Genomic DNA, 144,179 nt, shown 5'->3' with positions numbered 1-144,179 from the left:
CTGCCAAAAGGCCCTCCGGAGAACCCCCAACCCTAGGGAGTGTCCATTGTCCCAAATATTTCAATTGTCCGGCCAAATAGTACATGTACAGATCAGGAAGGGCCATACCCCCCATGTCCTTGGGTCTCTGTAATTTGGCCAGCTGGACCCTTGATCTGGATGAACCCCAAACAAAGGTGATCATCAAGGATTCCAGGGACCGAAAGAAAGAGCGGGGAATCTGTACGAATACATGTTGGGTTATGTAAAGACACTTTGTTTGTACTATCATTTTAAGGAGATTAATCCTTCCCGCCACTGAGAGCGGGAGTTGGCTCCATCTATTAAATTTCTCCCCAAGGTGTGACAGTAGGGGGGCAATATTTCTTGCTATCATCTCCGAAGGGCATCTCGTCAGTGTAATCCCCAGGTACTTAATATGATCCACCACTGGAACTCTACATATGTGGGTGTTCATCATTTCCTCCCTGTCCCGAGATAGGAAGAGGAGGTACGATTTTGACCAATTTATTGACAGGCCCGAGAACTCCCCGAATCGGTCAATTAACTCCACGGCTCTAGGAATGGAGGAATCCGGATCAGACACAAATAATAGTAGGTCATCTGCGTACAGAGACAAACGTTCCTCCCCCTTACGGTGTCTCACTCCCCGGTAGATTAGGTCCGCCCGAATGCGCTCTGCCAATGGTTCCATGGCAAGGGCGAACAAGAGAGGGGATAGAGGACATCCCTGTCTGGTTCCCCTCCCCAAGGTGAAAGTTTCCGAGACTCCGCCTCCCACCTGAATATTAGCAGTCGGAGCTTTATATATGATCTCGATCCATCTAATAAAATCGTTGCCGAAACCAAACGCCCGCAGTACCTCCAGCAGGTATGGCCATTCTATAGAGTCAAAGGCTTTGGCCGCATCCAAGGAGACCAGAGCCCAATCCTCCTCTAACTTGGTGCCCATCTGTAGAATCACCTGCGCCCTCCTCAAATTATCCGAGGTACTTCTACCTGGGATGAATCCAGACTGATCTTCATGTACTATGGAGGAGATCACTTTATTAAGTCTAGTTGCTAGAATTTTGGTAAGAATTTTGTAATCAGAGTTCAACAGAGAGATCGGTCTGTACGAGCCACAATCCAATGGGTCTTTATCTGGTTTCAATAGTAGCACGATGGTCGCCTCATAGAAGGAATCAGGCAACCGTCCCTTGCGGAACGAAGCCTCAACCGTCTCCAGAAGAGCTGGAGCCAGCTCCTCCCTATACTTATCAAATATTTCTATCGGGAGTCCGTCTGGACCAGACGCCTTACCCCTATTGAGGGCTCCCATCGCCTCCACCATCTCTTCCATACTAATGGGCTCATCTAAGGCCAACCTCTGGGCCAAAGTCAATCTGGAAAACTCCAGATCCCGCAAATATTCAGTGATCTCCTCCCTTGACACAGTCACCCTGGACTCATACAGGTTCCTATAGAAGTCCAGAAACACCTTCTGAATACCAGTGACGGAAGTGAATGATTCGCCACCGGGGTCTCTGATCTTAAGGACCGCAGGTGAGCTAGTGGATTGGCGCACCAGGAACGCTAGTAAACTACTAGATTGGTTCCCTTGCTCAAAGTATCTCTGGTTCATGAAGAAGACATGTCTCTTAGCCTTATCTTGCAGGAACAAAAGATATTTCCTCCCAGCCTGTAGCCATTGAGATTTGTTTTCCTCAGAAGGGTCCGTGGTGAATCTATGTTCGAGCACTCTATTTTGGTTGGCCAATTCCTCCTCCTCTCTGGCCGCCTGTTTCTTGACATAAGAGATGGAGGAGTGACAGCATCCCCTCAAATACGCCTTAAGCGCGTCCCAATATGCCGAGTGATTCTCCTCCACGGAGTTCGCCACGGTGTATGCCCTGAGCTGATCAGGGATCCTATCATTAGTACCAAAGAGTGACAGCCACCAAGGGTTAATCTTCCGTGACACTTTACGAGATTTACATCCTTCCCATTTAATACTGACAAATACTGGAGAATGGTCTGATACTGATCTGGGTAGATGACATACTGAATGTATGTGGGCGCAAACTCTTTCATTTCCACAAATGTAATCAATTCTAGACAATGAGTTTTTCCCTGGTGTATAACATGTATATTCTCTCAGTACTGGGTTGAAAAACCTCCACATGTCGCACCATCCCACCTCCTGGAGGAATGCACTCAGTCTAGTTTGTATCGTAGGGGAGATCGGGACCTGTCGGGCATTGAATCTATCCAGTCCCGCATTACTAATCAAATTGAAGTCCCCCATGCAAAGCACCAAAGCTTGTGGGAATTGTGAGGCAAATTTAGCCGCTTCATACAGAATTGAGATTCCCATCGCCGGGGGGATGTATATGGCTAAGATCACTATCATGATCCCATCTATGTGGGCCTGGACAAACACATACCTCCCATCATTATCCTTTATAATCTTGCCCGGGTCCCACCGCAATGCTTTATGGACTAGTACCGATACTCCCCTAGAATATGAGGAATGAACAGAGTGGGCTGACCATTGAACCCAAGGCTTCTGAAGCACTCTCGTGGTCTCCAACAATAAATGGGTCTCTTGTAAACATACAATCTGTGCTTTGGATTTTTTGATATGTGCGAGTACTGCCGCCCGTTTCCTGGATGTGCCCAGTCCCCTAACATTCCATGTCATCAAGCTTAAAGCCATTGAAATGTATCTCTTACTGAATTAATAGGGAGATGTCAAAAACTTAACCCACAGTAGAACTTGGGTAAACGTACCCTTAAATACAAACTATCGGTTGCACTCACACAGCCGAAAGAACTGGTCCAGTAGTGCGACCAGGAGAGGGTGTCCCTAGTAACGACCAGGGTAAACCAACGTGGCTAGATGGTGTACTTGGTACGGGGGTGTCCTCGAAACAAGGACTTAAGCTTCTCCTGTAGTCCAACGTATTGAATTACCCTGCGACATAACATAGTAATCGTACATGAGTAAAATAACCCAGAGTAAATGGACATAGAAATAGGAAAAAGAAAGAGAAAAGAGAAGTAAAGAGACGAGAAGAGAGGAGAAGAGAAAAAAAAAAAAAAAAAAAAAGGGGGGGGGTGAGGTGAGATGGAGGGGGAGGAGACGGATGGTGGATGAGTAAAAGAAAGAGGCAAGAGAAGAGGGGAGAAAGAAGAGAGATTGAGATGAGCGGAAGAGACGAGAGGGTAAGGAGGGGAAATATAGAAATATAAGAAGGAGGGAGGTATCAGAGGGCATACTGGGTGGAGACTGGAGGAAAAAGAGGAAGGTTGAAGAGGGAAGCGGAGAGAAGAGCAAGAGCAGACTTAAAGATAAATAGTAGCGAAAAAAAGGAGTAGGAGGATGGAATAAAAGGGTCTGAGGGGTTAAACAGGTAAGGGAGACTGGGAGGGGGGGAAGAGGAGATAGAAATGTGAAGGAGCTGAGAGGAGAATTTGCAGGTAATCCCAAACTATAAATTATTATCATGTATGGTGACCTTAAAAGGAAGAACAGAAACCATAATATAGCACTAAAACAAAATTCAACATCCTGAACTTAAGTGCGATGCCAAATACTGCGAACCCGGAGTGAGGTCCCCTTTTGGATCGCAAGACACAGGATAATACAAGATCTTATGAAGGAGATCATGGTACCGCAACAGCGGTCTGGCACATGTCCCGCCTGAAGTCAGCTTCATCCGATCCCACCAGCGATGAGTATTCCATAGCTCAAACTGGACCTAGTAATGATCGCAGTGAAGTCAACCTCTCAACAAACTGGAACCAAAAGAGCAGGACGCGGGCGCAATTGCGATCCCGAGCACCGCTCTACTCGTATGTCAGGAGAGATGAAGGAAACAAAAATATTTTGCGTCTTCAATAACAAGGGACGGCGAATCTGCATAGGGTGTTCCCAAAACGATCGCAACAGCGATTTCGGATGTCCCAGAAAAAGGAATCGTATTACCGACCTCACTCCAAAGGAAATGAAATAAGCGAATCAGAACCGCGACGCCATCACAACAGCGATCCTCCCGGCATCACCCACGACTGTAACGCATCAGCGCTTCCTCTTCAGCGTGTTGATCCAGTCGTCCGCCTCCGCAGGAGAAGTAAAAAACAAGGATCGCTCTTGGTGGATCACTCTGAGACGGGCTGGGAAGATCATGGAGTAAGCAATTTGGTGATCTCTAAGGCGTTTTTTCACCTGGATGAAGGATGCCCTCGTTTTCTGAAGGGACGCAGAGAAGTCAGGGAAGATCAGTATAGGAGCATTATTGTGTAGGATCGGGCCTTTGCGTCGCGCCGCACCAAGGATCGCATCTCTATCCCTGCTGCTCAACAGTCGGGCCAGGAGGGGTCTGGGCTGCGCTCCCGGGGGAGGAGGTCTGGCCGGTACCCGGTGGGCTCTTTCTATAGCAAATGCCGCTGACAGCGTCGCATCAGGGAAAGTTTCAGAAAGCCATGTTTCCATGAACTTACATGGGTCGCTCCCTTCTGCCCTCTCCGGCATCCCCAGTATTCTCAAATTATTACGACGCAGGCGGTTTTCCAGATCGTCAGCCCTTTGCGCCCAGTTGTTTGCCGCGCTTTCCAAAGAGGACAATCTGCCCGGCGTCGCTCTTGCATCATCCTCCAGCGTGGAAATCCGCTGTTCCGTCTCCTTTACCCGCTCTCTCAGATTTTGCAGATCCAGCCGGAGGAGACCCACATCAATCTTAACCTCCTCGATTTTGCCCGTCAGCGACACTTTTGAATCCTGGATCGCCGCAAGTAATTGCGATGTAACTTGCTGTAAGGTTAGCTCCTGCGGTTCCTTGGATCCGGCCTCCATGCTCTCCTCCTCCTCCGTCTCACTGGATTCCCGCTCTGCCTGCTTGCCGGCGCCATCTTGCTGGGAGTCCCGGGCAAACTTCTTCAGCTTTTCAGCCGCCGCTGCGCTGCGACCTCTGCTCATGGTACCGATCAGAATGCTCACCGCACCACAGGTAATCCGGAGGTATATTTAGGCACCAATTTCGACAGGATTAATAGTATTTATCAGCGTTGGACTGCGGAGCTGCTCTCAGATGCGACCGCTCATGCTGCCTGCTGGCCACGCCCCCCCCCCTACAATTTTTTAATTCACTTTTTTTTCCTCTATCTCGTTCCATTTTCAAGATTAAAATCCTAACTCTGTTGTTTTCCACCAGGTGGCGCTATAGGTGGTTTCATTGCATAGTGCATGGCTACTTTACTATACCTAGACACCTCTTCTATGCCTATAGCTGCCGCCGTTCTCAAGTTAAAGGCAGTGGACACACGGTATAAGGTAAATTGTGTTACAATTAATGAAATGCTTAGCAGCAAAGGGAGAAGTGCTATCAAAATTAATGAAAGAGTTAACAAATACCAAGTACCGACACAAATTACACATATTCTGGCCACACTTAAAGTTACCAATATGGTTAGAGCCTGGGGGTTAGGCAGTTCCCAATAGACATAGCCCGTCGGGCAGAATGTCTAACACCTGTCCCAAGATTCTTTGTAGTTTGTCATCTTGAAATAATCTAGGCATATTTTTTTTGTTGAAAATAGAAATGATGGCAGAGTAATCAATGCTGTATGATGTAACAAAAGTGATTTTGTTCGTTCTGATCCATTGCGGCTTGAAACAATATTTTTACTATTCAAAAGAAAAGACCTTTGCTTGGCACCTACAATTTCCTGTGCTCTATTTAATCAGCAGTAGAATAACCCCTCGATGACAGTCTGGATGTCAATTTGTAATATTCTTTAAAGAAGGAATAGTCATCGGAACAAGCACGACGAGCTCTGATAAACTCACCAACAGGTAAATACCTGATGGTATGCGATGGATGACAGCTCGACGCGTGCAAGACCGAGTTCCCACTAACAGATTTGCGATATATTAATGTAGAAATGTTATTCTTGGCAGAATTACCAACTAAAAAAAAATCTAGAAAATATATAAATTCAGTTAGAAAACACAAGGTACATTTCAGATTTAACCTATTAGAGTTCAAAAATGTTTTTTTAAAAAAGGTCATAATGAACCCCACAATTAAAATCCTTCCAGACAAAGATCAGGTCGTCTATGTACCTGCCGTACCATACAATGTTGGACAAGAATTGATTGGTCGGCAGATACAAGACGACCCGCTCCCATAACATTATATAACGGTTAGCAAGTGACTGTGAGAACTTGGCCCCCATCGGGCAGAAGAAAAAAACTGCCATCAAAGGAAAAGAATTTTTTTTGTCAATAAAAATTCAGTGACCTGCAACACATATTCAGTGAAAGGTGAAAGTTTATCCTGACCATACAAATGAAGTGCAATTGCTTCTATAGCCATGGAATGTGGTATACTAGAATAAAGCGACATAACATCAGCTGCTACCCAGTTGTAATTAGAAGCCCATCCCATGTGATCCATAGTGGCAAAGAAATATTTCGTATCTTGTATGTGGCTGGGAGTCAATTTGACATAAGGTTGAAGAATATTATCCAGCCACAAAGAAAGATTTTCCGTTAGAGAATTAATACCCGCCACTATAGGTCGCAGGGGAGGGAGAAACCCACTCTTATTAGTCTTGGGCAATGCATGAAAAATGGGACAAACAGGATTAGACACCATCAAAAAATCCTCTTTATCTGACTGGAAACCTAAATTAACACCCTCAGAAATTAAATCAAACCTAACTGTGGATACTGCATCCGTAGGATCATATGAAACATGTCTATATGTTGTATTATCTGACAACATTTCCATCACTGATTTGAGATACCAACTGCTATCCAAAACAACCACTGATCCGCCCTTATCCGATGGTCGGATTACAATATTATGATTACCTTGAAGTTGGATTAAAGCACGTCTACGTTTACACATCAGTTTTTTTCCATCAGGCACAATCCGGAAAAAAAACGGATAAAACGGATTTGGCACCAGATCCGTTTTATTCTCATTGATTTGTATTAGCGCCGGATTGTGCCTGATGGCCTTATGTTGCATCCTGCTTTTGCCGGATCCGTCATAATTGGCTAATGGAACGTCTCTTGTAATGTTTTTTGCCTCTGATTAAAAAACGCATCGCGCCAGATCCGGCGCGATACGGTGTGATTTACTATGGAAGCCTATGGACGCCGGATCCAGCGTAATGCGGCAAAAAACGGATGCGGCGGCCGCCGGATCCGTTTTTGTAAACTGAGCATGCTCCAATTTATTGAAAAAAAAAAGGGTCCAGCAAAAAAAAAAACGAAAGAAATGGATGCAAAAAACGGATGCGCCGGATCCGTTTTTTGATGGATCAGATATACCGGATCCGTAAGAAAAAAAGGATCCGGCACATACAATTTTGCATATTTTGCGCCGGATCCGTTGCATCAGGCACATGCCGGATTGTGCCTGATGCCAAAAAAACTGATGTGTGAAAGTAGCCTAAGGTTGAAAGAAATGTTGTGATTTCAGCCTGTCTGACAAAAGAAGTTGGGTTAAATCCCTTTCCATAACCTGTTGGAAAGAATTAATCGCTGGAACCCGGGCTTGTTAGGATAAAACATGGGATTAGATGTACTAAATTCAGGAATATCATGTGATGGCGGAGAATCAGAAAGAGTACACGAATCCGTAAGCACAGCAATGGTAACCAGTTCTTGGAAGGAAAAAATAGAAATACAGTCATATGAAAAAGTTTGGGCACCCCTGTTAATGTTAACCTTTTTTCTTTATAACAATTTGGGTTTTTGCAACAGCTATTTCAGTTTCATATATCTAATAACTGATGGACTGAGTAATATTTCTGGGTTGAAATGAGGTTTATTGTAGTAACAGAAAATGTGCAATCCGCATTTAAACAAAATTTGACCGGTGCAAAAGTATGGGCACCCTTATCAATTTCTTGATTTGAACATGCCTAACTACTTTTTACTGACTTACTAAAGCACTAAATTGGTTTTGTAACCTGATTGAGCTTTGAACTTCATAGGCAGGTGTATCCAATCATGAGAAAAGGTATTTAAGGTGGCCTCTTGCAAGTTGTTCTCCTATTTGAATCTCCTATGAAGAGTGGCATCATGGGCTCCTCAAAACAACTCTCAAATGATCTGAAAACAAAGATTATTCAACATAGTTGTTCAGGGGAAGGATACAAATAGTTGTCTCAGAGATTTAAACTGTCAGTTTCCACTGTGAGGAACATAGTAAGGAAATGGAAGAACACAGGTACAGTTCTTGTTAAGCCCAGAGCGGCAGGCCAAGAAAAATATCAGAAAGGCAGATAAGAAGAATGGTGAGAACAGTCAAGGACAATCCACAGACCACCTCCAAAGACCTGCAGCATCATCTTACTGCAGATGGTGTCAATGTGCATCGGTCAACAATACAGCGCACGTTGCACAAGGAGAAGCTGTATGGGAGAGTGATGCGAAAGAAGCCGTTTCTGCAAGCACGCCACAAACAGAGTCACCTGAGGTATGCAAAAGCACATTTGGACAAGCCAGTTACATTTTTGACGAAGGTCCTGTGGACTGATGAAACAAAGATTGAGTTGTTTGGTCATACAAAAAGGCGTTATGCATGGAGGCAAAAAACACGGCATTCCAAGAAAAGCACTTGCTACCCACAGTAAAATTTGGTGGAGGTTCCATCATGCTTTGGGCTGTGTGGCCAATGCCGGCACCAGGAATCTTGTTAAAGTTGAGGGTTGCATGGATTCAACTCAGTATCAGCAGATTCTTGACAATAATGTGCAAGAATCAGTGACGAAGTTGAAGTTACGCAGGGGATGGATATTTCAGCAAGACAATGATCCAAAACACCGCTCCAAATCTACTCAGGCATTCATGCAGAGGAACAATTACAATATTCTGGAATGGCCATCCCAGTCCCCAGACCTGAATATCATTGAACATCTGTGGGATGATTTGAAGCGTGCTGTCCATGCTCGGCGACCATCAAACTTAACTGAACTGGAATTGTTTTGTAAACAGGAATGGTCAAATATACCTTCATCCAGGATCCAGGAACTCATTTAAAACTACAGGAAGCGACTAGAGGCTGTTATATTTGCAAAAGGAGAATCTGCAAAATATTAATGTCACTTTTATGTTGAGGTGCTGTCACGCTCCCCGGGTCCTCACCCCCGCTCCCCGGCTCACCTGCCACGCTGCCCGCTCCTCAGCCCCCGGATTCCGTCCGTCCCAGGCCCCCTGGTCCCCGATCCCGGCGCCCGACGGCTTCCCAGGACCTGGCCGGCTCTCCTGCGTCCTCCTCTCAGCCTCCTTCCCTGGCTTCTGGCACCCGGGCGGCGCGCATGCGCGTTAGGGCGCGCGCGCGGTCACTGACCCTTTCTTAAAGGGCCAGCGTCCATTAACAGGAAATGAGGTTGAACAGGTACTGGGTATAAAGGGGGTTATTGTCCAAGGGGGCGGGGCCTGATCTTCGTGTTCCCTGAGCTAGGAGTCAGGTCTCCTGGTGTTTATGTGCCTGTACTCACCTATCTCTCTTTGTAGAGCCGTACCTGCCTCGCCATCCAGTCAGCCGTATCCTGAACCCCGCACACTGTCCGTCTGCCATCTGACAGTCCGTACCATCTCGGATCCCTGCGGTGACCCGTCATCTCGCTCCTGAGGTTCCGGACCCCGCCTGATATCATCTCGGCTTCCGAACCTGAGCTACGTCACCAGGACTACCATCTGTGACTCCGTGGTCCCAGGGACTCCTCCGCTGCCTTCACTTGCACGGACTGTTCTGCTGCCCATCAGTGCTTCAGCTGCCGGACTCCCTACCACCATCTTCGAGTTCGGTCCAGTGGATCCACCTCCTGGGTCTGCCCGACCGCCCGGCCGTGACAGTAAGATCAGGCCATGGATCCCGCTGCAGCACTAGCGGCCTTGCAAGAGGAACTCCAACGTCAGCATGAAGTCCAGACCCGCATGTTGCAATTTATGACCTCCGTGGACACCCGCCTGTACACGTTACAAGCATCAATGACGCCTGCGGCACCCAGGTCCCCAGCTAGGCAAGCCATGGCTCCCGCACCAGTGGCAGCCTCTTCAGATGCTTCCCGTCTCCGTTTGGCGTCACCACCTCGTTATGCTGGAGATCCCAAGACCTGCAGGGGCTTCATAAACCAGTGTTCCCTTCATTTCACGCAGCTGCCACATCTGTTCGCCTCTGACCAAGCCAAGGTCGCCTTTATAATGTCTCATCTGGAGGGCGAGGCGCTGGCGTGGATGAACCCCTTGTGGGAGAAGGAGGACCCCATGACCAAGAACCTTCAAGACTTCCTGCAGGCCTTTCGCAGCACCTTCGACGAGCCGGGACGCGCCTCTGCGTCTGCTTCATCCCTCCTCCGCCTACGTCAAGGAACACTGACGGTGGGCCAATATGCCATCCGTTTCCGTACTTTGGCTTCTGAACTCGGGTGGAATAATGAGGCCCTGACAGCCGCCTTCTGGGAAGGACTCTCGAGTCGCATCAAGGATGAGTTGGCGGGGTCGTGACGTGCCCTCCACCCTAGATGCCCTGATTGCCCTAGCCACTCGAGTGGACATTCGTTTCCAGGAACGCTCCAAAGAGCTGTATCGTGAGAGACGTGCAGTACGGCACTCCCCTCCTCCACAGAAGTCCTCTGTGCCTCACTCATCAACAGCTGGGATTCCTGTCCACGAGCCCATGCAGGTTGACCGAGTACGACAGTCTGACCAACGTAGAGCAGAGCGGCTCGCCAAAGGCCTCTGCTTTTACTGCGGAGAGGGCACTCATCTCTTACGCTCCTGTCCGGAAAGGCCGGGAAACTCCAAAGCCTAGGGTTGGTAGGAGAGGCCACCCTAGGTGCTGGGACTCTCTCAGACCCAGTTATGTGGACGGTACAAGTGTCAACAGGAGAGACGCGCTTCACGGCTGAGGCATACCTCGACTCCGGAGCAGCAGGCAATTTTATCCAGCAGGCCACGGTGGACAAGTACCAGCTGCCTGTTACTCCACTCGATAAGCCCCTAGTGATTGCCTCGGTGGATGGGAGACCCCTCTCTGATACCATCTCCTGGATCACCAAGCCGGTGGAATTGCGTATAGGTGCTCTGCACACCGAGAACATCGCTCTCTACGTCCTTCCACACATGTCCCATCAAATCCTGCTGGGACTTCCTTGGTTGCGGACACACGAACCATCAGTCAGCTGGGGTACTGGCGAGATCACTCGTTGGGGCTCTGCTTGTCATGAGAGATGTCTAAAGTCCCTACAACCAATCCGACGTCCCCCGGCTCCAGAGAACCTACCGGAACTGCCCTCGGCCTATTGGTCCTTCGCGGACGTTTTTGACAAGAAGGAGTCTGAGGTACTTCCGCCACACCGTCCCTACGATTGCGCCATCGACCTGCTCCCAGGAACAACACCACCTCGAGGACGGATATATCCGTTGTCTCCAGCTGAAACCAGGGCCATGTCCACATACATCACGGAAAGCCTGGCAAAGGGATTCATCCGGAGATCCTCCTCTCCTGCGGGAGCAGGCTTCTTCTTCGTTAAGAAGAAAGAGGGTGACCTTCGCCCATGCATTGACTACCGGGGCTTGAATCAGATCACCATAAAAAACAAGTACCCCCTACCGCTCATCCCCGAATTGTTCGACCGGCTCAGAGGAGCCCGTGTGTTCACCAAACTGGATCTTCGGGGTGCCTACAACCTAGTTCGTATCCACTCTGGGGACGAATGGAAGACCGCATTTAATACTCGCGACGGGCACTACGAGTACTGCGTGATGCCCTTCGGTCTGTGTAACGCTCCTGCCGTATTCCAAGAACTGGTGAACGACATTTTCCGGGACCTCCTCTACCTCTGTGTAGTAGTTTATCTGGATGACATCCTTGTCTTCTCTCCGGACCTCCAGACCCACAGAGAGAACGTAAAGCTGGTTCTACAAAGACTGAGAGAGAATCGTCTCTACGCCAAATATGAGAAGTGCGTCTTTGAGCAGTCTTCTCTTCCTTTCCTGGGATACATCATCTCGGGTACTGGGTTGCAGATGGATCCAAAGAAGGTCTCCTCCATACTCAACTGGCCTCCTCCTTCTGGACTGAAGGCAATCCAACGGTTCCTGGGATTCGCCAACTACTACCGCCAGTTTATCCCGCACTTCTCCGCCCTGACTGCTCCTCTCTCCGCTTTGACCAAAAAGGAGGCTAAACCAAAGGACTGGTCACCTGCGGCCGACGCCGCGTTTTGCTCTTTGAAGCGAGCTTTCGCCTCCTCTCCTGTACTCCACCGACCGGAGTTAAACCGCCAGTTCACCTTGGAGGTGGATGCCTCCTCCTCAGGAGCCGGAGCAGTGCTCATGCAAAAATCCTCCTCCGGGAAGATGGTGACTTGCGGTTTCTTTTCTAAGAGCTTCTCAGCACCTGAACGGAATTACACCATCGGTGACCGAGAATTATTGGCGGTCAAACTAGCTCTGGAGGAGTGGCGTTACCTCCTGGAAGGAGCAGTGTACCCCGTGACCATCTACACGGACCACAAGAACCTGGAATACCTGCGGTCCGCTCAGCGACTGAACCCACGGCAAGCCAGGTGGTCCTTATTCTTTGCCAGGTTTGACTTCCAGCTCCACTTCCGACCCGCGGACAAGAATGTACGCGCCGATGCCTTGTCTAGGTCCCTCATGCCCATGGAGCAGGAGGAAGAGACTACCCAACCTATCATCCCTCCTAGCAAGATTGTTCCGGTGGCTCCCGTCACTCTGGCCCAAATACCACCCGGGAAGACCTATGTCTCGGAGACCGACAGGCTAAAAGTGTTACACTGGGGTCATGCCTCAAAAACAGCCGGCCATGCAGGCCAGAAGAGAACATGGGGTGCGATTGTACGCCATTACTGGTGGCCATCCCTTCGCACTGACGTCGCCGCCTTTGTCTCTGCCTGCTCCTCTTGTGCCAGGAACAAGACGCCCAAACACCTGCCCTATGGCCGTCTTCTGCCTCTACCGATACCCTCAGTTCCGTGGCAACACATAGCTATGGACTTTATTACGGACTTGCCATTGTCATCCGGACACACAGTCATATGGGTCGTGGTGGATCGGTTCTCTAAAATGGCCCATTTCGTCCCTATGGCTGGACTGCCCTCTGCTCAGGAACTCGCGGACGCCTATATACAACACATCTTCCGCTTGCATGGCTTTCCATTGCACATCGTATCAGACAGAGGAACTCAGTTCACTTCCCGCTTCTGGAGGGCTCTCTGTAACCATCTGGGAGTGACTCTGGACTTTTCATCTGCATACCATCCTCAGTCTAATGGCCAGGTAGAGAGGGTCAATCAAATCTTGACCTCTTTCTTACGTCACTACGTCAATGCCCATCATGACGACTGGTCCGCCCTTCTACCTTGGGCTGAATTCTCCCACAACCACCACTTCAGTGAGTCGTCCTCCAGCTCTCCCTTCCATGTTGTTTACGGGCTTCAGCCTTCCATCCCATTGCCTGTATCCCCCTCTTCGGATGTCCCTGCTGCAGATACAGTAGCCCGTGACTTTGCAAACATTTGGGACTCTGTCAAATCGTCCCTTGGGCGTGCTTCCCTGCGGATGAAAAGACACGCCGACAAGAGACGTCTGGACCCTCCGTGTTTCTCTCCTGGAGACCTCGTCTGGCTTGCTTCCCAGTACGTCCGCCTGAAGATACCATCATACAAGCTGGGTCCTCGCTACATTGGGCCGTTTAAAGTCCTCAGCAAGATCAATGAGGTTTCCTACAAGCTACAGCTCCCGGCCACGATGAGGATACCCAACTCATTCCACGTCTCCCTGCTCAAGCCGGTTATCCTTGGTCCCTTCTCCGATGCTGCCAGTCCGGCCCCTCCACCTATTGCCGATGACGACATCTATGCGGTAAGGGATATCGTGGCCATGAAGACCGTACGAGGTCGGCAGTTCTTCCTGGTGGACTGGGAAGGGTATGGTCCTGAGGATAGGTCTTGGGAGCCCAGGGAGAACGTGGGCACTCCTCTTATCCGTGCCTTCATGTCCCGGTTGCGGGGTGGGGGGCGTGGGGGGGGGGGGTACTGTCACGCTCCCCGGGTCCTCACCCCCGCTCCCCGGCTCACCTGCCACGCTGCCCGCTCCTCAGCCCCCGGATTCCGTCCGTCCCAGGCCCCCTGGTCCCCGATCCCGGCGCCCGACGGCTTCCCAGGACCTGGCCGGCTCTCCTGCGTCCTCCTCTCAGCCTCCTTCCCTGGCTTCTGGCACCCGGGCGGCGCGCAAGCGCGTTAGGGCGCGCGCGCGGTCACTGACCCTTTCTTAAAGGGCCAGCGTCCATTAACAGGAAATGAGGTTGAACAGGTACTGGGTATAAAGGGGGTTATTGTCCAAGGGGGCGGGGCCTGATCTTCGTGTTCCCTGAGCTAGGAGTCAGGTCTCCTGGTGTTTATGTGCCTGTACTCACCTATCTCTCTTTGTAGAGCCGTACCTGCCTCGCCATCCAGTCAGCCGTATCCTGAACCCCGCACACTGTCCGTCTGCCATCTGACAGTCCGTACCATCTCGGATCCCTGCGGTGACCCGTCATCTCGCTCCTGAGGTTCCGGACCCCGCCTGATATCATCTCGGCTTCCGAACCTGAGCTACGTCACCAGGACTACCATCTGTGACTCCGTGGTCCCAGGGACTCCTCCGCTGCCTTCACTTGCACGGACTGTTCTGCTGCCCATCAGTGCTTCAGCTGCCGGACTCCCTACCACCATCTTCGAGTTCGGTCCAGTGGATCCACCTCCTGGGTCTGCCCGACCGCCCGGCCGTGACAGGTGCCCATACTTTTGCACCGGTTAAATTTTGTGTAAATGCGGATTGCACATTTTCTGTTAGTACAATAAACCTCATTTCAATCCAGAAATATTACTCAGTCCATCAGTTATTAGATATATGAAACTGAAATAGCTGTTGCAAAAACCCAAATTGTTATAAAGAAAAAAGGTTAACATTAATAGGGGTGCCCAAACTTTTTCATATGACTGTATATACATTCATAGACAAATTAGGTTCAACTGATGAAGTAGTTTAATCACACGGTTCACAAGATACAGTAACCGGCAATTGGGATTCAGAGGAAAAGTCATCTTCACTGAAAAAATGTCTCTTTACCGTCACGGTCCTGATAAATTTATTGATATCCAGCAGAGTGTCCAATAAATTAGCCTGTTGACACGGCACAACATTTAAACCTCTGGACAGGATGGTACATTGGTCACCTGAAATTATGGTAGCAGACAAGTTCAGAACATCAAAATTATTAGTTTCTGAATCGGATTCTATTATTTCTTCTTCTGTCGGGGGTAAAACACCAAATTTCTTTTTGTGTTTACGTCCTGCCCGATGGCCTGGTCGTTTTTGACCTACCCATCTGAGTCATGTTGACCTTCTATAACACTTGACCCCGTCAGAGCTACCATTGTCCTCATTACCGGAGGCCACATTGGAAAACTCTGAATCGGAGGAACTGAAACTGTCTGAAACTCTTTTTCCACTATAATTTGTTTTTCATGGATTTTAACCGTCTTTATTAAAGTTTTTTTTTTTTTCTTTTAATTAAGCGGTTGCTGGATTCACTCATTTTTTCATGTTTCAAGCCTCTACCTGGAAGCCGGTCCAGGCATCCGAGCACCACATCCACATCCAGTTGTCCGGTGAGCTGTATGAACTCTTTTTTCACCTTAAGCTTAAAGGAAAGGTGTCGTCAGAATTTTTTTTCAATAACTGTAAAAATCTAAAGTATTAATGTTTTAATGTTATGTGTACATATTATTATTTGTTTTTAATTGAGAAAAATATAATTTTTTTTTTTTTAAAAGTATGATATTTTTCACTCTTAAACACTAGGGGGAGCAGCTGCTGAAATCCTACAGAAATCCTACTGTAGAAATAGCTCACATTACAGCTGCAGTAAAGTGGGCGGAGTCTGCTCTCTTGTGTGTGATGTCAACCCCCCCTCCCAATCTGGGTGTTTCCAAAAGAATAAGTGGAAACATTCCTCATGATCTGTGCTTGCTGTCAGTGAGTGGAAACCACACATACATAGGGATATATAGCTTGCAGAGTGTTGCTCCTCCTTTATCATGTGTCAGGAGCGACGCTCTGCAGGCTATTCCTGTGTATGTGTCAAGAGGAGCAACGCTCTGCAGACTGACACAAGCAGGGAGATATACAGTATACTACGCTGCCCCACTGAGCTGCTAGGAGAGACCAGGGGTGAGCACACACAAGTGGGGGAGCGACGGCAGCGCCAGCGGTGGGGGGGACGAAGCGGTGGGGGCTGGGGAGCAGCGTATCGGTAGCTTCGGACTGGCTATGGAGCCCTCATCTGCAGCCTGGACTGATCTCAGAGGTTGCAGGATTGTACTGCGAGCGCCGAGTGATTGATTCCCCGGTGATTGCGGTGCAGTTCATAACAGCTGCAGACAGGCCGGGCTGATCTCCGGAGTTCAGGTGAGAGCACCGGAGATCACCCCGGCCTGTCTGCAGCTGTCATGAACTGCACCGCAATCGCCGGGGAATCAATCACTCGGCGCTCGTGGTACAGTTCAGGCTGCACGCCGGAGCTCAGGTGAGAGCTCCGGAGTGCACTTCAGGTAACCGCAGCCAGGAATGGCATTACTGGAGATTGCTCCGGTAGTCAGTCCGACGCTGCGTACCAGTACTCACCCATCCCGGCGGGTGACAGGGGGAAGCTCCAGACGACGCTGATCTCCTCCCTCTGCTGTGATCTGAACAGCCCAGGGGGCACGTCCAGGTCACAGCAGACGCCTACTCTATGTTAGTCTATGGGGTCGGATCCCGACCACTGTTCTCTATGCACAGGGGTTGCCATAAAGGAGGTGACTAGCTGTCGTTACACACAGCGAATCCAACATGGCAGCCCCCAGTGCCTTCAGTAAAACTAGAATTAAATAAAAACTAAATAAGCAGTGATTTTATTTTTGTATTAAAAATACTTGATTTCATAATCACTATTATTAATACAAAAATAAAAAAACGCGAGACCTTCCCTTTAATGTTTCTAACAAGACAAAACAATCACTGATCTCGGGGAAACCAGCCAGAGAAAACACTGCCAGCAGCCAGCGAGGGCGCTCAAGACAGTGAAATCCTAGGTACATTGCCCCCTGGGAAATATGCAAATCAAAAAAAGTCCGTGGAGCCTCTGTTAGGAGTCGCAACACAGACTCCTAACAGAGGCTCCACGGACTTGTTTGATTTGCATATTTCCCAGGGGACAATGTACCTAGGATTTCACTGTCTTGAGCGCCCTCGCTGGCTGCTGGCAGTGTTTTCTCTGGCTGGTCTCCCCGAGATCAGTGATTGTTTTGTCTTGTTGGTCTACTAGGCATTGCTCCCACCCGGCCAGAATCCTATTCCACACTGATGAGGGGCAATACCCCGAAACAGCTGTCTGTGGATGGATACCTGGTCTTGGTATGCCCCTTGTCATATCTTTAAACTTGTCAAAAAGTTGGATAATGATTAAAAGGGCCACTTAATATGGTGGTTATGGTGGCCTCTAAAAAGAGCCACCCCTTGGCCTCGCCCTTCCCAGAAGGATATCTGGCTGGTTTCTGTGTTGAGACTCCTAAGGCTCCTTTCACATTGCGTTTTTCTCTACGTCCACAGGTCCTGTCGGGGCATCCGTCCGGACCGCCCCTCCCCCACTCTGCAAAGCGTGCTCCGGACGCATGCGCCCGACAGGGCTATTCACTGTTATGGAGCGCACTGAGTTAGCATGTGCTCTGTTTTGTGCCATTTTGTGCATATATACGTTTCTGCAGATGGACACCCGAATGTAGGTGGTCTACGTTCGGGTGTCCGTCTGCAGAAACGTCTGGACCAGACACACGTCTACAGTCAGCTGCACACTTAAGGCCCCTTTACACACTGAGACTTTCTAGCGATCCCACCAGCGATCCCAACCTGGCTGGGATCGCTACAAAGTCTCTGGTGAGCTGTCAAACAGGCAAACCTGGCCAACGACGCAACAGCGATCCGGACCTGCAGAACGACCTAGCTAGTCTTTGGGGACGTTGTAAAGCAGCTTTTTGAAAGGGAAGTCGCTAACAAAGTCGCTGTAAAGTCCTTTTACACACTGAGACTTTGCTGCACAGCAGGAAACAAAGGACCAAAGAATGGTCCTGAACGATTTGTAGCGATCAGCAACTTCACAGCAGGGGCCAGGTCGCTGATGTGTTTCACGCACTGCAATGTCGCTGGGGAGGTCGCTATTACGTCACAAAACCGGTGATTTTATAGCGATGTCGTTTGCGATGTTGCAGTGTGTAAAGCCACCTTTATACTTGAACCTATGTCACGCAAATGCTGCTGAACCTTCTCCCATGTAGATGACAATTCTCAGACTAAAGGTCCAGTCACACTAAACAACTTACCAGCGATCCCAACAATGATAGGGATCGCTGGTAAGTTGCTACGAGGTCGCTGGTGAGATGTCACACTGCGACGCTCCAGCGATCCCACCAGCAACCTGACCTGGCAGGGATCGCTGGAGCGTCGCTACACGAGTTGCTGGTGAGCTCACCAGTAACCAGTGACCAGCCCCCAGCCAGCAGCGCCGCGTGGAAGATGCTGCGCTTGGTAACTAAGGTAGATATCGGGTAACCAACCCGATATTTACCTTGGTTACCAGCGCACGCAGCTACACGTGCAGAGAGCAGGGAGCAGCGCACACTGAGCGCTGTCTCCCTGCTCTCCTAGTTACAGCACACATCGGGTTAATTACCCGATGTGTACTGCAGCTAAATGTGCACAGAGCAGGGAGCAGCGCACACTGCTTAGCGCTGGCTCCCTGCTCTCCTAGCTACAGCACACATCGGGTTAATTAACCTGATGTGTCCTGCAGCTACATGTGCACAGAGCAGGAGCCGGCACTGACAGTGAGAGCGGCGGAGGTTGGTAACAAAGGTAAATATCGGGTAACCAAGGACAGGGCTTCTTGGTTACCCGATGTTTACTGTGGTTACCAGTGTCCGCAGAAGCCGGCTCCTGCTGCCTGCACATTCAGTTGTTGCTGTCTCGCTGTCACACACAGCGATGTGCGCTTCACAGCGGGGGAGCAACAACTAAAAAATGGCCCAGGACATTCAGCAACAACCAACGACCTCACAGCAGGGGCCAGGTTGTTGCTGGATGTCACACACAGCGACATCGCTAGCAACATCGCTGCTACGTCACAAAAGTTGTTCGTTAGCAGCGATGTTGCTAGCGATGTTGCTTAGTGTGACGGGGCCTTTAGTGTGACGGGGCCTTAATTGGTCCTCCCAGGTACCCCTGATGAGTGCCCATCCTGAAATGTACAGAACTGGAGATAACGACCATAAACACACAAAAAAGGAGATACCAAAGAGGGTTCATGGTGGCTATTATTGATAGCAAATTTGGTGGGAGGAAGGTGTGAGATCCACTCCTCCTGCTTATTAGAAACAAAACAATGCAAATACTGTTGCAAATTTTGATCCATGTGTTCTGTTTGTCTATTAGACTGAGGATGAAATGCCAACAAATGAGAAAGTTTAATCCCTAACCGAGAGCAGAAAGCCCTCCAAACGTAGGCAGTAAAGTGAATTACTCTATGAGAATCAATATTAGAAGGGACTCCATTGAGTCTGATAATCTCACATAATCTCACCTGGTTTTAGCATTGGGTAATGACGGTAAGTCGATAAAATGTGTCATTTTAGAAAACCTATCCACCACTACAAAAATGACTGTATTACCCGCAGAGTAAGGTAAATCCGTAATAAATTCCATGGAAATGTCTGTCCAAGGTTGGCTAGGGACACTCTAAGGCTGCAGACATCCTGAGAGACGAGAGTGAGCTACCTTAGAGCGTGCACTGGTGGCACACGCAGACACATAGGATACCCCATCCCTCTGAATTATGGGCCACCAAAAGCGACGTAATACGAGATCCAGAGTACCTTTCACCTCAGGGTGACCAGCCAGGACAGAATCATGATGCTCTCCCAGAATCCTAAGGCGAAGATTCAGGGGAACAAATAACTTGTTAACTGGAACCCCAGATGTCACCTCATGTATGGAATGAAGGACTCATCAAGAGGGAAAGCTCAAGCATGGGACGCCTACTCAATACAAAGAGAAAGATAGGGTGGCACGGTGGCTCAGTGGTTAGCACTGCAGTCTTGCAGCGCTGGGGTCCTGGGTTCAAATCCCACCAAGAACAACATCTGCAAGGAGTTTCTATGTTCTCCCCGTGTTTGCGTGGATTTTGTCCTGTTTCCTCCCACACTCCAAAGACATACAGATATACTGATAGGGAATTTAGATTGTGAATCCCAATGGAGAAAGTGTTGCTGATGTATGTAAAGCGCAGAAGAATTTATTGATTATAATATTGACTACTGCCAGATACAACTGTTACAAATTTGAGATGGACGGCGACATACTGGAAGTTGTTAAGGACTTCAACCTACTCGGATCAATGATCACTCAAGATGTAGAGACGACACTGGAAGTCAATATTAGAATAGCTATGGGCAAAGCAACAATGAAGTCACTGGGCAAGGTCTACAAATGAAGGAACATTTCACTGATGATGAAGACACGACTCGTACATAGTTAGGTCTTTTCTGTGGTAACATATGGATGCGAAACCTGGACAATAAAGAGAAAAGACAGAAGAAGGATGTTATCAACACCATGGATGGCAGTAGAACGAACAAATCAGGTCACACATGTCACTCAAGGCAAGGATCAAGCTATGACTTGCTAACTTTGGACACATCATACGAAAAGAGCAATCACTGGAGAAGGACATCATGGTCGGAAGAATAGCAGGAACAAGGCGAAGAGGAAGACCAGAAACCCAATGGCTTGATATGATGAAGATAATGGTGGAGAAGACCCTGGTGGACCTATCTAGGTTGCACAAGATTGATCTTCCTACAGAGCAGTTATCCACCAAGTAACCATGGCTAGAGATCAAGCTGAAGGCCATTAGATGGAATTAAATGGTAATGTTTGGTATTGTCGTAATCGTACAGATGAAGAGAATCTTATTGCAAGGTCATTTTTAGCATGAAATGTACACTGTAGAAAAAATACCCCCCAAAACTCAGAATTCTGCTTTTTTTTTTTTTTTTTTACACAATTTCTTTACATTTGGCTTTTTCCCCCCGTTTTACAGAACAATATGGGGCAGAATGAATGATATTCAAAAGTGCAACTCGTCCCGCAGAGAACAAGCCTTCATATGTCTTTAAGGACAGAAAAATAGGGCGTGGCCTGCACGCTGATGGCGACGGCTGCTTGAAGGAGAGCTCTGTGCTGAAGCAGGATAAACCGGCTCTGATCAGCTCACAGATAACAGGATTACCAGCTACAGGAGGTGTGAGTAACCCCAGCCCCCAGCTATGCCTAAGGGGAGACCTAAAAAGACTGGCACTCCAGCCAAACTGACAGACTTCTACCCCCTGGATAGGGATCTCTGCTCACCAAGCAAGATGGCTTCACACTCAGCTTCTTCCCACTCCTCACAGGGAGGAACAGGCTGTTTAAGAGGCTGCACAGGCATTCCTTTGACAGAGGAAACAATGCAAGCTCTGCTGAAAACGCTGAGGGCTTCCTTGCAGGCTGATCTCAGAGAAATAGTAAGAGAGCTGAAGGAAGAGATCAGGTCTCTAGGGGTTCGCACAGAGCATGTAGAAACTAAGATGGCTGAATTTGCAACATCACATAACAATCTGATAGATGCTAACACAGCTTTGGAAAAGGAGGTGGAGGCACTAAAACTTAAAATCAGTGATATAGAGGACAGATCCCGAAGAAATAACCTAAAAATCAGAGGGATTCCCTCATCAGTAGCAGATAAAGACCTCCAGGAATACTTCCACAAGTTTCTGCAGCTTATACTCCCTGGATGGGACACCAGAGACCTGATAGTGGACAGGATTCATAGAGTCCCTAAAGCCAAAGGCATAGATCCAGCTCTGCCTAAAGATGTCCTGGCTAGACTTCATTTCTATAAAACAAAAGAAGCTGTGCTGCACACACTGAGGGGAAGTCCAGCCCTGCCAGACACTTTCATGGGACTAAAAATCTTCCCAGATCTTTCTGCTGCAACTCGTAATAAAAGAAGAGAATTTGCCCACCTTTCTAAACTCCTTAGAGATCAAGACATCAAGTACAAATGGGGGTTTCCGGTGAAGATGATAATTTTCAAAGATGGAGGCACTCACATATGTCATACTCCTTCTCAGCTGGGCAAATTGCTGGATGACTGGGGAATAGCCCACCCACCAAACCCTGGTGGGCATGAGAATCATAGAGGCCCTCCAGACAGGATTAACCCTGAATGGTCAGTAGCTTAGCTGGGACTCCTTCCTGCTTATGGCACCTGCTGTCCCTGCTCCTGTGACACGGGATGTCACGTAGCCCCCCTGATGTTCTCGCCTATGGCGAGCGGTTATACACCGGGCACCCTACTCGGGGCAAACCGGTGTTGTTGGAATTTTTTTGTTTTTGTTCCTCTTCTCACAAATGTTCCTTAATTTTTTCTGGAAATTTCTCTCAATTCCTTGCTGGTCTAGCCCCTCTCATCCCTGATGGCGTTCCTGGGAATTCAACCCCCCCTGCGGCTCCAATATGAGAATTAAGATATTGTCTATTAATGTGAACGGACTCAACTCCCCAGCAAAAAGGTCAATGATGTGGAGAGAGGTCAAGGCATCTAACTGTGATATAGCGTGCATTCAGGAGACCCACCTTCTTTCCACAGATAATAAACGGCTACTTCATCCAAGCTTCCAACACACCTTTTTTGCTAATGACTCAAAAAAAAGAGGAGGAGTGGCCATTTTAATAAAGAACTCAGTGGCCTTTAAATTGATAAATGTCAGTTATGGAGCGGATGGAAGATATATTATTTTGTCTTGTTATATCAACAGCGTCCCTTATACCTTGGCAACGGTCTACTCCCCAAATTCATCACAATTGAACTTTGCTAGGAAATTTTTCCAAGCATTCAAAGATACTGCCACAGGGGCGGAAATCATCTGTGGAGACTTTAATATACCTGTAATACGCTCCATGGATTGCTCCAACACCAGCATCCCACATGCTAAGGAACTTAAGCATCTCATCAATGAATTCCATTTTCATGACATCTGGAGATATTTGCACGCATCAGAAAGAGACTATACGTTCTTCTCTTCCAGGCACCGCTCATACAGTAGAATTGATTTTTTTTTTGGTCGACAGCAAATCTATAAGTAATTGTGTGGCAGCTGATATTGGTTTAATTACTTGGACAGATCATGCGCCGATCTCTTTGTCTGTTCAGGGTAGCTTTAATGTTCAAAATTCCCCTAGGTGGAGACTGAATACCAGCTTGCTTGGTAGGCAGAAGGTACATGATGAAGTAGAGTCAGTGTTAACAGAATATTTTAAACTTAATAATAATGGGGAAATTTCTGACGAGACCCTGTGGGCTGCTCATAAAGCCGTAGTCAGAGGGCAGCTCATAAAAATAGCCTCCATCCAAAAACGGAAAAAAGACGCAGATATTAAATATATATTAACCCGTATTCATCACCTTGAATCCCTGAATAAAGCCAAAGCATCCCCTAACTTGACTAAAGAAATTGTAACCCATAGATTCCAACTAAGATCCCTACTCCTGCAAAAATACGAACATAATCTTAAAAAAAATAGATCGACATTTTATGCTATGGGGGATAGAGCGGGGTCCTTATTGGCAAGAAGGACGAAAAAACGTGAGATCCAATCTAAAATAGAATTCCTGAGGGACCCGAACGGAACAATCACTAGACATCCCATTGAAATAGCAGAAGCATTTGCGAAATACTATGAGGCCCTGTATAATTTAAAATATGATTCCAATACGTCACAGCCGACTCAAGTGGATATACAGGGTTTCCTAGACACCCTGGATCTTCCCCGGGTCTCAGATGAGCAATTAGAGGAACTTAATCTTCCCTTTACTACACATGAAATCCTAGGTGCCATCAAAATGACTAAGTCTAACTCTGCCCCGGGCCCCGATGGGCTGCCATACGAATATTACAAACAATTTACATCCACTCTGTCCCCCTTTATGTCAAAAACCTTCAATTTTTGGCAAAATAAAGGGTCAATTTCTCCAGACAACTTAGAAGCGATAATTATCACGCTACCCAAGCCAGGGAAACCTGCAGACACCCCGGGTAATTTTAGGCCCATTTCACTCCTAAATTGTGATGTTAAAATTTATGCCAAACTAGTGGCAGATAGACTTCACAAAGTGATCCCGACCTTAGTGGCTCCAGATCAAGTTGGGTTTGTGACAGGGAGGCAATCTAAGGATGGCACCAGACGGATGCTTGACTTGATTGGACTGGTGGAGATATCGGGTGAACCCAGTGCATTCCTGTCTCTTGATGCTGAAAAAGCCTTTGACAGGGTGCACTGGGGATACCTGGAGAGAGTTCTAACAAAATTCGGGTTCTTGGGGAACATCAAGTCATCCATTCTAGCCCTCTACTCTTACCCAAATGCGTCAGTGTTGGCATCGGGGTTTCTGTCATCTAAATTTCAAATAAGTAATGGCACCCGCCAGGGGTGTCCATTGTCTCCCGCTATTTTTGCTTTAGTGGTAGAACCTCTGGCGGAAGCTATACGAAAAAACATAGCCATTTCTGGTATAAGAGTTGGGGAATTTGAACATAAACTTGGTTTATACGCAGACGATGTGATAATTTCCTGTTCTAACCTTGCAGTGTCGATTCCAGCAGTGGTGAACACATTATCAAACTTTTCTAAAGTGTCGTATTATAAGCTTAATGCGGCAAAGTCTTTGATACTGCCGTTTAATGTACCGGCGGAGGCCAGGAGTGCGCTGGAGGGGGCCTTTCAATTCAAATGGTGCGACAGGGGGATACCTTATTTGGGTATTAAGCTGACACCATCGCAGATGTTAATTAAAGAAAATTTGGAACCTCTGATCCAAAATTTAGAAAAGGAATTGGGAAGATATGAAAAAATATCATTGTCCTGGATGGCCAGGATACAGTCCTTTAAAATGGTTTTCTTACCCAAAATATTGTATGTGCTCAGATGCCTTCCCATCAAAATTTCTCACAAAACCCTGATGAAACTTCAATCGTTGACTAACAAATTTGTCTGGGGTAATAAAAGGGCTAGGGTCGCAGGTAAAGTGTTATACCCCCCATATGACTTAGGGGGATTGGGCACCCCAAACATAACGGCATATTATAAAGCCTTACTAATTGAATCACTAAAGGAATGGTGGCGTCCAGGTAATTCACATAGATGGGCTCAGATTGAAAATTTCCTGTCCCGCCAGGGCTCGGTCAGAAGAATGATGGAAGCAGAATATTTGAGCCATTCACGGTTCTCCCCGTGTGTTCCCACCATGTCAGCCTCCCTGGAGGTCTGGCGAAATGACTTGATTCATAAGATTCAGATTCCTCTTTCAGAGATTTCCCTCAAGTCGTTGGAATCTCAAATCCCCTTTTTGAATCTGGCCAGGTGGGAGGGATCGGGCATTACAGTGCTGGCGGATCTATACTCTGATTTGGGTGTTAACCCCTTTAATGAAATAGTACGGGAACACCCCTCTTTAAAGGGCTGTTTCTATCAACACATCCAAATTAGTCATTTTCTGGCCTCTAAATTTCCTCCAAAGTCAAAGCCTCTGTTACCTACAACAAAAGCTTTGGTATTTAAAAAGATAATTAAATCCAAAGGTATCTCCTCGACATACAAATGGCTCAATAACCCCCCCGAAGAGCAAAAATCTCCTTATATGAATAAATGGGACGTGGAGTTGAGTGTCTCTACCTCACCTTCAAACTGGCACTCGGCATCAGCAAATATCCAAAAATATTCCAAGTGTATAAATCATCTGGAGCAACTGAAAAAAGTACACCTGCGATGGTATCGGTCCCCAGCCAACCTAGCACAGTTCCTCCCAAATTATTCGCCACACTGTTGGAAGGGCTGCCTCCAAAGGGGTACTCTTGGTCACTGCTGGTGGGCTTGTCCCAAGGTTTTCTCATTCTGGTTGGAGGTGTTTGGCCTGATGGGTGAGCTGACAGGCAATCGTATTAATCCGAATCCGGCTCTGGCAGTGCTAAACGTGGGTATAGAGGAGTTCTCTTGGGAATCCAGGGGTTTATTAGTTCACATTCTAGTAGCTGCCAGATATTGCATAAGTTTGCACTGGAAATCCCCAAAGACGCCTACATTAGTTGAACTATATAACCGAATTAATCTCCAATGCCAATACGAGTTCTGTCTGGCTCACTCCATCCGCGCCAAAAACAAAATACTTCAGATTTGGGACACGTGGTTAAACTCTGTATATGCATCCCCTGTCAGGCATCTGTTTCCAGGGCAAACTGTTGATAATTAAAAACGGGTCAAATAGGCTCAAAGTGTGTGTTACGCAGGGAGTTCACCCATACCACATGTCAATAGTCAAGGTGTTTAAATCTCTGTTGTTGTTACTGCTCGGGCTACCCCGAAACGCCATCCAATTCCCTCCCTCCCCCCTCCCCCTCCCTGGTTGCCTCCTTGCAACCATCCATGGTTCTCCCCCTTTCCCCCACCTCTCTCTCCCCTCCCTTTTCTTATCTTCCTTTCTTACTCTCTGGTTCTGGTTGTTTGGATCCCTCATTTTGAGGATTAAAGAGTAAATTGGTAGGTTGATTCTATACGTATTGGGTATTGATTAACCTAAAAAAGTTGCAACTTGCATCAGACATGATTGGTGGTGGTGTGACAGGAAATGTGAATCATAATCAAAGGTGACACTACCACATGTTACAGCGTTGTTTTCTTTGTGTATTATTGCCAATGATACCTGAATCTCTCCTTTTTTTATTGTAATGTAACTTCCTACAATAAAAATTGATTGGATTAAAAAAAAAAAAAGGACAGAAAAATAAAAAGTTATGGCTCTGGGAAGAAGAGGAGGAAAAATGAATGTGCAAAAATGGAAATTGGCCGCGTCGTGAAGGGGTTAAAGGAAAAAAAATTGCATATTCTGTATCGCCACATATGTAACAGTCAGATCTAGGATAATTACCATAGAATTAATGTCATAGATGGGGAAAACATTAGAAATACCAGAAAAAAAGAGCAAAGAATGAAATAAAGTGATGAAAAATAAAAAAGCAGATGACACAAATTCAGTTCATTTTTATTTTTTTTTTACAAAGTTCATAATTTTTTTTAAGCCACTAAAATAATGAGAATAAAAAACCCCAAACACGTTCACTCTGCAACAGACGAGGCCTCAGACGGCTGAGAGCATGGCCCGACACTGCAGAGGCTGACCGCCGGGCTCGCTGGGAGTTGTAGTCGCACACTGTCTCCTCCCCAGCAGCCGCCGCACAGCGGAGAGCAAGAGAACTGAACTACATTTCCCATCGTCCCTCAGTGACGTCACTGAGCACGTGACCAGCGCCGTGCAATCATTTCCTCTGTTACAGAGCTCGCGGCGTTACGTTTGTAAGGAGCTCCGGCGCAGGGTCCGAGGGAAGACAAGGCCCTGCAGATTACACAGGGGCCCCTGCTATAGGTAAGGGGCTGCGGAGGGACTGTGGGCGTCTGGTGGGACAGAGGCGGCAATAGCGGGTAAAATATAACGGGCCTCTGCGGGTCCAGCGGCGGGCTCAATTGCCGGAAGTGACGTCAGCAGGCGGCTGTGCTGCTATCCTGGGGTTGATAGATGGAGGAGGGGGCTGGGCTCTATACTGGGGGTCTGATATATGGAGAAGGGGGTTGGTCGCTACTGGAGGTCTGATATATGGAGGTGGGGGGCTGATCTCTGTACTGGGGGTCTGATATATGGAGAAGGGGGCTGGGATCTCTACTGGGGGTCTGATACTGATATATGGAGATGGGGGCTGGGATCTCTACTGGGGGTCTGATATATGTAGAAGGGGGCTGGGATCTCTACTGGGGGTCTGATATATGGAGAAGTGGGGCTGGGATCTCTACTGGGGGTCTGATATATGGAGAAGGGGGCTGGGATCTCTACTGGGGGTCTGATATATGGAGAAGGGGGCTGGGATCTCTACTGGGGGTCTGATATATGGAGAAGGGGGCTGGGATCTCTACTGGGGGTCTGATATATGGAGTAGGGGGCTGAGCTCTACTGGGGGTCTGATATATGGAGTAGGGGGCTGAGCTCTACTGGGGGTCTGCTATATGGAGAAGGGGGCTGGGCTCTGTACTGGGGGTCTGCTATATGAAGGAGGGGGCTGGGTTCTGTACTGGGGGTCTGCTATATGAAGGAGGGGGCTGGGCTCTGTACTGGGGGTCTGCTATATGAAGGAGGGGGCTGGGCTCTGTACTGGGGGTCTGCTATATGAAGGAGGGGGCTGGGCTCTGTACTGGGGGTCTGCTATATGAAGGAGGGGGCTGAGCTCTACTGGGGGTCTGATATATGGAGAAGGGGGCTGGGCTCTCTACTGGGGGTCTGCTATATGGAGAAGGGGGCTGGGCTCTCTACTGGGGGTCTGCTATATGGAGAAGGGGGCTGGGCTCTCTACTGGGGGTCTGCTATATGGAGAATGGGGCTGGGCTCTCTACTGGGGGGTCTGATATATGGAGAAGGGGGCTGGGCTCTCTACTGGGGGGTCTGATATATGGAGAAGGGGGCTGGGCTCTCTACTGGGGGGTCTGATATATGGAGGAGGGGGCTGGGTTCTGTACTGGGGGTCTGATATATGGAGAAGGAGGCTGGGCTCTGTACTGGGGGGTCTGATATATGGAAAAGGGGGCTGGGCTCTCTACTGGGGGTCTGATATATGGAGAAGGGGGCTGGGCTCTCTACTGGGGGTCTGATATATGGAGAAGGGGGCTGGGCTCTGTACTGGGTGTCTGATATATGGAGAAGGGGGCTGGGCTCTCTACTGGGGGTCTGATATATGGAGAAGGGGCTGGGCTCTGTACTGGGGGTCTGCTATATGAAGGAGGGGGCTGAGCTCTACTGGGGGTCTGATATATGGAGAAGGGGGCTGGGCTCTGTACTGGTGGTCTGCTATATGGAGAAGGGGGCTGGGCTCTGTACTGGGGGTCTGCTATATGAAGGAGGGGGCTGGGCTCTGTACTGGGGGTCTGATATATGGAGAAGGGGGCTGGGCTCTCTACTGGGGGTCTGATATATGGAGAAGGGGGCTGGGCTCTCTACTGGGGGGTCTGATATATGGAGAAGGGGGCTGGGCTCTCTACTGGGGGGTCTGATATATGGAGAAGGGGGCTGGGCTCTCTACTGGGGGTCTGATATATGGAGGAGGCAGCTGGTCTCTGTACTGGGGGGCTAGTTTCTGTACTGGGGGGCTGGTCTGGGCTCTTGCACTGGGGGCTGGTCTCTGTACTATGAGGAGGGGGGTGTGGCGCTGTACCGAGTAGTGCAAATTGGAGGAGCCGGATACACATGTCCAACATTCATGGTCTGAGATTTGGACCAGGCGCCCAAACCAGGACCCCCACTATCCTGTGAATGAAGGGGCTTCAGGTCTGGGCCAGTCAATGACATTCAGTCTATAGGACCCAGCAGGAAAAAGTGTGAATGGTACACGGTATTAACAGCGATAAAGCCCCTTCATTTTTTAGGATTGCAGGGGTCCCAGCGAGAAGATGCCCACACGGATCACATACTGATAGATCAGTCGGATATGCTATCTTATCACTATGGACCTGTTTGATTTTCCCGGCTTCCAATAAATACATATTCTTCTCTATATATTTAAATATTTAAAAACCAAAGGGGTTTTCCAGAATTGTGACCGGGGGGGGGTGGGGGTAGTGGTGGTCATCCTTAGAATAAACTGCATGATTAATGGGGGTTTGACCACTAGACCACAAGCAGCACACTAGAAGTTTACTGTTTTCTTCATGTTTAAGTGCAATGTATATGAATGAGGGGACCCGAACTGCGCAGGAAAGGTCGTGTTATTTTGGGTTGTCACCAAATCCTCAATTGGGATAAATTGCTGATCACTGAGGTTACTGAGATATCAGAGTACAGTGCCTGGCTTCTTCCAAAGAGATTGAATAGAGCAGAAGTGCGCATGTCAGCACGCCGATAATCTCAGGCATAGTTCTGCAGAACCCTATTTTCGGGATCAGTGTGGGTCCGAAAGGTTACACACACACACACACACACACACACACACACACACACACACACACACACACACACACACACACACACACACACACACACACACACTTCAGCAAATAACTATCTTATGGAAAGTTGATAATCTTTATGGTTCAATAAGTTTTTATTTAGTTATTCAATAATTAACAAATACGGTACTTATTACAATCATAGACTTGAATAGAAAACCAGAAACAGAACCACGTCATAGAGAAGGGATTAGGGGATAGGGAAAAAGAAAACATACAATAAAATATGTAAACACATTAGGGAACACAATAGGAGAAGAAAAGTACCAGTCCAAGTATGAAAAGGCTTTTATCATTACTAGATTTAGCATGGGTTAACCAAGTCCTAAAGTCAGGAGGTTCCTAAAGGAAGACCAGGGTAACCAAGCCCTCATATAAGCCTGGGATCACATTAGCATATGGCATGCAATGCAAGAGCATCGGATGCGGTAGATATGCTAATGTCCCTCAGCTCAGGCTCTGCTGCGCGTGGTCTGTGTCATGTGACTGTGATCCGACCCTGCAATCGGATCACAGCTGCGAAGGAGAGGGAGAGATTAATCTCCCCATCTCCTCCATTGTCAGCCTGTGCATATATCGCACTGCACTGAAGACATCCGAGTGCAGTCTGATGTTTCTATCACACCCATAGACTTGTATGGGTGCGAGTGATACGGCTCTCGCAGACAATCGCAGCATGCTAAGATTTTTTTCTAAGTCCAACTGGGGCTGAGGGAAAAACTCGCAGATCTGAGTTGCAGCATTGTCTTACATGGGGCCGAGTGCAATGGGAGATTTTCTTGCATTGCACTCATGCGAGTCATACACCAGTGTGACTCTACCCTAATCAGAAGACTCAGAGCGGAGCCAATCATCTGAAATGATTAGGTCCTCCATCCTTGTTAAAAAGTCGAGACAAAGGTATCCTCAGCTCACCTGCTCCCCGGGCTGCCAGTCCTTGCGGGTGCCAGGGATCCACCGGTAGGTCCCAACCGGTTAGGAATAAATGCAAAGGAGGAAAGGATCCGGCACAATCACCTCTGAGTAAAATGTCAAAGCTTTATTAGCAAATATTAAAAAGGTTCCATCCGTGGAAACAAAAGGAGGGTATTAACCCATGGAAACTTTACGCGTTTCGGACTTCCATATTAAAAGCAAAAGAGTCCTTAATCATAAGTGATCCATGTATGCCGCACAGCTACTAAAATAGACTATCTCACTAGGTGGACACAGAAGAAAAGCTGGTTATCACTAATTGCAAACAACTGGTGGTGGGTGTAGACCATCATACATAATTGCACAGGGTGTACTTGCTAGACAACCAACAGTTAAAAGTCAAATCAGATATACACATATCAAATTTACACAAACCGATACATCTATAATGATGGAAAAATACATTATTCCAACTGCCCAGGTTAACACAATCACATATATGTACCGGTGAATAAACAGATACACGCATGAGTGAACAATCAGGTACAAAGACAGCTTATATATGATCTCATCATCAGGTGGGCAAGAAGCCTAGTGGGAATGCATGTTTATGTCAAAGGAAAAAATCCCGATTGTAAAAACATGACCTCCAAAATATTTATGAACCATATAAAAACTGCATATAAAAAAAAAATATATATATATATATATATATATATATATATATATAAATATATATATATATATATATATATATATATATTATATATATATGTGTACGAATATATAATTGTTCCCAAATAAGAGGAATATCCGTCCCTGGGGACATTTTAATCCTGGATTACATGCATTCCCATTTATGTGACATGTTCCCTCAAATAAGATCATTCCACTGTCATTAAATACAAACAAGGTAAATACCAACCTTAAATCTATATCATGGCAAACCCAAGTTCATGCGCTCACAAATAGAAGGGAAAATTCCCCAAATAGATATAAAGTAGCTGACAAAACACCGAATGTCATCTGCAGGTGGGAAACATGTAAGCAATCAGAATCAGAAAATGTACCGCAGATCCGAGCGGTAATTAAAACCGCCTGGGTATCTTGAATCCAGCCGCAGGATCCATTTGGCTTCTGCCAGTAAAAGAGCCTGAAACCAGTCACCCCCACGGGGGGGTCTAGGCACAGACTCCACACCCGTGATCTTTAGAGATGAAAAATCTGCTGAATGACATTCGATGTAATGTCTGGTAAGACCAGACAATGAACGCTTCTTAACCAACGCTACATAATTTAAGGAGGTACTATCTAGAGCTGCTGACGGGATTCGGACATGTTCAGAGATCCTAGCCCTCAAAGCTCTTGAAGTGCAACCTACATACTTTTTAACGCGTTTGGCAGAAGCCAAATGGATCCTGTGCTGGATTCAAGATACCCAGGCGGTTTTAATTACCGCTCGGATCTGCGGTACATTTTCTGATTCTGATTGCTTACATGTTTCCCACCTGCAGATGACATTCGGTGTTTTGTCAGCTACTTTATATCTATTTGGGGAATTTTCCCTTCTATTTGTGAGCGCATGAACTTGGGTTTGCCATGATATATATTTAAGGTTGGTATTTACCTTGTTTGTATTTAACCCCTTCAGCCCCCAGCCTGTTTTCACCTTAAAGACCCGGCCATTTTTTGCAATTTTGACCAGTGTCACTTTGACAGGTTATAACTCTGGAACACTTCAACGGATCCTGGCGATTCTGACATTGTTTTTTCGTGACATATTATACTTTATGTCAGTGGTAAATTTAGGCCGATATGTTTTGCGTTTATTTGTGAAAATTTCGAAAATTTGGCGAAAATTTTGAAAATTTTGCAATTTTCAAAATTTGAAATTTTATGCCCATAAATGTGAGAGATATGTCACACAAAATAGTTACTAAATAACATTTCCAACATGTCTGCTTTACATCAGCGCAATTTTCGGAAAAAAAAAAAATTTCGTTAGGAAGTTAGAAGGGTTCAAAGTTCATCAGCAATTTTTCATTTTTCCAACAAAATTTACAAAAAAAATTTTTATAGGTACCACATCACATTTGGAGTGACTTTGAGAGGCCTAGGTGACAGAAAATACCCAAAAGTGACCCCATTCTAAAATCTGCACCCCTCACTCTGCTCAAAACCACATCCAAGAAGTTTATTAACCCTTTAGGAGCTTCACAGCAACCAAATCAATGTAGAAAGAAAAAATGAAAATTTAACTTTTTTACACAAAAATGTTACTTTAGCCATAAAATTTAGCATTTTCACAAGGGTATCAGGAAAAAATGCTTCATAAAATTAATTGTGCGTGTTCTCCTGAGTACACCGATATCTTTTATGTGGTGGAAATCAATTGTTTGGGCGCACGGCAGGGCTCAGAAGGCAAGAAGCGTCATTTGACTTTTCAAACGCAAAATTGTCTGGAATAGTTAGTGGATGCCATGTTGTGTTTGGAGACCCCCTGAGGTGCCTAAACAATGGAGCTCCCCCACAAGGGACCCCATTTTGGAAACTAGACCCCTCAGGGAATTTATCTAGATGTTTAGTGAGCACTTTGAACCTCTGGGAGCTTCACAAAAGTTAATAACGTTGAGCCGTGAAAATAAAAAAAAAAAAATTACCACAAAATTGTTACTTCTACCAGATAGCTTTTTTTTTTACAAGGCTATCAGGAAAAATTGCACCATAAAATGTATGGTGCAATTTCTCCTGAGTACACAGATATCTCATATGTGGTGGTAATCAATTGTTTGGGCGCACAGCGGGGCTCAGAAGGCAAGGAGCGTCATTTGACTTTTCAAACGCAAAATTGTCTGGAATAGTTAGTGGATGCCATGTTGTGTTTGGAGACCCCCTGAGGTGCCTAAACAATGGAGCTCCCCCACAAGTGACCCCATTTTGGAAACTAGACCCCTCAGGGAATTTATCTAGATGTTTAGTGAGCACTTTGAACCTCTGGGGGCTTCACAAAAGTTAATAACGTTGAGCCGTGAAAATAAAAAAAAAAAAAATTAACACAAAATTGTTACTTCTACCAGATAGCTTTTTTTTTTACAAGGCTATCAGGAAAAATTGCACCATAAAATGTATGGTGCAATTTCTCCTGAGTACACAGATATCTCATATGTGGTGGTAATCAATTGTTTGGGCGCACAGCGGGGCTCAGAAGGCAAGGAGCGTCATTTGACTTTTCAAACGCAAAATTGTCTGGAATAGTTAGTGGATGCCATGTTGTGTTTGGAGACCCCCTGAGGTGCCTAAACAATGGAGCTCCCCCACAAGTGGCCTCATTTTGGAAACTATACCCCCATGGCATAAATCTAGATGGGTAATGAGCACTTTGAACCCTCACGTGCTTCATACATTGAGCCGTAAAAACAAAAAAATACTGTTTTTCCACAAAAAATGTTATTTTTGGCTCAATTTTTTAAATTTTACAGGGGTAACAGGATAAAATAGACTGCAAAATTTGTTGGGCAATTTGTCCTGAGTATGCTGATACCTCATATGTGGCAGCAGACCACTGTTTGGGCGCACGGCAGGGCTCCTAAGGGAAGGAGTGCTGTACATTAGCAGGGACCTGGTATGTCAATTTCATAGTGTGGTATATTTGTGTACGGTACATCAGGCCGTCATGTGTGTGCTGAGTAGTGTACGTCAGGTCCTCCCCCCGTCTGTGTTGTGTGGTGTATACATCAGGTCCCCCCCCCCCCCCCCGTCTATGTGGCTTATGGAAGATCCCCCCTCCCCCCTCTATGTGGCTTATGGAAGATCCCCCCCCCCGTTATGTGGCGTATATCAGGTTCCCCCCCGTTTATGTGGCTTATGGAAGATCCCCCTCCCCCCGTCTATGTGGCGTTCATTGGGTCCTCCCCCCCCCCCCCCCCCCCCCCGTCTATGCGGCTTATGGAAGATCCCCCCTCCCCCCTCTATGTGGCTTATGGAAGATCCCCCCTCCCCCCTCTATGTGGCTTATGGAAGACCCCCCCCCCGTTATGTGGCGTACATCATGTTCCCCCCCCGTCTATGTGACGTACGGAATGTCCCCCCCGATTATGTGGCTTATGGAAGATCCCCCCCCCCCCCCCGTCCCCCCCCCCCCCGTTATGTAGCGTACAGAAGGTCCCCCCGTCTATGTGTTGTACGTCGTTTTGTGTGTTATGGAGGAATGTTGGGATGGCACATGTTAATTTAGTACCCGGATGAGTGATAAACTTTGAAGCAGTTTATCACACAAAGTCCAGGTTTATCGGGACAAGTGTCGCATTGAAACACTGTGTCCTTCCTCACCCCCCTGCTATAGCACACCCGGCACCTTTTCTGAGATCTTCCTCTTCCGGTGGTTTGCGGTACCTCACCAGGAAAATGTTGCCCTGGTACCATGCGGGCACTTGCAGTTCCAGAGTTGCTAGGGACAGCTGCTTCTTCTCTTCCAAACATCAAGGTCTTGATGACGGCTTCCTGGAACTGAAGGAAGGTGTTGGTCTGGCCTGCACCTCGTGAGAGCACGAAAGCATTGTACAGTGCCATCTGCACGATGTGCACAGCCAGCTTCTTATACCACACCTTCACCTTCCGCATGGCATTATAGGGCTGGAGGACTTGATCGGAAAGATCAACTCCTCCCATATGTTTGTTGTACCCCAAGGCACAGTCCGGTTTGCGAACCTGTGCCGAGGTACCTCGAACACTGATGGCTGTGGTGCCGGGACCATGAATTGTGGTCAAGAAAAGGACATCCCTTCTGTCCTTGAACTTGACAACAACCATGTTGTCACTACATTGGGCTCTACTCTCACCTCTTGGGAGCAGCTGCCCAATTAGCGTCACAGGGAGGCCCCTCTGATTTTTCCGGACAGTACCGCAAGCTGCGGTACCTCTGGAAGAGAGGGATTGGAAGAGTGGGACGCTTGTATAAAAATTATCAACATACAGGTGATAACCTTTATCAAGCAGTGGGTGGATCAAATCCCACACAATTTTCCCACTCACCCCCAGAGTAGGTGGGCATTCTGGGGGTTGGATCCGCATGTCCTTCCCTTCGTAAACTCTAAAGTTGTGAGTGTACCCTGAGGTACTCTCGCACAACTTATAGAGTTTAATGCCGTATCTTGCCCTTTTACTGGGCAGATACTGGCGAAACATCAGTCTCCCCTTGAAGTGGATGAGGGATTCATCCACACAAATTTCCCTCTGGGGAACATACACTTCAGCAAACTTACTTTTGAAGTGTTCGATGACCGGACGAATTTTGAACAGTCTGTCAAAATTCGGGTCATCGCGGGGAAGACTGTCCGCATTGTCCCTAAAATGTAAAAATTTGTGCATGGCCTCAAAACGCTTACGGGTCATAACCATGCCAAATACTGGAGTGTTGTATAAAATATTAACACTCCAATATTGGCGAAGTTGTGGCTTCTTCACCAGCCCCATGTGAAGAGTGAGACCCCAATACTTCAACATTTCTACTGAATCCGTCGGGGTCCAGCTAGAAAATGCTGAGTTAGCATTTTGGGCCAAAAATCGTTGGGCGTTGAGATTCGTTTGCACCACCATGAGACTGACAAACTCTTCAGAGAAATAGACTTTGAAAAAGTCTATTGCTCCAAGGTTTGTAGCATCAAACTGGATTCCTGGTTGGGGAAGAAACTCAGGAATCTGTGGTGCAAAGTTTTCAGGGACTGGGGTCCATACCCGGTCACTAGCGCTAGGTTGGGGGTCCCTAGCACTAGTGCTGGGCTGGGGTTCACTCACGCTCTGCTCCGAGTCTTCTCCCCTGGGCTCCGGCTCTTCTCCCCTGGGCTCCGGCTCTTCTCCCCTGGGCTCCGGCTCTTCTCCCCTGGGCTCCGGCTCTTCTCCCCTGGGCCCCGGCTGATACCTCGTCCTACGACGTCTTCGCGGTGGTCCTTCGTCACTGGTGGAGGAATCGGCTTGGGAGGAACAGAGGAATGTGGGGTCATCTCCCTCGCTATCAGGCTCGGAGGCAACAAAGGCATATGCCTCCTCATCTGAATAACGTCTCTGGGATCGGGACATTGTATGTGTGGTGTGTGTACAAAAACTTTATTTAGTGTTTGTGTGTGTGAGAAAAAAAATACTTTATTTAGTGTATGTGTGTGTTTGTGTCTCTGATGAACAAGGAAAATCTAGAAAGAAAGAGAAAATACAAAAAAATATTAGTTTGGCGAAATAAAGACGGCCGTCAGAAAAAAAAAAAATGAGTGCCTGCCATTATGCACGAGTCTTGCATCGCATCATCCGCTCCTGTCTGGAAGCGAGCAACTGCGCTGGATAATGCGATGCAAGAGGGGCGCGGCAGCGGATGGAGGGGCGGCAGATGAGAAAGGGCGCAGCGGATGGAGGAGCGGCAGATGAGAAAGGGCGCAGCGGATGGAGGAGCGGCAGATGAGAAAGGGCGCAGCGGATGGAGGGGCGGCAGATGAGAAAGGGCGCAGCGGATGGAGGCGCGGCAGATGAGAAAAGGCGCAGCGGATGGAGGATGGGAAAGGGCGCAGCGAATGGAGGAGCGGCGGAGGATGGGGGGGTGGGAGGTGAGATTTGGGATAGCTACCTTACAGGATGGATCTAGGCAGCAGGATCACAGCAGACAAAAGAGGCAGCAGATGAAGGAGGGTGAAAAGGATGGGAGAGAGCAGGCAGCAGATCAGGGAGGGGGGCAGAGTCTGATGGGAGAGAGCGATGGCACATGGAGGGAGGGGGGAGGCAGCACATGGGGGGAGACAGCACATGGGGGGAGGCAGCACATGGGGGGAGGCAGCACATGGGGGGAGGCAGCACATGGAGGGAGGAGGGAGGCAGCACATGGAGGGGGGAGGCAGCACACGGAGGGGGGAGGCAGCACATGGAGGGGGGAGGCAGCACATGGAGGGAGGCAGCACATGGAGGGAGGCAGCACATGAGGGGAGGCAGCACATGAGGGGAGGCAGCACATGAGGGGAGGCAGCACATGGAGGGGGGAGGCAGCACATGGAGGGGGGAGGCAGCACATGGAGGGAGGGGGGAGGCAGCACATGGAGGGAGGCAGCACATGGAGGGAGGCAGCACATGGAGGGAGGCAGCACATGGAGGGAGGCAGCACATGGAGGGAGGCAGCACATGAGGGGAGGCAGCACATGGGGGGAGGCAGCACATGGGGGGAGGCAGCACGTGGGGGGAGGCAGCACGTGGAGGGGGGAGGCAGCACGTGGAGGGGGGAGGCAGCACGTGGAGGGGGGAGGCAGCACGTGGAGGGGGGAGGCAGCACGTGGAGGGGGGAGGCAGCACGTGGAGGGGGGGAGGGGAGGGGAGGCAGCACGTGGAGGGGGGAGGGGAGGCAGCACGTGGAGGGGGGGAGGCAGCACGTGGAGGGGGGGAGGCAGCACGTGGAGGGGGGGAGGCAGCACGTGGAAGGCGGCAGCCGATTAGGTGCAGTGGCAGCCGATGGAAGCGGCGGCCGATCGGGTGCAGCGGCGGCTGAAAAAGGTGGGTGCGACAAAGGGGACGGTGGCGGCAGGGACAGCGGCGTGGCGGGCAGGGACACGGCGGGAACAGCGGCGTGGCGGGCAGCAGCGGTGGATCGGCGGGCAGCAGCGGTGGATCGGCGGGAGCGGCGGTGGATCTCGGCGGGGATCGGCGGTGGATCTCGGCGGGGAGCGGCGGTGGATCTCGGGCGGGGAGCGGCGGTGGATCTCGGCGGGGAGCGGCGGTGGATCTCGGCGGGGAGCGGCGGTGGGATCTCGGCGGGGGAGCGGCGGTGGATCTCGGCGGGGAGCGGCGGTGGATCTCGGCGGGGAGCGGCGGTGGATCTCGCGGGGAGCGGCGGTGGATCTCGGCGGGGAGCGGCGGTGGATCTCGGCGGGGAATCTCGGCGGGGAGCGGCGGTGGATCTCGGCGGGGATCGGCGGGGGAGCAGCGGTGGATCGGGGGGGGGGGGGGGCTATAACTTACCGATGGGCACCTGCAGCGACCGCTCCTCATCAGCTTTCACGGACGGAGTGAAGCTGAGCTGGGTAGCGGTCACATACAGGTCACCGGCACAAGATCCACAGTGATTGGGAGAGATCGGTCACAAGGCCGGTCTCTCCAATCAGAGCTGGGGGCGGGTGAAACAAAGTTCACCCAGCTCCAGCCAGTCATCAGTGCTACAGCAGCACTGATTATGGCTGGATTGCAATGTGTCAGCCATTTTCAATGGCTGACACATTACAGTGACTGTAATTGGCTGAGCGGCGTTCGTCAGCCAATCACAGCCTCTGTAGGTTCGGGGAGGAGGCACCACCCCTCCTGAGGTCAGGCAGAGGTCCCCTCCTTCCCGAATCCACCATTTAAGTAAACAAATTTCACTCCCCGGGGCTCCGGGACCGCGATTTCGCCAGGACGTACTGAGTACGTCATGGGTCGTTTAGCACCATGTGACCATGACGTACTCAGTACGTCCAAGGTCGTTAAGGGGTTAATGACAGTGGAATGATCTTATTTGAGGGAACATGTCACATAAATGGGAATGCATGTAATCCAGGATTAAAATGTCCCCAGGGACGGATATTCCTCTTATTGGGAAACAATTATATATTCGTACATATATATATATATATATATATATATATATATATATATATATATATATATATATATATATATATATATATATATATATATATATATATATTTTTTTTTATATGCAGTTTTTATATGGTTCATAAATATTTTGGAGGTCATGTTTTTACAATTGGGATTTTTTCCTTTGACATAACCATGCATTCCCACTAGGCTTCTTGCCCACCTGATGATGAGATCATATATAAGCTGTCTTTGTACCTGATTGTTCACTCATGCGTGTATCTGTTTATTCACCGGTACATATATGTGATTGTGTTAACCTGGGCAGTTGGAATAATGTCTTTTTCCATCATTATAGATGTATCGGTTTGTGTAAATTTGATATGTGTATATCTGATTTGACTTTTAACTGTTGGTTGTCTAGCAAGTACACCCTGTGCAATTATGTATGATGGTCTACACCCACCACCAGTTGTTTGCAATTAGTGATAACCAGCTTTTCTTCTGTGTCCACCTAGTGAGATAGTCTATTTTAGTAGCTGTGCGGCATACATGGATCACTTATGATTAAGGACTCTTTTGCTTTTAATATGGAAGTCCGAAACGCGTAAAGCTTCCATGGGTTAATACCCTCCTTTTGTTTCCACGGATGGAACCTTTTTAACATTTGCTAATAAAGCTTTGACATTTTACTCAGAGGTGATTGTGCCGGATCCTTTCCTCCTTTGCACTTGTTAAAAAGTCCACAGCTTCAACCCACTCCAGCTTAGAGGGGGGAGAAGATAAGATGATCTCCAGTGTCTAAGGATAACTTGTCTCATTCTCAAAAATATTCAGAAGAGACCTTTCTTGACGGACAATATTGACAGTGGAAGTACCGAAAGTAAACGCTGGTTCTCAAGAGTTTCATAGTGTTGTTCCAAAGAGTTTATTAAAGAGGTCAATTATTTGAGTCCCAAATTTGGTTAATACCTGGACAGGCCCACCAAATATAAGTCATATTACCTACACCTGAATCACATCTCCAACACTAATCAGGTGTACCAGGGAACATGTGATGAATATGCTCGGGGGTCCTATACCACCTGGACAAGATCTTATGGTTCATCTCTTGGATGTGACAAGATATGGAGATCTTATGAGTAAGGGGAAATATCTTCTACTCTGCAGAGGAAAATGATCTATTGAGCTCTCCTTCCCATGCCAGCTGGAATGGAGCCAGGGTATTTGAGCTTTCTGCCTCTCTCAACAACCCACACAGCAGAGAAACAAATTGAGCAGAGACTTCCTCTGATACAAAGTTTTTCAAACGCCGTTAAGGGTCTCAGCCAAACATCTTGACGTGGGATTGAATGGAAGAGACTAGATATTCAACCCTGCTCCATCCAGGACGATCTGTAGCAACCAGGCGATATTAGGTTCTCAATAAGCTGAGGTAGCATCTCATCTGGGAGATTGGATTTTCAACAGATGCCAGGAATCTAAAAGTATTCTCGTCCTGCGAATCCCGTATGAGAGGAGACATAGGGCCAAGTATAAACATACATATGAAGGTGTGATATAAGGTTGACAAGAATGACACTTCGGAACGCAGAACCCGCCCCCCCCCACCCCCCCAGAGACGTTTATCTAACAGGATAGGATTCATAGTTTGCTTTAACTCAGTCCGTATTTTGTTGTAGGGATTTATGATTATATTAAAAATACAATTAACCATGGAATCTTTATGATATTCCAAGAAATCTGGGACGCCCGCCCCTCCTTGTGCCTTAGAGTATGCCAATAGAGAGTATAAAAACCTGGGCTTTAAAATGCCCCAAATAAACCTAGAAGATAAAATTTAAGTCTTAAGGCCCAGTCACACACAACGACTTACCAGCGATCCTGAAAACGATGCGACCTGATAGGGATCGCTGGTAAGTCGCTGGTGAGATGTCACACAGTCAGACCTTACCAACGATGCAGGAACGATACAGGTCGCAGTAGTGACCTGTATAACGATCTCAGCAGTCACTGTGACCCTGTCACACAGTGTCAAACACAGCGATGTGTATTGCCCAGCAGGACATCGCCTTTGAAAAAAATAATTCTGCAACGACCGGTGACCTCACAGCAGGGGCCTGATCGCTGGTAGGTGTCACACATAACGAGATCGCTAACGGGATCGCTACTGCGTCACAGAAACAGTGACTCAGCAGCGATCTCGCTAGCGATCTCGTTATGTGTGACGGTACCTTTTACAAAAAAAAGTCTGGGAAGTTTGAAAGGGATAGTGTAGAAGAGGTAAAGGAGCCTTGGTAAAATTTCCATTTTCCAAACTTTAACCCTACCATCCGAATCATGAAACCGAGAGCTGGGACTAGTTCAATAAATCCTCCTCAATGTTATTGTAATGCCTGATTGCAGCCACAGACTCAGACTGGCTGTAAGGGGAGTCTAGAGAAAAGCCGCTCACAAAGCAGGACCCCAAGAACTCTGCAACCCTTTAACACCTCTACAGGGATTTGGAATTACACAGAGCCCCAGAGATCACTACCTGTGGCAGGCTGTAGTCCGTGGTCGTCAGGCAGGGTCAAAAACCAGGAGATGCAAAACAGGAACCGAATCGGCAGGCAAGGGCGTAGTGAGGAGACAAAGCAGAGGTCAAATCCGGAACTGGCAGCAAGGTACAAAAACGACAGGCAGGAGGGTAGTCAAAAAACAAGCAAAGGTCAGCGCACAGGAATCAACATACAAGCAGCACATGAGCCAGGAGTACAGAACTATCTCTGGCAATGGTCATGTGACAGGAGGGGGAATAAGAAGGGTGTGGCGTCTTCCCATTGGCTGCAGGTGAATGTTGGCAACTTCAGCTGGAAGACACAAACACCACCTACAGTCAGCCAGTGGTACTGCAGGTTCCAGGGAAACCCAGCCTAGTGGAAGAGCGGAGCCTGTGCTCTGCAGAGCCACGACGGGCACCGACTCCTCTCCCATCACCAGCACTATCCATGGTGGGAACATGGCGTCATCTGGCGATCGGAGCAGAAGTCGCAGGAGCGTGCTCCAGTGGGGACGTGACAGTTATGGAGAAAAGGTAAGAAATTAAGAGCTTATAACTGAGTGGAATCACTCGGGATAGTGATCCCTAAATATTTAATGTGATAATTCAACCATGTAAACTGAAATGTTGAACTAAGGTGCGAAGCCTCGGCCCCCGGTATAGTCATACTAAGATCTCCGATTTAGAAATATTTAATCACATAGGCCAGGGCCTCCATAACCAAAATGTAAAGAAGAGGGAACAAAGGACAACTCTGACCTGTATATTGAAAGGTATAGAAAGACAACCATTAACCTTGACCTGGGCCATAGGAGAAATATAAAGGGCCAAAATGTGTCTGTGAGGTAAATCCGGAGAGATGACGATAAATCATGATATTCAAGTATGTCAGGAAGCCCTCTCCTGGTGTCAACCCCCCTTTCCTCCACACAACTGGTTTAGCAACAAACTCCATGGCCATGTCCTGTGATATGGAAATTAGGTGGCTTTGGGACAATGGACACAGGATGACTCCCTGCCGTCACCCTGTAGTAGGAGCTGCTATCTAATTAGCAAGGCTCTGGAAATAGCCAGACAGAACGACTCCAGTAAAAAATGGTTCATATCTCGCAAGCCATATTTCCGATAAATATGGCAACCATAAAAATGGTGTCTCCGCATGTGGACGATGCCGGCACCCCCTTTTTATGGGAACAGGACATTGGGAAATGCCCCAGGCGTGATATCAGCCAATGGGGAACTGGCAGACAGGTCATGAGTCCCCTCGTTCTGTAGCTAAATTCATAACTGTCACAATGAGAGCATTGGCGTCTGCCTACGACGCTCCCAGGCAAAGTTATAGCCAAAATCCCCTTTGCTGGATAATTCTGATCCATGCAGGGGGAGTGGCAGTGCTTCCCTGTGAGGTCACTAAGGTAGGAGGGGACCTGGATCTGCCCAGGTTGATAACCCTACTTCGGCCATTTTCCAGCGTTCTTCTGCTCGGGGGCCTGGTTGGGACAGACCTGTGAGAGAGTTCCTGGAAACCTGGTCTACAGCGCCCCCCTGTGGCCAGACGCACAAGGTAACTGATTGAATTGCATACCTGTTGTAAACCATGCTTTATCTGTAACTGTACTCTGACAACTGTATATTCTGTAGATTCCCTATTGTATATATTGTAGTTTCTAGTGTGCTTTAGGCGATTAAATTATATAATTAATCTTGGGCTGTTCTGTTATCTCGATCTTGAATCCCACGTCTGTGTGTTCGGCTAATAGTTACCGTGAAGCGGTTGGTGGCAGCGAGTTGTGCCAAGGATTATTGTGGGGAGGCCAGTGAGATTCGGGAAGATGTTATATATTCCGCCCGCGGAGGTCGGGGGAATATATACCTTACTCTCACCGGGGACCCTGCAATAATCGGCATAAGTAGTATAGCGGCCTCCTTGCTTATTGTCGGGCAATTCCATAATTGGCCTGACTATAAGAGGGGCGCTAGAGAGCGCGTCACGTGCTCTGTCTGTCGGTCGGGAGGTATAAAGTAGGGGTGACCCCCACTTGTTACCCCCCGATTGTGACGTACTGGTAGCCAGCGCGGGGGATTTCTGAGTGACCCCCCGGTGGTTTGTGACATATTGGTGGCAAGCGGTGGGATCGAGATAATAGTGTGTGTGAGTGTGAGACCCATACTCCCAGACACTAAAGACTGCCTGCAGCAGCTGTGGCTGCTGGGGTCTTCAGACTAGCTCAACACTAGAGTGTCAGAGTGCAGATACTGTAAGGTGTGTGGAGGCATCAGGTGTCAGTTCTGTGTCAGTGACCAAAAGTCTGCAAGAATGGCTGAGAGCACCAGGAGCAAAGCCAAAGGAATGGCCGATGCTAAGGCCAGAGACGATGAGGAGGTTGTCCACGAGTCCTCCAGGAGCTCGACGCCAGAAAACAGCTCTGCAGAGGACATTGCACAACCGGGCACTGCTGGACAAGATGAGGAGCAGCTCGCCCAAGGGTCCTCAACGAGCCAGATGCCAGCCCTCCGCTCTGCAATGGACAGTGAATCACCAGGCTCCGCAGCGGGCCGCAGATCACCACGTGCCATTCCACCGAGCCTGGGAGGCTCGGATAGCCTTCTTCAAATGGCTATGGCCCTACGCCAGGCTGGAGACCGGGAGGGCTACAAGGAACTCATGGCCGAGCGTGAGCGGCAAGCAGCGCGTGAAGAGCGCCAGGCAGAGCGTAACTACCAGCTGCAGCTAGCTCAGCTCCGGCCCTCATCAGCCACCCGTGACCTTCCAGACACCAAACTTCCAAAGGTCCGTGCTGAGGACTTCCCAGTGCTGGAGAAGGATGGAGACTTGGACTCTTTCTTGACTGCTTTTGAACGGACTTGCTTGCAGCATCATCTGAACAAGGACCAGTGGGCCAAATACCTGACCCCCCGTTTAAGGGGTAAGGCCCTAGATGTCCTTGGGGACTTGCCTGCTGAGGCAGATCAGGGCTACGACACCATCAAGCGGGCCCTGATCCAACAGTACAACCTCACTCCAGAGTCCTACCGCAAGAAGTTCCGGAGCCTACAGAAGGGACCAAAGGACTCCTGGGCTGACCACCGGCGGGCACTTGCCCGAGCTGCCGACCACTGGACCCAAGGCCTGCAGCTTTCCACCGGACCGGAGATCCTGGACTTGTTCATCACGGAGCAACTCTTGTGGAACTGCCCTGAGGATCTCCGCCAGTTCATCCGAGACCAGAAGCCAAAGGGGTCCACGGCTACAGCTGCCCTGGCCGATGACTACACCAACAATCGGGCTCCGGAAGCCAGGAGAGCAGCCACCAGCAGCACCTGGAGAGGGGGTAAGATGAATTCTGCGACTGCCCCACCTGCCCCTAGACTGCAGGGGGTGTCCCCCTCAACTCCCCTCTCCAGGCCCGTGGCGGAACCAAGACGGTGCCACCAGTGCAACCTACCTGGACACTTCAAGGCCATGTGCCCTCAGCGTCCCAAGGCCCCGGCTCCGTCCCCGTCCCAAGGGCCGCCCAAGGTGTATTGTGTGGGTGGGGGTGGTGGTAGGTCCCTGGACAGCTTCCAACCTGTCACCGTCGGCCAGTCTGTGACCATAGGACTGCGAGACAGCGCCTCGGAGGTGACTCTGGTGCGGCCTGAGATGGTGTCCCCCCAAGACTTGATCCCTGGAAAAACCCTCGCTGTCTCCGGGATTGGAGGCACTGACCCGGCGCTGCCTGTTGCTAACATTTATGTGGACTGGGGCGCAGGGCGAGGGGTGAGGGAGGTGGGGGTAACTGATCGGATCCCTGCAAACGTGCTACTTGGGACAGATTTGGGGCAAATAACCTCCCAGTTTGGCCCCGCCCCAAAGGCTGAACCTTCAGCCAGTGCTGACGTGCCTCCGGACAATGTTAATGTGTTATCTATGAATGATGTAAGGGAGGAGGGAGTGAACTCTGATATTTCTGCTTGCACAGACACCATAGACACACACACAGCTGCAGCTGTGACAGGGGAGGGGGTCAGAGAAAGGTGTGACAATGCCTCTACAAGTAATCAGCCTGTGAGCTGGGATCTGTTGCCCTCTGCAGGGATAAGCAGAGAGCAGGGTGCTGCAGGGGGAGGACCAGTGTGTGGGGTGGGGGCTACCACAGCAAATGTGGGGTCCCCAGAGATTTCACAGCGGGGTTCTGTTGCTGCAGGGGGGGAACAGGCAGGTGAGATTGGGGCCGGTCCAGGAGCGGAAGTGCTCCCAGGTAAGATCTCGGTGCATGGTTCCCCCACAACCGGGGTGTCAGGAAGCCAGGTAGGTCTGCCTGAACCGGCGACTTGGTCAGGAACGGAGGAGGAGCAGGCACGACCCACGGTCGCAGCGGCTGTGGCCGCTGTCACCCGCAGTGGGAGTGCTGGAAGCCAAGGGGCCTCCCGGAGGTCCGATAGCTCTTCCCCTTCTGACCAAGTGGCAGCCGAGTCAGGTGGAGGCCAGGACACAGGTCCCGGGGTACTGACCGAAGATGTGACAGTCTCGTCGATTCTGGCCACATCTGGTCAGGGGTTTCAGGCAGCGTTAGAAGCTGACGACAGCCTGAAAGCTCTAAAGGAGCAGGCGGCACAGCCTCCCTCGGACTCGGACCCGGAGCGAGTGGTCTGGGACCAAGGACGGCTGTACCGGGCCACGGTCCAGCAGGGTTCACCGGAGGCGTGGCCCAGGGACCGACAGTTGGTGGTACCCTATCCGTTCCGGACGGAGTTGTTGCGGATCGCACATGAGATTCCGATGGCCGGACACCTAGGGATCGCTAAGACCAAGGCCAGGTTAAACCAGCATTTCTACTGGCCAAAAATGGGGGCCGATGTGGCTGCCTACTGCCGTTCGTGTGAAACCTGTCAGAGAGTGGGGAAGGCGGGGCCACGCCCCAAAGCCCCACTGGTATCTCTGCCCATCATCGATGAGCCTTTCAGGAGGGTGGCTGTGGATCTGGTCGGCCCGCTGGCCATCCCCAGCAGCTCCGGGAAACGCTTCATACTGACGGTAGTGGACTATGCCACCCGGTACCCAGAAGCAGTGGCCTTGTCGTCCATTCGGGCTGACAAGGTGGCCACCGCATTGCTGGAGATTTTCTCCCGAGTGGGTTTTCCCCAGGAAATGCTCACCGACCGGGGGACCCAATTCATGTCCCAGCTGATGGAGACCCTCTGTAGGCAAGTCCAGGTGCGACATCTGGTGGCCAGCCCGTACCATCCACAGACTAATGGCCTGTGCGAGCGGTTCAATGGCACCTTAAAGCAGATGCTTAAGATGTTGGTCGACTCCCATGGGCGTGACTGGGAGCGGTATCTCCCACACCTGTTATTTGCTTACCGGGAGGTTCCACAGGCCTCAACAGGATTCTCACCGTTTGAGCTCCTGTACGGGCGACGTGTGCGGGGCCCCCTGGCTCTGGTGAAAGAGGCTTGGGAAGGGGATTTGGCCACCCCTGGAGTGTCGGTTATCGAGTATGTCATGCGCTTCCGGGACAAAATGCAGGCCTTGACGCAACTGGTACACGACAATATGGCTCAAGCCCAGGCCGATCAGAAGCGTTGGTACGACCAGAACGCTTGTGAGAGGACCTACCAAGTGGGTCAAGAGGTGTGGGTACTGGTCCCCGTACCACAGGACAAGCTTCAGGCAGCCTGGGAAGGCCCATACCTCGTGTACCAGCAGCTCAACCCTGTAACGTACCTGGTCACCCTGGACCCTGCCCGTGGAAGGCGGAAGCCCTTCCATGTGAACATGATGAAGGCACATCATGAGCGGGAGGCATGTGCGCTCCCCGTGTGCAACCTGCCCGAGGAGGGAGAAGCGGAAACCCTCTTGGATATGCTAGCCCAGGTTAGGGCAGGCGGATCCATTGAGGATGTGGAGGTTGGCCACCAGCTCTTGGAGGACCAACGGTCCCAGCTGTGGGCCACCCTCCTCCCCTTCCGGGGGTTGTTTACCAACCAGCCCGGAAGGACTGACTTGGCTGTCCATCACGTGGACACTGGGGATCATCCCCCGATCCGGCGTTCAGCATATCGGGTCTCCCTGGAGGTGCAGCAACACATGCGCCAGGAGATTGACGAGATGCTGAAGCTGGGGGTGATCCAGGCATCCAACAGCGCTTGGGCCTCGCCTGTAGTCCTCGTCCCTAAGAAGGACCGAACCACTCGGTTCTGCGTGGACTACAGGGGGCTCAATGCGGTCACGGTCGCCGATGCGTACCCAATGCCACGCATCGATGACCTGCTCGATCAGTTGGCCGGGGCTCAGTACCTGACCATCATGGACCTGAGCCGGGGATATTGGCAGATCCCCCTGACTCGCAAGGCCAGGGAACGCTCTGCCTTTATTACCCCATTTGGACTGTACGAGTCCACGGTGATGCCATTCGGGATGAGGAATGCCCCTGCCACTTTCCAGCGGATGGTCAACCCCCTGCTCAAGGGACTTGAAGGGTACGCGGCCGCGTACCTGGATGACATTGCCGTCTTCAGTCCCACCTGGGAGGACCACCTAGAGCATCTAGCACAGGTGCTCAGGCGGATCCACCGGGCAGGTTTGACCATCAAGCCGGGAAAGTGTCAGCTGGCCATGAGCGAGGTCCAGTACCTCGGTCACCGGGTAGGTGGGGGAACGCTGAAGCCCGAGCCTGAGAAAGTGGAGGCCATCGCATCCTGGCCCACCCCCAGGACCAAGAAGCAGGTGATGTCCTTCTTGGGGACCGCTGGGTACTATAGGAGGTTTGTTCCATGCTATAGTAGCCTGGCAAAGCCCTTGACGGACCTCACCAAGAAGAAGCTGCCCTCTGCAGTCGATTGGACAATGGACTGCGAGACAGCCTTCCGGGCCCTAAAGGACGCCCTGTCCAGCCCGCCCGTGCTACAGGCAGCCGACTTCACGCGGCCGTTTGTAGTACAGACCGACGCCAGTGACTTCGGCCTCGGTGCGGTGCTCAGCCAGGTGGACTCTGCGAGCCAAGAGCACCCAGTCTTGTACCTGAGCAGGAAGCTGTTACCAAGGGAAGTTGCCTATTCCACGATGGAAAAGGAGTGCCTGGCCATAGTGTGGGCCCTGCAGCGTCTGCAACCCTATCTATACGGGCGCCACTTCATCGTGGAGACGGACCACAATCCCCTCAGCTGGTTGCACACCGTCTCTGGGACGAATGGGCGATTGTTGCGATGGAGCCTTGCGCTCCAGCAATACGACTTCACCATTCGCCACAAAAGGGGCCGTGACCACGGTAACGCAGACGGGCTGTCCCGACAAGGAGAGGTCGCGGACGGGCGCACGGGGGAACACCGGAGTGTGCTGCCCCCTAGCGCCCTCAAAAGGGGGGAGGTGTGAGGTAAATCCGGAGAGATGACGATAAATCATGATATTCAAGTATGTCAGGAAGCCCTCTCCTGGTGTCAACCCCCCTTTCCTCCACACAACTGGTTTAGCAACAAACTCCATGGCCATGTCCTGTGATATGGAAATTAGGTGGCTTTGGGACAATGGACACAGGATGACTCCCTGCCGTCACCCTGTAGTAGGAGCTGCTATCTAATTAGCAAGGCTCTGGAAATAGCCAGACAGAACGACTCCAGTAAAAAATGGTTCATATCTCGCAAGCCATATTTCCGATAAATATGGCAACCATAAAAATGGTGTCTCCGCATGTGGACGATGCCGGCACCCCCTTTTTATGGGAACAGGACATTGGGAAATGCCCCAGGCGTGATATCAGCCAATGGGGAACTGGCAGACAGGTCATGAGTCCCCTCGTTCTGTAGCTAAATTCATAACTGTCACAATGAGAGCATTGGCGTCTGCCTACGACGCTCCCAGGCAAAGTTATAGCCAAAATCCCCTTTGCTGGATAATTCTGATCCATGCAGGGGGAGTGGCAGTGCTTCCCTGTGAGGTCACTAAGGTAGGAGGGGACCTGGATCTGCCCAGGTTGATAACCCTACTTCGGCCATTTTCCAGCGTTCTTCTGCTCGGGGGCCTGGTTGGGACAGACCTGTGAGAGAGTTCCTGGAAACCTGGTCTACAGCGCCCCCCTGTGGCCAGACGCACAAGGTAACTGATTGAATTGCATACCTGTTGTAAACCATGCTTTATCTGTAACTGTACTCTGACAACTGTATATTCTGTAGATTCCCTATTGTATATATTGTAGTTTCTAGTGTGCTTTAGGCGATTAAATTATATAATTAATCTTGGGCTGTTCTGTTATCTCGATCTTGAATCCCACGTCTGTGTGTTCGGCTAATAGTTACCGTGAAGCGGTTGGTGGCAGCGAGTTGTGCCAAGGATTATTGTGGGGAGGCCAGTGAGATTCGGGAAGATGTTATATATTCCGCCCGCGGAGGTCGGGGGAATATATACCTTACTCTCACCGGGGACCCTGCAATAATCGGCATAAGTAGTATAGCGGCCTCCTTGCTTATTGTCGGGCAATTCCATAATTGGCCTGACTATAAGAGGGGCGCTAGAGAGCGCGTCACGTGCTCTGTCTGTCGGTCGGGAGGTATAAAGTAGGGGTGACCCCCACTTGTTACCCCCCGATTGTGACGTACTGGTAGCCAGCGCGGGGGATTTCTGAGTGACCCCCCGGTGGTTTGTGACAGTGTCATATATTGCTTTCCAGACCAATCTTTAGCAGTGTCGCCCCTAGGAAATCCAAACCCTATCAAAAGCTTTCTCAGCATCTATAGACATTAGACAGGGCAGGATTCCCCGAGAGAGCACCCTCCCAATAATGGACACAATCTTAATTATGTTGTCCCTACAAAGAACAATACCAATCTGTTCTTTATGTATAATAGCTGGGAATAAAAGTTGCAACCTGGGAGCTAGCATTTTGGAATATATGTTTAGTTCTATGCTAATGAATGAAATTGTAACAACTTCCGGTCAATGTGTGTGTTCTTTCCCAGTCTTAGGGATAACCATAATATGAGATAACAATTATAAATTTCCCACCTAGGGCAATAGAATTAAAAGACTACAATAAGACTAGGGCCAAATGTTTCTTAAATAGCTTAAAAATGCATAGTGAAAAGTGATCAGGACCTGGACCCTTCCCTACTTTCAAATCCTTAATCACCACCAAATGCTCCGTTCAACTCAAAGTCTCTTTCCAGTTTCTGTGACTGACGTGTTCAGAGAGGGAGGGGCAAAGATGTCCAATTATGCCGTAATATCTTTGCTTTTATCTATCTCCCCGAAGCGGATCTGATCCTCCAAAGTTATTTAAGGCAGAATAATATGATCTAAAGTCCTCCAAAATGTCAGAGGCCGAGTAAATCTGACTCTTTGAATGAGAGTTACAAGGGGCTGCTGATGAGTCTTTGGCTGTAGCCAGAAATAAACGAGATAGGATGATGAAACTTTACATTTCTTTATCGTTCCTTATGGGAGACCCAAACCATGGGTGTATAGCTTCTGCCTCCGGAGGACACACAAAGTACTACACTCAAACGTGTAGCTCCTCCCTCCGGGCTATATACACCCCCTGGATGACAATCTAACCAGTTCAATGCTTTGTGTTTCAGGAGGTACACACACTTGCATTCTCTGATATTTTTTTTTTTCATTTTTATTTTAATTTTAAAGATTTGGAAGAAAAGCGGGTCCAGTCTGGACTCCCGGCATGTCCCTTCACACCCCACTCTGTCGGCGGTGCTGTTAAGGTTGACTTATAAGGCTGGAGCCTTCACATGCCGCGCTCCTTCACATCCTCTGAGAGGCTCTGGGTTGAAGTGGGAGCTTCCACGGTCCTCTCTGCTCGCAGAAGACCGGTCTCCATCCGCAGCCCTGTCTGGTTCCTGCTGGAAGGAGCATTTACCCCCCTCTCCAGGGACATGGCCCTGCGTCTCAAAGCTAAGTATTGAGACGTTTTTCAGGGGTCCCGGGTATTTTTACTAGGGGGACAGTATGTGTTGTATCGTTACTGTAAATTCCGGCCGGTTCTGGGGGTTTCCCCTGAGAACCGCGCCGAAGGTGCCTGCTCGTCGGCCGCACTTTAAAATCTAGGCCCCGGCTTCAGTTTGGGCCTAGTTTCGGTTTCGGCTCCTCTGCATGTCATGCATACAGTATGCATAGCGTGGCGCCGCCCACCGCTCGGCCAGCAGGGGAGGACACTCCTCTCTGGGGAGATGTTTCCTCCCCTGTATCTCTCCCTGGCCCTCCGTTTTCCCGCTCTTGGGCTAATACACGCCCCCCCTCCTCCTCCCAGCGCCATTTTCTCAGCGTTCTACACTGACGGCGCTGGATGCTGCAGCTGCTGCTGTTTGGGAAGGCTGACGCTTCACTGGGGCTTGGAGCTGTGGAATCCGGAGGGCACACAGAGAGCGGGCTGGTAAGCCACAACCTCTGGTTGTGGGCTTTTTATTATACACTCTCAGGGCATTCTACAGGAGTGTATTCTTGCTGCAGAGCTGCCACCTCAGCAGCATGTCTGTCACCCGAAGCAAGGCTGCAAACATGTACGCTATATGCACTGCTTGTAAGCTCATTCTGCCAGAGCCAAGCACATACCCACATTGTGATGCCTGTGCTAATATGGTTGTGTCTCAGCCTGGAGCCTCCTCAGGGGTCCCTCTGGCTGCTCCGGCCCCGGTGGCTGAACCCCCGGCTTGGGTAGCTTCCTTCTCACAAGCTATTTCCCAGTCTTTTGCCGACTCCATGGGGCAGTTGTCCCGGACACTGCTGTCCATGCATCAGCCCCCTTCTCAGGGTGCCTCTGCTGCTCCGAGCTCTGCAGAGCTCTCAGAGCATGTCCTAGGACCCCGTCCCCCTAAACGGAGACGCAGGGACCCTTCTCCTTCCTCGTCCCACGGCTCTGATTCACGTGCCGAGGTGCAGGGCGAGGAGGACTCGTTTACTGTGGGCTCAGACGCTACCTCTATGTACCCCATTGACTTGTCTGAGGGTGATGCGGATGTCAGTGACTTGATTGCGTCCATTAACTCCGTACTGAACCTCAACCCACAAGAGTCAGAGGAACAACCCTCTCTGGTAGAGGTACACCAGTTTACCTCTCCTAAGAAACCTAGGAGTATGTTTTTTAACCACTCCAGCTTTCACACCACTGTTAACAAGCCCAGGGCCTGTCCTGACAAACGTTTTCCGAAGCGTAGTTCAGATGACCGTTTTCCTTTTCCACCAGAGGTGGTTAAGGAATGGGCACAGTCCCCAAAGGTAGACCCTCCGGTGTCCAGAATCTCAGCCCGCACAGTCGTAGCTGTGGCTGATGGCACTTCTCTTAAGGATCCCACTGACCGCCAGGTTGACCTTCTGGCCAAGTCTGTATATGAGGCGGCAGGAGCCTCGTTCTCCCCGTCTTTTGCGGCAGTGTGGGCTCTTAAGGCAGTCTCTGCCTCTCTGGCGGAGATACATTCCCTCACCAGGGACTCTATTCCTGAGACGGATACCTTAACTTCTCAAGCTTCGGCTTTTGCAGCCTACGCCATGTCTGCCATCCTGGAGGCTTCTCACCGCACGGCGGTGGCCTCCGCTAACTCCCTCGCGATCCGCAGGATCTTGTGGCTTCGAGAGTGGAAAGCAGACGCTTCCTCTAAGAAGTTCCTTGCGAGTCTCCCTTTTGCTGGGTCCCGGCTGTTTGGGGAACAGCTGGATGACATAATTAAGGAAGCTACTGGCGGGAAGAGTACTTCCTTGCCACAAACTAAAGCCAAGAAACCTGTCCAGGGCAGGAACCAATCGAGGTTTCGTTCCTTTCGTTCCTCTAACTGGTCATCCTCTAAGCCCTCGACCTCGTCCACTACCGCAGCCAAGGATCGTAAACCCAACTGGCGCGCAAAGCCGCGTCCTCAAAAGACCGGAGGAGCCGCTGCCACTAAGGCAGCCTCCTCTTGACTATCTGGCTGCGCCAGCAACGTCCTTGGTCGGTGGCAGGCTCTCCCACTTTGGCGACGTGTGGTTTCAACACGTCTCCGATCAGTGGGGGCGGGATATCATCTCCCACGGCTACAGGATAGAATTTTCTTCCAGCCCGCCAAACAGATTTTTTCTGTCCACCCCCCCCTGCTCCAAAGCCGCCGCCTTCTCTCAGGCCGTGGCATCCCTGCAGGCCAACGGTGTAATTGTTCCGGTTCCCGCCCGGGAACGGTTCAGCGGTTTCTACTCAAACCTCTTTCTAGTCCCCAAAAAGGACGGTTCCTTCCGGCCCATCCTGGATCTCAAGCTTCTCAACAAGCATGTTCAGGTGCGGCACTTTCGCATGGAATCTCTGAGATCGGTCATTGCCTCAATGACCCAAGGAGATTTTCTGGCATCCATCGACATCAGAGATGCCTATCTGCATGTGCCTATTGCGGTTTCACACCAGCGTTGGCTACGCTTTGCAATCGGAAAGGAACATTTCCAATTCGTGGCGCTCCCCTTCGGTTTAGCCACGGCTCCTCGAGTATTCACCAAGGTCATGGCAGCAGTGGTTGCGGTCCTGCACCTCCAGGGGTTGGCAGTGATTCCTTACCTGGACGACCTTCTAGTCAAGGCCTCATCCAGTGCAGACTGCCAGCGGAGTGTCTCTCACTCTCGCCACGCTAGTTCAGTTCGGGTGGCTTGTCAACCTGCCCAAGTCCACTCTGACCCCGACCCAGGTGCTTTTGTACCTAGGGATGCAATTCGAGACTCTGCCGGCACTTGTCAAGTTGCCCTTAGTCAAACAGCAGTCCCTTCGGCTGGCGGTGCGCTCTCTGCTGAGGCACCGCCGTCATTCCATCAGACACCTCATGCAGGTGCTGGGTCAGATGGTGGCGTCAATGGAAGCGGTTCCCTTTGCCCAGTTCCATCTGCGTCCCTTGCAGCTGGACATTCTCCGCTGTTGGGACAAGCGGATCTCTTCCTTGCACAGGCTGGTGGCTCTGTCGTCACAGACCAGGAGCTGCCTTCAGTGGTGGCTTCGGCCCCTCTCTCTGTCACAGGGACGCTCCTTCCTAACTCCGTCCTGGGTGATCCTCACCACGGATGCCAGCCTCTCCGGTTGGGGAGCAGTATTTCTCCATCACCGAGCACAGGGCACTTGGACTCCGTCCGAATCAGCCCTCTCGATCAATGTGCTGGAGATCAGAGCTGTGTTTCTAGCTCTCCTAGCCTTTCACCACCTGTTGGCGGGCAGGCACATTCGAGTTCAGTCGGACAACGCGACAGCGGTTGCCTACATCAATCACCAGGGCGGGACTCACAGCCGTCTGGCGATGTTGGAGGTTCAACGAATCCTCCAGTGGACGGAGGACTCCAAGTCCACCATATCTGCAGTCCACATCCCAGGCGTGGAAAACTGGGAGGCCGATTACTTCAGCCGTCAAACCGTGGACAGCGGCGAGTGGGCCCTGCATCCGTCAGTGTTCAGATCAATCTGCCGCAAGTGGGGCACTCCGGAAGTGGATCTAATGGCATCCCGGCACAACAACAAGGTTCCGGTTTACATGGCTCGCTCCCACGATCCTCAAGCCGTCGCAGCAGACGCACTGGTTCAAGATTGGTCTCAGTTCCGTCTGGCCTATGTGTTTCCCCCTCTGGCGCTCTTGCCCAGGGTTCTGCGCAAGATCAGAATGGAGGGCCGTCGAGTCATACTCATTGCTCCGGACTGGCCCAGGCGAGCTTGGTACCCAGACCTGCTCCGTCTGTCCGTAGAGGTGCCGTGGTATCTCCCGGACCGCCCAGACCTTCTCTCTCAAGGTCCGTTCTTCCGCCAGAATTCTGCGGCTCTCAGATTGACGGCGTGGCTCTTGAGTCCTGGATCCTGACGGCTTCAGGCATTCCCTCTGAGGTCATCTCCACCATGACTCAGGCTCGGAAGTCTTCTTCGGCCAAGATTTACCACAGGACTTGGAGGATTTTCCTGTCCTGGTGTCGCTCTTCCGACCATGCCCCTTGGCCGTTCTCCTTGCCGACCATCCTGTCTTTTCTACAGTCTGGTCTCCAGCTAGGACTGTCCCTCAATTCCCTCAAGGGACAGGTGTCGGCTCTGTCGGTATTGTTCCAGCGGCGTATCGCCCGACTGGCCCAGGTGCGCACCTTCATGCAGGGCGCATCTCACATCATTCCTCCTTACCGGCGGCCCTTGGATCCCTGGGACCTTAATCTGGTCCTCACGGCCTTACAGAAACCCCCCTTTGAGCCTCTCAGGGAGGTTCCCTTGTTTAGACTTTCACAGAAAGTTGTTTTTCTAGTAGCCATAACTTCTCTCAGGAGAGTTTCTGATTTGGCTGCGCTCTCTTCGGAATCCCCCTTTTTGGTGTTTCACCAAGACAAGGTGGTTCTTCGTCCGACTCCGGACTTTCTCCCTAAGGTGGTGTCTCCTTTCCACCTTAACCAGGACATTTCATTGCCTTCTCTTTGTCCGGCCCCTGTGCATCGCTTTGAGAAGGCGTTGCATACTTTGGATTTGGTGCGAGCGCTCCGAATCTATGTGTCACGCACCGCCGTTTTTAGGCGGTGCACCTCACTTTTTGTGCTAACCACTGGTCAGCGCAAGGGTCTCGCTGCTTCTAAACCGACCCTAGCTCGTTGGATCAGGTCGGCTATCACCGATGCCTACCAGTGTTCTCAGGTGCCTCCCCCGCCAGGGATTAAGGCGCACTCGACCAGAGCTGTCAGTGCCTCCTGGGCTTTCAGGCACCAGGCTACGGCTCAGCAGGTTTGTCAGGCTGCCACGTGGTCCAGTCTGCACACTTTTTCGAAGCACTACCAAGTGCATGCTCATGCTTCGGCAGATGCGAGCTTGGGCAGACGCATTCTTCAGGCGGCTGTCGCCCATTTGTGAAGTTAGGTTTTGCCAACTTCTCAGTTGGTTTATTTCCCACCCATGGACTGCTTTGGAACGTCCCATGGTTTGGGTCTCCCATAAGGAACGATGAAGAAAAAGAGAATTTTGTTTACTTACCGTAAATTCTTTTTCTTATAGTTCCGACATGGGAGACCCAGCACCCTCCCTGTTGCCTGTTGGCAGTTTTTTGTTCCGTGTGTTTCACCGGCTGTTGTTAGTAGACAGAGTTCCGGCTATTCTGAGTTTTACTCTATCTCTACTTATGGGTGGATGTCCTCCTTCAGCTTTTGCACTGAACTGGTTAGATTGTCATCCAGGGGGTGTATATAGCCCGGAGGGAGGAGCTACACGTTTGAGTGTAGTACTTTGTGTGTCCTCCGGAGGCAGAAGCTATACACCCATGGTTTGGGTCTCCCATGTCGGAACTATAAGAAAAAGAATTTACGGTAAGTAAACAAAATTCTCTTTTTATTCCACATACTCTCCACTGAGGTCAACACACTTATTACATCAGTATTCCAAGTTCTGTAAACCTAGCAAAAAGAAGGATTTCGTTCTGCCTCAAACCAGGCATCCGTAGTAGCCATGACATCATAAATGGTGTGAAATTTGGTACCCTTGAGGTGTTTCTTCAGGTTTGGAAACAGATCATAGTCGGAGGGAGTTAGATCTGGCGAAAAAGGTGGGTGGTCAACCAGCTGGAAGCCCAGCTCTGCCAGTTTTGCCGTGGAGTTCGGTGCGAGCGGAGGCGTTGTCTTGCATCTACAAGATTCCTTTGGACAGCTTGCCGCGCCTTTTGGCCTTCAGAGCTGCCTTTAATTGGTCCAAAAGTTCAATGTAATACCTTGCATTGATGGTGGAACCCTTATGAAGGTAGTCCACTAGCAGCACACCCTCCTTATCCCAGAACACAGACGCCATCACCTTAGTGGCTGAGTTTTGCACCCTGAACTTCTTTGGACGAGGAGAACCACTGTGCCTCCACTCTTTTGACTGCTCCTTGTTTTCAGGGTCATACAAATAAATCCAGATCTGATCCATAGTGACCAGTCGGTCCAGGAAGTTATCATCAATCCGGAAACTCTCACAAATGGGGAAAAACTCGCAAAGTAATGAGGAATCCGAATGCTGAACTATTTGTGCGAGAAGCAAATAGTGCGGCATTTGGGTTAATCATTACTTTGCGAGTTTTTCCCCATTTACTTGCATTGCACACGCTATTTGGAATGAATCCGCGAGTATTAGACAGTACTCGTTATGAGTATAGCAAGTACGAATAGTTAGGTACTCGCTCAACTCTAATCATGATATGTGGCGTAAATAAGAATGGAGAGCTTGAGAAAGCCACATCTGTTGCCATAATCAAAATAACCCTTACAAATTTTGTCACATGCAAAGGGGTTTACTATCTAATATTTGGGGGAGTTCTCTCGGTACATCAGAAATCTCTGCCTTAAAAGTATCAACCGATCTATTAGTATTTTCCAACTGGGCAAGAGAGTTTCTTAATACTGCTGATCTTCGAAAAGGAATCAGATGACTTACCCGTCGAAGGAATAACAGAGGGATCAGAGGCTATATTGAAATATCTGCCCAGAACGATAGAGGAACCACCGGCGAACTCAGCCAGTGCCTGCAACACATTGACTCCAAATAGTCATTGTTCTATGTTGGGGAAATAAATATTAGCAATTACCATGTTCCTGTTGGTGATTGACACTCGAAGAACAATTTATCTACTGTCCAGATCAACACGAGAATATGGAGGGGAAGGGATTTGCAGAAATCAATAGTAACATCCTTCATGTTATCATTTGGGTTAGTAGAATGAGACCAGACATTGTACAATCTATTTCAATACTTTGGAATAGAAGAGTATTTAAAGACTGTTTCCTGAGGCATAGCTTTTTTTTTTTTCCCCTGTGTATGTAATACAATATCTGACTCAGTTTCTTGGGGCTGTTTAGGCCTCGAAATAAAGTACTTTTCGTTCTACAAGACACATCGGATTATAAGATGCACCCTAAATTTAGAGAAAAAAAAATGTGGGACAAGTCTTAGAATCCGGTGGCGTCTTACCGGAGGGTTCACAGGAGGCAGGGGCGGTGGTGGAGTAGGGCGATGCTGCAGGCGGTGATGCGGGTGTTTCAGATGCTCACTGCGGGCAATGTGAGGCAGGAGGAGCATCCAATCCAGAAACTCGGTGGTGTGAGCTATAAATAAATGGCGCTCTCAGCTCAATGAGAAGCAGAGATCTCATTTGCGCACGCGCCACCTTCGGGTACCAGTTTCCTTAAGTTCACTGCAGGGAATCAATGGGCCCAAGGCAACGCGTGTGCAGAGGAGATCTTGAGCTGAGAGCTCCATCTGTATACGCGTTGACTCCGGGCGCCATTATTTGAAGCTCACACTGCTGACGTTTTCTGAGTGGCGGCCCCTGCCCGCCCCGCCCGCGGCTTGCAGCATCTCCTCTGCCTTTTGTGACCCCTCTCCACCCCCCCACCCCCACCCCGGTAAGCTACATTCAGATTATAAGATGCACCCCCCCAAATTTTTGGGTGGAAAAGTGCATCTTATAGTCCGAAAAATACGGTAAATGTTAACAATTGGATAAACCAGGATACAAATACAGTGAAACATATAAAACTGAAAGGAACAACTTCCATAAGCTGCACTAAACTATTCACTCCTAGCAGGGGAAGAATAGATCTCATGAATAGGTCCCAATACCTAAGGGGTTATGGAAGCCAAGACAGAGAGCTTCCACAAGAAACCCATATTACTCATATACCTAAATTATGTATAGTATACCCAGCAAAACAGAGAGCAAGAACCAGGAAGGAAGAAAGCGAACAGAGAAGATAAGGAGTAGGAAAAGGAAGTGGAATTGACGATGGTAGAGTAGGTGCAATAAAGTAACATATACTGTGATACAAATGCTGGAAGGAATTTCCCGGCCACCATCTATAAGCATCAATAATGACCGAATTGAAGACTTGTGACGGTAACAACTACAGATCAGTCTTCCTGGTAAGACATCATGTCTTTAAGATGTCCATCATGGCGAGATACGCCTTGTGACTTAGGAGGCTGCACTATCTCCCAATCAGTGTATGGGATCAATGGGGGTAAAGTACGAAGTGCCGTCCATCCTGGTAGATGGATCTGAAGCAAGTCAAAGACAGATCGGATGGTTAGAGGTCCCCCAAGTTCTTGAATACTGAAGAGCGGACATCTTTTTCTGCAAGTAATTGGAATGGTAACTCCCCCCAGAGGTAGAGATCCTTTGGTCTCGAAGTAGCTGAGTGAGCAGTTATAAGGCTCTATGATGTTGAAGTGTTGGCTTGGCTTGATCTGGGAGAATAACCTCTTGAGGCCACTCTGAGTCAGACTCTAGGTCATCCACGCTGTTGCCCACTTGCGTGATGTCCTGTTTAACAGAATCAAGGGCCCAGGTCTGAGTCTCCTCTAGCCTATGAAACATGACCTCCAGGTCCTTCTTTGTGGGGATAGAGTGCAGATGTTCTCCCCAATTCCATTCATCCCTAGAGAGCTGAGAGAAGGAAACCAACCCTACTGCTGGGGGATGAATGTACGGGACCGCAGTCAGCTCAGAACCAGAGTCAGAGTGGGGACTCAGCGATGCAGTTTGGCACCAGCACCATGCTTATGGTGTAGCTAGCGGCAGAGGCCTGCTTCTGATGTGGTAGAGCTCGGGCCAGGAGTCGAGGGATGTTCTCTTCCTACCCATAGAATGGAAGGGAGGAGAAGGCTGTGGGTATACTGGAAACCGGACGTCTTGCAGGAGCGGAGCTCTCCAGGTACGTGTCCGATTCCACCATCAGCAAGCCTCTTCTAAAGTTAGTTGATAATCTTTAATGATGTATGAAAGCATGAAGGATGGGTTAGGTAATTTTACCAGTACATACTGCTGACATCGGCATATCTGTTACTACCTTATGCTGCCCCAAGGAGAGACATTATTAAGTATCTGACAGGTTGTGTTAGATTGTAAAAGAAAGATCATTTTATTCAGTCTGTTAAGAAACCCGTTCTTTAAAGGAGTGTTCCGATGTCAAAGATTCTATCCCAATATGTAGTAATAATATTTAGAAATGTATTATAGCTCTCCTGATTAGCTATATTTCTTATCTCATGTGCAGATCATTACTATAGCCTGGGTATGCATAGTTACAACCACGAGCAACTCACTTACCATATGAGTGGGTCGTAACCATGGATATCTAAGCTACTGTAATGCCCTGCACTTGAGGTAAGAAATATAGCTAATCAGGAGAACTATGCTACACTTCTAATTGGAGAAATTTGCTATTATTATTATTATTATTATTTATTATTACACCCATGTAGTGCTAGGATGTTCGTGGCCATCAGGAATCTATATTGGTAGTCTGTCTTTAAGGAACCCGTTAAGATATTAGACAGTAACAGTTTGGTTTATATCAGCTTGTTCTTCTGTAATTTTCCCAAACACCTGGAGTCATAGCTCTTTTATCAATGTTTAGTGAGAATGTACATGTTTATAGTATCACTCAGGATCACATAGCTCTTTTATCAATGTTTAGTGAGAATGTACATGTTTATAGTATGGTAAAACATCTAGTACCAGGAGCCTTTGGCATGTCTCATTTGGTGACGTATTTGTCCGGTGTAGATTAACATCTAAAGAGTTGGCCACTCAAAGAGGGATACTATATTGGACAAATAGAACCTGTTTGTGTAAAGGTGGCTTTACACACTGCAACATCGCAAACGACATCGCTGTAACGTCACCGGTTTTGTGACGTAACAGCGACCTCCCCAGCGACATTGCAGTGTGTGAAACACATCAGCGACCTGGCCCCTGCTGTGAAGTTGCTGATCGCTACAAATCGTTCAGGACCATTCTTTGGTCCTTTGTTTCCCGCTGTGCAGCATGATCGCTAGAAAGTTTCAGTGTGTAAAGAGGACTTTACAGCGACTTCGTTAGCAACTTCCCTTTCAAAAAGCTGCTTTACAATGTCCCCAATGACTAGCTAGGTCGTTCTGCAGGTCCGGATCGCTGTTGCGTCGTTGGCCAGGTCTGCCTGTTTGACAGCTCACCAGAGACTCACCAGAGACTTTGTAGCGATCCCGGCCAGGTTGGGATCGCTGGTGGGATTGCTAGAAAGTCTCAGTGTGTAAAGGGGCCTTAACACTTGGTTACATAAGCAATTTGTTTTCAAAAGAGATAAAAACTGGTGAAGATTTCAGCAAAGTCAGAGGCCTATTAACCTGTGGACTAAAAGGGGATGTCTGTGATGCCATAGTGTGGATCCCAGGAATTTCTCTGTCTTTGCTATTTTGCTTCTCACAGCTGATGTTCCCGGACAGATGTGTGTTACTCCTGGTGAAGGTTTTTCTATGTAGTGTGCAATGTAAGTACTTTACTTTTGTGATTTATATTATGCAAAAGTGTACGCAATATCACACTATTTCCTGTAATCATTATAATAAAATTAATCGCCTTCTTTAAAGCCATATCCGATCCCTTTAAATACTTGGCAAAACAACCTACTACATATTGGGATAGGAGCTTGGCGATGGGAATACCCCTTTATGTTTCATAGGAAATGATGGATCTAATTGTGATTGTTTTTGTCATTTTAGGGTATACATCAGTATGGAACCAAGTCCTGGGAAACCAAAAGTCCCTGATTTCCTCTCTAACCTGGGAAAACCTACCTTGCGAGGTGTTCGTAAATGCCCGCACTGTGGTACTTACAATGGGACCCGTGGCCTGAGCTGCAAGAACAAGAGCTGCGGCACAGTCTTCCGTTGTCGAAACAACAAGCCGCCACCTCGAGACGCCGTGAAGCTTCTTACTGGATCTGATATGCAGATATTTTCAGTGAGACAAAGGGACAGAGGTCCTGATCACAGATGTCTGGTGGTCCTGGGTATTTCTGAGACCACCATCCAGACTGCAGAGGGGACAATCATCACTCAGATAAGCTCTGGACGCTGTTTTGCTCCATCTTGTCTCAAAGCCGCGGTACGAGGGGTGGTAGAGAATCAATGTCAGCACATCAAGCAGGCAGTGAGCTGCCATATTGAAGCTGAGCCGCTGTCACTCAAAAGCTCGGTGTTGAATGCTATGCAGATGCCAACAGAAATCAAGCAGGATATCTGGGTACTCGCGAATGAGTGCATGGGGCCATTGGTTCAGAGGGTGAACAAATCTGTCCTGGTCGTGCGGTGCAAACCTAGCCCACAGAACAGCCTGGGCTACATCCATGTGTACTTCACACAAAAATCTGGCACACAGAAAGGCGCCAACTACCTTTTTCATTGTTCCTGTGAAGCTCAGAAAACGGCTAAAGCCACATCGTCAAAGGGTGAAAACGAAGAGAAGTGTGTGCACTTCTACACCTGCTTGGGCGCGTTTGCCAGCGATGATACCCTTACTGAGGAATTCACCGAATATTTCTACATCATGTCTGAAGGTAAGGGACAGAGCGCTACAACAAAATAAAGGACATCTTAATTTAACCTGTTAACAGTGGTAAGACTATATGTGTCGGGTTCAGGAGCTGAGCCCACTTCATGAAGTGCTCGTGTCGGCTGTGTTACACAGCCAGCACCCGACAGTTACTGATACCATATGCTGTTCTCTGATAGGATAGCAAAAGCCTAGTGACGGATCCCCCTTCACATACAGTATTTGCTATTGCTGCCTGCGTACTTGCCCAAACTAATAAAGTACCATATTTTTCAGATTATAGGACACACGTTTCCTGACACAAATTTGGGAGGAAAATGAGGGGTGCGTCTTATAATCCTAATGTAGTTTACCAGGAGGTGGTGGAGAGGGGTCGCAGGAGGCAGAGGCAATGCTGCGGGCGCTGTGTTGCGGCCAGTGAGGCAGGGGCCAGGCAGAAACTGTCGGTGGTGCAGGATTCAAATAATGGCACCTGGAGTTGACTCCTGCTCAGACAAAGCTCTCAACTCAAGATCTCATCTTCGCACGCGCCGCCCCCAGCCCATTTTTCTCCCAGCAGCGGACTTAAGTAAAATGGCGCCCGAAGGAGGCACATGCGCAGTTGAAATCTCGGCTTGTCATTGAACCGATAGCGCAATCTGTACACGCTCCGACACCGGGCACCATTTCTTTGAAGCCCGCACCACTGATGATTCCTGCCTCACAACGCCCACAGCGAGGATCTGGGACACCCGCCGCACCGCCTGAAGTATCGCCCTTCTCCACCACCACCATTGCCTCTTGTGACCCCGCTCCAATACCGCTGCTGCCCCCTGTAATACACCACCGGTCTATAAGACAGACCCCTTTTACCTTTTTTCTTTTTCCCCTCTAAATTTGGGGTGCGTCTTATAATCCAGTGCGTCTTACATGCCGTATTGTTTGGTTTATAAATAACCATCAAAATGGAAAAATGAAATGCCAGAATTGATGTTCTGCGTGCATTGAAGGTAATTTTACTAGATACCTGTTAATGAATGAGTTTATTGTAGACACCTGCACCGATTCCAGCAAGGAAGGAGCAGTGCAGATCAGTGGAGTGCAGCAGTTCCCTACTATATTTTAATTTGTCGCACTAAAGTGATTTATGTGAATGTGGCCATGGTACTTTGATGGCATTGTGAGGCTACAGCTACACTGCAGGTTTCGAGGCACGACATCTTCAGTTTATCCCTTGAGTTACATCTGCAGTCCAGTGGTACAGTCAATCCTCGCTATATTACGGTTCACTTGTTGTGGATTCACTGCATCGCGTGGTTTTAAAAAGCAATATACGGGGGAGGGCACAGCGGTGGTGGAGTGAGGTCACAGGGGTGATGCTGCGGGCTGTGTGGCGGGTGTCCCGGGTGCTCACTACGGGCGCTGTGAGGCAGGAACATCCAGAAACTATCGGTGCTGCGGGCTTCAAAGAAATGGCGCCTTTAGACGGTGCGGGGGCGGATTGAGCTATCTGCTCAATGATGAGCTGAGATCTCCTCTACGCACGCTCCACTGCCAGGAGCCATTTTTCTTAAGTCTGCTGTTCGGAGATCAATGGGTCAGAGGCAATGCATGCACAGATGAGATCTTGAGCCAAGACCTGCATCTGCGCACGGGCCGACTCCAGGAGCCATTATTTGAAGCTTGCACCACCGACATTTTCAGTGTTGCCCCTGCCTTACCATCTGTAGCAAGCACTAGCACGGCGACCCGCAGCATTGCCCCTGTGACCATTCTCCAATCGACTTATAACTAGATGCACCCCTCATTTTGCTTCCAAATATTTGCAGAAACAAATGTTTCAGGTGGCACACAATCCAAGGTGCACGTGTCCGAGGAAGGCATCCACAATATAACTTGAACAGAGGACCGGCACTCGAAATCTTCTGGAATTTTTTAGAATTTATTCCACATAAATATACAGGCGTAAGTTACGCGTTTCGGCTAATAGTGAGCCTTTTTCCAAATGTTTGGGAGGAGAAGTGCGTCTTATAATCTGAAAAATAAAAAGGAAATATAACTCCGCTACTTCACGGATTTTCAGCTATCTCGGGGGTCTCTGGAGCGTAACTCCCGCGATAGGTGAGGGATCACTGTATATTGATATCTCCTCGATAGGCCACAGCTGTAACTCAGTCATTCATATTAGAAAGTCCTGCGATTTGGCTGTGAAGCACAGGACCACATTAATTGTTTTATTAACCATTTCATCCTTGTAAATCCTCAGGAATTAAAGAGATAACAGTGTTGGAGACGGACACTAAGATGGATACTGTAGAGACCGTGGTGCAGATACATGAAGAGTCCTCCTCCCCAATGCTCAAACCCAAGAAACCAAGAAATGAGGAGTCTCCAGGTAACGATACTACACCCATCAGTCACAGAAGTCATTTTGGGGGTGTCGGGATCAGTGTACATTGTGATACCATGTGTTGTAAAATGTTATATACAGAGCTTGAAAAACAAGTCCGGCACATGGAGTCCACCGGGCCGCCTACCTTCAGTTTTTCACTGTCATTCAAGCCTGGCAAAGAGAAGCCGGAGGGGGCCCGCGTCTCTCTATGCCCTCCTTATTTTACACCCTGGGCTTTTTCTGAAACACCACAGCTTTCTAGTCTGAGGAAGCCAGTCGAGCCTTTTGATGCCCGTGTTTCTGGCAGCATGACATGAGTGACTTTAGGTCAATGATTTTTTTTTACCCTATAGATTGCAGTAATCCTTAAATTATGGAGTGTAAGCCAGGGCTGTGGAGTCGGAGTCGTGGAGTCGAAGCTCATTTTGGTGGAGTCGGTATAAAATGCTCCGACTCCTAAAATATATAATAAATTGGGGACAGTAGTGCAATGCAGAATGTGCTGAATATTTTTTCATAGGAATTTGGGAAAGTTATGAAATGTCCTATAAATGGCTGTTCTATTCCTGATCTAAGGCTACATTCACACACAGCGCTTTTGCTGCGTTTTTTGAGGATACGTTTTTCAGCTGCAAAAGCAGATCAGCTTTTTAAAAAAACGCATCACCTGAAAGGTTTTTGAGCTCATAAATAATGCTTTCAATAGTAAAAGCAGATTAGAAAAAGGGCCACACAAACTGACATGCTCATTCTTTGTGAGGATCCTCACAAAACGATGTGTCTGAATGTCCTATCTTGAAACCCATTGCCTTTGCTGGGATGCCCGGAGTCACTGCATTTCACTGAATTATTTTGCCATCAATGTTCGATATGTTTGTAACAAGAAAGAAATTGTTAGTAAGACACTGGCAGTAAAAGATACTAAAGCTCATCACACCAGCCAGTTTCTCCAGGCCTTAGTGGAAAAAGTTCTGCAAGATTAGGAACTCAAAAAAGAACAGGTTCTTGCTATTGTAAAGGACAATGCTTCAAACTTGATATGTACAATTAAACTGATGAATGAGAGTAATGAACAATATCTAGAAGAAAATTTAGGATTCAGTATGTGTCAGATGGAAGGCCACAGTGCTGTTCATGTAACTGAGGAACAAACCGATATTACAACAGAAGAACAGCAAAATGATACTTTAGGATTAGATGATCTTGTTGAAGCTGCTTCAAAACACTTTCATATTCATCACATGCGCTGTGTTGTGCACACGCTGCAGCTGGCAATAAGAGCGAGTCTGCAAGAGGGACCCTGGTTTCACACATCCGGCTTTTCGCCGGTTTAGCGGAAGCGGCGCAGTCCAGTACAGTGTATACAGTACAGTGGCAGCGCAACAAACGCTGGTCACATGCTGTCATGTGACCGGAGCATGTGACCCGGAAGTTGTGGCGCTGCCACGGTACTGTATCGTACTGTATTGGCGTGCGCCGCATCCGCCAAACCGGCGAAAAGCCGGATGTGTGAAACTGGGCGGACATGCTGGAAATCTAATTGGTAAAGTGAGGAAGTTGGTTATTGCCGCCAGAACCCCTAAAATTGTTTCCCTCTTTAAGAGACGTGCTGGGAAAGGGGCAATTGTTGATCAAGCCACTCAGTGGGGCAGCAATTATTTACTGACTGAGCGATGCTTGAACTAAAATCGTTTCTTATAGATATGGTGAACCCTCAAGTAACATTAAATGAAGGTCAATGGACACAGGTGGCTGAATTGAAGGAATTGCTTAATCACCCATTTATCGTGACTAAAAAATTACAAGCTGAGAATTTAACTCCTGGCATTTTCATAAGGTAGTTGAAGAACTTGCTATTTTGCCTGTCCCAAGGAGGAGGTTTAATCGCAGATGGCATTTCTACTTCAATGAAACGGAGAGAGACACAGCTATTGGAAAATAAACTTCTTCTGGCAGCTGTTTATGTGGACCCAAGTCATCGTATACTGCTTGATGATCAACACCTTACTAAAGGAAAAGCTTTGACTGAGGTAGCAGTTAGGATGAGCAGCTACAGGACTGCCAGGTGGAAGAGGACTTGGGGCCTGACAGTGCTACTGCTGCCATATCTTCATCCTCATCAGATGAGAAGTTTAACTTTGACAAGTATTTGGATGACATGGAGCAGGCAAAGTGTTGCCGCAAGGAAAAAGATTTCACTCAGTCTCCTATAGCAGCAGATTTGACCAGATTTCAGTAAAATTTTTAACTTGCTCTCAAAGAAATAGAAAAATTCAACCATTCATCAAAACTGACTGTGCATGAGGCAATTTCTTTATACCCGGAAATTGTTAGAGATGTTGCCCATGTGGTTACGGCTTTGCCTCCAACCCAAGTTAGTGTAGAGAGGTTGTTCTCTAGCCTTAAAATTATTAGGTCAGATTTGAGGTTATCTGCGAAGGAGGATCTGATGGAGGCAATTCTATTTCTTACAACAAATTCATAGACTGCACTAATGTTATTTACTATGTTTTTGTTGAAAACTGTTTTTCTTTGTCGCTCCATTGGGAGACCCAGACAATTGGGTGTATAGCTTCTGCCTCCGGAGGCCACACAAAGTATTACACTTTAAAAAGTGTAACCCCTCCCCTCTGCCTATACACCCCCCCGTGCATCACGGGCTCCTCAGTTTTATGCTTTGTGTTGAAGGAGGCACACATGCACTCATGCTCCCATTTTAGTCAGCAGCAGCTGCTGATTGTATCGGATGGAAGAAAAGAGGGCCTCTAACAGGGCTCCCGGCATGCTCCCTTCTCACCCCACTAAGTCGGCGGTGTTGTTAAGGTTGAGGTACCCATTGCGGGTACACAGGCTGGAGCCACATGCCGTTTTCCTTCCCCATCCCTTAGGGGCTCTGGGAGAAGTGGGATCCTATCCGGTCATCCAGGCACTGGGATCGGGCTCCCTCCGCAGCCCCTGTGGGATTCTGTAGGACAGGAGACTGAGTATCATCAGGGACAGGACCCTGCATCTACAGGTACTCTGTGTCCCCTTGGGGACGGTGCATGGAGCACCTTGGCCTCAGACGCTGCAGCGACTGCGGTGTTGGTATGAGACCGGGACTACCGCGCCGATCGCGCCTGCTTGCCGGCCGCGGTTTTAACTTTAGTCCCCGGCTTTTGCGGCCTAGTGCATTAAACTCCCGCCCCTGGGCCTGCCAGTCAGGGGTAAGGGCGGGACGGTCGGTCTGGCGCCGACAGTGAGGGCTGGAGCACACGTAGCTGTCCTCCGCCCCCCTCACTAATCACTCTGGGGCCAGATTCCCGCACTTTTGTAGTTACGCCCACGGCTCCCTCCTCCCCTGTGAACGCCGACAGCCATGTTTTAACACATTCTGCCGGTGGAGGACTTCTGGCTGCATCTCTGGGAGACCCGAGGCAGGGAATCTGGTGGCCACACACCGCTTGAGCGGTCGGTAAGCCACACCGGTCACCCGGTGCTGGGCCCCATAGAGTGCCGAACTGTATATATATATATATATATATATATATATATATATATATATATATATATATATATATATATATATATATTATATTTGTATACATTTTCTCGGTTCGGCTGTACTGTTAGCTTGTGGCTATATATCCCTCAGTGATCACTCTCCTGGAAGACAACAGCATGTCGTTCACAAGGAGCAAGGGTACCAAGACACAGGGTTATTTTGCAACCTGTACCTCTTGTGCGGCTATGCTACCTGCAGGTTCCACCTACCCTCACTGTGAGCAATGCTCGGGCCCTGTGGCACTCGCTCAGCCGGAGCCTGGGGCACTGGTGGGACCCTCGGCCCAGGTAGAACCGCCGGTTTCCCCTGTCCAGGTGACAGGGACAGAGTTTGCAGTTTTAGCTGAGAAACTCTCTGAGTCACTGTCACAATCCATGGCTCAGTCTATGGACAAATGGTCTGCTAAGATACTAGAAGCCTTGCAGTCCAGACCGGCCCTTACACAGGCCCCGGGCACTGCGGGATCGCCCCCAGGCCCCTCTCGGTCTGCGACGAAGCGTGCGCCTGGGGTGGCCTCTAGTTATTACGTGGAGGACTCCGGCACGGACCGCAGTCCCAGACCGGCTAAGCGGGCTCGATTAGAATCTTCCCCGACTTCATCACGCTGTTCGGGGTCTCAGCTTGAGGACTCTCTAGAGGATGAGGCGGAGGTCGCAGCCCAGGACTCTGACCCTGACGTTGCTCTCAATCTTGATACACCTGAAGGGGACGCCATAGTAAATGACCTTATAGCGTCCATCAATCAGGTGCTAGATCTTTCTCCCCCAACTCCACCTAGAGAGGAGTCGGCCGCACAGCAGGAGAAACACCAGTTTAGGTTTCCCAAACGTACTCGGAGTGTTTTCTTCGATCACTCGAACTTCAGAGATGCTGTCCAGAAGCACAGGGCTTTCCCGGACAAGCGCCTTACTAAACGCCTTAATGACACACGTTACCCCTTCCCCTCTGACGTAGTTAAGGGTTGGGCTCAATGTCCCAAGGTGGATCCTCCAGTCTCTAGACTGGCGGCTAGATCCGTTGTGGCAGTGGCTGACGGTTCAACGCTCAAGGATACCACGGACAGGCCGATAGAGCTCCTAATGAAATCCATCTATGAAGCCATAGGCGCGTCCTTTGCCCCAGCCTTTGCAGCAGTGTGGGCACTCCAGGCTATCTCAGCTTGTCTGTCTGAGATTAATGCGGTCACCCGTACCTCGGCTCCGCAAGTAGCGTCGTTGACTTCTCAGGCGTCGGTATTTTCATCCTACGCCATGAATGCTGTCCTGGACTCTGCTAGCCGTACAGCGGTAGCATCCGCCAATTCGGTGGCAGTCCGCAGAGCCATGTGGCTACGCGAATGGAAGGCAGACTCTGCTTCCAAGAAGTTCTTGACCGGTTTGCCTTTTTCTGGCGACCGATTGTTTGGCGAACAATTGGATGAAATTATTAAGCAATCCAAGGGAAAGGACTCGTCCTTACCCCAGCCCAAACCAAAGAGACCTCAGCAACGAAAAATTCAAGCGAGGTTTCGGTCCTTTCGGCCCTCTGCCAGATCCCAATCCTCCTCGTCCAACAGGCCACAGAAGAGCCAGAGAAACTCTTCTGCATGGCGGTCTAAGTCACGTCCTCCAAAGACCGCCGGAGGCACCGTCTCCAAGGCGGCCTCCTCATGACTTTCGGCCTCCCCAAACCGCATCCTCGGTCGGTGGCAGGCTCTCCCGCTTTTGCGACGCCTGGTGGCCACATGTCCAAGATCGATGGGTGAGGGACATTCTGTCTCACGGTTACAGGATAGAGTTCAGCTCTCGTCCTCCGACTCGTTTTTTCAGAACATCTCCGCCCCCCGAGCGAACCGTGGCACTTTTTCAGGCGGTGGACACTCTGAAGACAGAAGGAGTTGTGATCCCCGTTCCCCTTCAGGAACGGGGTCGCGGTTTTTACTCCAACCTGTTTGTGGTACCAAAAAAGGACGGTTCATTCCGTCCCGTTTTGGACCTCAAATTGCTCAACAGACATGTGAGAACCAGGCGGTTTCGCATGGAATCCCTCCGCTCTGTCATCGCTTCGATGTCCCAAGGAGACTTCCTAGCATCAATCGACATCAGGGATGTCTATCTCCATGTGCCGATCGCTCCAGAGCATCAACGCTTCCTGCGTTTCGCCATCGGGGACGAACACCTTCAGTTTGTGGCACTGCCTTTCGGCCTGGCGACAGCCCCACGGGTCTTCACCAAGGTCATGGCATCCGTTGTGGCAGTCCTACACTCTCAGGGCCACTCGGTGATCCCGTACTTAGACGATCTCCTAGTCAAGGCACCCTCCCGGGTGGCATGTCAACACAGTCTGACCGTGGCTCTGGAGACTCTCCAGAGGTTCGGGTGGATCATCAATTTCCCAAAGTCAAAATTGACTCCGACCCAATCACTGACTTACCTCGGGATGGAGTTTCATACTCTCTCAGCGATAGTCAAGCTACCGCTGGACAAACAGCGTTCGCTGCAAACAGGGGTGCAATCTCTCCTTCGGGCCCAGTCACACCCCTTGAGGCGCCTCATGCACTTCCTGGGGAAGATGGTGGCAGCAATGGAGGCAGTTCCCTTTGCGCAGTTTTATCTGCGTCCACTCCAATGGGACATTCTCCGCAAATGGGACAAGAGGTCGACGTCCTTAGACAGGAACGTCTCCCTTTCTCTGGCAGCCAAGACCTCTCTTCAGTGGTGGCTTCTTCCCACTTCTCTGTCGAAGGGAAAATCTTTCCTGCCCCCATCCTGGGCTGTGGTCACGACGGACGCGAGTCTGTCAGGGTGGGGAGCGGTTTTTCTCCACCACAAGGCTCAGGGAACCTGGACTCCGACGGAGTCCTCCCTTCAGATCAATGTTCTGGAGATAAGGGCAGTGTATCTAGCCCTAAAAGCGTTCCATCGGTGGCTGGAGGGCAGGCAGATCCGCATACAGTCGGACAACGCCACGGCGGTCGCGTACATCAACCACCAGGGCGGCACTCGCAGTCGTCAAGCCTTCCAAGAAGTTCGGCGGATTCTGCTGTGGGCGGAGGCCACAGCCTCCACCATCTCCGCGGTTCACATCCCGGGCGTAGAAAACTGGGAAGCAGACTTTCTCAGTCGCCAGGGCATGGACGCAGGGGAATGGTCTCTTCACCCGGACGTGTTTCAAGAGATCTGTTGCCGCTGGGGAACGCCGGACGTCGATCTCATGGCGTCCCGGCACAACAACAAAGTCCCGGCATTCATGGCACGGTCTCAGGATCACAGAGCTCTGGCGGCGGACGCCTTAGTTCAGGATTGGTCGCAGTTTCGACTGCCTTATGTCTTCCCTCCTCTGGCAATGCTGCCCAGAGTGTTGCGCAAGATCAGGTCCGACTGCCGCCGCGCCATCCTCGTCGCTCCAGACTGGCCGAGGAGGTCGTGGTACCCGGACCTGTGGCACCTCACGGTGGGTCAACCGTGGGCGCTCCCAGACCGACCAGACTTGCTGTCTCAAGGGCCATTTTTCCATCTGAATTCTGCGGCCCTCAACCTGACTGTGTGGCCATTGAGTCCTGGCTCCTAGCGTCCTCAGGGTTATCTCAAGAGGTCATTGCCACTATGAGACAGGCCAGGAAACCAACGTCAGCCAAGATCTATCACAGGGCTTGGAGGATCTTCTTAGCCTGGTGCTCTGATAAGGGGTTTACCCCCTGGCCGTTTGCCTTACCCACGTTTCTTTCCTTCCTTCAATCCGGAATGGACAAGGGTTTGTCTCTCGGCTCTCTCAAGGGACAAGTATCGGCGCTTTCCGTGTTTTTTCAAAAGCGTCTAGCCAGGCTTCCGTAGGTCCGCACGTTCCTGCAGGGAGTTTGCCACATAGTCCCACCTTACAAGCGGCCGCTGGAACCCTGGGATCTTAACAGGGTTCTACGGGCTCTTCAGAAACCACCTTTTGAGCCGCTGCGGGATGTCTCTCTATCACGTCTTTCGCAGAAGGTGGCATTTCTAGTGGCAGTTACGTCACTCCGAAGAGTGTCAGAGCTTGCAGCGCTGTCATGCAAAGCCCCCTTCCTGGTATTTCACCAAGATAAGGTGGTTCTGCGTCCGGTCCCGGACTTTCTCCCCAAGGTGGTGTCCCCTTTTCATCTCAATCAGGATATCTCCTTACCTTCATTTTGCCCTCATCCAATTCACCAATGTGAAAAGGATTTGCATTTGTTAGATCTAGTGAGAGCACTCCGGATCTACGTGTCTCGCACGGCGCCACTGCGCCATTCTGATGCACTCTTTGTCCTTGTCGCTGGCCAGCGTAAGGGGTCGCAGGCTTCCAAGTCAACCTTGGCTCGGTGGATTCAAGGAACCGATTTTTGAAGCCTACCGTTCTTCTGGGCTTCCGATTCCTTCAGGGCTGAAAGCCCATTCTACCAGAGCCGTGGGTGCGTCCTGGGCATTGCGGCACCGGGCGACGACTCAGCAGGTGTGTCAGGCAGCTACCTGGTCTAGTCTGCACACTTTCACGAAACACTATCAGGTGCATACCTATGCTTCGGCAGATGCCAGTCTAGGTAGGCAGGTCCTTCAGGCGGCGGTGGCCCACCTGTAAGAGGAGGGCCGTTGTCGGCTCTTTTTATCGGGGTATTCTTTTACCCACCCAGGGACTGCTTTTGGACGTCCCAATTGTCTGGGTCTCCCAATGGAGCGACAAAGAAGAAGGGAATTTTGTTTACTTACCGTAAATTCCTTTTCTTCTAGCTCCTATTGGGAGACCCAGCACCCGCCCCTGTTCCCTTCGGGCTGTTTGTTCTTTTGTGTACACATGTTGTTCATGTTGAATTGTTCTTTTGGTTCATGGTTTTCAGTTCTCCGAACATCCTTCGGATTGAATTTACCTTAGACCAATTTATAAGTTTCCTCCTTCCTGCTTTTGCACCAAAACTGAGGAGCCCGTGATGCACGGGGGTGTGTATAGGCAGAGGGGAGGGGTTACACTTTTTAAAGTGTAATACTTTGTGTGGCCTCCGGAGGCAGAAGCTATACACCCAATTGTCTGGGTCTCCCAATAGGAGCTAGAAGAAAAGGAATTTACGGTAAGTAAACAAAATTCCCTTCTTTGCCACTTACATAGTGTATTACATAGTGTTATATATAACACTATGTAATACACTATGTAAGTGGCAAAAAACAGTTTTCAACAAAAACATAGTAAATAATAACATTTAGTATAATGCTCATATTTAAGTGAAAAATATATTGTAGTGCAACATCAGACATTTAATAATTTTTAGGATACAATAATCAAGATATTTAGATAGAACATAAAATATATTTATTGGAATACAACTTAAGAACACAACTAATAAATTGTAAATATGATTATATATATATATACACACACAATATATATATGTAATCTACTGTATATTACATAATGTATTACATATTTACAATTTATGACCGGTTTTTGTGTTCTAAAGTTGTATTCCAATAAATTATATTTTATGTTCTATCCAAATATCTTGATTATTGTATCATAACAATTATTAAATGCCTGATGATCACATACACATGTTAATGTACTACAATACATTTTTCACTTAACTATAAGCAACATATGTAGGAGTCGGAGTCGTGGAGTCTGAGTCGGTGCAAGGGAAATTGTGGAGTCTGAGTCGAAGGTTTGGCTTACCGACTCCACAGCTCTGGTGTAAGCGGTGATCATCCAGAATAAGGAGGTGGTGGAGGTCCAGGACTCCTGGCAGGGCGGGCTAGGTGACCACAAGCCAAAGCTGCTGAAAAAGATCACATTTGGAATCTGCTGTAGACAATAGTGGCAAATATTTGTCTGCATGGTTTTCTTGGTCTCTTCATTAGGGGGGACACAGGATACCATGGGTGTACGCTGCTGCCACAATTTTTGTCACCATAGTTTTATGCACAAGCAACTTTTGTGTTTGTGGGGACCAAGTGTTTTACTAGGATGCTCAGCTTGTCCCCACACAGGAATTGTATTTGTACATTAAGAGACAAGCAGAGGAGCCTTAAAGGGAATCTGTCACCAGGTTTTTGCTCCCCCATCTGAGAGCAGCATAATGTAGAGACCGAGACCCTTATTGCAGTGATGTGTCACTTACTGAGCTGTTTGCTGTCATTTTGATAAAATCAATGTTTTCTTTGCTGCAGATCTAGCAGTTATACAGAACTCATGAATATGCTGGAATACCTGCAGCATGCCAAGTAGTCCTGTAATGATAATCTACTGCTGATTAAACAGTGATTTTATCAAAACTACACTAAGCAGCCCCATAAGTGACACATCGCTGGAATCGGGGTCTCTGCCCCTACGTTATGCTGCTCTGAAGTTAGATGGCAAAAACCTGGTGATAGATTCCCTTTAAGGGATTGTCTAGCTATTGGGAGCACTGAAATTCATGTGTTTGGGGCTAAAAAAAAATCATAAGAGCTCAGGAAAAGAGAGATAAGTGTTAGACGCTATTCATATGCTAATATCCTCTTCAGAAAGAAGAGGACTTGATCTCTGGTGCCACCTAATAGATGTAGCAATGCTAAAAGTCAACATTAACACTTTGAGTCTTGCCACATGACTTAGGATTGCTCTGAGGAGGGGCAACATCACAAAACACGAGTCTGCAAATGGAGTTTCTGGTTTGGCTTCTTATCCTAAGTCATGTGGCAAGGCTTGTTAAAGGGTTAATATTGACTGTTAGGCTACGTACACACACAAGGTAAGTATTTGAGTTTTTCACCTCATCATTTTGGCCTATAAAGACTCAGTTGAATCAAAGGAAAAGTATAAGGCTGTGTGCACACGTTGCGTTTTTTACCGCGGAAACGCTGCGTTTAGAACCGCAGCGTTTCAGTGGCAAATTGCATGCGTTCAGCTTTCGCAGCAAAGTGTATGAGAAAGCCGAAAAATCAGTGCACACGCTGCGTTTCTAAACGCAGCGTTTTGAATGCCAAAAATCGGTGCGGAAAGAAAAGCAGCATGTCACTTCTTTTGTGCGTTGTGGCTGCGTTCTCTCCCCCATTGAATCAATGATGCGGGTCAGACCCCAGCTACAACGCAGTGAGCTGCTTTTTTGTTGCGGTCCGCGGGCTTTATCGGCATGCCAGAACGCAGGCATTTACCTGGAAGTGAGGTCAAGAGGTTTCCTGTTGACCTCACTTCCTGGCAAAGTTCAGGAAAGCCCCCGGTGTCGCCAAAGTGCCCGCCCCTCCCGAAAATCCAACATGGCCGCGCGCACAGTAGCGCACCGGCCGCCCTACTCCTCTGTTTCTGTCGCATGTGCAATAACACATGCGACAGAAAACTGCTCCCCAGGCCCCGGTCACCCCCTATTCCCCCCGGTGTCCCCCCGGTAACCCCCGTACCTGTCACAGCGCTGATCCCCCGCGGCCCCCTCCTCCTTCACAGCAGACGCCGACCGGTCACATGTGCCGAGCAGCTGACAGCTTCCTGTGTTCAGTGTGAGCTGCGCTGGCTGCTGCTGCTCGGCACTGTGCAGCTGTGACCCAGGGAGAGTGGGTGCAGATTCTTTGCACCCACTCTCCTCAAATGGAGTGTCTGCACTACTAGAAAATGGGGGACACGTTCCCTGAGCGTGCCCCCCATATTCTAGAAGGTCCAGAAGTGACGTGGGACGTTAAAAATGGATACTGCGGACCCAATTTTTTTTCTTTTCAATAAATTGGTTAAAGAGGGAATGTTTTTGGGGAGTGTTTTTTCAAATAAATTTTTTTTTGGTTGTCAATTTTTTTTGCTATTACTGTCAATTAGTTAGGTCTGGTATCAAACAGACGCCGTGACATCACTAATTGCTGGGCTTGATGCCAGGTGACATTACACATCTGGTATCAACCCCATAAATTACCCCGTTTGCCACCGCACCAGGGCGCGGGATGAGTTGGGGCGAAGCGCCAGGATTGGCGCATCTAATGGATGCGCCACTTCTGGGGCGGCTGTGACCTGCTATTGTTAGGCTGGGAAGAGTCCAATAACCATGGCTCTTCCCACCCTGAGAATACCAGACCCCAGCTGTCAGCTTCACCTTGGCTGGTGATCTAATTTGGGGGGACCCCACGTGTTATTTATAAATAAAAAAAAAACAACAGCTTGGGGAGCCCTCCAAATTGATCACCAGACAAGATGAAGCTGTCAGCTGTGGTTTGCAGGCTACAGCTGTCTGCTTTACCCTGACTGGCTATCAAAAATAGGGGGGACCCCACGTCATTTATTTTAATTTTTTTTTTGGGCTAAATACATGGCTAGGCACCCTTTAGTGCCACATGAAAGGCACTAAAGGGCGCCAGCTTAGAATATGCAGGGGGTGGGACGTTATATATATGTTTGACATCCATTGACACATTTTAGGCTGTGTGCCCACAATCAGGGTTTGCAGCGTTATGGGCGCAGAGTGTTTTCCCTGTGTCGATAGCGCTGCGTTGTACAGTAGAAGCACAGTGGAAGGAATTTTAGAAATCCCGTGCCCACTGTGCTTCTTTTCTCCGCAGCATAAACTGACCTGTGGTGCAGCTTCCGAAGCCTCAGCAAGTAAATTTATGCTGCGGAGACAAGAGTGTTCTCTGCAGGTAGCATAGAGCTCCACAGCAGCCTGAACCCAAATCGTGGGCATGGGCAGCTGCGTTCTCCCGTGGACAACACTCACATCTCTGCAGGAAGGCTGTCACTGTGTACTGGATGTACTGTGGCACGGTCACTGGATCATGTGGTCAAAAACGCACCTGAAGAAAACACATGAAAAACGCACGAAAAACGCATGCGTTTTTTATGCGTTTTTCCCAAAACGCATTGTTTACAATTCTCCCCTCTGTCAGAGGGTGCGTTTTTTTCCGCGCTGAAAAAAACGCAACGTGTGCACATAGCCTAATAGAAACACGCGCACCACTGCTGCATTTATCACCTATTCCTGGTTTTGACTAGCAGATATTGCGGGAGAAAAGAGACCTCACGAAATACTCAACAGGTGCACACGGCCTTAGGATTGCTTCATGCAATAGGTAGTACCAGAAATCAAGTAAGTTTCCTTCTGAAGAGGCTATTTACATATTTAATTTCCCAGAGGAGCGTTGCATGGCCTATGAGTCTCCTTACACCAGCTTGACAATCTCCAAAAGGAGAACTGTTCCCCCTTAAAGGGAATATGTTATAAGGTTTTTGCCACCTAATCTGAGATCAGCATAATGTAGGTACCGAGACCTCGATTCCAGTGATGTGACTTACTGGGCTGCATAGTGTAGTTTTGATAACATCACTGTTTAAACAGCAGTATATTATCATTAGAAAACGACATTGTGTGCTGCCAGGTAATCCTGCATATTCATGAGCTCTGTATAACTGCTAGATCTGCAGCAGAGAAAACAAAAACATTTATCAAAATTACAGCAAACAGCTCAGTAAGTGACACATCGCTGGAATCAATTCTCTACAGATGGGGGAGCAGAAACCTGGTGACAGATTCCCTTTAGGCCCCCTTCACACGTCCGTGAAACACGTGCGTGTTTGGTCAGTTTCCGTATGTACCGGAGACACGGACACACGTGCTCCAATGTTATTTAATGTTTGTAGTTACACGTGCGTTATTCTGTACGATGCGTGTGTCCGTGTGCGTGAAACATATGTGTATCCGTATAGCACAGATGCATGTCCATTTTCTGCACGGAACACGCACACACGCACCCAATGAAAGTCTATGGGTCCGTGAGCACACGTACGTTTGTGCTTTTTTCTAGCGATGACGGTTTTGTTTTGTTTTTTTTCTGTGTATGTCAGTCAATCTCCCTCAGTCCGTCCGTCGGTCTCTCTCTCTGTCTGTCGGTCGGTATCTTTGTCTTGTCTGTCCCTCTCTGTCTGTCGGTCAGTCTCCCCCCTCTCTCTCATACTTACCGTTCCCCGATCTCCGGCGCGGTGCTGCACAGCTGTTAAAAAAAAAAACAAACTCCGGCGGCTTTTACTATTTTGAAAAAGCCGGCCGCTCAAGAATCAATCTAGTATTCCCTGCTTTCCCCGCCTACCGGCGCCTATGATTGGTTGCAGTGAGACACGCCCCCACGCTGAGGGACCGCTGTCTCCCTGCAACCAATCACAGCAGCTGGTGGGCGGGTCTATACTGTGCAGTAAAATAAATAATTAGATTATTAAAAAAAACAGCGTGCGGTCCCCCCCCCCCCCCCCAATTTTTATACCAGCCAAGATAAAGCCACACGGCAGAAGGCTGGTATTCTCAGGATGGGGAGCCCCACGTTATGGGGAGCCCTCCAGCCTAACAATATCAGCCAACAGCCGCCCAGAATTGCCGCATACATTAGATGTGACAGTTCTGGGACTCTACCCGGCTCTTCCCGATTTGTCCTAGTGCGTTGGCAAACTGGGTAATAAGGAGTTAATGGCAGCAACCCATAGCTGCCACTAAGTCCTAGATTAATCATTGCAGACGTCTGAGACACCCCCAATGATTCACCTGTAATTTAAAGTTAATAAACACACACAGTGAAAAAATCCTTTATTTGCAATAATAAACACTAACAAATACCCTCGTTCACCACTTTATTAAGCCCCAAAAACCCATCCATGTCCGGCGTAATCCACAGAGGTCCCGCGTCGCTTCCAGCTCTGCTACATGAAGCTGTCAGGAGCTGCAGAAGAACACCGCCGCTCCTGTCAGCTCCACGCAGCAGCTGTGGTGAGTAGCGCGATCAGCGATAACGTCACTCAGGTTACTCGCGGCCACCGCTGGAGCCTCCAGCTGTGACAGCAAGTCGCCCGAGTGACAGTGATGAAGTCACAGGTGAGTTGCGGTCTCGGTTGGAGGATCCATCTAGCCGCGGGTAACCTGAGTGACGACCGCGCTAATCTCACTGCTCACTTCAGTGACTCAGGGGATTAGTGGTCACCGGTGAGTTCTTCACGGGTGACCGCTAATCAGGATGCGACACCCAGATAGAGCCGCGATATGACAATGAAGTCGGGTGAAGTTCACCAGAGTTCATTCTCATTGCGCAACTCTGTCTGCTGTCAGCCAACATGTATCAACGTCAACGACATTGTGCATCACACACGGAACATTTCACACGGGCAACACACGGACATGTCACTTACGTATCTCACGCACACATGGACATTCCACAATCACACACGGCTAGCATACGCCATTCACACGAATGCCACACGTACCATAAAAACGGATCACGGACCCGAAAAACGGAACGTAACACGTGCGTGTTTTTCACGGACATGTGAAGGGGGCCTTAAACTGTGCTTTCTAGTTATCAGTTAACTCAATCTGCAGACTTTAAGCTATACGGCTATAGAAGGCAAATGGTGCAAAAATACCAATTTGTGCTTTTGCATACTTTTCACATCTAATCGTAGTCTCTACCATATAGGTAAACAGTAATAATGCTTTCAGTTTCAGCTCTCTATTATTTTCTCTGTGTTAGGTGCAAACTGTTTAGTCCAGGACGCTGTAACTGCCAGTCTAAAGAAAACGATCCCAAAAAAGCCAGTGATCAACTCTGCTATAAAGAGACCAGGTGAGCTGACATTGCAGGCATATGTTTACACCACACGTTAAAAAACAACAGAAAACCACTTAAAGGGAACCAAACATCAGGCTTTTGGTATATAAGGTGCAGCCAGTGCAGTGCTGCACTATCAGGCACAGGCTGTACATACCATTAGTGGGCAGCTCGGAGGTTTAGGCTGTGAAATCCATGTTTGGGAAGTTTAAAAATTCATCCACTTTTTGACTGACCGTAGCACCTCTGCTGATAATATCCGGGCAATTTCTCCTGCACGCACTGATACCTTATATGGGGTCAAAAACTGCAATTTGGGCACACGGCCGGGCTCTGAAAGGAAAGAGCGCTATTTTATTTTTGGTGCGTAAATTCATCTGGAATAGATTGTGAATGCCATGTCACAAATAGTGGGGAAAGACTTTGGTGCGTCTGTGCTGGGAGTTAATGCAACACACATTGTGTGATGGATTTGTTAGTGGCATGGCGTTGGAAATATTTGGGGACCACCTGTGGTGTGGGGAGTTAAGGCCCCGTCACACGCAACAACGTATCTAACGATATATCGCCGAGGTCACAGATTCCGTGACACACATCCGGCATAGTTATCGACGTTGTTGCGTGTGAAACCAACGAACAACTGTTAACGATGGAAAATACTCACCTTATCGTCCATCGTTGACACGTCGTTCATTTTCAAAAAATCGTTGATTGTTGAGGTCACAGGTTGTTCGTTCCCGAGGCAGCACACATCGCTACATGTGACACCTCGGGAACGACGAACTGCAGCTTACCTGCGGTCGCCGGCAATGAGGAAGGAAGGAGGTGGGCGGGATGTTTAATTGGGCGGTCGCTTAGTGACATCGCTGTGACGCCGCACGAACCAACCCCTTAGAAAGGAGGCGGTTCGCCGGCTACAGCGACGACGCTAGGCAGGTAAGTCCGTGTGATGGCGCCTAACGATATTGTGCGCCACAGGCAGCGATTTGCCTGTGACGCACAAACGACAGGGGCGGGTACACTCGCTAGAGATATCGCTGCGTGTGATGGGGCCTTTAGGCAGGACAATTGGACCAAAGGAAGCAACACAGGTGAAATGTTAGGAACAAAAGTAAAAGGGAGCGGCATGGCAAGCAATGGAGATGACTGAGCAGTCATGTAAAGCAGCACTAAAGGCTCTAAGGATCAACATGATCTAAGTATACTAATTATAACTGGGTATTGGTTGGGGTTAGGATGAGCTGTGTTAATTGTTAATAAACCTTTTCTCATGCGTGGAGCGTACCAGATATACTATGTAGGCGACAAATTGTCTGTTAATAGTAGGATGGAGTGGAGAGTACGGGCCCTATATCGGGTACAGAACAGATGAGTGATGTTATGATGTAGAAGGTGTGACTCACGTAGGCTCCAGCTTGAACGCTAGAAGACCAAGTGTGTGGCCAAGGATCAAGGGGAGCCACTGATCCTCCTTGAAGATGCAAACTTGGCAGAGGCAACTTGTCCTAAGTTCAGTATGATGCTCAGGACGCTGCGCACACAGGGTAAAGCATCTACTTTCTGAGTTTACTTAGGAAAGTGTCTTCAATAAGAACTTAGTGAAAGTGTGCCATAAGCGCAGGAGTAGATTAAGGCATTTCTGTAGCAAGTGAACATCACAACTGGCAACATTAGGTAACTTTGAAGAAACATCACTGCAAGATCTGTAAGAAAAGCCCCACTTATCAATAAGTCCATTTTTTGTTAGAAAAGTGAAGTGGAGAGGAATGAGTAGTCTTGAGATGGAGGGGGTATAATCGGGTCACGTGGTTTGGAGTGCGGGCGACCGGAGTGAGACAGAGTGCTGCATGTGACACAGGACTGAGCTCCCGGCTGCCATTTCACTCCACTTTTTTTTTTAATAGAAGGCCCCCCGATGATCAGTACCTCCCTGCTCCGTGACGTTCATCCACCCTACAATGTTAGTCTCCCTATCTCATCAGTCTAAGGCCAAGTTCACACAGTCATGTTTTTGATCCAAGTGCTATTTTTGAAAAAAAAAGTGCCAGCACTTTTGTTATTTAGTCTAGCTTTTCGGTCATGTACCAAATCTGCTCTTGAAAAGTCACACCATGCAGTAGTTTTTTCAGCATGTTCTTATATTTATTATTATAGCGCCATTTATTCCATGGCGCTTTACATGTGAAAGGGGTACACATAATAGGGACAAGTACAATAATCATAAACAATACAAGGTACAGACAGGTATGGGAGGATAGAGGTCCCTGTCCACGAGGGCTCACAATCTACAAGGGATGGGTGAGGATACAGTAGGCGAGGGTAGAGCTGGTCGTGCGGTGCTGTATCAGACTGAGGGTTACGGCAGGTTGTAGGCTTGTCGGAAGAGGAGGGTCTTCAGGTTCCTTTTGAAGCTTGTCAAGGTAGGCGAGAGTCTGATATGTTGTGGCAGAGCATTCCAGAGTATGGGGGAGGCACGGGAGAAATCTTGGATGCGATTGTGGGAAGAGGAAATGAGAGGGGAGCAGAGGAGAAGATCTTGTGAGGATCGAAGGTTGACTCGCCAATCAAGTGTATGGGGGCACAAAAAAAAAAATCAGATGCCTTAAGGATCAACCATGTAGCATCTGATTGTTCCAAATACAGTGCAAATCTTTATCATAAGAAACTGTATTTGGCCTTGTATGTTTTAATAACTTTTGATATATAAAATTGATTATTATACAGATCCCACATGCATGCCTACCATATGGCTGCCATTTTTACTGGGGAGAACTTGGATGATTTTTCTTTTATATGCTCATATGAACGTGTGCCAACCAAGATAATGTTCAATGCTTTCTTATATCATTTTCATAGTGCCAAATCAGCTGATGAGTGAGAGTCAGGTGTCGTTGACCTTCCTAGACTGGCTGGCCAGTGTGACCGAGCGGATCCATCAGACCATGCATTTCCAATTTGATGGTAAGTAATATGCATATGGGTAGAAATGTGTTGAGTCCATTTCTCATTGGTGAGTGTGGGCATAATAATTAAGCTACAGGAACGTATAAGGCCAGTTTAGAAGACTGTTTTACAGATATTTTGGTCACAGCTTAGTGAATGCCAAGGTATTCTATGAAGTGTAGTCTATAGACCATATATAGTACACTAATCTGGAAGAACTAAGAGCAGTACCATATAAGTGATGCTACACTGGGTATACGTGTATCGCAAACCCCTATTAATATGCCATGTTTTTGTCATCAAAACCCATCATAATTCTAAAACTGTGATAATCTATCATTGAACCCGTTCTTTAGTTGATTTGGAGTGCTTAGGGCCAGTGTTGTTCTGAAAGGTGAAATTCATCTTTAACTTTTTATCAGAGGCCTGAAGGTTTTGTTGCAAAGTTTGATATCTGGAATTTTCTCTGACGCCTCATTGGGGGACACAGGACCATGGGTGTTATGCTGCCTATCCATAGGAGGACACTAAGTAGATGCAAAAGCATAGCTCCTCCTCTGCAGTATACACCCCCTGGCCGGGCCAGGCAGCCTCCGTTTTAGCTTAGTGTCTGTAGGAGGCACTTCCTTTCAAGGTTTGTTATTTTTTGAGGGCGACGGTTTCCTTTTGGGACCGATCTCCCACTACCATCAACGGGCGGGAACGTGGAGTGTCGCCTCCACGTACCCCCTCCTGCGACGCTGGATCCTGGGCTGGACGACGGGTCCCACAGACGCCGATTTTCCAGAGCCCAGGGCAGAGGCACAATTCCTCAGCTGCTCTTTGCAGGCTCTGAGATGAACATGGCACCTGTGTGACCGGACACAGCAAGCTGACTGTGCTATTTTTACTGCCTGGACTGAAGCAGTGTTTAAGGTGAGATCCCCCCTGACTGGTTTCCCAGACAAAGGGAGAAAAGACGGTGCAGGGAAGGCTCCCAGGACTGCTGAATTTACAGTATTTATTATGAGAGAGTCCCTTGCTGATTGTTAGGAGGAGAGCCCCAGGGATCTTGAACACATAGTGTTAACTTTTCTCTAGCTTGCTGGCTGGAGGAGGGGGAAGTCCCTTGCTGTTTGCAGAAAGTCCTGCACACATAATTTACGGGTGGCAGGGGGAGGGCCCAGAACTCAGGAACTCACCCTGTTTATTTGCTCTGTTTATTTGCTCTAGCAGAAAAGCCAACAGAGATAACCACCAGTGACAAGCTGTGTGCTGACTGGAGGGAGAGGGAGGAAACCTGTCAGAAGATCTCTTCCCGCCGTTTTTTACTACCCACAGCAGGGGGGGGCACACTGACTTCTTCCTCGCGCTCTTTTAGCGCTAAGCCCCGCCCCCCGCGGCCGCGATAAGCCCCGCCCCCCAGGAAAGCGTGCGAAGATCTCCACAGAGCTTACTCCTTCCTGAGGACGCAGGGCCATCGGCTGATTCTGGTGAGTTACTTGCTTCACTTGCAGCTCTGCTGAGCGTTGCTCCCCCTCCTGGCATTCCTATTAGGAACATGCAGAATTCTAAGGGCACTAAGAGTGCTAAGGTCCACATAGTCTATTATTCAGCCTGCACTGCCTGCCACGCTGAGCTACCAGGAAAACACACCTCTTCTCTCTGTGAGTCCTGTGCCCCTATAGCCCCCCAAGACCCCCCCTGCCACCACCGCCGCAACCGTCAGCCCAGAGCCTAGGGCTCCCAGCCCACCGGAATGGGCACAGTTTCTGTCCCAATCCATGGAAAAACTGTCACAGAACCTTGTGCTGGCTATGCAATGTCGTCCTCCACACCCTTCTGGGCCCCTGGACGGGAACGCAGCCTGAGGATACCCCTATGGAGGATCCTTCTGAGGTAATCCGGGCACATGCTTCACCGGTTGCAGGGATCAGGAAAAGAGCACACGGCCGGGTGTCTCCAGCACTCTCTCATGGCCCCCATGGCTCTCCCTCGGGAGCACACAGGGCAGGCTCTCCCACACGCTCCACGGCTTCTGAAGAGTTGGAGGAGGGAGAATGCTGTTTGTACCTTGGTTTCATCCTCCCCAGATGATCAAACTGCAATAGACTCCCTTATAGCAGCAATCAACCAAACTCTGTATGTGGAGGATCCCCCATCCACTACCACTGACCATGCAGTCTCCTTTAAGAGGGCAAGGAAACCCCAAAAGGTTTTCGGTGATCACCCAGAGTTTCAGGATATCCTCACAAAGCAAAGGGAGAAGCCTGACAGGCGCTTCGGTAACCGAAAACTGATGGAGTCCCGGTACCCTTTTGCCTCACCTGCCCCTAAGGGCTGGGCCGATCCGCCCTCGGTTGACCCCCCGGTCTCCCGCATTACCACAAAGACGCTCCTGTCTTTACCCGATGGTTCCTCCTTCAAGGACCCGACAGACAGACAGGTGGAGCACCTCGCCCGCTCTGCTTTTTGAGGCTGCGGGTTCCTCCCTCTCCCCCTCCTTTGCCTCTGTGTGGGTCGCAAAGGCGATCTCGGTCTGGGCAGAATCCCTTAACACTTCGCTTGAGGAATCCCAGTTCACTCATACCTTCACATAGGTAACAGCTCAAATTGCCGCTGCGGCGGAGTACCTCATGCAGGCCTCCATGGATGCTGCTACCTGCGCAGCGTTTGCCGCCTCAAATACCATAGCCATCCGTAGAGCTCTCTGGCTCCGAAAATGGCGAGCGGACTCTGCCTCCAAGAAGTCTCTCATGGGCCTTTCCTTTTTTCCAGACCGATTGTTTGGTCAACGTCTGGACAAGCTCATTTGTGACGCCACGGGAGGAAAGAGTACCTCCCTCCCCCAGCTGAAGTCCAGGATGTCCTTCACCAGACGTCCATAGTTCTCGTTCCGCTCCTTTCGGAACTCATTTGGTTGGTCAACATCCCGTGCTGTCCCCGCCACCAGCCTCGGACTACGCAGGGACCGACCTTCTCAGCTCTCCCCGAAACCCACTTCGTCATGGCAGCCTAGACCGAAACAGTCCAGGACTAGGGAGACTCGGCCACGACGTTTTCCCCTCTCATGACTCCTTCGGCGCCCCAGAAGACACACTCCTTGTAGGAGGTCGACCACGGCTCTTTCAACACATCTGGGCTGCCGCCTCAGACGACAAATGGGTGCGAGACTTTGTGTCTTCCGGTTACCACATAGAATTTCGGACCCGACCCCCGAGTCTGTTCTTTCTCTCAAACCCCCCCAAAGACTCGAAATTGACGCGAAGCTTTTTTCTCAGCAATCCACTCGCTCCAAACAGCAGGAGTGATAATACCTGTCCCAGACGACAAGAAGTTCGAGGGTTTTTATTCCAACCTCTTTGTGGTCCCCAAAAAGGATGGGTCAGTTCGACCCATCCTGGACCTCAAACACATAAACAAACATGTGCACGTACGGAGATTCAGAATGGAGTCCCTAAGGTCCATTATTGCATCCATGGTCGAAGGGGAATTCCTCGCCTCCATAGACATCAAGGACGCGTACCTGCACATACTCATCGCCCCAGATCACCAAAAGTTCCTCCGCTTCGCAGTTCAGGACTCCCACTTTCAATTCGTAGCTCTACCCTTCGGCCTTGCCACCGCACCAAGGGTCTTCACCAAAGTCATGACGGCCGCCATGAGCGTCCTTCACCCCAGGGGAGTAGTCGTTCTCCCTTACTTGGACGACCTCCTCATCAAGGCCCCCTCCTTCCGCGACTGCTCAACCAGCGTACAGATCACTGTGGACACCCTATCCCGCTTAGGGTGGCTAGGGAATCTAGACAAATCATCCCCGATCCCATCACGATCCATCACCTTCCTGGGCATGTCCCTGGACACCCGTCTGGGCTTGATCTTTCTCCCTCAGGACAAGGCGATCGCTCTTCAACGAGCGGTACGCTGCCTTCTACGTCCTCCGTCTCACTCCATTCGATTCAGCATGAAAGTGCTCGGCAGGATGGTGGCGGCTATGGAAGCAGTACCCTTTGCTCAACTGCACCTCCGCCCACTGCAGCTAGCCCTTCTAGCAGCCTGGGACAAGAGCCCCTTCTCCCTGGACAGACTTCTTCACCTGACGCCTTCAGTCAGGTACGCACTCCGCTGGTGGCTTCGGTCCTCATCCCTATCGAAGGGGAGATCTTTTCTCCCAGTGAAGTGGCTGGTCCTGACCACGGACGCCAGCCTCCTAGGCTGGGGAGCAGTGTACCGGCACCACACTGCTCAAGGAAGTTGGATGCCCCAGGAGTCTTCCGTACCCATAAACATCCTGGACCTCCGCGCGATCTTCCTCAGAGCGTTCTGCTCTCTGCTAGCGGGTCGTCAGATTTGAGTCCAATCGGACAATGCGACAGCTGTAGCCTATTTCAATCGGCAGGGGGGCACCCGCAGCAAAGCGGCTTATCTCGAGACCCACAAGATCCTCAGCTGGGCCGAATCGACGGGATCAGTGATATCAGCAGTACACATACCAGGGGTAGAGAACTGGGCAGCAGACTTTCTAAGTCGCCAAGACCTGGCCGCCAGAGAATGGTCTCTCCACCCAGATGTGTTTCTACATATCTGCACTCGCTGGGGCACACCAGACGTGGACCTAATGGCCTCAAGGTTGAATGCAAAGGTTCCCGCGTTCATAGCCAGGTCACGCGACCCGCAGTCCATCGGCGCGGATGCTCTAGTCTGCTCCTGGCACCACTTCCGCCTGCCTTACATGTTTCCACCTCTACCCCCGCTGCCGCGGGTAATCAGGAAGATCAAGGCAGAGGGAGTCCCGGTGATACTGAAAGCACCGGACTGGCCCAGGCGCGCCTGGTACGCCGAATTAGTACAAATGCTCACAGACGCACTGTGGCGCCTTCCAGACATCCCAGACATGCTGACGCAAGGGCCCATTTCCCATCAGAACTCCAGAGCCCTGAAGCTGACGGCATGGCCATTGAGACCTGGGTATTAACCCCTTCACGACCGCGGGCCGTAAAATTACGTTCCTGCGGTCATAACCTTACTGCCCGCGGTCTGCCGGCAGCATCATGCTGCGATCGGCACACATCTCAGCTGATTTTCACAGCTGAGATGTGTGCCTGCTAGGCACGAGCAGAATCGTTATCTGCTCGTGCCGTTTAACCCCTTATATGGCGCTGTCAATATGTGACAGCGCCATTATAAGCGCGATCGCGGTAAAATTTTACTTACCGCCCGATACCGGAAGTCACGTGACGCGATCACGTGACTCCCGATAGTTGTCATGGTAGCATAGGGTCATGTGATGACTCCTGTACTACACCTGACTTGCTTTCACTTTCGCTGTGCCAGCGGCACAGCTAAAGAGAAAGAGAGCGTATCTGCTGTTTAGAGCCTTGTAGCTGTGATCAGCAGATAGTGCAGAGCGATCGGAATGCTGATCGCAATAGCCCCCTAGGGGGACTAGTAAAATAAAAAAAAAAAAGTTAAAGTTTTAAAAAATTAAAAAAAAACCTAAAAGTTCAAATCACCCCCCATTCGCCCCATTGAAAATTAAAGGGTTAAAAAAATAAAAAATATACACACATTTGGTATCGCCACGTTCAGAAACGCCCGATCTATCAAAATATAAAATCAATTAATCTGATCAGTATGCGGCGTAGCGGCAAAAAAATTCCAAACGCTAAAACGACGTTTTTTTTGTCGCCACAACTTTTGCGCAAAATGCAATAAGAGGCGATCAAAACGTAGCATCTGTGCAAAAAAGGTACCGTTAAAAACGTCAGCTCGAGGCGCAAAAAATAAGCCGTCACTGAGCCATAGATCCCAAAAAATGAGAATGCTACGGGTCACGGAATATGGCGTAAAACGTGCGCCACTTTTTTCGGACAAACTTCCGATTTTTTTTAACCCCTTATATAAAAGTAAACCTATACATGTTTGGTGTCTACGAACTCGCACTGACCTGAGGCATCACACCCACACATCAGTTTTACCATATAGTTAACACAGTGAATAAAATATCTCAAAAACCATAGTGCTATTGCACTTTTTTTGCAATTTTTCTGCATTTGGAATTTTTTTGCCGTTTTCCAGTACACTATATGGTAAAACTGAGGGTTTCATTTAAAAGTACAGCTCGTTCCGCAAAAAATTAGCCCTCACATGACCATATTGACTGAAAAATAAAAAAGTTACGTCTCTCAGAAAAAGAATGGCGAAAATAAAACCGGAAAGCGAAAAATCGGCCGGTCGTGAAGGGGTTAACAAGAGCGGGATTCTCCCCCGCGGTTATTTCCACCATGATCAGTGCCCGAAAGCCTGCTTCATTCCGCATTTACCACCGTACGTGGAAAATCTTCCTTTCATGGTGCAGGAAAACTAATGTCCAGCCTATGCCTCTGGCCATCCCCAGAATTCTCGACTTTTTACAGTCTGGCTTGCAAGCGGGGTTGGCTCTCAGTTCCCTTAAAGGGCAGGTCTCAGCGCTCTCAATCTTCTACCAATGCCGCCTGGCTCAAAAACCGCAAGTCCAGACCTTCCACCAGGGCGTTTCCCATCTAGTTCCCCCGTACAAACGGCCGCTGGACCCATGGGACCTCAACCTCGTTCTGGACGGTCTCCAGAGGTCTCCCTTTGAACCCCTCAAGGAATCCTCCCTTGCTCTTCTGTCCTGGAAGGTAACATTTCTGGTGGCAATTACGTCCATCAGATGGGTTTTGGAGTTACCAGCACACTCTTGCCGCGAGCCTTTTCTGATCTTTCACCAGGACAAGGTGGTTCTGCGCCCCCTTCCGGATTTCCTTCCAAAGGTTCTTACCCTGTTTCATTTGAACGAGGACATTGTTCTGCCTTCCTTTTGTCCACACCCAGTTCATAGGGTGGAAAGGTCTCCGCATTCGTTAGACCTCGTCAGAGCTCTCAGATATTACATATCCAGGACAGCACCCTTTAGGAAAACGGACTCTTTGTTCGTCATTCCTGAGGGGCCTAAGAAGGGACAGGCAGCTTCAAAGGCGACTCTGGCTCGCTGGATTCGCTCTGCGATCCATGAAGTCTACCACTTGCAACTCAAGCCCATTCCTAGTGGGCTGCGGGCTCATTCCACGCGAGCAGTTGGCGCTTCGTGGGCCATTCAGCATCAGGCTTCAGTGGAACAGGTGTGTAAGGCTGTGACCTGGTCTAGCCTACATACGTTTTCAAAGCATTACAGAGTCCATACCCAGGTTTCAACTGAGGCAAATCTGGGTAGGAAAATTCTGCAAACGGCAGTAGAGCACCTCTCTCAGGCGCTCCAGGCTGTCTGGGACTGGTTCCTAGTCCTTGGGTTGTGTTGTCTTCTTTTATGTTTCCCACCCATGGACTGCTTTAGGACGTCCCATGGTCCTGTGTCCCCCAATGAGGCGTCAGAGAAAAACGGATTTTTGTGTACTCACTGTAAAATCATTTTCTCTTAGCCATCATTGGGGGACACAGCACCCACCCTGTTGCCCTGTTGGGCCTTAGTTCTCTCAGTACCTTATTTGGTTATGACTCTTCTTTTCTCATGTTCCTCTGTTGAGAAGTTTTTACTGTTTTTTTCTCCTACTGCTTGTGTACTAAAACTGAGGCTGCCTGGCCCGACCAGGGGGTGTATACTGCAGAGGAGGAGCTATGCTTTTGCATCTACTTAGTGTCCTCCTATGGATAGGCAGCATAACACCCATGGTCCTGTGTCCCCCAATGATGGCTAAGAGAAAACGATTTTACGGTGAGTACACAAAAATCCTTTTCTTCAGCGCTCTATTGGGAGACCCAGACGATTGGGGTATAGCTACTGCCCTCTGGAGGCCACACAAAGCACTACATTAAAAGTGCAAGGCCCCTCCCCCTCTGGCTATACCCCCCCGTGGTATCACGGGTTCTCCAGTTTTAGCTTTGTGTGCGAAGGAGGTCAGACATTCCATGCATAGCTCCACAGATTTTAGTCAGCAGTAGCTGCTGACTATTTCGGATGGAAGAAAAGAGGACACATATAGTGTTCCCAGCATGCTCCCTTCTCACCCCTGGATGGTGTTGTAAGGTTGAGGTACCTATTGCTGGTACAGGGCTGGAGCCTGACATGCTGTTTTCCTTCCACATCCCCTTGTAGGGCTCTGTGGAAGTGGGATCCTGCCGGCCTCTCAGCTCTGACGCCGGGCTCCCTCCACAGACCCATTAGAACCTGATGGAGACGGAGCAGGAGTACGATCAGGGACAGGCCCTGCATCATACAGGTACTCTGTGTCCCCGGCAGGCACAGACACACTCCGGGCTGGCTGGGTGTTGTAGTGCGCCGGGGACCGCAACGTGGAGTTGGTGTCCCTACAGATTACTGGGGGATTGTTTGTGTTTGGGAACGCAGCGCCGACCCCCTCTGGACCGGGCGGCGCTGCTGTGACTTGTGGTGCGCCGGGGATCCGCCGGCCGCGCTTTTACGGCGGCGGCGGTTATAAATTTAGTCCCCGGCTTTTTTGGGCCTAGGACGCCGGCAGCTCCGTTTCGTTCCCGCCCCCACCCTGTCACTCAGGGTAGGGGAGAGACGCTGTTCGCTAGCAGCGACGAGGGCTGGAGCCTGATTTACATGCTCCAGCCCTCTCACTTGGCACAGAGGGAAGCAGGCTTCCCGCTCTTGGCCAGGAACGCCCAGGGCCCGCCCCCCTTCCTCTCTCGAGACGCCGGCAGCCATTACATGCATGCCTGGCTGGAGGAAGGACGCAAGGCTCTGGGAGACCTGGACTAGGGGCTATCTGGCGACCACACACCCGCTTTTTAAGAGGGCGGTAAGCGATTTTTCTGTGCTGGTCCCTCTAGTGCCTCACTGTGTATCAGTGTACTGGGTACAGATATATAGATATTGTATTTCTTGCACTGTGAGGTGCGCTTCTGGCTGCATATCCCAGATCGCTCTGTGGAAGCAGCAACATGTCATCCTCAAAACGCAAGGCGGCCAAGGCAAAAAGGGCTGTGTATACTGCGTGCGCTGCATGTGGTGCTAATCTACCAGCAGGCTCCGATGACCCCCATTGTGTGCAATGCTCCGACCCGGTGCTGCTTCGCCAGCCGGAGTCAGGAGAGGTAGTCACCCAGGCTGAGACGCTTGTAAGTTCTGCCCCGGTGACAGGGACGGACTTTGCAGTTTTTGCAGATAATATGTCTGTATCTATGGCAAAAATCCTTGAGACCTTGCAATCTATGCATGGGTCTCAGTCTCTGGACACGGCGAGGCCTCTGTCCTCAGGTCCCCCTTACTTGGAATGTATCCAGCCTACAGGGGGGTCCCCGGCTTCACAGGCCGAGGATTATGACTCAGATGATGGCCCCAGCCACCCTAAGCGAGCTCGCTGGGAAAGACCCTCGACGTCTTCACACTGCTCAGGGTCTCAGCGCAATCAGTCTCCCTGTGATGTGTCTGATGAGAGTGATCAGGAATCCATTCCTGGAACCCCTCTCAACCTGGATACCCCGGATGGGGATGCCATGGTAAACGACCTTATCTCAGCCATCAATAGGCTGTTGGATATTTCTCCCCCAGCCCCTTCAGCAGAAGAGGCGGCTGCGGAGCAGGAAAAGTTTCGTTTCCTTTATCCCAAGCGTAAATTGAGTGCTTTGTTAGATCATTCTGACTTCAGAGAATCAATCCAGAAGCACGACGCTCACCCAGAAAGGCGTTTCTCTAAACGATCTAAAGATACGCGTTTCCCTTTCCCCCCTGAGGTGGTCAAGCGCTGGACACAGTGTCCAAAGGTAGACCCCCCGATTTCCAAACTTGCAGCTAGATCCATAGTTGCAGTGGAGGATGGCGCTTCACTTAAAGATGCCAATGACAGACAGATGGACCTTTGGTTAAAATCTGTCTATGAAGCTATAGGCGCGTCGTTTGCTCCGGCATTCGCAGCCGTATGGGCACTCCAGGCTATTTCAGCTGGCTTAGCAAAAGTGGATGCTATCATGCATCCAGCAGTGCCGCAAGTGGCGCACCTTACCACGCAGATGTCGGCGTTTGCGTCTTACGCTATCAATGCGGTCCTAGAATCTACCAGTCGCACCTCAATGGCGTCCGCCAATTCGGTAGTTTTGCGCAGAGCCTTGTGGTTAAAGGACTGGAAAGCAGATGCTGGTTCCAAAAAATGTTTAACCAGTTTGCCTTTGTCTAGAGATAGACTGTTTGGCGAGCCATTGGCTGACATCATTAAGCAGTCCAAGGGTAAAGACTCCTCTTTACCACAACCCAGAACATCCAAACCTCAGCAGAAAAAGTGGCAGCAGAGGTTTCAGTCCTTTCGAGGTTCGGGCAAGACACCATTTACCTCGTCCAAAGGGACTCAGAGGACGCAAAGAAACTCAGATTCGTGGCGGACTCACACACGCCCCAAGAAAGCAAATGGAGGTACCGCTTCCAAAGCGGCTACCTCATGACTCCCAGCCCCCCCCCTCCGCATCGCCGGTCGGGGGCAGGCTCTCCCGCTTTTCCGGCATTTGGATGTCACAGGTCAAAGACCGGTGGGTGACGGACATTTTGTCTCGCGGGTACAGAATCGAGTTCAATTCTCGTCCTCCAGCTCGGTTCTTCAGAACCTCCCCACGTCCAGACCGAGCAGATGCTCTGTTGCAGGCGGTGGATTCCCTAAAAGCGGAAGGAGTGGTTATCCCAGTCCCTCCTCAGGAACAAGGGCAAGGGTTTTACTCCAATCTCTTTGTGGTTCCAAAAAAGGACGGCTCGTTCCGTCCTGTTCTGGACCTAAAACGGCTCAACAAACATGTGCATGCCAGGAGGTTCCGGATGGAAACCCTCCGCTCTGTCATTGCCTCAATGTCCAGAGGAGATTTCCTTGCCTCAATAGACATCAAAGATGCTTATCTCCACGTGCCAATTGCTACAGAACATCAACGTTTTCTACGTTTTGTGATAGGAGACGACCATTTTCAGTTCGTAGCTCTTCCATTTGGTCTGGCGACAGCCCCACGGGTCTTCACCAAGGTCATGGCGGCGGTGGTAGCAGTCTTGCACTCTCAGGGACACTCGGTGATCCCTTACCTAGACGACTTATTGGTCAAAGCTCCCTCTCAGGAGGCATGTCAGCACAGCCTGAATGCTACGCTGGAGACTCTACAGTCTTTCGGATGGATCATCAACTTTCCAAAGTCGATCCTATCACCGACTCAGTCACTAACGTATCTTGGCATGGAGTTTCATACTCTAGCAGCGATAGTGAAGCTTCCGCTGGACAAGCAGCGGTCACTGCAGACAGGGGTGCAATCTCTTCTGCAGGGCCAGTTGCATCCCTTGCGGCGCCTCATGCATTTCCTAGGGAAGATGGTGGCAGCCATGGAAGCAGTTCCCTTTGCGCAGTTTCATCTGCGCCCACTTCAATGGGACATTCTCCGTCAATGGGACGGGAAGTCAACGTCCCTGGACAGGAAAGTCTCGCTTTCCCAGACGGCCAAAGACTCTCTACAATGGTGGCTCCTTCCCACCTCATTGTCTCAGGGAAGATCCTTCCTGCCCCCATCCTGGGCAGTAGTCACGACAGATGCGAGTCTGTCAGGGTGGGGAGCAGTATTTCTCCACCACAGGGCTCAGGGGACGTGGACTCCGCAGGAGTCCACCCTTCAGATCAATGTTCTGGAGATCAGAGCAGTGTATCTTGCTCTCCTGGCCTTCCAACAGTGGCTGGAAGGAAAGCAGATCCGAATCCAATCGGACAACTCCACAGCGGTGGCATACATCAACCACCAAGGAGGGACGCGCAGTCGGCAAGCCTTCCAAGAAGTCCGGCGCATTCTAATGTGGGTGGAGGACAGAGCATCCACCATATCCGCGGTTCACATCCCAGGCGTAGAAAACTGGGAAGCAGACTTCCTCAGTCGCCAGGGTATGGACGCAGGGGAATGGTCCCTTCACCCGGACGTGTTTCAGGAAATCTGTCGCCGCTGGGGAGTGCCGGACGTCGACCTAATGGCATCCCGGCACAACAACAAGGTTCCGGCATTCATGGCGAGGTCGCGCGATCTAAGAGCTCTGGCGGCAGACGCCTTGGTTCAAGATTGGTCGCAGTTTCAGCTCCCATACGTGTTTCCGCCTCTGGCGCTCTTGCCCAGAGTGCTACGCAAGATCAGATCCGAGTGCAGCCGCGTCATACTCGTCGCTCCAGACTGGCCGAGGAGGTCGTGGTATCCGGATCTGTGGCATCTCACGATCGGTCGACCGTGGTCACTGCCAGACCGACCAGACTTACTGTCTCAAGGGCCGTTTTTCCATCAGAATTCTGCGGCCCTGAACCTGACTGTGTGGCCATTGAGTCCTGGATCCTAGCATCTGCTGGATTATCTCAGGGAGTCGTTGCCACAATGAGACAAGCTAGAAAGTCGAATTCGGCTAAGATCTACCACAGAACGTGGAGGATTTTCTTGTCCTGGTGCTCTGCTCAGGGAGTGTCTCCCTGGCCATTTGCATTGCCCAAGTTTCTTTCCTTCCTGCAATCGGGGTTAGAAAAGGGCTTGTCGCTCAGCTCCCTTAAAGGGCAAGTTTCGGCACTATCCGTGTTTTTTCAGAAGCGTCTAGCACGTCTTCCTAAGGTGCGCACGTTCCTGCAGGGGGTCTGTCATATTGTACCCCCGTACAAGCGACCGTTAGATCCATGGGATCTGAACAGGGTACTAGTTGCTCTCCAGAAGCCGCCCTTCGAGCCTCTGAAGGAAGTTTCCTTTTCTCGGCTGTCGCAGAAAGTGGCGTTTCTTGTTGCGATCACATCGCTTCGGCGAGTGTCTGAGCTGGCAGCTCTGTCATCTAAGGCTCCTTTCCTGGTGTTCCACCAGGACAAGGTTGTGCTGCGCCCTATTCCGGAGTTTCTTCCTAAGGTCGTATCCTCTTTTCATCTTAATCAGGATATTTCCTTGCCTTCTTTTTGTCCTCATCCGGTTCACCGGTATGAAAAGGCCTTACGTTTGCTAGATCTGGTGAGAGCACTCAGAATCTACATTTCCCGCACGGCGCCCATACGCCGTGCCGATGCACTTTTCGTCCTTGTCGCTGGTCCGCGCAAGGGGTTGCAGGCTTCTAAAGCCACCCTGGCTCGATGGATCAAAGAACCAATTCTAGAGGCCTACCGTTCTGCGGGGCTTCCGGTTCCTTCAGGGCTAAAAGCCCACTCTACCAGAGCCGTGGGTGCGTCCTGGGCATTACGTCACCAGGCTTCGGCTCAACAGGTGTGCCAGGCAGCTACCTGGTCCAGTCTGCACACTTTCACCAAGCATTATCAGGTGCATACCTATGCTTCGGCGGATGCCAGCTTAGGTAGAAGAGTCCTGCAGGCGGCAGTGACACCCCCGTAGGGGAGGGCTGTTTTGCAGCTCTAACATGAGGTATTTATTTACCCACCCAGGGACAGCTTTTGGACGTCCCAATCGTCTGGGTCTCCCAATAGAGCGCTGAAGAAGAAGGGAATTTTGTTACTTACCGTAAATTCCTTTTCTTCTAGCTCTTATTGGGAGACCCAGCACCCGCCCTGTTGTCCTTCGGGATGTTTTTTTGTTGTTTGCGGGTACACATGTTGTTCATGTTGAACGGTTTTTCAGTTCTCCGATGTTATTCGGAGTTAATTTGTTTAAACCAGTTATTGGCTTCCTCCTTCTTGCTTTGGCACTAAAACTGGAGAACCCGTGATACCACGGGGGGGTATAGCCAGAGGGGGAGGGGCCTTGCACTTTTAATGTAGTGCTTTGTGTGGCCTCCAGAGGGCAGTAGCTATACCCCAATCGTCTGGGTCTCCCAATAAGAGCTAGAAGAAAAGGAATTTACGGTAAGTAACAAAATTCCCTTCTTTTTCTTAATTCCCTCAAATTTATCTAAAGTCCCACTTCTAGGTGCCAAAAACCCCCCGCATCAAAGCATAATGCAGCCTCCACCATGCTTCACTGTAAATGTGGTGTTTTGGTGTTGTGCAGTTTTCACTTGGCACCAAAGATACCTTTTGGAATTTTTAGCCAAAAAGTTCATCCTTGGACTCATCAAACCATAAAACGTTTTCCACATACTTTTGACAGACTTGATGTAGGCTTTGGCAAAATATAGAACAAACAAAAAGCCAGCACTAAATGTGCACTTCAGCACTAAAAATTCCAAACTGTACTTATTATAGAGATTTTTGGCAAAAAATTGCAATTTCTTGAGCTATTCCGCCACGTCTCGGCAAATCTCATTTGGGACAGTCCTCCACTAAAATATTTTTATAAAATGTGCCATACGGCCTCACATATGAATAGTAGAACTGCTCTTAGCAGCACTCACCTGGTCTATTTCAATCCCGTACCCATGACTGAGTCATGGCTTTGGGCGGGACAGGTCCAAGCAAATGCTGCATGAAGTAAATAGCCTGTGGACAGGACCTGATGACTGAATGTGAACAGTCACCAACCGCCAAAATCTAGACAGGTGGAATACATCATATGTGAGGCCGTATGGCACATTTTATAAACCTATTTTAGTGTAGGACTGCCCCAAATGAGATTTGCCGTGACGTGGCGGGGTAGCTCAAGAAATTGCAATTTTTTGCCAAAAATCTCAACATTTTTATAATAAGTACAGTTTGGAATTTTTAGTGCTGAAGTAAACATTTGGTGCTGGCTTTTTGTTTTTTGCTCATTGAATTGGTCGGTGGCTGACCCCCACCTTGCTATGCACCCCAATTTTGGATGTATTCCACCTGTCTAGATTTTGGCGGTTGGTGACTGTTCACATTCAGTCATCAGGCCCTGTCCACAGGCTATTTACTTCATGCAGCATTTGCTTGGACCTGTCCCGCCCACAGCCATGATTCAGTCATGGGTACGGGATTGAAATAGACCAGGTGAGTGCTGCTAAGAGCAGTTCTACTATTCATATGTGAGGCCGTATGGCACATTTTATAAAGATATTTTAGTGTAGGACTGCCTCAAATGAGATTTGCCGTGACGTGGCGAGGTAGCTCAAGAAATTGCAATTTTTTGCCAAAAATCTCAAAATTTTTATAATAAGTACAGTTTGGAATTTTTAGTGCTGAAGTGCACATTTAGTGCTGGCTTTTTGTTTTTTTCTTCTTTTGGCAAAATATAGCTGTACTTGGACATTTTTCTTTTTGAGAAAAGGCTTCTGTCTTGCCACCCTACCCCACAGGCCACACATATGAAGAATATGGGAGATTACAGTAGCAAGCAGTATACAACCAGAGCTTGCCAGAAACTCCTGCAGCTCCTTTAATGTTTCTATAGGTGTCTTGGCAGCCTCCTAGACAATTTCCTCCTTGTTTTTTCATCAATTTTTGAGGGACATCCAGTTTTAGGTAATGTTACAGTTGTGTCAACTTTAAGCCATTTCTTGATGACAATCTTCATAGTGTCCCATGGTATATGTAATGACTGACTGATGGCTTTCAACAGTAAAATCCCTCTGCTGTGTTATAAGCTATTTATGGACCATGGATTTTACTGTAAAATGCAACTAAGAAAACATCAGGTTAATCCTCCTGGAACAGCTAAACTTTTATATGGGGTTAGTAAGAATCGCTGTAAATGATGGCAGCTGTGTACTGACTACTACAGTATGTAATGAGTGTAAATGCGATCAGCAAATTCTCAACACAACCACATCTCCAATTATAAGAGGGTGTTCACACTTATGCAACCACATTATTTTCCCCCTCTAAATGATTTCAGTTGGATTTATCAATTGAATTGTATAGATTATGGTTGACATTAAAGATTGTAAAAGTTCTGAAATTATTCTACTCTGTATGAAAAACTGGTATTTTAACAAGGGTGTGAAGACTTTTTTTTTTTTTTTAATCTGCTGCATGAATTTCCAGGGTCATTACTTCTATGTATATAGATTATTATAAAAACTGTAAAATACTATAAGGCAATATGCACAAGTGGATCGCAATCCCCCATGATTGGTCCCATTGAAGTTTCCATCACTTTGCCGTCATTCTGATGACCAGAACTGTCATACAAACCCTTTTTAATAGTCATTCAGTTTCATTGGTAAAAGTTCCCCCGGTCACAGTGACATGGCGTTCATTACAAGCTGCCCTTAATACAGTCTATGGCAGATGTGTATTGTGAAGGAGATTGCCCTTGATGCACAAACTAACCTCGTCATTTCTTTATTCTCCTAGGTAAACCAGAGCCATTGGTGTTTCACATTCCCCAATCTTTCTTTGATGCCCTGTCTCAGAGATTGTCCATGGGGAACGCAAGGATGCGCCTTCCCAACTGCACTACAGGTACTGTCATGTGAACACGTCACACAGCGGCCTCTTCATGTGCACACAGTCTTAGATTTCAGAGTCACGTTGCAGATTCATCGGAATTGCACCTGCTTGACAATAATTAAGTAGCAGTTGAGATCCAAAACAATGATTCAATGCTTTGTCGTGTTTCCCTCTGTACAACCTCTAGTGACCTCAGATGTCTTACAGGAACCTTTCTTCATGTTCTCACCTCTTCCCATACTGATCAGAGTATGACTATTTTGATGCACTGGTCCTGAAGAAGAGGTATATCCTCGAAACGCGTAGACCGATGGAATAAAAGAATACGTTTATAACATCAACGTGCTACATCTTCATTTTGGCTGATGCGCGGCATTAACCCCCTCTTCACTCTGATTTGTATACTGATCAGATGTGATATGTGCAAAGTGATGTCCACATTTAAAGGGATCCTGCCACCAGGTTTTCCCTTATGAGATGTAGCCACCACCAGTGAGCCCTTATATATAGCATTCTAGAATACTGTATATAAGAGCCCAGGCCGCTCTGTATAATGAAAAAAAACCACGTTTATTATACTCACCTAAGAGGCGGTCTGGTCCCATGGTGTTGCTGCTCTCCGGTCTGGCGCCTCCTCTCTGCAGCAATCTCTGTCCTTCTCAGGCCCGTGTGCATAACGAGACATACCGTACAGACCAAAAGTTTGGACACACCTCCTCATTCAAAGAGTTTTCTTTATTTTCAGGACTCTGAAAATTGTAGATTCACATTGAAGGCATCAAAACTATGAATTAACACATGTGGAATGAAATACTTAAAGTGTGAAACAACTGAAAATATGTCTTATATTCTAGGTTCTTCAAAGTAGCCACCTTTTGCTTTGATTACTGCTTTGCACACTCTTGGCATTCTCTTGATGAGCTTCAAGAGCTGGTCACTGGAAATGGTTTTCCAACAGTTTTGAAGCAGTTCCCAGAGATGCTTAGCACTTGTTGGCCCTTTTGCCTTCACTCTGCGGTCCAGCTCACCCCAAACCATCTCGATTGGGTTCAGGTCTGGTGACTATGGAGACCAGGTCATCTGGCGTAGCACCCCATCACTCTACTTCTTAGTCAAATAGCCCTTACACAGCCTGGAGGTGTGTTTGGGGTCATTGTCCTGTTGAAAAATAAATGATGGTCCAACTAAACGCAAACCGGATGGAATAGCACACCGCTGCAAGATGCTGTGGTAGCCATGCTGGTTTAGTATGCCTTCAATTTTGAATAAATCCCCAACAGTGTCACCAGCAAAGCACCCCCACACCATACACCTCCTCCTCCATGCTTCACGGTGGGAACCAGCCATGTAGAGTCCATCCGTTCACCTTTTCTACAAAGACACGGTGGTTGGATCCAAAGATCTCATATTTGGACTCATCAGACCAAAGCACAGATTTCCACTGGTCTAATGTCCATTCCTTGTGTTCTTTAGCCCAAACAAGTCTTTGTTGCCTGTCCTTAGCAGTGGTTTCCTAGCAGCTATTTTACTATGAAGGCCTGCTGCACAAAGTCTCCTCTTAATAGTTGTTCTAGAGATGAGAAGGTGTGTTTAAACTTTTGGTCTGTACTGTATGTCATCCACAATAGCTGCCATTGAGGTCCTGCGCAGGAGCACTTTGATCTGCCCTACTAAGAGCAGATCAAAGTATTGTAGTGCGCATGTGCAGGCAGTCTTTAACATTTCCTCGTGTCTGCGCATTACAGTACAGTGGAACCTTGCTTAACGAGAACAATCCGTTCTGGGACTGTGCTTGTTAATCAAGGTACTCGTTCAGCAGAGCAAGGTTTCCCATAGGAAATCATTGCAATGCTGACGATCCGTTCCACAATGTGTTAAATGTCCCATCCTGGTCCCCTATTCTATCATTCCACACACATACAAACACGCACAAACATGTACAAACTCACACAAACATGTACAAACTCACACAAACACACACAAGCACACACAAGCACACGCACATATTATATGCTCACCTTACCTTCCGTTCCATCGCTGGTCTCCTGGGACTTGCTGTTCTCCGGTGCGGGCCGTGTAGCAGGTGACCATAACAACGAGGGCGGAACTTCCTGCCAGAGCACTGACGTCAAAGGCAGAGCCGCTTGCCTCTGATTGGCCAGCGCGCTGCCTTTGACAAGCGGTGACAGGAACCAGGAAGTTCCTGCTTCGTTGCTATGGATGCCGATGCCTGGAGCGGAGCGGAGCAGAGCGGCGCGGCGCACTACAGGACCCAGGAGGCCGGCGATGAAACGGAAGATTTAGATATAGGTATGCTCACCTTACCTTCCGTTCCACCGCCGGCCTCATGGTACTTGTAGTTCGCCGCGATGTACCCGGGAACTACAAGAACCATGAGGCCGGCGGTGGAACGGAAGGTAAGGTGAGCATAATACTGTGTGTGTGTGTGTGTGTGTGTGTGTGTGTGTGTGTGTGTGTGTGTGTGTGTGTGTGTGCTTGTGCGTACATGTGTGTGTTTGTGTGGACAATGCAAGTGCGGGTCAGAGCGCGGTGGATGGACGGAACCAGAAGTGTGTGAGGTGAGAATTTCGCTCGTACAGCAAAGCTTTCTCGTAAAGCGGGTTACAAATTTACAGAAAGCTTTGCTTGTTAAGCGAAATTCTCGTTAAGAGGGTTACTCGTTAAGCGAGGTTCCACTGTAGATTGATCTGCCCTCAGCAGGTCAGATCAAAGTGCTCCTGCGCAAGACCGCAATGCTGGCCTGGGCTGGATAGAAGGAGGACAGAGATCACATCAGAGAGGAGGCGCTGGACCGGAGAACAGTGACACCCATCAGGCCAGATGAACCCCTTAGGTGAGTATTATAAAAGTGTTTTTTACGTTCTACAGAGTGGCCTGGGCTCTTATATACAGTATTCCAGAATGCAGTATGTAAGAGGTCACTGGTGGTGGCCGCAGCTTATAGTCGCAGAATCTGGTGACGGGTTCCCTTTTAAGAGGTCTTTATTTGTACATCGCAGCTACATCCATTCACCCTTTGTGCCATTTATCCACCCATTGATACCAATGCCTACCATGGTTTGGATCACAGATTTTTGCTCTTCCTGGCTGAGATGGGAAGATGTGTAGACCTGTATGAGCTGTGCACATCTTATCAACATCTACAAGTGCTGGGTGGCATTTTCCTAATGTCCCAGGTGTCTTCTTTCCCCAAAATATACTTTGGTGTGTGGCTGGATAATGATTTTTAAATATTATAACTTAGGTTTTAGCTGTGAATGTAAAAAGTAGCCTGAAGATTCACATAGAAAAAGGTTTAATAAAGAGGAAATTTTCAGTGCCTGATATATAAAGTGCGTTTTGAGCTGGAGCATTGAATATTTGTATTTTTTCAGCCTTCTTACGAAAAGACGCCCTGCCTTTGGGAACATTCTCTAAGTATACCTGGCACATCACTAACATTTTACATGTTAAACAGATCTTTGACACGCCAGAGGTAAGAGAGCGACTTTCTACAGCATCCCTGAGTTATGACACTGAGTATGCTGTAGACATGGTGAATTGGGTTTTTATTTTATCCACATGCATTATGCCTTTATTGCACTTTGTTAGCAGCTGCACTCTTCTTCATGCTTGCTCAGCACCCCAAACATATCCCCACTTCAGTGCCCTCCATTCTGACTGCATACAGTCTACAGACACACAAGTCATAGCTGCAGCTGCATCCCCCTCCTCCTTACCTCCTACCTACAGACTGAAGAGGTTTCTCAACAATTGCAAAGATATTGCAGGCAGAAAAAGGGGAAACAAAGAATGCTGCAAGAGGGGGATGACCTCCCCTACTAATATGTAATAAGTGTTCTGTATTTTTTTTCTAACCGATTGTCAGGTTAGAGGCTGGAGACAAGTGACTTCAAGAAAACGTGTCCTAGCTAGAACCACACTTACTTATATTAACAGGAACATGTCACTAGGTTTTGGCCTTCTAAATATTACTTACAGCAAAGATGGGCTGCAGTGTGTAAGTCTCCCAGGCCAAAAACTAATACTCTACCAGGATACAGCTAAACCCCCATTAAATGGAGGCATCCCAGGTGCAGGAGGAGCAAATCACACACACCCCTCCATGGAATGGAGGCGACGATTGCTGGATGATAAAACTGCACACTGATGGCTTGCATAGAGCGCTGTTCACACATGCAGATAACACAGTCACAAGCTCGCAGCCTATTAAGTGAGGCCCATACTATTCGATCAGGCGGGATGCCACGCCGTACCCCACCTGTGTATCATGAAGGGACAGAAACTCTAAGATGCAAGGCCCAACAGAAAGGAGCCTCGCTATATCCTGTACAAAAAAATATGAGGTTTTAGTTGGTATTATGGCCATAAAACGGAAGCCTACAGCCCTCGTCATGGGAACCTCAGGCTTGTAGGTATTTACACTAAATATAAAAATAGCAACAAAAAGAGGAATAAAAATCCTCCAAAAATTAAGTATTACTTACAGCAAGATGGGCTGCAGTGTGTACATCGCCCAGGCCAAAAACTAATACTCTACCAGGATACAGCTAAGCCCCCAGTAAAGGGGAAGCATCACAGGTGCAGGAGGCCATAACTACCAACTAAAACCTCATATATTTTTGAACAGGATACAGCCAGGCCCCTTTCTGTTTGGCCTTTAAAAGTTTAGAGGTCCTGTCCCTGTATGATGCACAGGTGGGGTACGGAGTGGCATCCTGCCTGATCTAATAGTATGGGCGTCACCTAATAGGCTGCGGGCTTGTGACTGTGTTATCTGCATGTGTGAACAGTGCTTTATGCAAGCCATCTGTGTGAAGCTTCATCATCTAGCAATCGCCCCTCCATTCCGTGGACGTGTGTGTGATTTGCTCCTCCTGCACCTGTGATGCCTCCACTTAGTGGGGGCTTAGCTGTATCCTGGTAGAGTAGTAGTTTTTGGCCTGGGCAATGTACACACTGCAGCCCATCTTTGCTGTAAGTAATACTTAATTTTTGGAGGATATTTATTCTTCTTCTTGTTGCTATTTTTATATTTAGGTTTTGGCCTTCTAAACTAAAACTAGCACCTTAAGCACCGCCTATACTGCATTCCATAAAGGTGCATGTTACCCCCTGACCCCCATGTAGCCCCCAAAAATACCTTTATAAAATCTCCCACCCTGTATTTAAATTGTCAGGTCCAGTGGGCATCCTAATCTGCTCCTTCTGTCCCTTCTTTCGCACTCCTCTTTTGCTGATTGATGTGGATGACGCCTTGGACATCATCCACGTAGGCAGGCAAAATCTTGCGCCTGCGCAGACATATTCCCAGCTCGCGCAGGCACATTGTTCTCTGGCCTATTGCAGAGAGCTAAAAACATAGGTGTGCCTGCATGAATTGGCGCGTTCTCTACGCAGATGCAAACTTGACGGTTTTGTGCAGGCGCACCTATGTTTTCGGCTCTGACCGCAACATGGCAGAGCGAAGTGCGCCTGCGCGAGCCGGGAATATGAAGATTTTGCCCACCTATGTGGACATCAATCAGCACAGAAGGACAGCGAAAAAGAGGGACAGGAGGAGCAGATTAGGACGCCCATCGGACCGGACAATTTACATACAGGGCATGAGATTTTATACAGGTGTTTTTGGGGGGTCAGGGGGTAACCTGCATCTTCATTGAATGCAGCACAAGGCTGCTCAAGGTGCTAGTTTAAGTTTAGAATGCCAAAACCTAGTGTGACAGGTTCCCTTTAAGAGCAGTATACATAGCCACTATACAAAAAGTCCAAAAAGTGACCTCTTTTATTAACGTTTCACTATTATTTTGGTCTCTGGACACAAATTAGGAGAGGATCACATTGGTGTTGAATGCTCAGCTATAACCTAGGTAAATTGTCTGACATGCTAATGTACTTTCACTACCAAAACCTGTCAAAAGAAAGTAGCTAGGCCGGTATACACGAGTGCACACTTTTTCATCAGAATTACAAAGCACTAATGGATTTTTTTTTTCTGCTCAGATGCCCCTAGAAATTACCCGAAGTTTTGTCCAGAACAGAGATGGGACATTCGATTTATTTAAATGTCCGAAAGTGGAAGTGGAGAGCATAGCGGAGACGTACGGCAGGCTGGAAAAACAGCCCATTCGCCCTCTTGAACTGAAAACCTTCCTGAAAGTTGGTATGTTTTATCAATTATGTCTTATTAGCCCCTTTCCTTCTTAGGACGTAATAGTACATGCTAGTGGGGCTGCGAGTGTATGGCGCAGGCTCAGGAGCTGTGGCCGCTCCATATAGTGCAGGTGCCGGCTGCAGGAGCTGCTCCCGCTCCAAACACCGAAACTGCCTCTATATCTCTACTGTTTAACCACTTAAATACCACTGTCTATACCTGTCTGTGACATTCACAGGGTGCCGATGGGTTGATATGGCAGCTGGGCCCCCGTCGATGACACGTTGGTCCTTTTATGATGCTTCGTATGAATGAGTTAATTATTTGAACTCTATACTGTAAATAGAGGCACTAAAAAATAAATCTTGGATCTTGTTTTTACAGGTTTATTTAATGGTAAAACTCACGTGGAAACCTGATAAGCCATGTCAGTACAATTATGGCAGTACCAAACTTCCATTTTTTCTTTAACCTCTTGACGACCTAGGACTTGTATATATACGTCCTAGGTCGCTTCCCCCCAGTTACCGTGGGCTTCTGCAGTGAGTCCTCTGTAATCCCCATACATGTCTGCTAATCTGATTAGCAGACATGTTCTCCTGTTAACCACTTAGATTGCGCTGTTAACCTCTGACAGTGCAATCTAACGCGCTCTGTCGGGAATTGCACTACAGGAATCTGAGGGGTGCGTCTTATAATTTTAATGTAGCTTACTGAGGTGGTGGAGAGGTGTCGTAAGAGGCTAGGGGCATGCTGCAGCGGCTGTGCACTGTGCTATGGAGGCTGTGCGGGGTCTGCGGAGGCTGTGTGGTGTCTGCAACAGCTGGTGCCTCGGGAGGCTGTGTGGGGTCTGCGGCGGCTAGTGCTGGGGCAGCTGTGTGGGTTCTCCGGAGGCTAGTGCTGGGGCAGCTGTGTGGCGTCTCCGGAGGCTAGTGCTGGGGCAGCTGTGCAGGGTCTCCGGAGGCTAGTGCTGGGGCAGCTGTGCAGGGTCTCCGGAGGCTAGTGCTGGGGCAGCTGTGCGGGGTCTCCGGAGGCTAGTGCTGGGGCAGCTGTGTGGGGTCTCCGGAGGCTAGTGCAGGGGCAGCTGTGTGGGTTCTCCGGAGGCTAGTGCAGGGGCAGATGTGTGGCGTCTCCGGAAGCTAGTGCTGGGGCAGCTGTGCGGGGTCTCCGGAAGCTAGTGCTGGGGCAGCTGTGCGGGGTCTCCGGAGGCTAGTGCAGGGGCAGCTGTGTGGCGTCTCCGGAGGCTATTGCTGGGGCAGCTGTGCGGGGTCTCCGGAGGCTATTGCTGGGGCAGCTGTGCGGGGTCTCCGGAGGCTAGTGCTGGGGCAGCTGTGCGGGGTCTCCGGAGGCTAGTGCTGGGGCAGCTGTGTGGGTTCTCCGGAGGCTAGTGCTGGGGCAGCTGTGTGGCGTCTCCGGAAGCTAGTGCTGGGGCAGCTGTTCGGGGTCTCCGGAGGCTAGTGCTGGGGCAGCTGTGCAGGCTTTCCGGAGGCTAGTGCTGGGGCAGCTGTGCGGGGTCTCCGGAGGCTAGTGCTGGGGCAGCTGTGCGGGGTCTCCGGAGGCTAGTGCTGAGGCAGCTATGCGGGGTCTCCGGAGGCTAGTGCAGGGGCAGCTGTGTGGCGTCTCCGGAAGCTAGTGCTGGGGCAGCTGTGCGGGGTCTCCGGAGGCTAGTGCTGGGGCAGCTGTGTGGCGTCTCCGGAGGCTAGTGCTGGGGCAGCTGTGCGGGGTCTCCGGAGGCTAGTGCTGGGGCAGCTGTGTGGGTTCTCCGGAGGCTAGTGCTGGGGCAGCTGTGTGGCGTCTCCGGAAGCTAGTGCTGGGGCAGCTGTGCGGGGTCTCCGGAGGCTAGTGCTGGGGCAGCTGTGCGGGGTCTCCGGAGGCTAGTGCTGAGGCAGCTATGCGGGGTCTCCGGAGGCTAGTGCAGGGGCAGCTGTGTGGCGTCTCCGGAAGCTAGTGCTGGGGCAGCTGTGCGGGGTCTCCGGAGGCTAGTGCTGGGGCAGCTGTGCGGGGTGTCCGGAGGCTAGTGCTGGGGCAGCTGTGCGGGGTCTCCGAGGCTGGTGCTGCTGTGCTGATGCGGCTGTGCCGAGTCTCCAGAGGCTGGTGCAGCTGTGTGGGGTCTCCAGCTGATAGGCAGCTGCTGCCACTCAAAAAGCTGCTCATTTTACAAACTTTACTTGCTTGTGTTTCAAAACCTACACATCCAATCTAACAGCTAAAGGCATGTATAGAATAAGCCTGATAGTGCCAGTATAGAACTGGCTCTAGGTAATATAGGAAAATCCTGGTGATTGGTGCGCTTTAACATCAGGTTTATTCAGTAGCAAAAAAGATATCCGCAACTAAACTAATATGCTGATTTTAATTCTTACAGCAAATGTCCCCTTTTTATTTTAAGAGTTGAAATCTACGGCAAACCTATTCTCAGGGTTAGAAGACCCCTGGTCACTTCTTTTTGATGTACTATTGAAATATGTATGTAGAATTTTGTTTTCTATAATGCCTCATTGTGGAAAACGGGTCCAGATGAGTGTTTTATTAAAATACAAAAATAAAGTTTTTTTATTGCTAGACTCATAACCCTGTTTATATTGCAGGTAACACGTCCCCAGATCAGAAGGAGCCCACCCCATTCACTATTGAGTGGATCCCAGATATTCTTCCTTTGTCCAAGATTGGAGAGCTGCGCATTAGATTTGAATATGGCCACCATCGGAACGGACCGTTGCCAGACTTCACCGACCCCTCTCCCCACGCCCTGGAGATCACGCCTCTGACCACCATTACCTATGATTAATCCTGTACAGTAACAAGCAGCAGGAGGACGGCGCTGACGGCTTGTTATGTTGTTTAGCGCGCCTCATCCTCTGACCTAAGTTCAGGACCATGAACTCTCCGTGTGCATTAATATGCAGGGTTTCTCTTTTTTAATGTTATTTGCTGCTATGGCACACTGTCTTTTGTGCGTATTTAAGTCGAGCATCAATGTCTAAATAAAAATAAAAGCCAATATTGTTCCAAGGAAACGAGAACAAGAAGGAAAGAAGAACTGGACTGAATGGGCTTCAGGACGTCACCCTATACATTTTTTCACCTGCAGTATTTTAAATATCAATTTTTGAAAAAATCCTTTTTTTATGGCCATAGCTGTGATATAGGAGCCTCATCATTAAAAGTGGTCACATCGGTAGAGGGTCTGCAGAGACCATTCTCTGATAAGATGGTGAAAGGACATCTCCATGAGTGTTTCCTCTGTTGAAACCATTTTTTTTTTTTTTTTTGTAGATTTACCATCTGTTATTTTATCGCCTGCCAGTTTAACCTCTTTTTTTATCCCAAGTGTACGTATTTAATATATCGGGCAATCCGTAGTCTATCCTTGATCATGCTGACGGAAGAATTGTAACTGTTAACTTAATCGGACAAAGGAGCACGAAATTCCTGTGAAAACTAAAATTAAGAATCTTAAACATATAAACTAAAATGAGAAATGATCTCCAGATTGTGTTCGTATCATTTGGTTTATTTCAAGTATCTGCATATAATCATTCTGCTAAGCAAAAGTGGTATGTGTGTCACTTGTATGTGTTGGTGTTGCATACCGACCCCTGAACTGCAATACCAGACAAATACCATGAACAAGAGTGGCGCTGATTATAGACAAAAGAAGGCATGTTTTGTATTTTCCCATTACCATTTTTAATGGATATTAGGGACCCTTTGTGACATAACGTACAACAGTCTTTGTGGCACATGTACACTAAATATACTGCGCCGAAGTGCAAGTAATCACAAGTGAGTAGCAGAAGCAATAAAGGAGGGGAGCGTGGTTAATAGATTCCACCTTGTGCCCGTCTGTCGGGTACTACTCGGTACTCTATGCCGGAAGTGAAAAAACATCTACCAATGCCATGTCTCAGGGAAGAATCAAAGTGCTCTTGTTGTGTCTCATCTATGGAGTTGGATCCACACAGCTCCTGATGAAGATTGAAGGCAACACGGACTGATGGCTCTGGTGCAGCAGATTAGAGGATTTGCAGCACAGAGTTGTTGAAGTTGTGCTGATGTGATGTCATGAGGGTGTAGCAGAGCTGAGAAATGGAGACATGATGGAGCCTGGATTACATCAGTGCAGTTGATAAAGTGGAGCAGAACTGGAACTGCGATGGCTGATGTAGCAAAGCTGGAACTGTGGTGGCTGATGTAGCAGAACTGGAATAGCGATGGAGTCCCAGCACAAAGTAGCCACATGATGCCATTATATGACCCAGGGGGAAGATGTCATAGGAGCAGATGTGCAATACTTGGGCAAATCAATGTTCAGAGGAGCAGTAGGGACTTGGCAATTGAGTGGGAAGACGCAAACCTTGGCACTCACGTCAGGAGATGTGTATAATAAGTCATTATCACGTAACCATTTAAGTAATCTAGAAAAATCCATTATGGAAAGGATCCAGTGTGATTTCCTATATCTTGGAAACCACTCCAATAATGCGCTAAAACAGATCCTTCATTGCCTTAGAGGGAGCCCTCAGGAGAAGCCTTCATTTCAGATATTGGTGACAGAGATCCTCTGCAAACCTTATACAGGGAGAAGATCACCTTATAGAAGGTGACAGAATTGGGCTATTCCACAAATATTCCAGTGGGTCTATTAAATGGAGAGTTGCGTGACATCAATATCTGGTAGAGAACATTTTGTAGTTTTCTTCCTGACATCTCCCGGAAATAGTAATTTATGTGTAAGATTTTTCTCTTCTAGTAGAAACATTGTAGTCAGCTCTCTGCCATCTAAGGAAACGTGGGGTCTGACTGATAGGAGGAATCCTCCTCTCCGTGGGTAGGCTTCATTCTGCATAGACCCAGGATGGTGTATCAGAGGAAAGATTTGGTGGAAAATGCTCAAACTGAGGTAAGGCACAATTTGGCCATGCTTCCTGCATTGTAGAATAGCCCATGATGAGAAAATGAGAGTAAATCGAAAAGGGCTCAGCGTTCTTGTGGATTATAATGCATCATTAGCACAGGAGAGAGAGTCCTGGTATTGGAGGGGGCCGCCATCTATGTAGCATATGGTCCAGCATTTGTGCCAGATCTGGATAAGTTGTGAGCGGTGTCAGTGACTAAAGGGGGTGATCTGTGGTTGAATGGTCGGATAAATAGAAGATGTGGCATTTTTTAAGATCAGAAATTTGTCTTTTTTTTTTTTTTTTTTTTTTTAATTTAAAGACAACCCTTTAACTGTTTTTTTTTGTCAAATATATTTTACACATCCTAGTGCTCCTTCACTAATTCTCCAGGTCCGGCCTACACGCAGCCTTCATCCTCATCTCTTGTGCCATCTCAGGGTCCTAACTAAACCAAGGCTATTCCTCTTGGACCTCCGGCTCCAAACCTCTGAAGGGTCCAGCCATAACAGTTTTGCTCTTTCCTGACCTTGTATCTGCAGGGCCACTTCCTATTCCTCCCCACTATTCTGGCATTTTAGTAATTTTCATACAATAAGACCGTTGTGTAAGCCACAGTAATTTGCATCAATGTAAGGGACTTAGGTGGTGTCACACACAGCGACAACGACAACGACGTCGCTGCTACGTCACCATTTTCTGTGACGTTGCAGCGACGTCCCGTCGCTGTCGCTGTGTGTGACATCCAGCAACGAGCTAGCCCCTGCTGTGAGGTCGCCGCTCGTTGCTGAATGTCCAGCTTCATTTTTTGGTCGTCGCTCTCCCGCTGTGACGCACAGATCGCTGTGTGTGACAGCGAGAGACCGACGAAATGAAGCGAGCAGGGAGCAGGAGCCGGCATCTGGCAGCTGCGGTAAGCTGTAACTAAGGTAAACATCGGGTAACCAAGGTGGTTACCCGATATTTACCTTCGTTACCAGCCTCCGCCGCTCTCACGCTGCCAGCGCCGGCTCGTGCTCTCTGCACATGTGGCTGCAGTACACATCGTGTAATTAACCCGATGTGTACTGTAGCTAGGAGAGCAGGGAGCCAGCGCTCAGTGTGCGCGGCTCCCTGCTCTCTGCACATGTTGCAGCACTGTCGTTATGATCGCTGCTTCGGCTGCTGTTTGACAGCTAAGCAGCGATCATAACAGCGACTTACAAGGTCGCTGCTACGTCACAGAAAATGGTGACGTAACAGCGACGTCGTTGTCGTTTAGTGTGACCCCAGCTTTAGGGTGGCAATTCATCAAGACCAGTCTCTGGCCGCTCCTGATTAGGTGTTGTGTCGGAGTGGTTGCTCCTGATTCATTAAGAGGTGCACGTCTCTTAAGACCCCGTCACACACAGATAAATATTTGGCAGATCTGTGGTTGCAGTGAAATCATGGACATATTGTTCCATTTGTACACAGCCACAAACCTGGCACTGATTGTCCACAATTTCACTGCAACCACAGATCTGCCGCAGATTTATCTCTGTGTGTGACAGGGCCTTTAGGCGGGCTTTGCACACTACGACATTGCAGGTGCGATGTCGGTGGGGGTCAAATTGAAAATGACGCACATCCGGCATCGCATGCGACATCGCAGTGTGTAAAGCCTGGATGATACGATTAACGAGCGCAAAAGCGTCGTAATCGTATCATCGGTACAGCGTCGGCGTAATTCATAATTACGCTGACGCAATGGTCCGATGTTGTTCCTCGCTCCTGCGGCAGCACACATCGCTGTGTATGAAGCCGCAGGAGCGAGGAACATCTCCTACCGGCGTCACTGCGGCTTCCGTAGGATATGCGGAAGGAAGGAGGTGGGCAGGATGTTTACATCCTGCTCATCTCCGCTCCGATTGGCCGCCTGCCGTGTGACGTCGCAGTGACGCCGCACGACCCGCCCCCTTAACAAGGAGGCGGGTCGCCGGCCACAGGGACGTCGCACGGCAGGTGAGTGTGTGTGTGAAGCTGGCGTAGCGATAACTTTCGCTACGCCAGCTATCACCACATATCGCTGCTGCGACGGGGGCGGGGACTATCGCACTCGGCATCGCAGCATCGGCCTGCGATGTCGTAGTGTGCAAAGCCCGCCTTAGTCTCTTAATGAATGAGGTGAGGCGTGTGGTTGTGTGAACCACCATGTGCACCTTGCCACAAATCTTACTGCAGCCTCAACTGGAGTAAGATTTGTGACGGCGCGAACGCCTTCGCTCGTCTTTGACTTGATTCTCTGGGGTCGCCATACCCCATCTCCACCCACTTTGTCGCATCAAATACAAGACTGGCATAAAAGCACCTGAAGTCACTTTTTTTTTTTGCCTCAACCTCACAAAGAACTTGTGACTTTTCAAAGTCTTGATAAATTGCCCCCCTTAATATATTATAAAAATGGTCACATCAGACATCAACATAAAGACATTGTATCAATGCAACACATCAGAGCAATGCGATCACAATGGCAGCTCCTGCGGGGAGTGTGGCCATTTTACTCTTCTTTACACTGTCACGATCTACTTTTTTATCAGTTTGTTTTTTACAGTTAAATAAGACCCAATGTGTATCAGATATAAGGGAACCCAAAACCTGTCCTCCATAAGTGCACACCACGGCTTTTTCCAGGAGGAACCCACCCGAAAAAGCACTGCCAAAAATGTACATAATCCTCAGCAACTTAAAGGGGTGGTTCACCCATATTTTTTATTGTCTAGATCGATATTATATTGAGAAACAATGTTTCTCTCAAATACCTTATGTTGTCTATAGTGCCTGTGAGAGGCGCTATTGCAGACCGCTGCTCCCCGTCCAGTGACGTACCCGTCCAATGCTGCCTCGTCACATCCGTGCAGCCGGCTGCATTCTGAGCCCATCTGCTCCCTGCTCCCTCCTCCCTCCTCCCTCACAGCATGTCTCTTGCTTGCAGCGTTCTGCGAGGAGGGAGGAGGGAGCAGGAGACGCGCCGTGCTGTGCTAGGAGGGAGGAGGAGGGGGGAGCAAATGGGCTGTGACAGCAGTGAAACACCGCTCACAGCTCAGAGTCTGGAAGACTGTAGCCGGCTGCACGGATGTGACGTGGCAGCATTGGACGGGTACGTCACTGGACGGGGAGCAGCGGTCTGCAATAGCGCCTCTCACAGGCACTATTGACAACACAAGGTATTTGAGAGAAACATTGTTTCTCAATATATCGATCTAGACAATAAAAAATATGGGTGAACCACCCCTTTAATAGCGACATTGTGCACATGTTCAGTCTTTTGTTACTTCTTTTAATCACTTCAGAAACCATGAAGTAGTTAAGTATCTTTGTCATTTACCCGATCGGAAGCCATTCGCTAATTATAGTTTATCAGAAAAAAAGATGTCGGAGGTAGAGCTGCCACAAAAACCGTCGGTGAAGCCACCTTGGACCACCAACTTTATCCTTCAGCGGCTTTATCTAGGAAAATCTGGACGGGCATGGCAGCATCTTGAAGATGTCGTGGACACTTCCACAAACTAATCCTATAAATCCTTAGTAGGCTATCAGCAGAAGCACGTGACCCACTGAAACTTGGTGAGAATTTGCTCGAATTCTGGCCCCTGAAATGTTCCATCTATTCCCTCACTTTTCCATCCTGAGATGAACACATTATCTTACTACTTCTCATAAACATTTTCTGCTCCCTGAAGTGGTGTCATGGGGTCTTTTTTTTTTTAATTAGAAGTGATCACTCAGCTCCATTTCTGCGCTCGGTTTATTAGTGGTTATTTCTAGAACCTTTTTATTGATGCCATAAAGAAATAAAGCTGCAGAACAGCAGGCTACTCAGTGATCATTTCCGCTCACTTGCAATCCCCGGAGATCTGTTTCACAAATTAAAGATTAGATTTCCTTTCACGTCTTGCACAAGCCTTTATCGCAGCGCAATATCATCATTTAGTATGCCGCAACATTTACTGTATTCTTGAAGGGGCTGTCCATTGGAGCATTTTTAGCTTAGACATAATATGAATGTGTGATCAGTCCAACACATTCGTACCACAGATTAAAGAGGACCTGTATACTCTCGGCTGTTCTCCCTCGGATATTTTCATTACACACATATTCCTTTAATTCCAAAATGATTGGCCATGTGTGAGCAGGGGAGCTTGTGACACTCCTTTGGCCACCAGCTATACAATGCATGTGGCCTGTTTCAGCAATTATTGGATGGAAGAATAGAAACAAATTTCACACAAAATCAATCATATTTGCCACAATCCAAATTTTTGGGTATTTTGGCAAATGTTTTTTTCTTTTCTAAATGTGCTTCACCCATATCCAGCAATATGGCCACCAATGGGCCTCCATTTTACTGGATTTTTTTTTAGGGCCAGGAAGGATAGATAGAGAGAGAATTTTTGCCAGAGCTGTATATCTAAGAGACCACTTCCAAATTTTCCAGTTTTATTTTTAATTATAGGTATATTTTTGAGTAAAATGTAAATTGTTTTTTTATTCTATAAACTACTGACAACGTCTCCGAATTTCCAAGCAAAAAATTTAGTATTTATTTTATGAAATGAGAAATGGTCAAAATAACAAAACAATGCATTGCTTTCACACCTCAAATAATGCAAAGAAAGCAAGTTTATAATCATTTAGAAACAACAATACTAATGTTTTAACCCAGGAAGGGTTCAGAAATCAATATTTTGTGGAATAACCATGATTTGTAATCCCAGCTTTCATACGTCTTGGCATGCTTTCCACCAGTCTTTCACACTGCTTTCGGGTGACCTTATGCCACTCCTGGCGCAAAAAATGTAAGCAGCTCTTCTCTGTTTGATGGCTTGTGACTATCCATCTTCCTCTTGATTCCATTCCAGAGGTTTTCAATGGGGTTCAGATGTTTAAATGGGTTGTCCACTATTTGGACAGCCCTATCTCAATCCCCTTGTTTTTCCTGCAGTAAAATAACCCTTTTATATTCCCCTCTAATGAAGGCTATGTTCCAGCTACATCACCAATGTCTCTCCCGTAGATTGCATGATGTTATATCACGCGATCCCTGTGGCCAATCAGCGCGGGCTTCACTCTTCCCTCCTACAGACATCTAGAGAGGAAGCAAGAACTGCAGCTGCTCTCTCATTTGCTCCAGATGTCAATTTTGTCCATAGCAGTAGAGAGTGAAGCCAGCGCTAATAGACCGCAGGGATTGCATGACATAACAATGTCATGTGAGCCCTAGGAGAGACAGTGGCAAATTTGCTTGAATGATGCTGGCACTGAAGTTGAGTATAAGAGTTATTTTACTGGGGGGAAACAAGAAGGCGTTGTCCGAGTAGTGGACATACCCTTTCTTTTTGTGGCAACTAACACAATTTCCTGGCATTGTAATGTTAAACCCCCAAGATGATTTTATTTGCCATGTTCGGCCGTGCACACTTTGCACTTGTTAGATGACCCTGTGTTATCGCACAATATTGCACTTGGCATTGGCCAGTGGGGAAACATTAAGACCACATTCCCACCATTAGTATTTGATGATACAGAATTTCTGCAGAATTTCTCTACCTATTAGCTAAATTAGGTTACATTGTTGGGGGGGGGGGGTTTAATATGCGGTTTTGACGCTGCAGTTTTTGTCTCTTTTTGGTTTGTTATGGTTTAATTAAAGCTGCTTTGTTTTTGATACTTCCTTGCATTTAGCTTTGTTAAAGCGTTATTGTTACTTTACAGTTAGGTCCAGAAATATTTGGACAGTGACACAAGTTTTGTTATTTTAGCTGTTTACAAAAACATGTTCAGAAATACAATTATATATATATAATATGGGCTGAAAGTGCACACTCCCAGCTGCAATATGAGAGTTTTCACATCCAAATCGGAGAAAGGGTTTAGGAATCATATCTCTGTAATAGTAATACTATTGTATGTACTGAGGATTTCGATTGCGTTAGGGCAATGACAACCAGAGACGAGTTCTTGGTGCAAAAGACGTTTTATAATATGTAACCGCAATATGTGCACAGAACAGAATATACACAATAATAAGTAACCGCAATATGTAAACAGAACAAAATATACACAGTAATATGTAACCGCAATATGCACACAGAACAGTATATACACAGTGGAACATAAACACAGTAAATACCTGCTGGGTTCAGAGCAAAGGGGAATTCCCGGGACCGCGCACCAGACTCCCCCAGGGAGACCACCAGGAGCGAACCCCTATACAGGGGCTGTCCGGCAATCACCCCAGAAGGCCTAAATGCGCAGCAGCCGGGACACAAAAAGGGCAACAGATATAGTCCAAAAAATGTCCGTACGTGATGTGAGTCCTAGGGTGGATATGAATGGAAGGGACCGGGCAGAAGTGCCGACCAGAGACGGCAGACATAGTCCAAGCACAGTTGGATGAGAGGTGAAGTCCAGAGCTGGTGTCAGGTGTTTCAACTGGATCCAAACAGCAATCAGGCGATGAGAGCAGCAGGGCAGGAGTACACAGAAAGCAGTATACTCAGGCAACTAGACTAAGCTTAGGGGCGGCTTTTAAACAGATGGACAGGAAGTAGGGCAACAGAACAGAAAACTCCATGTTAACAAAGGGCAAGATCCTTCAAAAGAAAACTGGAAATCCCCGAACTCTGACAGTAATGCATAGCCTCCTCTTTTTCAAGGGACCAAAAGTAATTGGACAAGGGACTCTAAGGGCTGCAATTAACTCTGAAGGCGTCTCCCTCGTTAACCTGTAATCAATGAAGTAGTTAAAAGGTCTGGGGTTGATTACAGGTGTGTGGTTTTGCATTTGGAAGCTGTTGCTGTGACCAGACAACATGCGGTCTAAGGAACTCTCAATTGAGGTGAAGCAGAATATCCTGAGGCTGAAAAAAAAGAAAAAATCCATCAGAGAGATAGCAGACATGCTTAGAGTAGCAAAATCAACAGTCGGGTACATTCTGAGAAAAAAGGAATTGACTGATGAGCTTGGGAACTCAAAAAGGCCTGGGCGTCCACGGATGACAACAGTGGTGGATGATCGCCGCATACTTTCTTTGGTGAAGACGAACCCGTTCACAACATCAACTGAAGTCCAGAACACTCTCAGTGAAGTAGGTGTATCTGTCTCTAAGTCAACAGTAAAGAGAAGACTCCATGAAAGTAAATGCAAAGGGTTCACATCTAGATGCAAACCATTCATCAATTCCAAAAATAGACAGGCCAGAGTTAAATTTGCTGAAAAACACCTCATGAAGCCAGCTCAGTTCTGGAAAAGTATTCTATGGACAGATGAGACAAAGATCAACCTGTACCAGTATGATGGGAAGAAAAAAGTTTGGAGAAGAAAGGGAACGACACATGATCCAAAGCACACCACATCCTCTGTAAAACATGGTGGAGGCAACGTGATGGCATGGGCATGCATGGCTTTCAATGGCACTGGGTCACTTGTGTTTATTGATGACATAACAGCAGACAAGAGTAGCCGGATGAATTCTGAAGTGTACCGGGATATATTTTCAGCCCAGATTCAGCCAAATGCCGCAAAGTTGATCGGACGGCGCTTCATAGTACAGATGGACAATGACCCCAAGCATACAGCCAAAGCTACCCAGGAGTTCATGAGTGCAAAAAAGTGGAACATTCTGCAATGGCCAAGTCAATCACCAGATCTTAACCCAATTGAGCATGCATTTCACTTGCTCAAATCCAGACTTAAGACGGAAAGACCCACAAACAAGCAAGACCTGAAGGCTGCGGCTGTAAAGGCCTGGCAAAGCATTAAGAAGGAGGAAACCCAGCGTTTGGTGATGTCCATGGGTTCCAGACTTAAGGCAGTGATTGCCTCCAAAGGATTCGCAACAAAATATTGAAAATAAAAATATTTTGTTTGGGTTTGGTTTATTTGTCCAATTACTTTTGACCTCCTAAAATGTGGAGTGTTTGTAAAGAAATGTGTACAATTCCTACAATTTCTATCAGATATTTTTGTTCAAACCTTTAAATTAAACGTTACAATTTGCACTTGAATTCTGTTGTAGAGGTTTCATTTCAAATCCAATGTGGTGGCATGCAGAGCCCAACTCGCGAAAATTGTGTCACTGTCCAAATATTTCTGGACCTAACTGTATATGTGTGGATTTCTTGCATTCTTAGTGTATTTCTGCAGTGAAAACAAGCTGTGTTTTTTACCTGCAGATGTTCTGCATCTAAAGCGGGCTTTACACGCTGCGACATCGCTAATGCGGAGTCGTTGGGGTCACGGATTTTGTGACGCACATCCGGCCGCATTAGCGATGCCGTTGCGTGTGACACCGATAAGCAATTTTGCATCGTTGCAAAACCGTGCAAAATCGCTAATCGGCGACACGGGGGTCCATTCTCAATTATCGTTACTGCAGCAGTAACGAGGTTGTTCCTCGTTCCTGCGGCAGCACACATCGCTGTGTGTGACGCCGCAGGAGCGAGGAAGCTCTCCCTACCTGCCTCCCGGCCGCTATGAGGAAGGAAGGAGGTGGGCGGGATGTTACGTCCCGCTCATCTCCGCCCCTCCGCTGCTATTGGGCGGCGGTTCAGTGACGTTTCAGTGACGTCGCTGTGACGCCGCACGGACTGCCCGCTTAGAAAGGAGGCGGTTCGCCCGTCACAGCGACGTCGCCGGACAGGTAAGTATGTGTGACGGCTCTGGGCGATGTTGTGCGGCACGGGCAGCGATATGCCCGTGTCGCACAACAGATGGGGGCGGGTACCCACACTAGCGATATCGGGACCGATATCGCAGTGTGTAAAGTAGCCTTAAGGCTGTTTTCACACTGTGTTCCTTTCCCCATTGAGTGGTCCCATTGGGGCTTCTGTCTGAACCCCCTACAAAACGAGTTTCGGACTGGGCCACTAACTATAATGGTGCAGACAGAGTCACCGTGTGCTCTGTCGTCCACCATTTTCAGGGATATATGCTTACCGGAGGTGAACACCCAGATGCAGTCTACTTCGTCTGGGTGTCCGCCTCCAATAAGCATATACTCCCAAAAATGGTGCACGACAGGGCACATGGTGACTCCTTCTGCACTATTATAGACAGTGACTCTGTCGTTTTGCGGGGGTGGGGTTTGGATGGAAGCCCCAACGGGACCACTGAACAGGTAGAGGAACGCAGTGTGAAAGCGACCTTGTTTAGTTCTATGCAGAAAGGTCACACCTAAAACTTGCTTAACAGAGCAGTTTAAAGTTTACACTGCATAAAAAAACCCCAGTGGGCTGGAGATTTCTATGAATCGCATCCACTTTGCTGGCACTATAAGATGCTGCACTTTTTGGGAACGGAAATACGCAGCTTCAAAAACTCATCATGGGAACCTAACCCAAAAAAAGAGAAAAGAAATCTATACAATTTCCATAGGGAACCTTATTGCAATCATTGTACACTCATGGCGTGCCCTGTATAGCCAGTGTGACACTGTATTTAGTATCCCCGTAGTGCGCCATGCAGTGAATAAATGGCCGTTGTTTGTTCATTGCTGTAGATGTGAGATCCAGACAGAGGACTTCATCTTTGCCATCACTGAGCGAAGACTAGAGATGAGCGAATCGGTCGCGGTTCGGCTCGAGTTCGGTTCACCGAACGGAGGTCTCGTTCGAGTTCGGTTCGGCGAACCATAGGGAACAATGGGAGGCAATCACAAACACATAAAAACACCTAGAAAACACTCTCAAAGGTGTCCAAAAGGTGACAAACAACTCACAACACAAACACATGGAAAAGTGACAAGGACATATACAAGGACATATAAAGAGCTGGACAAGGAAAAAGAGGAGAAGACACAGATATAGGCATGGCATGCCCTTCTAAAATCATGTAAAACACCGCAAGGTTACTCCAAGCGGAGTCTCCCTTTTTTCCAAAAATTGGGCCACACACACACCCCATCAGTGGCAGCACTTGTGCCCTAGTTGTACACTTCACAGGTAGATTTGCATCAAGCACATTCAAAAATACGCCATCCTTCACCGTCCCCAGGATGACACCGGGGTAGGTAGCTAAGTCTTTCCTGATCCCAGCTCTGTTCATCTTGGCTCCTTTTAAAAAACACAGCAAGCAAGGGTTACTCCAAGCGGAGTCTCCCTTTTTTCCAAAAATTGGGCCACACACACACACACACACACACACACACACACACACACACACACCCACCCCTTCAGTGGCAGCACTTGTGCCCCAGTTGTACACTTCACAGGTACATTTGCATCAAGCACAGTTCAAATCCACAAGCATTTACTCTCCCCAGGATGACACAGGGGTAGTAAATTCCTTGTGGATCCATGACTTGTTCATTTTGATGAACGTTAGTCTGTCCACATTGTCACTGGACAGACGCATGCGCTTATCTGTCAGCACACACCTAGCAGCACTGAAGACACGTTCAGAGACAACGCTGGCAGCTGGACACGACAAAATCTTCAAGGCGTAAGTGGAGAGCTCTGGCCATTTTTCAAGATTTGAAGCTTAAAATGAGGAATGCTCCATTTGCAAAGTAATGGCATTGATGTTCATTTGGAGATACTCCTGTATCATCCTCTCCAGACATTGACTATGTGTCAGACTTCTTGTCTCTCGTGGCCTTGCAAAGGAGGGTCTAAAAAAATTATGAAAAGATTCAATAAAATTGCTGTTACCAGCACCAGATACGGTTCTACTGGTACGGGTAGACTGTTGAAGATGACGAGACCGTCCCATGTTTGTCAAGTTACAACTGGGAGATTCACTCCCTGCACCTGCACGATTGTTTGGTGGAAAAGCCAAGCTAAGATCGAGTAACAGCTTCTGCTGATAATCCTGCATACGTGCGTCCCTTTCTATGGCTGGAATTATGTCACAAAATTTGGACTTGTACCGGTGATCTAATAGTGTGGCAAGCCAGTAGTCATCATCACTTCTAATTTTGACAATACGAGGGTCATGTTTGAGGTAGTGCAGCAAGAAGGCGCTCATGTGTCTTGCGCAGCCATGCGGACCAAGTCCACGCTGTGTTTGTGGCATAGAGGTGCTAACCGTTCTTTCTTCCTCTGACATCTCCCCCAACCACGTTCAACTGAAATTTGACCAAGGTCTCCCTCATCCGCTGAGTCTTCCATGTCCATGGACAGTTCGTCCTCCATTTCTTCATGTTCTCCTGTACCTTCCTCAACATTTTGCCTGCTACCATGCGCCCTTGTTGATCCCTGTCCCCCATGGTCCCATGCCTGCCGCATTGGTGATGATGAACGTCTGGACCTTGGTGATGTTGTTGTGTCTTGCGCATATGAATCCTCCTGTAGTTCCTCCTCTTCCTGTTGTCCCACCCCCTGACTCCGAATAGTGTTTAGCGTGTGCTCCAGCATGTAAATGACTGGAATTGTCATGCTGATAATGGCATTGTCAGCGCTAAACATATTCGTCACCATTTCGAAACTGTGCAGATGGGTGCATAGGTCCTTGATCTGAGACCACTCCATCAGGGTGATCTGCCCCACCTCTGCATCTCGTTGGCCCAGGCTATACGTCATGACGTATTGCACCAGGGCTCGACGGTGCTGCCACAGTCGCTGTAACATGTGGAGAGTTGAATTCCAGCGTGTCGGCACATCGCATTTCAGGCGATGAACCGGCAGGCCGAAAGACTTCTGGAGCGATGCAAGTTGCTCAGCAGCGGTGGTTGAACGGCGGAAGTGAGCAGACAGTTTTCGTGCCCTGTTCAGAAGGCCATCTAGGCCGGGATAGTGTGTTAAAAATTGCAGGACAACAAGGTTCAACACGTGAGCCATACAAGGCACGTGTGTCACCTTGCCCAGGCGAAGGGCCGCACCCAGGTTTGCAGCATTGTCGCACACGGCCTTACCAGGCTGCAGGTTGAGTGGAGACAACCATTTATTAAATTCAGTCTCCAGAGCTGCCCACAACTCAGCCGCTGTGTGACTCCTATTTCTAAGACATTTCAAGCTAAAGACCGCCTGATGCTGTTGCGCTCTGCTGCCAGCATAGTAATGAGGGGTGCGTGATTCCTTCTGCGCAGTTAGAACGCTGGTGGCCTGACCAGGCAGGCTTGGGGCGGAGGTGGAGGACCCAGATGAGGTGGAGGAGGCAGAAGCAGTGGCGGAACTTGGACAGACAGAGGATTGACACACAAGTCGTGGGGACGGCAAGACTTGTGCAGCAGACCCTTCACCATCTATCACCATAGTTACCCAGTGCCCAGTCAGCGACATGTAACGTCCCTGTCCATGCTTACTGGTCCAAGTATCGGTGGTGAAATGCACCCGTTGACACACACAGTTTCTCAAGGAAGCGGTGATGTTGTGTGCGACATGCTGGTGTAGCGCAGGCACACCTTTCTTAGAGAAGTAGTGGCGACTGGGCATCTGGTACTGGGGCACAGCGACAGACATAAGGTCTCTAAAATCCTGTGTGTCCACCAGGCGGAAAGGCAGCATTTCGGTAGCCAAAAGCTTACAGAGGGATAAAGTCAACCTCTTAGCTTTGTCATGGTTTCGCAGGAAATGGCCTTTTATTTGTCCACATCTGAGGGACAGAGATCTGGCTGCTGTGTGTAGACTGTGTTGAGTAGGGTGTCCCTGGAAAAATGCAGGTTTATGAGGAAAGTGCAGGCGTAGACATGATGTTGCCTTCATCCAACGTTGGTGCTATCGATGTCTGAGAGAGCTGTACACACGCACTTGTTTCCCCTTCCAAACCAACTGACGACCTACCAAGCAAACTGCCTGTTGCGGTTACAGTGGTGGAAGTTGTGCGTGGAAAACCAGGTGTGACAGCTGTCCCCACAGTCCTAGAAGATGAAGAGCGCGCGGATGCACTGGAAGGGGCAGGCGGTGGATGGTCCGCTCCGCTAGGCCGCATTGCAGCACGGTAAGCTTCCAACTGGGACATATGATATTTATTCATGTGACGATTCATGGAAGAAGTTGTCAAACTGCTGAGGTTTTGCCCTCTACTAACAGAATCACGACAAATTTTACAGATCACATAATTTGGGCGATCTTTTGCTATGTCAAAAAAGGACCAGGCTAGGCAAGGCTTGGAGGGCATGCGACCTGCTGATCCACCCCGAATAGTGCTCAGAAGCAGAGTGGTGGCTGAGGATGCAGTTGTAGACGTGCTACCAGTGCTCCGACTCTGTCCAGGAAGGCGCAAGGTAACTTCGTCATCGGTTGCATCCTCCTCCTCCGGGTCTGTTGACCTCCTTGAGTGCCTGACTGTGGGTTGACAGTAGGTGGGATCTAGAACTTCATCATCAATTGTTGTGTTTGCACTCCCCTCACCCTCAGACCGAGCCTCTTCTTCCCCTGACAGAATATTTAAGTTGTCATCCCAATCTGGTATCTGCGTCTCATCATCATCAGTATGTTCCTCATTGTCTATAACAACAGGTGTTACAGTTTGTGAAAAAGGGTCAACATTATGCTCAGAAACGTGGTCCTCACGGCCTGATTCAGAGTCACAAAGGTTCTGGGCATCACTGCAGACCATTTCCTGGCCTGTACTCGCTGTAGCTTGGGAGCAGACCTCTGATTCCCAGGCTATAGTGTGACTGAACAGCTCTGCAGACTCAGCCATCTCAGTTCCACCATACTGTACAGGGCGGATGGAGACTTCAGAGCTGGGAGAAAGCAAGTGTGATTGGGCTGACAACTCAGAGGACTGGTGTTTTTTAGATGCGGTAGTTGAGGTGGCGGAGAGGGCATTTGTTGGACCACTTGAGATCCATTCAAGCATTTTCCTTTTTTGGCCATCATCTACCTTTGTTCCAGTTGTTCGTGTCCGTAAAAAAGGGAGCACATCGGATTGTCCACGGTAAGTAGTAGACATCTTACTTTTGCTGGAAGATGGTCTATCTTCGGCAGATGTTAATGGAGCTTTGCCACCTTCCCCACGGACAAACCCTTTTTTTCCTTTTCCAACACGCCTCTTCCCCTTTCCACCAGCATCTGTCATTTTGCCACTCATTTTGATTGCGACAAGATTGTGCACTTAAAATGTGGCAGTAAAAATTGAGAGGTGGTGTAGATTTCAGCGGTGGTCTAGCTTTATTAACAGCAGAATAAACAACAATAATTATCCCTGACAATGCAACTACGGCCCTTAAACTGGCAGCATAGTTTGCTAGTATAATGGCTTAGTAACAATGAGTTTGAGTGTGCAATGCAGAGGTGCTGCAAATAGCCTTGCACTAGTGGGGCACTCATGGAAGTCCAACTGCCACTTTTAGGATGCCACGAAGTTTACTCAGTGTTTGCTAGTATAATGGCTTAGTAACAATGAGCTTGAGTGTGCAAAGGGCAGGAGGGTACAGTGGCAGGGTTGTGGGTCTGGGTAGAGGAAAGGAAGCCTCACTTTCTATCCCTCCTAATGGGGAAATGCAGCGAGGAAATCCCTGACCTTAGCTACACAGACGCTGTTATCTTGTGTAGCTGTTAAAATCTGTTTTCACGGACCTGACTGTCACCTATGGCTCTGAGCCTGCTGGTATTAGCCCTTACAAGGGCTAATAGAAACTTCTATCCCTATTCTGTATAGCGCTGTGTGTAGAGCGTACACAGCAGTATCGGAGACAGGACCTACGCCAGCGGTGACTGACACCCAGACGCAGAAGGCAGATAATGGCGTCCAGATGGGCAGATGCCCGTATTTATAATGCAGGGACATGTGACATGGACATCCTATCACACATGCTGTTGCTTCTCTGGCTAAAAGTCCACTTAGCTGTGTGTGTGTCTGGGATTGGCTGACATGCTGGCCCGCCCCACTACATGCGCGCGCTTAGGGAAGGAAGACAAGGAAAAAAAAAAAATGGCCATTATCCCAGCAGCAGTGATCTGAATGCGCTGTTACAGCGGAAAGCCAGCTAGTAATTAGCTTGGCTTTTTGCTGCTAGAACCGTTCTCGAACGTAACTAGAACTATCGAGCTTTAGCAAAAAGCTCGAGTTCTAGTTCGATCTAGAACAGCCCCCAAAATCACTCGAACCGCGAACTGGAGAACCGCGAACCGCGCTCAACTCTAGCGAAGACATATCACTGAAGCTCATATGCACATCCAGAAGGTTCTGATCATTAAAACGTCTTCAAACTCTCAGCTCCACCATTGATGCCACACAGCTCGATCTAATATTTCCTTTTATTTTGCTAAATTATATTCACAGGATCATGGTGGGACATCTCTGTGCCACACGGAGTTCTCCCGGCCATCTCTGGGATAGAGTGTAGCTATTCATAGATGTCTACCGTGAATTAATCAAATGTATGTGTAGTCCGTCTTCGATTGGAATTCTCATTACTTTCTTCCATCCTCTTAGTTTTATTGATCTTTCTGCTTTGACCTCTCCTCGCATGTGACCTTGCTTCATCTTGAGGCTCTGGAGAAATGTGACTCTCCATATTTGTCTTTGTCTTGTCCTCTTGTCCTCTTATGTCTCGCGTCTCGGCACTTCTGTTTACCCCACTGAAGGAATAATAAAATCTGTATTTCCTCCACTAGTGCAGCTGTCTAGCAAAGCTCCCCAGAGAGGCCGTCCTTCATAGCTATGTCTTTACAAGAAAAATGTCAATAATTCATTATGGCAATTAGGCATCCAACACACATCCGTGGCGCCGGTACGTGTTTGGTACGTTTTTGCACGTACTGGCGGCACGGAGACACGTACACCAATGTTGCCCTATGGTAACAGGCACACACACGTAAAACCACATGGAACATGTGTCCGTGTCGTTTATACGTGTGTGCGTTTTTTCACACGCTCAACATGTCCGTTTTTCTCCGGCATCACGCAGGCACAGACCCGCTAAAGTCAATGGGTCCGTGTCTGCACGTATGTGACATGTAGCATGTACGTGTTCTATCCGTACCGTCCGTATGCATTTTTTGTGTTTTGTGGAAGCGATGTCGGTCAATCTTTTTTGTCTGTGGTTGTCAGTCAATCTCCCTCTGTCGGTCGGTCTCTCCCCCTCTCTCATACTTACCGATCCCCGATCACCAGCGCGGCACTAAACAGCTGTTTAAAAGCTATGGCGGCTTTTACTATTTGGAAAATGCCGGCCGCTCATTATTCAATCTAGTATTCACTGCTTTCCCCGCCCACCGGCGGCTATGATTGGTTGCAGTTTGTCACGCCCCCACGCTGAGTGACCGTTGTCTCACTGCAACCAATCACAGCCGGTGGGCGTGTCTATATCGTATAGTAAAATAAATTAAAAAAAAAGACGTGCGGTCCCCCCCCCAACTTTGACACCAGCCATGGTAAAGTCACACACCTGAAAGCTGATATTCTCAGGATGGTGAGCCCCACGTTATGGGGAGCTCACCACCCTAACAATATCAGCCAGCAGCCGCCCAGAATTGCTGCATGCATTAGAAGCGACAGTTCTGGAACTCTACTCAACTCATCCCGAATTGCCCTGGTGCGGTGGCAATCGAGGTAATAAGGAGTTAATGGCAGCAGCCCATAGCTGCCACTAAGTCCTAGGTTAATCATGGCAGGCGTCTCCCCGAGATACCTTCCATGATTAACCTGTAAGTTAAAGTAAATAAACACACACATTCACAAAAAACTTTATTTGGAATAATAAACACAAACAAACACCCTCGTTCACCACTTTACTAAGCCCAAAAACCCCATCCGTGTCCGGCGTAATCCATGGAGGTCCCACGATGCTCTTAGCTCTGCTTCATGAAGCTGACAGGAGCTGCCACATACAATGACCGCTGTCTATCAGCTCCAAGCAGCAACTGAAGTGAGCTGTGCGATCACTGATGACGTCAGTCAGGTTACTCGCGGCCACCGCTGGATCCTCCAACTGTGACAGCGAGTTGCCCAAGTGACTGAATTGAGCTGCGCGATCTGCAATGAAGTCACAGGTGAGTTGCGGTGTCGGGTGGCTGACCCCAGCTGGCGGCGAGTAACCTGAGTGACGGCAGCGCTAATCACGCCGCTAACTTCAATGACTCAGGGGTTTAGCGGTCACCGGTGAGTCCATCACGGGTGTCCGCTAATAAGGACGCCACACACAGACAGAGCCGTGGTATGACAATGAAGTCGGGTGAGGTTGTTCACGAGTTCATTCTCATTGCGCAAATCGGTCTGTGTCGGCTGTCAGCAGGTGTGTAGCAACAACATTTTACATCACAAACGGACAACACACGGACATTACACTTACGCATACACGGACATTGCACACGCACACACGGCGAGCATACGCCATCACACGGATGTCACACGTACCGGAGAAACTCCTCAAAAACAGGAACACGGACCCGAAAAACGGAACGTGAGACACGTTTGGTTTTTTTGCGGAAGTGTGGCAGAGGCCTTAGTGGTATTTCATTGATTTTCTGTGCTATTTACCCTTGTGGATATCTTCCGGGCCATATTATCCACGGGCACTGGAGGTCCAATGCCTAGGGCTGTACCTTGCGGTGGGGCAGTTTGAGCTAAAGCAATAGTAAAATGTACATTTTTAATTTTTGTTACAAATAGTCTCCCCTACCTCCTGACGATCATAGGGTGTTCACACTGTGTCTTTTGAGTGAGTCGTTTCCAAAAATACCAGAAAAAGCATTCGAAAGAATTCTACTAATTTCTAAAAACAATCACAGTTAAATAGGTTGAAAAAGACCTAGGTCCATCTAGTTCAACCTTCCTCCATCAATTCTACATTTTGTCATTTATAACCAACAATGTTGTGTTGTGAAATCATCCAGCCCTTTTGTAAAAGATGTTATAGTATCTGCCATTCCTACCTCTTGTGGTAGGGCATTCCATAGTCTAACTGCTCTAACTGTAAAGAACCCTTTTCTAATTAGTTGTTCATATGTTCAGGCTTTCGAGTGTTTAAAAGAAGTAACATGTCCATTCTTCAGGCGATTTCAAGAAGCTACATATTTAACAATAAAAGTCAATGGGAAAAGCGCTAACATTTTATTTCATTTTGTTCATTGTCTAATGGCTGTCAAAAACAAGTCTGAAAATTGCCTAAAAATTCAGTCTTTCACTAGAAACACCAACAAAATGTTAGCAAGAATCTTCAACAAATATTAAAAACAATTGCTTCAATGTTAAAAAGAAAAAAAAAAAAAAGACCAAGGAAATCTTGGAAGAAAAGGAGCATTTCTTAAAGCATTTTCAGCTTGAAAAACTGATGTTTTTGATCAATGATAAAAAAATGTAGTGTAAATATAGCCTTGTTGGTAAAATTTAATGTCTTTCTACTGTAGTGGGGAATGGAGCACATGCCAAAAGGCAGGAAAGAGAGCGAGTGAGTGAGAGAGTGCACCTTCCCCACCGCAGGAGCCAGCGCTGATTGGTGGAGCAGAGTCAATAGAGGCGCTGCCCTGCTAATCACCGCACTGTCACAGAAGTCAGGCACGCTGCGGAGGACTGGGGTACAAAAAAAGGCCCCTTCTGTCAAATACTGTTCATGCTGAAAGGAGACTAAAGGTTTTCAGGCAAATTTGTTTTGATGCATTCATGCTGGGTACTGTGTGTATGCGCATCATATATGTATATATGTGTGTGTGTATGTATGTATGTGTGTGTGTGTGTGTGTGTGTGTGTGTGTGTATGTATTTGTATGTGTGTGTGTATGTATGTGCATGTATGTATATAAATGTCACGCTTCCCGGTCCCCTGGCCCCGTTCTCCGGTTCCCGGTGCCCGCTTTCCGCTCCCTGGCGGCGTTCCCTACTTACCACTCCGGTCCCGGTCTCCTCTTCCCTGCCTGCAGCCTCCATGCGTCCGGCTCCCCGCTCCCGGCGCTCCTCTGTGACAAGGGACTCCCAGTCGGGCGCTCCTGCTTCCTCCTCACCGCTTCCTGGACTGGCTTCTGGCACACAGGCCTCGCGCATGCGCATTAGGGCGCGCGCGCGGTCATTGACCCTTTCTTAAAGGGCCAGCACCCAGAAACAGGATATTGCATAGACAGGTACAGGGTATATAAGGTTTCTCTTTCCTGGTGGGCGGGGCCTGTTCTACGTGTTTAGCAAGCTAGTGTTCAGGTCCCCGTATTGGTTTGCTCTGTGCTTTGCCGTGTATTAACCCTGTCCTGTCTCGTAGAGCCTATCCTGCCACGTCAGTTGCTCCGAACCAACTCCATCCCTGGACCCTGACGGTGACTTCGGCGGATGTTCCACCACCTCTGCAGCTCCGCCAGTCTCCAGTCTCTGGCTCCGCTCGGTGACCCGTTCCATCGCTCAGCAGGTTCCGGATCCCGCCTGACCCTATCACCCGGCCCCGGACCCTGAGCCTCGTCACCCGGACTACCATCCAGAACTCCGTGGGTTCAGCATCATCCACCTGTCCTGCTTTTCTACGGACTGTCCAGCTACCTATAGTGCTCCGGCTGCCGTGCATCAAGACCCTCTGGCGGGGTGACCAGCTTGGCTGCCTTCTCAGGGGACATCGGTGTACGGTCCAGTGCTTCCACCACCCGGACGTAACAGCTAGAACAGGCCATGGATCCCGCCGAAGCACTAGCGGCCTTGCAGGAGGAACTCACACGCCAGCGTGAGACCCAGACCCGCATGCTGAACTTCATGTCTTCTGTGGACGCCCGCCTGAACACGCTACAAGCGTCGGTCACATCATCAACATCTCGAGCTTCCACTGTACAATCCAGGGCCACAGCTCCCGTGGCAGCCTCCTCGGATGCTTCCAGTCTTCGTTTGGCCTCACCACCCCGGTACGCCGGAGATCCCAAGACCTGCAGGGGATTCATCAATCAATGCTCTCTCCATTTCAAGCTGCTGCCGCACTTGTTTGCCTCCGACCAAGCCAAGGTCGCGTTCATGATGTCCCATCTAGAGGGAGAGGCACTGGCCTGGATGAACCCCTTGTGGGAGAAGGAGGATCCGGTGACCACCAACATCCAGGAGTTCCTGCAGGCATTTCGTGGCACCTTTGACGAGCCCGGACGCGCCTCCGCGTCTGCCTCATCTCTCCTCCGGCTACGTCAGGGGACTCTGACTGTGGGCCAATATGCCATCCGTTTTCTCACCTTGGCTTCGGAACTCGGGTGGAACAATGAGGCACTAACCGCCGCCTTCTGGGAAGGACTCTCGGGTCGTATTAAAGATGAGCTGGCTGGACGTGACGTGCCTTCCACCTTGGATGCCCTGATTGCCCTAGCGACTCGAGTGGATCTTCGCTTTCAGGAACGATCCAAGGAAGTGTCTCGCGAGAGGCGTCCGATACGGCACTCCTCCCCACCACGGAAGTCCATCGCTCCCCAGTTGGCGTCACCTGGCGTGTCTACCTCCGAGCCCATGCAGATTGACCGCCTGAAGCAGTCGGAACAACGCCCAGCGGAACGACTAACAAAGGGTCTCTGCTTCTACTGCGGTGGTGGCACCCACCTGCTACGCTCTTGTCCCGAGAAGCCGGGAAACTCCAACGCCTAGGCTTGGTAGGAGAGGCCACCCTAGGTGCTGGGACTCTCTCAGACTCCGTTACCTGGACTATACAAGTCACTACTGAAGAGACCCGGTTCACGGCAGAGGCGTATCTCGATTCCGGAGCAGCAGGCAACTTCATCCAGCAGCCACGGTGGATAAGTACCAGGTGCCTGTCCTCCCACTAGAGAAACCACTGGTGATCGCTTCTGTGGATGGGAAACCCCTCTCTGACACTGTCTCCCTGGTCACCAAGCCTGTGGAAGTAAGGATCGGTGCTCTGCACACCGAGAAGATCACCTTTTACGTCCTTCCGCACATGTCTCACCAGATCCTGCTGGGACTGCCATGGCTACGGACACACGAACCGTCGGTCAGCTGGAGTACAGGTGAAATCACCCGATGGGGCTCCTCGTGTCACGAGAGATGTCTGAAATCCATCCAGCCCGTCCGACGCCCTCCGGTTCCAGAGTCTCTACCAGGACTGCCTTCTGCCTACTGGTCCTTCACGGACGTGTTTGATAAAAAAGAGTCAGAGGTGTTACCGCCTCATCGTCCCTACGACTGTGCTATCGATTTACTGCCAGGAACTACGCCTCCTAGAGGAAGGATATACCCTTTGTCCCCTGCTGAAACACGGGCTATGTCAGCCTATATCACCGAGAGCCTAGCTAAGGGGTTCATTCGGAGGTCCTCGTCCCCTGCCGGAGCGGGGTTTTTCTTCGTCAAGAAGAAGGAAGGAGATCTGCGCCCTTGCATTGACTACCGGGGATTAAACCAGATCACCGTAAAGAACAAATACCCTCTGCCGCTTATCCCTGAACTATTCGATCGGCTCCGAGGGGCCCGAGTATTCACCAAGTTGGACCTTCGTGGGGCCTATAATCTGGTTCGCATTCGTTCCGGAGACGAATGGAAAACTGCATTCAACACTCGGGATGGGCACTATGAGTATTGTGTCATGCCCTTTGGTCTGTGTAACGCTCCGGCCGTCTTCCAAGAACTGGTGAACGACGTGTTCAGAGACCTCCTCTATGTCTGTGTCGTGGTGTATCTGGACGACATCCTGGTCTTCTCTCCGGATCTACAAACCCATCGAGAGAACGTGCAGCTAGTTCTCCAGAGGCTTAGAGAGAATCGACTGTACGCCAAGTATGAGAAATGCATCTTCGAAAAGTCGTCTCTTCCCTTCCTGGGTTATGTAATCTCGGACACTGGCCTGCAGATGGACCCAGAGAAAGTATCTGCCATCATCAACTGGCCTCCTCCTTCCGGACTGAAGGCTATCCAACGCTTTCTCGGCTTTGCGAACTACTACCGTCAGTTCATCCCGCATTTCTCTGCCTTGACAGCACCTCTCTCTGCCTTGACTAAAAAAGGAGCTAATCCTAAGGACTGGTCTCCGGCGGCCGATGCCGCGTTCTGCTCCTTGAAACAGGCGTTTGCTTCTTCCTCGGTTCTCCATCGCCCTGAATTGAACCAACAGTTCACCTTAGAGGTGGATGCCTCCTCCTCAGGAGCCGGGGCAGTGTTGATGCAGAACTCTCCCTCCGGAAAGATGGTCACATGTGGATTCTTCTCCAAGAGCTTCTCGGCACCCGAACGCAACTACACCATTGGGGATCGGGAGCTACTGGCCGTGAAGCTGGCCTTGGAGGAATGGCGCTACCTCCTGGAAGGAGCTGTATACCCTGTAATCATATACACGGACCACAAGAATCTGGAGTACCTGCGGACTGCCCAAAGACTGAATCCACGACAAGCCCGCTGGTCCTTGTTCTTTGCTCGATTTGATTTCCAACTCCATTTTCGGCCTGCGGATAAGAACGTGCGGGCAGACGCTCTGTCCAGATCCTTCGTTCCCGTGGAGTTGGAGGAGGAGACATACCAGCCCATCATCAACCCCAGTAAAATCATTCCGGTGGCTCCTGTCGCTCTGACTCAGATACCCCCTGGGAAGACCTAGGTCTCAGATACTGACAGACAGAGAGTCCTTCACTGGGGCCATGCTTCTAAGATCGCCAGCCATGCTGGTCAAAAGAAGACTTGGAGCACGATTGTCCGTCACTACTGGTGGCCGTTCCTCCGTAAAGACGTCGCGACCTTCGTCTCGGCCTGTCCATCCTGTGCCCGGAACAAGACACCCAAGCACTTACCCTATGGACGTCTTCTGCCTCTGCCCATTCCTTCCGTTCCGTGGCAACATATCGCAATGGACTTTATCACGGACTTACCCTTATCCTCCGGACATACGGTCATATGGGTTGTGGTGGATCGCTTCTCAAAAATGGCTCACTTCGTTCCCATGGCTGGACTGCCCTCTGCCCAGGAACTAGCTGACTCCTTCATCCAGCACATATTCCGATTGCATGGCTTCCCCGCACACATAGTGTCTGACAGAGGAACTCAGTTTACCTCGCGCTTCTGGAGGGCTCTCTGTAAACATCTAGGAGTGACCTTGGACTTTTCTTCGGCCTACCATCCTCAGTCGAATGGCCAAGTGGAACGGGTCAATCAGATCCTGACCTCCTTCCTGCGCCACTACGTCAACATCCATCATGACGACTGGTCCACGCTCCTACCTTGGGCTGAGTTCTCCCATAACCAGCACATCAGTGAGTCTACCTCCAGCTCTCCCTTTCAGATCGTGTATGGATTGCAACCTTCTGTTCCGTTGCCAGTATCCTCGGCTTCCGACGTCCCCGCAGCAGATGCTCTGGTTCGGGACTTTTCAGCTATATGGAACTCTGTCAAGTCATCCCTAGAACGTGCTTCATTGCGGATGAAGAGGCATGCGGACAAGAGGCGCCTGGATCCCCCGTGTTTCTCCCCAGGTGATCTGGTCTGGCTTGCATCCAGATATGTCCGATTGAAGTTACCCTCGTACAAGTTGGGTCCTCGCTACATCGGGCCGTTTAAGATCATCAGCAAGATCAATGCAGTCTCCTACAAGCTGCAACTCCCGGCCACGATCCGGATACCCAACTCCTTCCATGTCTCCTTACTCAAGCCGGTTGTCCTTGGTCCCTTCTCCGCTGAGGTCGGTGCTGCTCCTCCCCCTATTGCCGACGACGACATCTATGCGGTAAGAGATATCGTGGCCATGAAGACCGTGCGAGGTCGGCAGTACTTCCTGGTAGACTGGGCGGGTTATGGTCCCGAGGATCGGTCCTGGGAGCCCCGGGAGAACGTTGGCACTCCTCTGATTCGTGCCTTCCTGTCCCGCTTGCGGGGAGGGGGAAGTGGGGGGGGGGGGTACTGTCACGCTTCCCGGTCCCCTGGCCCCGTTCTCCGGTTCCCAGTGCCCGCTCTCCGCTCCCCAGCGGCGTTCCCTACTTACCACTCCGGTCCCGGTCTCCTCTTCCCTGCCTGCAGCCTCCATGCGTCCGGCTCCCCGCTCCCGGCGCTCCTCTGTGACAAGGGACTCCCAGCCGGGCGCTCCTGCTTCCTCCTCACCGCTTCCTGGACTGGCTTCTGGCACACAGGCCTCGCGCATGCGCATTAGGGCGCGCGCGCGGTCATTGACCCTTTCTTAAAGGGCCAGCACCCAGAAACAGGATATTGCATAGCCAGGTACAGGGTATATAAGGTTTCTCTTTCCTGGTGGGCGGGGCCTGTTCTACGTGTTTAGCAAGCTAGTGTTCAGGTCCCCGTATTGCTTTGCTCTGTGCTTTGCCATGTATTAACCCTGTCCTGTCTCGTAGAGCCTATCCTGCCACGTCAGTTGCTCCGAACCAACTCCATCCCTGGACCCTGACGGTGACTTCGGCGGATGTTCCACCACCTCTGCAGCTCCGCCAGTCTCCAGTCTCTGCTTGCGCGCGGTGACCCGTTCCATCGCTCAGCAGGTTCCGGATCCCGCCTGACCCTATCACCCGGCCCCGGACCCTGAGCCTCGTCACCCGGACTACCATCCAGAACTCCGTGGGTTCAGCATCATCCACCTGTCCTGCTTTTCTACGGACTGTCCAGCTACCTATAGTGCTCCGGCTGCCGTGCATCAAGACCCTCTGGCGGGGTGACCAGCTTGGCTGCCTTCTCAGGGGACATCGGTGTACGGTCCAGTGCTTCCACCACCCGGACGTAACAATATATATATGTGTATATATATATACATATATATATATATGTGTGTGTGTGTGTGTGTATATATGTATATATATATATATATATATATATATATACACATGTATACATATATGATACACATACACACAGTACCCAGCATGAATGCATCAAAACAAATTTGCATGAAAATCTTTAGTTTCCTTTCAGCATGAACAGTATTTGAATGTGTGTGTGTGTGTGTGTGTGTGTGTATATATATATCTATATATATATATATATATATATATATGTATATATATATATATATATATATATACACATATATATATATACACTCTGTAAGTATACATACTTTCTTTGTCGCTCCATTGGGAGACCCAGACAATTGGGTGTATAGCTTCTGCCTCTGGAGGCCACACAAAGTATTACACTTTAAAAAGTGTAACCCCTCCCCTCTGCCTATACACCCTCCCGTGGACCACGGGCTCCTCAGTTTTATGCTTTGTGTGGAAGGAGGCACGCATCCGCTCATAGAAAAAGAAAAAAGATTTCTCATACATAGTATGACGGATGGAAGAAAAGAGGTCCCCTAGGGGCCCCGGCATGCTCCCTTCTCACCCCACTATGTCGGCGGTGTTGTTAAGGTTGAGGTACCCATTACGGGTACACAGGCTGGAGCCACATGCCGTCTCCTTCACCATCCCTTATGCGTCTCTGGGAGAAGTGGGAGCCTCACCGGTCATTCACCTGCTGAGACCGTGCTCCATCCGCAGCCCCTGGTGGAACCTGCTGGACCGGAGCGTTTTCATCCCCAGGGACCGGGCCCTGCACCTTGAAGGTACTCTGTGTCCCCATGTGAGGACGGTACGGGGAGAGAGGTCGCCTTTCTCCCCAGTAGCGCCGTCCGTTGTTTTTTCATCGGACTTCCGCGCCGACCATGCCTGCTTGTCGGGCACGGCCTTAAATTTAGTCCCCGGCTTCATCGCGGCCTAGTCGCGAAAAATCCCGCCCCCGGGCCTGCCTGTCAGGGGTAAGGGCGGGATTACCGACAGAGGGCTGGAGCATCTTTGCATGTCTCCCCTCCCCTCTCTTTGACCACTATGGGGCCTCCAGATTCCCGCCTTTGGCCGGCGCCGCCCATGGCTCCACTCCCCCCTTGAGAGCTCCGGCGGCCATGTTTGGCATTCTGCCGGTGTATGCTGCAGCTGCACAGCTGGGACCCACAACAGGGAATCTGGAGGACACCAGCGGTTGGTAAGCCGCACCGGTCACCCGGTGCTGGTTCCCCTAGGGTGCCGTGATATATATATATATATATATATATGTATTATATATATTCGGAACGGCTGTATAACCCTTTCCCATATACCCTCAGTGGTCGCTCTCCTAAGGGACACTTATTGCTTACAGCATGTCGTCCACAAGGAGCAAAGCCCCTAAGGCACAGGTTTTTTTCGCAGCCTGTACCTCTTGTGGGGCTATGTTGCCTGCGGGATCCACCTACCCTCACTGTGATCAATGCTCGACTCCTGCCACGCTTGCTCAGCCGGAGCCTAGGGCACTGGTGGGCCCCTCGGCTCATGTAGATCCCCCTGCTCCTCCTGAGCAGGCTGCAGGGACAGAGTCACCGTCATTGGCCTCTTTCGCTGAGAAACTCTCTGTCACTTTCTCAATCCATTGCACAGTCTATGGACAAATGGTCATCTAAGCTCCTTGAGGCATTGCAGTCCAGACCGGGCTCTTCACGGGCCCCGGCCCCTGTTAGTTTGTCTCCTCCAGGGCCTTCTCTGTCCGCGCCGCAGCGCGCTCCTAGGATAGCCCCTAGGTCCCAGGCGGAGGACTCCTGCCCGGATCGCAGTCCCAGACCGGCTAAGCGGCCTCGCTGGGACTCTTCCCCGGCCTCCTCACCGTGCTCTGGATCTCAGCTTGAGGACTCTCAGGATGAAGAGGCGGACGTGGGAGCTCAGGGCTCTGACCCTGACTTCACCCTCAACCTTGATACCCCTGAGGGGGACGCCTTAGTAAATCTTATTTCTTCCATCAACCAGGTGTTGGATCTCTCTCCCCCGCCTCCACCTGTAGAGGAGTCGGCTTCTCAGCAGGAGAAACACCAATTTCGATTCCCCAAACGTACGCGCAATACGTTTTTTGATCACTCTAACTTCAGGGATGCTGTCCAGAAGCCCAGAGCGGTCCCGGACAAGCGTTTTGCTAAAAGGCACTCTGACACGCGTTATCCCTTTCCACCTGAAGTCGTTAAGGGCTGGGCACACTCTCCCAAGGTGGATCCTCCAGTCTCTAGATTGGCTGCTAGGTCCGTTGTGGCTGTTACCGATGGCTCATCCCTGAAGGATGCCACTGACAGACAGATAGAGCTCTTGGTGAAGTCTATTTATGAGGCCACGGGCGCGTCTTTCGCCCCGGCCTTTGCGGCTGTGTGGGCTCTCCAAGCAATCTCGGCTTGTCTGACTGAGATTAATGCTGTCACACGGAATTCTGCTCCGCATGTTTCTTCCTTGACCTCTCAGGCATCAGCTTTTTCGTCCTACGCCATGAACGCCGTCCTGGACTCCACTAGCCGTACGGCTGTAGCATCTGCTAACTCCGTGGTAGTCCGCAGGGCCATGTGGCTTCGCGAATGGAAGGCAGACTCTGCTTCCAAAAGGTTCTTAACTGGTTTGCCTTTTTCTGGCGACCGTTTATTTGGCGAACGATTGGATGAGATTATTAAGGAATCCTCGGGAAAGGACTCCTCCTTACCCCAGTCCAAACCTAAGAGACCTCAGCAGAGAAAAATCCAATCGAGGTTTCAGTCCTTTCGTTCCTCCGCCAAGCCCCAATCCTCTTCGTCCAACCGGCCGGAGAAAGGCCAGAGGAACTCCTATGCGTGGCGGTCCAAGTCACGCCCCCAAAAGGCCGCAGGAGGCACTGCCTCCAAGAAGGCCTCCTCATGACTCTCGGCCTCACCTAGCCACATCCTCGGTCGGTGGCAGGCTCTCCCGCTTTGGCGACGCCTGGTGGCCATATGTTCAAGACCGATGGGTGAGAGACATTCTGTCTCATGGTTACAGGATAGAGTTCAGCTCCCGACCTACGGCTCGTTTCTTCAGAACCTCTCCACCCCCCGCACAGGCCGACGCACTTTTTCAGGCAGTGGACGCTCTAAAGATCGAAGGAGTTGTGATTCCCGTTCCCCTTCAGGAACATGGTCGCGGATTTTACTCCAACTTGTTCGTGGTGCCAAAAAAGGACGGGTCATTCCGTCCCGTTCTGGACCTCAAGCTACTCAACAGACATGTGCGAACCAGACGGTTTCGGATGGAATCTCTCCGCTCGGTCATCGCCTCGATGTCACAAGGGGACTTCCTAGCATCGATCGACATCAAGGATGCTTATCTCCATGTGCCGATCGCACCCGAACATCAACGTTTCCTGCGTTTCGCCATCGGGGACGAACACCTCCAGTTCGTGGCATTGCCTTTCGGCCTGGTGACAGCCCCACGGGTTTTCACCAAAGTCATGGCATCCGTCGTGGCGGTCCTGCACTCTCAGGGCCACTCGGTGATCCCCTACTTAGACGATCTCCTAGTCAGGGCCCCTTCTCAGGTGGCGTGTTAACAAAGGCTTACCGTCGCCCTGGCGACTCTCCAGCAGTTCGGGTGGATCATCAATTTCCCGAAATCCAAGTTGACACCGACCCAATCACTGACTTACCTCGGGATGGAGTTTCATACCCAGCCTGTGTTAGTCAAGCTACCGCGGGACAAACAGCTTTCTCTGCAGGCGGGGGTGCAATCACTTCTTCGGAGTCAGTCACACCCCTTAAGGCGCCTCATGCACTTCCTGGGGAAGATGGTTGCAGCTATGGAGGCAGTGCCGTTCGCGCAATTCCATCTACGGCCACTCCAATGGGACATTCTTCGCAAATGGGACAAGAGTGCGGCTTCCCTCGACAAGAACATCTCTCTTTCCCTTGCAACCAAAACATCACTTCAGTGGTGGCTCCTACCCACATCTGTCTCAGGGAAAATCCTTCCTACCCCCAACCTGGGCCGTGGTCACCACGGACGCGAGCCTGTCAGGTTGGGGAGCGGTTTTTCTCCACCACAGGGCTCAAGGAACCTGGACTCCGATAGAATCGTCCCTTCAGATCAATATCCTGGAGATAAGGGCAGTATATCTAGCCCTATTGGCTTTCCATCTGTAGGGCAGACAGATCCGAATTCAGTCGGACAACGCCACTGCCGTCGCCTACATCAACCACCAAGGTGGCACTCGCAGTCGTCAAGCCTTCCAGGAAGTCCGGCGGATTCTGCAGTGGGTGGAAGCCACAGGCTCCACCATCTCCGCAGTTCACATCCCGGGCGTAGAAAACTGGGAAGCAGATTTTCTCAGTCGTCAGGGCATGGACGCGGGGGAATGGTCTCTGCACCCAGAAGTGTTTCGAGAGATCTGTCGCCGCTGGGGAACGCCGGACGTTGATCTCATGGCGTCACGACACAACAACAAGGTCCCGGCCTTCATGGTACGGTCTCAGGATCACAGAGCTCTGGCATCGGACGCTTTAGTCCAGGATTGGTCGCAGTTTCGACTGCCTTATGTGTTTCCCCCTCTGGCGATGCTGCCCAGGGTACTAAGCAAGATCAGCTCCGACTGCCGTCGCGCCATTCTCGTCGCTCCAGACTGGCCGAGGCGGTCGTGGTATCCGGATCTGTGGCATCTCACGGTGGGTCAACCGTGGGCACTTCCAGACCGCCCAGACTTGCTGTCACAAGGCCCGTTTTTCCATCTGAATTCTGTGGCCCTCAACCTGACTGTGTGGCCATTGAGTCCTGGCTCCTAGCGTCTTCAGGGTTATCTCAGGATGTCATTGCCACCATGAGACAAGCCAAGAAGCCAACGTCCGCCAAGATCTATTACAGGTCTTGGCAACTCTTTCTATCCTGGTGCGCTGATAACGGCCTTCCTCCATGGCCATTTGCCTTACCCACATTCCTTTCATTCCTACAATCTGGAATGGACAAGGGTTTGTCCCTCGGCTCTCTCAAGGGCCAAGTATCGGCGCTCTCCGTGTTTTTTCAAAAGCGTCTAGCCAGGCTTCCGCAGGTCCGCACGTTCCTGCAGGGGGTGTGCCACATGGTCCCACCTTACAAACGTCCGTTGGAACCTTGGGATCTTAACAGGGTCCTGACGGCTCTTCAAAAGCCGCCTTTTGAGCCGCTGCGGGATGTCTCTCTCTCCCGTCTTTCGCAGAAGGTGGCCTTCCTGGTGGCAGTCACATATCTTCGGAGAGTGTCTGAGCTTGCGGCGCTGTCATGCAAAGCCCCCTTCCTGGTTTTTCACCAGGATAAGGTGGTTCTGCGTCCTGTCCCGGATTTTCTCCCTAAGGTGGTATCCTCTTTTCATCTAAATCAGGATATCTCCTTGCCTTCCTTTTGCCCTAATCCAATTCACCAGTGTGAAAAGGATTTGCACTCTTTGGATCTAGTGAGAGCACTCCGGTTCTACGTGTCTCGCACGGCGCCCCTGCGCCGTTCAGATGCGCTCTTTGTCCTTGTCGCTGGCCAGCGTAAGGGCTCTCAGGCCTCCAAGTCAACCTTGGCTCGGTGGATCAAGGAACCGATTCTCGAGGCCTACCGTTCTTCTGGGCTTCCGCTCCCTTCAGGGCTGAAAGCCCATTCTACCAGAGTCGTAGGTGCGTCCTGGGCATTGCGGCACCGGGCGACGGCCCAGCAGGTGTGTCAGGCAGCTACGTGGTCTAGTCTGCACACTTTCACGAAGCACTATCAAGTGCATACCTATGCTTCGGCAGACGCCAGTCTAGGTAGGCGAGTCCTTCAGGCGGCGGTTGCCCACCTGTAAGAGGGGGCCGTTTTCGGCTCTTTTTATTGAGGTATTCTTTTACCCACCCAGGGACTGCTCTTGGACGTCCCAATTGTCTGGGTCTCCCAATGGAGCGACAAAGAAAAAGGGAATTTTGTTTACTTACCGTAAATTCCTTTTCTTCTAGCTCCTATTGGGAGATCCAGCACCCACCCCTGTGCCCTTTGGGCTGGTTGTTCTTTTGTGTACACATGTTGTTGATGTTGAATTGTTCTTTTGGTTCATGGTCTTCAGTTCTCCGAACATCCTTCGGATTGAATTTACCCTAGACCAATTTATAAGTTTTCTCCTTCCTGCTTTTGCACCAAAACTGAGGAGCCCGTGGTCCACGGGAGGGTGTATAGGCAGAGGGGAGGGGTTACACTTTTTAAAGTGTAATACTTTGTGTGGCCTCCAGAGGCAGAAGCTATACACCCAATTGTCTGGGTCTCCCAATAGGAGCTAGAAGAAAAGGAATTTACGGTAAGTAAACAAAATTCCCTTTTTTCACATCCTGTTGAACGTCACAATTTTTTTTGCATAGAGTTATATATATATATATATATATATATATATATATATATATATATATATCTTATGTAGATAAACAAAAATGTCGATTTTGCCATTTCGCCTCTGCTGAGTTCACCATCCGGGTTTAATAATGATATAGTTGTTTGGATGTGTCATTTTTGATATGGTGATACTAAATATGTGGTGGTAGGGGGGTTTAGCTACATTTATTTTTTCCAGATGAAAACATTTTGTTTTTTTAGTGGGAAAACTGTGATTTTGGTGAGTGTTTTTACTCTTTGCCCCCCACATTTTTTCTTTACAACATTTATTATTGATTGGTTGTTATGAATAGGCCAGCACCTGCAATCTCGCTATGCGGATTGCCTGAAAGAGGGATTGTTTTCCCTATGTCAAATTCTTTGTGTGCTGCAGTCACTTTTGACAGCAACATTATTATTATTATGTTATTTATTATTATTATAGCGCCATTTATTACATGACGCTTTACATGTGGAAAGGGGTACACATATTAGGGACAAGTACAATAATCATAAACAATGCAAAGCACAGACTGGTACAGGAGGAGATAGGTCCCTGCCCTCGATGGCTCACAATCTACAAGGGATGGGTGAGGGTACAGTAGGTGAGGGTAGAGATGGTCGTGTGGCGTTGTATCAGACTGAGGGTTACTGCAGGTTGTAGGCTTGTTGGAAGAGGTGGGTTCCTTTTGAAGCTTGTCAAGGTAGGCGAGAGTCTGTTATGTTGTGGCAGGGCATTCCAGAGTATGGGGGACGCACTGGAGAAATCTTGGATGCGATGGTGGGATGAGAAGAGAAGGAGATTTTGTGAGGATCGAAGGTTACATGTGGGTAAGTACCGGGAGACTAGGTCCCAGATTTAAGGAGGAGACAGGTTGCGGATGCCTTTGTAGGTCATGGTTAGTGTTCTGAACTGGAGTCGTTGAGCAATGGGAAGCTAGTGAAAGGATTGACAGAGAGGAGAGGTCGGGGAATAGCGGGGAGACAGGTGGTTTAGTCGGGCAGTATAGTTTAGAATAGATTGTAGGGGTGCGAGACTGTTAGAAGGGAAGCCACAGAGCAGGAGGTTGCAATAGTCTAGGTGGGAAACAATAAGGGCATGCACCAGTTTTTGTTTTGCTGCTTCTTGCGAAATGAATGTACGAATCCAAGAAATATTGTTGAGTTGGAGGTGGCAGGAGATGAAGAGATCTTGGATGTGTGGCTTGAAAGAGAGATCAGAGTCTAGAGTTACTCCCAGGCAGCGAGCACGTGGGACTGGGGGAAGTGAACAGCCATTGACATTGATGGATAGGTCGTTTGAAGGCGTTGAGTGAGGAGGAAAGATAATGAATTCTGTTTTGTCCATGTGAGGGGTTAAGCTTCTAGGGTCTGAGAACGTCGGTCCTAGCAGTTACAGCAGGAACCTGGCTGTGCTTATCAGTTGAACTCTTGTAGGTGATCACATCAGTACAGATGTACTGTGTGATCAGTATGACGTATATATCCATCATAGAGCCCTAAGTGACCTGTACTCATGATTGATATGTACATCCAATCCAATACCATTAAGGGAAGAATTAACAAAAAAAAGTCATTAAAAGGTAATGCCACACTTCCTCAACACAAATGAGAAGTAATGTCTCATATTCAACAAGACTGTTCTGATTTGAGGGAGCAGTCTTAGCACATCAAGGCTTTGCCCCGACTTCCTCTCACTTTCATCACTAACTGCGTATGCTAATACATAAACTGCTCCCTTCTTCTCTTGTGATCTGGTCTCTCCAAGAATCAAACTCACAACCACCATGTTTGTAAGAAGTATGGACCACACTGAAGAAGGTAGCAGAATTTAGTAATCTCGAAGCTACATTGCAGTCAGTGAACCCAGAAGCAGATTATACAGATACATAGCGATACATCTGTAAACAGTGTATTTCAATGTCCCCGTATTCTGGAGGTGAAGAAGAAGTCATAGATTTTTTTTTTCCTATAAAACTTCTAAAATAATGGGAAAAAAATAATGTAC

The 144,179-nt window shown here is 49.2% G+C and overlaps 1 protein-coding gene across 1 annotated transcript; it reads left to right on the top strand.

The window, feature by feature from the left end:
* Window positions 1-27,524: 27,524 nt before the first annotated feature.
* C4H2orf42 (chromosome 4 C2orf42 homolog) lies at window positions 27,525-109,850 on the top strand. Its single transcript, XM_075346151.1, has 9 exons — window positions 27,525-27,623; window positions 62,747-63,582; window positions 65,824-65,952; window positions 80,935-81,027; window positions 83,869-83,973; window positions 100,089-100,196; window positions 103,580-103,680; window positions 106,209-106,368; window positions 108,948-109,850. The coding sequence occupies exons 2-9, from the start codon at window positions 62,760-62,762 to the stop codon at window positions 109,145-109,147; spliced, it is 1,719 nt and encodes a 572-aa protein (XP_075202266.1). The 5' UTR covers window positions 27,525-27,623; window positions 62,747-62,759; the 3' UTR covers window positions 109,148-109,850.
* Window positions 109,851-144,179: the final 34,329 nt, after the last annotated feature.

Source organism: Anomaloglossus baeobatrachus, chromosome 4 (assembly GCF_048569485.1).
Source record: "Anomaloglossus baeobatrachus isolate aAnoBae1 chromosome 4, aAnoBae1.hap1, whole genome shotgun sequence".
NCBI classification, from domain to species: domain Eukaryota; kingdom Metazoa; phylum Chordata; class Amphibia; order Anura; family Aromobatidae; genus Anomaloglossus; species Anomaloglossus baeobatrachus.
The sequence above is the reverse complement of the archived record's forward strand: the minus strand, read 5'-3'. Positions and strand labels throughout refer to the sequence as shown.

Excerpts from the sequence above, each read along its gene's own strand:
- C4H2orf42 (XM_075346151.1), top strand. The coding sequence starts at position 62,760 with ATGGAACCAAGTCCTGGGAAACCAAAAGTCCCTGATTTCCTCTCTAAC. Across the intron at positions 63,583-65,823 it reads TTTCTACATCATGTCTGAAG|GAATTAAAGAGATAACAGTG; the intron begins GTAAGGGACAGA and ends GTAAATCCTCAG. Across the intron at positions 106,369-108,947 it reads GAAAACCTTCCTGAAAGTTG|GTAACACGTCCCCAGATCAG; the intron begins GTATGTTTTATC and ends TTTATATTGCAG.